At 42.8% G+C, this 121,896-nt stretch overlaps 1 protein-coding gene across 1 annotated transcript; it reads left to right on the forward strand.

Moving 5' to 3' along the window:
• Positions 1 to 57,823: 57,823 nt before the first annotated feature.
• Positions 57,824 to 117,089, forward strand: ADRA1B (adrenoceptor alpha 1B). The gene is made up of 2 exons (XM_061149480.1): positions 57,824 to 59,195; positions 116,461 to 117,089. Exons 1-2 carry the CDS (start codon positions 58,247 to 58,249, stop codon positions 117,057 to 117,059), a joined length of 1,548 nt encoding a protein of 515 aa, XP_061005463.1. The 5' UTR covers positions 57,824 to 58,246; the 3' UTR covers positions 117,060 to 117,089.
• The last annotated feature ends 4,807 nt before the right edge of the window (positions 117,090 to 121,896 follow it).

A 121,896-nucleotide genomic window follows, 5' to 3' on the forward strand; every position in this document is an offset into this window, starting at 1 on the left:
GTGAAAGAAATCAAAGAGGACACAAATAGATGGAGAAATATACCATGTTCATGGATTGGAAGAATCAATACAGTGAAAATGAGTATACTATCCTAAGCAATCTGTAGATTCAATGCAATCCCTATCAAGCTATCAACGGTATTTTTCAGAGAACTGGAATAAATAATTTCACAATTTATATGGAAATACAAAAAACCTCAAATAGCCAAAGCAATCTTGAGGAAGAAGAATGGAACTGGAGGAATCAACCTGCCTGACTTCAGACTATACTACAAAGCTACAGTCATCAAGACAGTATGGTACTGGCACAAAGACAGAAATATAGATCAATGGAACAAAATAGAAAGCCCAGAGATACATCCACGTACCTATGGACACCTTATCTTTGACAAAGGAGGCAAGAATATACAATGGAAAAAGACAACCTCTTTAACAAGTGGTGCTGGGAAAACTGGTCAACCACTTGTCAAAGAATGAGACTAGAACACTTACTAACACCATACACAAAAGTAAACTCAAAACGGATTAAGGATCTAAATGTAAGACCAGAAACTATAAAACTCCTAGAGGAAAACATAGACAAAACATTCTCTGACATAAATCACAGCAGGATCCTCTATGACCCACCTCCCAGAGCAATGGAAATAAAAGCAAAAATAAACAAATGGGACCTAATTAAACTTAAAAGCTTTTGCACTACAAAGGAAACTATAAGCAAGGTGAAAAGACAGCCTTCAGAATGGGACAAAATAATAGCAAACAAAGCAACTGACAAAGAATTAATCTCAAAAATACATAAGCAGCTCCTGCAGCTCAATTCCAGAAAAATAAATGACCCAATCAAAAAATGGGCCAAAGACCTAACAGACATTTCTCCAAAGAAGACATACAGATGGCTAACAAACACATGAAAAGATGCTCAACATCACTCATTATCAGAGAAATGCAAATCAAAACCACAATGAAGTACCATGACACGCCAGTCAGGATGGCTGCTATCCAAAAGTCTACAAGCAATAAATGCTGGAGAGGGTGTGGAGAAAAGGCAACCCTCTTACACTGTTGGTGGGAATGCAAACTAGTACAGCCACTATGGAGAACAGTGTGGAGATTCCTTAAAAAACTGGAAACAGAACTGCCATATGACCCAGAAATCCCACTGCTGGGCATACACACTGAGGAAACCAGAATTGAAAGAGACATGTGTACCCCAGTGTTCATCGCAGCACTGTTTACAATAGCCAGGACATGGAAGCAACCTAGATGTCCATCAGCAGATGAATGAATAAGAAAGCTGTGGTATGTATACACAATGGAATATTACTCAGCTATTACAAAGAATACATTTGAATTAGTTCTAATGAGGTGGATGAAACTGAAGCCTATTATACAGAGTGAAGTAAGTCAGAAAGAAAAACACCAATACAGTATATTAACACATATATATGGAATTTAGAAAGATGGTAATGATGACCCTACATGTGAGACAGCAAAAGAGACACAGATGTAAAGAACAGACTTTTGGACTCTGTGGGAGAAAGCAAGGGTGGGATGATTTGAGAGAATAGCATTGAAACATGTATATTATCATATGTGAAATAGATTACCAGTCCAGGTTCAATGCATAAGACAGGGTGCCCAGGGCTGGTGCACTGGGGTGACCCTGAAGGATGGGATGGGGAGGGAGGTGGGAAGGTGGTTCAGGATAGGGAACACATGTACAGGCATGGCTGATTCATGTCAATGCATGGCAAAAACCACTACAATATTGTAATTAGCCTCCAATTAAAATAAATAAATTAAAAAAATAAAGTACTATGTTGGATGAAAAATATGAATTCTTAAATTCTTACACATAAATTCTTAAATCACATGGTGTGAGGTCCACGGGAGAGGAGAGAAGCAGTCACTGCCACACCTCCCGCATCCTCCAGGATGGCGCTCACCACTTCACATGTGGAAAGGGGCAGAGGTGCCCCAAGAGTTTACCTATTAGTTCACTCTTACTTTCTGCCTCTCTCTACCAATTAGCCTTATTTTTTTGCCAAATAAATAGTTAAATGTGCATGCATTATATAGAAATGATGTGCATCCAATGTAACATGATCAAAGACCTGATGTCAGCAAAGAGTTATGCTTTCAGGAAATAGCTTACTTACACAATATAGCTGAAATTTGGGGATCTGTATTAGTTTCCTAGGGCTGCCATAAGAAACTAAGTGTCTTGGAACAACAGAAATTTATTCTCTCATAGTACTGAAGGCTGAAAGTCTGGAATCCAGGTGTCAGCAGGACCATATACTCTCTGGAGGCTCTAGGGCTTTGCCTCTTTCAGCTTATAGTAGCTCCACTTTCCTTGGCTTCTGGCAGCAAAGCTCCCATATCTTTGCCTCTGTCTTCCTGTGGCCATCTTCCCTGTGTCTCAATCTTCTCTCTTCCTTGCCTTAAAAAGACATTGGGTTCAGGGCTCACTCTAAATCCAGGATAATCTCACCTTGAAATCCTTAACTTAACGTCTTCAAAGACCTTATTTTCAGATAAAATCAGATGCATAGGTCCCTGGGGCTAGAATTTGGACATATCTTTGGGGAGCCACCATCTAAACCACTAAAAGATTTAAGAAAGAGAGTGATAAAAGTAGATTGAAGCTTTATTTTGACCAGCTTTGAATGTCAATTTCAAATGTCTTAGAGGGTTCTTTGCAGAGTTGTAATGCTAGCAACCTTGACTTCAACAACTATACTATAGGGTCCCCTCCTCTGCCTCACCCTGCAACCCTCCTTCCCTTACTTTAATTACTCACTGGAGTCATTGCAGTTCAGGAAGCATTGACATACTTCAATGTCTGCTTTTCCATGTCCTAATTAAAATTCCCATCCCATATCTCATCCTCTACATATGGTGGTGTGGTTTAGTCGCTAAGTTATGTCCGACTCATAGGACCCCATGGACTGTAACCTGCCAGGCTCCTCTAGTGATGGTTAATCAATTGAAATAATCTTCATAAAGGAAAGTACTGGCTCATCAACATTATTAAAAAACCTAATATGCAGACTTCCCTGGTGGTCCACTGGTTAAGAGTTCACCTGCCAATGCAGGGAACACAGGTTCAATCCCTACTCCAGGAAGATTCCACATGCCACAGGGCAACTAAGCCCAAAAGCCACAACTACTGAAGCCAGCATGCTCTAGAGCCTGCTTTCTGCAACCAGAGAAGCCACCACAATGAGAAGCCCATGCACTGAAACTATAGAGCAGCCCTGACTCACCAAAACTAGACAAAGCCCACATGCAACAACAAAGACCCAGCACACCCCAAAAATAAAAAAAAAAAAATCAAAATAAATTATTAAAAAAAAAAATTTTAAACCCTATATGCATAGCCCCGAAGGTGTGATACCAGATCCCTCTAGGAAGATGCAGCTGCTGCCAGAGACACCCCCTGAAGCTGATGGGAAGGGGCAAATGCCCTAGTTAGCCCCTTCTTCTTGCCCCCAGATCTCTCACTATTGGCCAAACCCAGCTAGAAGCTAGCTGCCTTGGGAGCCTGGAAACAACAGCTTGCAGAAATCAGTTCCTGAGACATAGAACAGGGGAGGGAGGAAAAGGCATGGATCTGAGGACCAGGACCAACATGTATTATTATCCCCATTTTATACAGCAGGTCATGGAACTCAGCAAACGTTATTAGTTGCCCAGAGTCACACAGTTGGTAAGTATTCGTGTGGATTTTGAGTCCAAGTCTATCTGAATCCAAACCCTGAGTTCTTGCTGTGGTCTGATCTCTCTACCATCATGGACATTTCAGTTGTTTTGTCCAATTGCCTTGCTCCAGAGGCAGGTTGGGGGCTTCCCTGGTAGCTCAGCTGGTAAAGAATCTGCCGGCAATGCGGGAGACCCCAGTTCAATTCCTGGGTTGGGAAGATCCCCTGGAGAAGGGATAGGCTACCCACTCCAGTATTCTTGGCTTCCCTGGTGGTTCAGACAGTAAAGAATCCGCCTGCAGCGTGGGAGACCTGGGTTTGGTCCCTGGGTTGGAAAGATCCCCTGAAGGAGGGCATGGCAACCCACTCCAGTATTCTTGTCTGGAGAATCCCCATGGACAGAGGAGCCTGGTGGGCTACAGTCCATTGGGTTACAAAGAGTTGTATACGACTGAGCAACTAAGCACAAAGGCAGCTTGGGGTTCTGAGAGGCTGTTTTAAGAGGACCTGCTCTGGATTTGAGATTTGAATTTTTTGAAGGACACAGAAATGTACTGCTTCATTTCTCACTTCATGGAAGGACTTGCCATGCCCGCTGCTGTGATTGCTATCAGCTCAAGCAGGACTGTCTCAGCTACAGAGAGCCACCTTGCCCAAAGTTGTGCCCTTCACTGGAAGCCCATGTCCAATAACTGATAAAGGCTAGGTTTTTTGGATGCACTGCAGCAGAACAACACAAATGAACATCAGAGTTCTACCTTTCCCACTGCCCAATCCCGAGGTGTTGGTCCATCTCCTTTCCACAGGTGTTGGTCCCTAACACCAACTCTGTCTCTGAACCAGCTTTTAGAGAACTCAACCTATGATGACTTTTATTGTTACTGTTCTCACCTTGGCCCATAACCCCTCAATCTACACACACTAGTTGATGGTGCAGGAACATCCATTATAGTGGAAGTAATAGGGGTAATGTCACCTACTTTCCTCTTAGACTGTCTACAGGCTTCTAAATCTGCCCTCACTGAGATTGTTCTGATTGAGACTAACAAGCAATTGAAACAACTCTCAGATGGGGAAGCACTTGGTCATTTTCTTCAAGTTCATCCTTTGCTGGTCCTCCCAGAACGAATCACCAGGAAAGCATTTGATCAGAACTTCTGTAGAAGCACAACCCCCAGCTCTTTAACCTCACGGCTTGTTCCTTATGCAGAGGGTAGGAAATGCCTTCAGAACCCCTTATTGTCTTGATGGCAGGGATTGAAACCCACTCTAGCATCCCTTAGTGCTTCTGCATGTTAGGGTCTTCCTGGAAGTGGACAAGATTGGACTCTGCCTTTCTGGAAAATGCTTGAAGGTGTGCGTAAATTCATTGTTTTCTAACTGCCAGCCCTCTCAGCCAAGGTGAATGGAATTCTAGGAGACATCAAGTCCACCTCTCTGACCTTGAAGAAGGACCCCTCTCTCCAACACACCCATATTTTTCCTTTAAAATGAAAGAAATTTCCTTTTTCCTTGGCTCTCCAATCAGATGGCAGTGAGCTGCAGAAGCTCTGTAACTTCCCCCACACTTCCCTGCCAACTAATTCCTGCCCTTAACCTTCTTAGGTGTCAGTACAGCACCTATTATTCATGGCTTCATTGACATTTCTTCTCAATCCCCAAAGCTGGTGGTGACTCATCCTCTCCTGTCACCGAAGGGCATCATTGGGCTGTGTACAATGCACCACATGAAATCCATGCTAGCTCTTCTCTGACGCTTTTCAACAGAGGCACCCTGGAAACTTTTAAATTTGATGACCTAAAGAAAAACAAAAAGCTTTCCAATTTTATAGCCTGTAGACTTAAATTAAGCCACCTTCCTGGGTCATGCAGGGACCCAAGGATTCTGGACTTGCCTTGGGGGAGGAGAGTCACCAGGTTAGTTTAGCAAGAGTCTAAAATGTCCATAACCTTTGCTTGAAGGATGTCTCCAAGTGCTGTCCACAACACTAATGACATCATATAGGAAGGCAGCTTCCTAGGAGGTTGCATCCAACTCCCTAACATTATTAGCCTCTTGATTGTTCGGTAGGATAGATTCTCCTCACTCCCATCCTTACAGCCTGAACCATAGTGATGTGTGGATAAGAGAAGGGGGTCTCTGGTAATGAGCCTTAGTAGAGAGAATGACAGTGACCCTTTTAGTAAAATCACAAGCAGTATAAAAAGAGGAAGTTCATCCTGCAGGGCAAAGGTTTGCAGTCTTGCAAATGTAGTGCGTTGATGGCAGGCAAGTTATGGCATTTGTTCTCACTTCCCCCATCCTCTATCTCCCATCTCTGTATCTTCCAAGCCACAAACACAACCCCATCCAACAGCAAAATCAGAAAGCAGTCATTCACAACCCACACTTGAGATCAAACCAAGGAAGAGATATAACTTTGGGGTTAAAGCCAGGACACAAATGTGTGACCTCTAGACTATGCATAGTTCTCAGATGTGTTGGTTTAGTCCATGCAATATCTTTCTTTAAAATTTAAATGCACATATAAAATTGTGAAGTTCCACATAAAAATATAGTTTTCTGATTTCTCTTGAAAAATAAAACCGTCTTACCACATCATGCTAGAATTGCTGATGGCCACTACCAGCTAGAGCTGGTTAACTGACCCCAGCCACTTTATAAGAAACCCTCACTCTCCAATTTGCTTCTCTTACTGAGGGCCTGTTTCACCTTTCTATATGGCCCTTACAGGCAATCAAGTCTTAGTCTCTTGGGTTAAGGCAGAAAACAGAGAGGGAAAGAGAGAAGGTCAAATGAGAAGACGTACTATTTATACAATATATATATATCCATGATGTATGTATGTTAAAATGCTTTGGGATACACATAACAACATATCTGACTAAAAGTTGCTTAAACAGTAAGGACTTTTAATGCTTTAACAGGAATTGGCAAGTTGGCATATGCAGGGTTAGATCAGTTGCTCAACAATTTCAAGGATCTGGGTCAGTTTCTCTGAAGTGTTTGTGGCTCCCTCCTCATGGTGACAAGACAGTTGCCACAGCTCCAAATACCACATCCTCACTGAATGACATAGAAAAGAAAGAAAAGAGAGACTAGAGTTTCTCCTTTTGTGTCTCTCATCAAAGACAAAACTCTTTCCAGAAGATTCCAGAAGACTTTACCACAGGTCTCTTTGGTGGGAGCAAGACCACATGACCACTGCTAAGTCAATTGTTAGCAAATGAGAATGGGATCATCATGTTTGAATGAGCCCAAACATGGTTCGTCCCTGGATCTAGTAGAGGAGTCCACTTTGTATATTGCTACCCACCCAGTTCTGCTAAAAAGAAGGGAAGAATGTAGGTGTTTGTAAAACCTACCACCTGTGAAAGATGTGGCCATACAGGACATTCCAAGATTCTACTAAGATGACTCCATGTCAGTTTGGATGCTGGGAAAGGCCTAAAATATGGCTGAGCAGAATCACCCCCTATGGCGTCTGTAGGAGTTGTAAGATAAGGATGGAAAATACAAAGTGAAGGACCATTTGCCCCTTCTTATGGACTCCATTTTGCCTAGCTGACAGTAAGGTCATCTTGTTATGAATTCTATCACCCCTTTCCACAGTTAGGGGCCTGGCATTTTTGTTTCAGATATTCATCTGGCTATTGGGAGGGTTGATTCCCATCCTGACCTCATCCCAGAATTTGCTCTCCAGGTTTTCTTTCCCCTAAGGGTGCGTAAAACAGCATTGCCCTTGGGAGCAGGCCTGGGACTCAGTCCTACAGCTGGAAGGACAGTTTATCTGGCTAAAGCTCTTTCCCAAAGGAACCGATGATGTTGCTTCTGGAATTAGAGCCTCAAGTCGTAAATCAGGGCTTGTTGCCTGGTCCCTTTTCGCCTCTTCCTTGGCTCACTCAGTCCCAGGCTCTGGGAAATGGTTAGCAAGTAAAACTTTAGCTCCTGGTCCTATATACCCTCTCCTCTTATAACCTTCTCTGCTAAACTGGAAGAACTGAGCAATGTGGATGGTCCTAGAAGACCCCAGGAGGACCCTGTCAAAGCCCTTTCCATCCCACTGGATATTAGAATATCAGACTAGGAGCCTAGTCATGGGAGTCCTTCATGCACTATTTGCCAGATGCCCAATCCATGTCCAATAGCACATCAATTAGCAAATTTCAAAAACTGAGAAATAAAATAATTATTTCTATACTCTATATTAACATCATGCTCTCCAGGCTTCTGAATACCTTCAAACCCACAGCCTCATCAGATACTGCTGATGACCCTGAGCAGCCACCAGTGATAGGGTCAAAGAACAAGTCTGTCATCATAGCCACCATCTTATTGACTGCCTGCTGCTTGCCAGGCACTGTGCTAAGCACTTTACATCCATCGTCTCATTTAATGCTCTCAACAGCCCTAAGAGGCAGGTATCATTACTGACCCCATTTTGCAAGTGAGAGATCCCAGACTCAGAAAGATGGTGCAACTTGCCCAAGATAGCAAACGACAGAGACAGGTTTCAAGCTCAGGTCTGTCTGGTTCCAAAGCCTGGGCTTTTAGTAATCACTATGTTATTCTTTCAGTAGTGTTTTACTAGTGGCTGGAGTGACTACTCTTCATCTCATGGATAAGCTTGGGCACTATACCATTAATGTGACTCCCTTCCACTTCCTGCTTCTTCCTTCTCTCCCCGGACTCACTTCGTGCTCTCTGTTGCCCTCTGACTTTCCCTGGGAAAACCTTCAAGGCTCAAGTTCTGGGTTGGGTTCTCTATATCCTAGAAGAACAGGTCCAGGGCTCTTCAACTTTGTCCCATCAGGACTCCAAGACAGAACTAGGCCTGAGAATCAGAGGTGGAAACTGGCAGGACCAAACACCAGGCTAGTCTCAGGCAATCCCAACATGTTGGGGAGGTCAGGACCAGCAGCCCCAGAAGGACCCACTTGAATCAAGAGTTCAGAGGTGAGCAGCAGCTCTTACTTATGCCACATTCAGGGCCAGGAGCCAATGTGAGGGTCAGGGACCAAGAGGAAGAGCATATGAGGGAAGAACACAGGGTCTGCACTTGGACAACAGGTATCTAGTCCAAGGGATCGCCCACCTCAGCTAGGAGCAAAGGCTTAGGCTCACTCATAAGCCAGCTGAGAACCATGGGAGCTAAGAGGAGAACCCACACTCAGAGCAGGACTCGGCCATGCAGAGGGCTCCGAAGTAAGGGACCAATAGAACAAACAGTCCCAGACAACTTTGGCGGTCCCTGTTCTGCCAGGTACATTCTGACCAATTAGTTCAACTAAAGTGTTATTGACTGCTTCATATTCAAATTCATACCTCTCAGGGGGCACATAAGTAATATACTTGTACCATCTCTAATCCTTAGCATAGCCCCCAAACATAGTAGGTATCAGTGAGTTACCATTTTACAGATGAGAAAACTGAAGGTTGAAGAGCTTAGGTGACCTGCCCCAGGTCTTCTAGGAGAAGAGACAGGATTGGAGCCCTGGTCTTCCTGACTCCCTAGAAAATATTCTTTCCTTTCTAGCCTGTCTCTTACCCAAGAACCATAACTAGCATCCTCATACACCAGGAAACTAAAGAGATCCTGCATGTATCCAGTTGTCAGCTAAGATCTTCTAGATAAAATCTTATAGATACTGCCTCTGTCAGGAGTGCTCTGGGTGCCTCGAGTGCAACAAGAGATGAGACACAGAGTCTGCACTCGAAGAACTCCCTGCCCACCCCTCCCACTGGACTTTGCCAGCGTCCCTCAAAGCCCAGCAAAGAGCCAGCTGCCTCTCCCTATCCTTCCCTAGCCCTTGGGAGGGCAGGTTGAGTCTGGTGTTGCATTTGCCCCCATGAACTTGCTCTGCCCATTATGAAACCACAGTGTTGACAGGTGCAGGACCATTGGGTAAGTGGATTAGACTGTATCATTTTGAATCTAAACTGCATCCTCTGTGATCAGAGGCTTCTACAGGCTCAGAGAGGTTTCTGTTTGTTTGGAGCTGGGAGGATTTGTTTGGATAAGCATAGAGATTGTCTACGCACCAGGGAAAGGGGCCCAGTGGCTGCCTATGGCCCACCTAGAACACAGTCAGCTCAACTCCTCCCCGTGGACCACAAGTCTTGGAGTGACACAGCACTTCTGTGGGCTCCGGCAGCAACAGGCGCCTGCTTCTAAAAGAGCACAGTGGTGGGAATGACATCTCTTGGTTATCTTATCAGTCTCCATCACTGAAGCTCCTTAGGAATGATTTCAGCCCCCTCTCCAGAAGCCAGGGCTATAAATAAAGATTCCCCAGGGATGCTGAATCCTGCCCTTTATCCCAATCGCCTCTGTGACTCATCCCACAGGCAGATTCTTCTTCCATCTTCTTGATTATAGGGAGGGGGAAGTGAAAGTCTGTGCCTGTCTGTGTGAGTGGGTGTGCATGGCCATGCTTGTCTGCATGCTGTGTGCATTTGTTTAGGTGCAGTCCGGGTGCATGCATGCATATCTGTGCATGGAATTCTGTGTGTATACTATATCTATTTGTGACTCAGTATTTAATTTTAAAGGATAGAAAGAACATGAATTCTCACATAAATTTTGCCATAAGGACTGTTAGCTAAGCCTCCATATTAAGTCATATCTACTAGTATTTATTAAGGCCTTTCTTTGTGCATAGCCCTATGCTAAGCAAGGAGAATAAGACATAGCTATATCATCTTAACTACAGCTGCTTAAAGCAAATAAGATTCTTGAATTGGCAGTGGTAGTTGAGAAAGCATTTCAAGAAAATCCTCACCTGTGGCAGAGGAGAATCACAAAAACAATTACCAAGTTCCTTCTCTGTACTAGATCTTTACTAAGTGCCACATCATTTATTTCTCACAACAACATCCCACAAAGGAGAAAACAGCCACAGAGAAGTTAGGTAACTTACCTGAAATCATGCAAACCATAAAGGTCCAAGGTAAAATAAGAACCTAGAAGTTTGGGGCAGAATCTTAGAGGTCCTCTCATCTAAACTTTCATCTAATATTTGCATCAACCCTATAAAATTCCTAAAAACTGGCCATTTGGCCCCTTGGTAGAGAACTCAACTTTCGAGACAAACTGTTCTATCTATAGACAGTACCAAACTGCTGGAAAGTTCTCTCCTAAGCTGAATCCCCATCAACCCTCATCTCATTTCTGCCTGTCAACTCTTTTGCCCTCTGGGCCAACAAAGTCTAATTCCTCTTTCTATCACTTCCCTTCAAATAAAGGATGACCACTGTCAAACTGTTTCCTCACCAATGTTTCCTTCAACCATTCCACACTTGAGATAATTTTGAATCTCTAAATATTTGCTCATCACTGTATCCATCATGCTGGTATGCACAGTACTGACACAATTTGGTCAAGTAAACATCAGTTGAGTGAATAAAACAAGCCCTTTCAGGGTAGATGGTACCATGACTTTTTTCATTAAGATTTTTATCTTCATTAAGGATTTTCCATTGCCAATGTGCCTATTCTGGCTAGTTCAACTGAAAATTCAGGTTTAAAGGAAGCATCCAAGGGACTCTAAAGTAAGCTAAATATGAAAGTATTAAAGGGACTTGTGGAATGAGGACATCAGAGAGCACCTGCCACCTCCTCTCTCTGCTTCCTCATGTTCTCTGATCTCTACTTTCACTTTTTGTGTCTACTATGTTCTCTTCTTGGTATGCTGGTTTCCACTATTGCTCATGGTCCAACATGATGACTATCCCACAGCCATATTCCCATATAGCTCCATGTCCATCAGCATAAGTAACAGGGGGTCTGTGTCTCAGTAGAGAGGAACTGACTGGTCATACTTGAGTCAGGTGACTAGTTCTAGGCCAGTCAGCAAAGGCTAGTAGGCAACAGTGAGTGATCATCGAGTACAAACATGCATCCTTCAGTACCTCTTTGGCAAAGCTTCCAAGAGCACATTTAAAAGGAAGGGAAGATTCTTTGGAAAAGGAGTATGGGTGAATAGAAATGATGGCATCTCTTGTACACCTTTAAGTATCAGATTATACGTCTATCTGTATGGCACATGATGCTCTCAGGGAAGCAGTTTATCCTTAGGATGTCTAAACATGGGCTCTAGGGACTAGGGACTTTCAGAACTTCTAGTGTTTCTGTAATTGCACTTTAGGACCATTAGCCCCTGAAAAGCCTGACCAGTGGCCATAGGTGGCCTGGAGAGGGCTCAAGCTTTGCATCTGCAGGAGGATGTTCTACTGGAGTTACTGTGCCTCTTGAGATCTTATCAGTAATCTTGGCCATCTAATACAGAAGACTCAGTCAGCAAATAAACACATAAACAGCCCCTTTTCTTCTTCCCTGTATGCAGAGAGAAGGTGTGTGTACCTGGAGTGATGAGGGTTATGTTTAGGGAAGGGCTAGAGAAAAGGGGAATGTGGCTGTTCTATAAAAAGAAGTTAAAATTGATTGAATTATAGACTGGAAAGTCCCTCAGAGATCATCTAGCCCTGTAGACAGTCATCAAACTGTGTTTCTCAGACCTCTGCTGCTGCTGCTGCTGCTGCTAAGTCGCTTCAGTCGGGTCCAACTCTGTGCGACCTCATAGACAGCAGCCCACCAGGCTCCCCTGTCCCTGGGATTCTCCAGGCAAGAACACTGGAGTGGGTTGCCATTTCCTTCTCCAAAGCATGAAAGTGAAAAGTGAAAGTGAAGTCACTCAGTCGAATCAGACTCTTAGTGACCTGATGGACTGCAGCCCACCAGGCTCCTCTGTCCATGGGATTTTCCAGGCAAGAGTACTGGAGTGGGTTGCCATTGCCTTCTCCTTCTCAGACCTCTGCTGCTGCTGCTAAGTCGCATCAGTCGTGTCCGACTCTGTGCGACCCCATAGACAACAGCTCACCAGTCTCCTCCGTCCCTGGGATTCTCCAGGCAAGAACACTGGAGTGGGTTGCCCTTTCCTTCTCCAATTCATGAAAGTGAAAAGTGAAAGTGAAGTTGCTCAGTCATGTCTGACTCAGCGACCCCATGGACTGCAACCTACCATGCTCCTCCATCCATGGGATTTTACAGGCAAGAATACTGGAGTGGGGTGCCATTACCTTCTCCATCTCAGACCTCTGCTACTGCTACTCCTGCTAAGTCACTTCAGTCGTGTCTGACTCTGTACGACCCCATCCCTGATATTCTCCAGACAAGAATACTGGCGTGGGTTGCCATTTCCTTCTCCAATGCATAAAAGTGAAAGTGAAGTCGCTCAGTCATGTCCGACTCTTCGTGACCCCATGGACTGCAGCCTACCAGGCTCCTCCATCCATGGGATTTTCCAGGCAAGAGTACTGGAGTGGGGTGCCATTGCCTTCTCTGTCTCAGACCTCTAGGGTTTCTTAAAAACCAAAGGAAGAGGTAATAGGAGCAGCTGAGTAGGCAGATTTCCACCCACCACCACCACCTGGCTCACTTGCATTTTCTCAGCAGCTCACCTGCATTCTCCCAGCAGCACAGCAATTCTGCTGTTCTTAATATTATATGCTGCATTTCTGTGTGCTATTTCACTCTTTTATAGGTGAGTAAACTGACTGCTGAGAGGGGAATGACTTGCTCAGGGTCATACAGATAGCCAGAGTCCAAGTGGAGCTGTTTCCAGCTGTGCTGACTCCCAGAGCCCTCTCTTTCTGTTGGCACAAGTCATACTGAGACAAGAAAGGGAACAATGATTTTTGACAGGGATAAGTATCATGACAACTAACCATCTGTGTTTTCTTCCTACAGCAAAGTGTCAGGCGTTCACTCCTGACACTTTTCCATCACCCAGTAGCCCAGACATATAGCTGTGCTTGGCAATGTTCAAGCAGTAGGACAGTGATGAACTAGTAGCTTCAGGGCTCAAGCCCCCTAAAGGGCCAAAATCACTCCTTGGGTGTCTATTTTGCAATTACCTAATTCATAAAAGGAACTTGCAGCAGTTAGGGTAATTTAATTGCAATCAACAGAGCCCAACTCTAACTAGCATGAGCAAGAGATTGAGAGAGAATATTGAAGAGCCTTCCAAACTGGCAGTGTCAAGTCACCACGGATGGAATGATTGAAGGTCAATCAATTTTCCCAAGATTGCAAAGTCATGGGAGGAGACAGATGGATGAACTTAGGTCACATGACCACCTCCTTAGTATCCACTGACATTCTTTTCTACAACTGCTTGTTCCAGGCTCTCCAGGTCACCATATTTACTGCTTCCCTTGAGCCAAGTGTTGGGAAGCATGGCTCAACCAGTCCCAGGCTACCTATTTCACAAGTGGCCCTTGCTCCTTCTCACCTCTCCCACCTTGACTTGCCTTTTGTCAGGCTTTCATCACTCTAAGAATCATAACACCAAACTATTGTCAGACTCCCCTTGCTGTCTCAGTATCTTGGAACCTAGTGTTATGAATCCTTCTGCTCACACATAAAATTTCTTACTGTGCCCTCTCTTCTGGGAATCTGGGGATGGTTACTTTGGGGCCAGAAAAAAGGGCAAGATGGAAAAAACATAGCATTCAGAATTATCCCCCTTTGACAGGCCATCTAAGAACTGGACTCAAATTTAGAGTTGGTTCAATTCAAGAGTTAAGGGGCAACTCTTGTTCCCCATCTCTGTTCATAAATTTTAGCCTAGATCAGTCAGCTCCAACATATTTCCTCACTAGTTCTCCAAGAAGCCTATGGGAACTTCACATAGACTGAATCCCTACATCAGAGTCCCTGCAGCAGACACAATTAGGTTCACCCCATGGATTTTGCTGCAGAAACAAACACATAACCTCCAAATTCACTTCTAGCTCTAAGTGTTTGTGATTCTCTGAAGAAACAAAGGGAATTTATTTCTAAGAAGAGGGTGATGAATGTTTTACTCAATGAGCCATAATTCACTCTGCCAGATACTGGAGACTTCCTGGCTGATCATTGAGAACACTACCATAGTGCTGAGTTTCTGCCATTTGCTTGGGAGTTTATGACATCAGAGAGCAGAGTCTGACCTGACCCTTGGAGGAAAAATGCTATCTAAACCATGAGGTGATAGACTCTGTCTACCCTTGGAACCAAAAACATCACTTTCTGGTTGCTGCTGCTGCTGCGACTAAGTCGCTTCAGTCGTGTCCGACTCTGTGCAACCCCATAGACAGCAGCCCACCAGGCTCTGCCGCCCCTGGGGTTCTCCAGGCAAGAACACTGGAGTGGGTTGCCATTTCCTTCTCCAATGCATGAAAGTGAAAAGTGAAAGTGAAGTCACTCAGTCGTGTCCGACTCTTAGCGACCCCACGGACTGCAGCCTACCAGGCTCCTCCGTCCATGGGATTTTCCAGGCAAGAGTACTGGAGTGGGTTGCCATTGCCTTCTCCACACTTTCTGGCTGACTCAGGCCAATTGACCAGCGGCTGAGCATTGCTGATAGCTGATTGAACAGACAGGAAAAATGGTCTATGCCATCTGCTCAACAAGCAGCCTTCATTGTGGCCAAAAGCCAAGGGTAAATTAAAAAGAAAAAAAAATCAATTTAATTATGCATGTGACTAAGCTGTGTTTCATCATGAGAGAACTAAAAAGAAATTTGTTGTCCCACATAACTGAAGAATATTTTCCCAATCCCCAAATGGCATGCCAGTACGTTTTGAGTTGTTTCTCCAAAATGGAACTGGTTTTTTCATAACCATCCACACTGATTCTTCTTTTTAAAAAAAGTGTTAGCCATACAATATGTGACCACAACACACAGAGGCACTAGAAATGTTCAAATGTACCACCCTCCAATCTAAAACACTATTTGAGGTGGGCTTGCCATCTTGGGTAGAGGAAGGATTCCCAGGTATGTTTCTGAAGTAGAGAAAGGCAGGCACTTTGGCACTTAGTCAACTGTATCATCAGCTCAGTTACACAACTCACTGTTGTAAGTGACAGTTGCTGGGATCTTGGAATCAATTTCTATTGGCTGGTTCTGAGTAACTCCGCACACCTGGAGTGTTTGGCTTGAAGTATTTCTGAGAAGGGAATAAGTGTTGGAAATAGAAATGGTACATTTTGGTTGCCCTCTCATTAGAAGAGGCAGGGATCAAACAGCCCAGCACACACTGAGAATGCTGAGTAAGATCAGACTCATGACTTCAGAAGAGAAAAGAGACAGAGAACAAGCATTCCAAAGCAAAAACTGATGATACAAAAAAGTAACAATAAAAACAAATAGTGAAACTAATGGATGGTAGAGATTTTAGTCAAATGCCTAGCCAGCATCCATATGTCCCTTCTTTCCCAGCAGAACTTTAGTTTTCTTTGGACACCCAACCTCCCTCCATCTAGCCTCAGGCGAAGCTGACTGTACCCCTCAGAGCCAAGGTGAGTTACACTGGTTAAATGCTTCTTACAAGTAATTGGTCAAAATGGGCATGTGACACAATTCTTAACAATAAGATATATGCAAACACTTGCTGGTGAGTTTTTTTTTCTTTAATTTCTTTGCTTCAAATAGAGAGTCATAGGACAGACATCCTTCTTCCTCATGATGTATTTAGACATGGTGCCTGGAAATAAAGCAGCCATCCTGATAACCAGCCTAAGAGTGGAACCAACACTCAGGATCACAAATAGAAATATGGAAAGAGCCAGGTTCTTGATGATGTCACTGAGAAACTAGTTTAACTAACCCTGCAGATATCCTCTCCCTAAACTTTCAGTTATATGAGCTATTACACTTCCTGCTTTAAATCACTCTTGGATAGAGTTTCAATTACTTGCATCCAAAAACATCTGAAGTTAGAGAATGTTTCAGTCACTGTGCCTGGTACCCTATAAGCCAAAGGGAAATAATTTTCCCTTATTTACCTTGCAGCAACCCTGTGAGATGAATGTCATTGTTATGTGATTCTCCAGTTGAGGAAACTAAGTCTTGGGGAGATTAAAAAATTGGTCAGAATCAGCTGGTAAGTGGCAGAGGTGAGATTTAAAATTTAAGCACTTGACTCTAGGGCCTACACTTATAGCCTCTATGCTGTATAACAGAGAAGGAAAAGATTTGCTCCAAACGCACCAGAAGTCAATATCATCCCAGGGTTGAAACAGAGGTCCAGTGCTCTTTCAATGCCCCTGTGGATTTCAGAGATCAAGAGACAGTGTGGTCTCTCCTTTAACCAAGACATCCCTTTCCATGGGACCCATACTCTGGCTTAAATGTCTGGCCCTTCTCTTTAATCATTGGCCACATTACCTGGTTCTCAATGCCCTTCCACCTCCTTTTTCATTTCTGCCTTTTCAGCTCATTAAGTGACTATTTTGCAGAGAGGGACATGATAATCCTGGAACACTCCCCATGGCAAGGGTAATATCATTGCCAGTGGGAAGTTCTCACCACCAGGGAAATTAGGCTGTCAACTGGCAACTTGGAGGGTGAGTTGGCAGGTTTCCCTGGCTAATTGATTTCAGTTTTGATTCAGTGGGTCTCCCAAGTCAGGCGACAGCTCTGTAGTTGCCAGAAGTCCCAGACATGGAAAAAAGGCAGATACCTGAAGCTGCTTCAAGCTGAGAATGGGTCACCAGGGCTCCCCCATTGTCCATGTGTAAGAAGACAGACTGACAACAGCTTGACAGACTGATATCACTATGCTAGTAGGACAAACAGAAACAAGGAGCCCCTCCTTACACTGTGGGGTTCTAGAAGTAAATAAGCAGTAAGATGTCATGATTTTGAGCATAGTTTCATAATTAAGTCCATATGGATTTGACTGCCAATACAGTTACTTGTTAACTAGTGAATGCAAAAAAGTGAGTAATGGAACTTCCCTGAAACTCAGTTTCCTCTTCCAGGAAAATAAGGGTAGGATGATTGTGAGAATTAGACATGATGAGCGTTATGCCTGGTACATAGTAAATGCTCAATGCCTTTGAAAATAATGAAACTGGCTACAATGATGATGGCAATAAAGATGAAGCAAGGACATGTGCAGACCATAGTTTGAGCAATGTGTGGGCATCATATTTAATTGGATCACCTACTTGTGCCTAAATGTATAAGGCTGAAATACATAGAAGAGATGATCTAGTGCAGAGTTATAACTTTGCTTCATGGAGCCCTAGAGGAATGGTGAAAGTGCTACCAAGGGTTTGGCGCTAGAGGAAGAATGGAGTTCATAGAACTCCAGAATGCCCACCCCTGACTTCCACCAGATCATCTATTTCTGGTTCCCATGTTGGGCTTTCATGTACTATTACTCAAAAAAATTTGTTTACAGTTTGGAAATCACTCTCTTGATTGAACCTACTCATTTTTCAGGAGAGGAAACTACAGCCTAGAGAAGTTCCAAGTTTGCACAGTAGCTACTAATGGAATCGGGACTAGAATTCCAGAGTCAGAGATCAGCACACTTGCCTAAGAAAAGCTACTGAAGCATTCTTTTACATATATACACTTCCAATCTACATAACTATCACTATGAATATCAACAAACACTATTGTCATATACCTCCCTATGACTGTGTGGTAGTATAGGGTTTAGAGGGGCAGAATGCAGGGGTAATATCAGGAAGACTTCTGGAGAACTAATGTCTGAACAAAGTTTTGAACAGTACGTATGAATTAACCAGTTGGAAAGGGGGAAGAAATAGGAGCAATTCCAAACATTAAACCTCTTTGAAATTGAGAACTATGTTATAAATATAAGGCCTATTGTTCTGACCAGATTACCAAGTGTATCAATCAGAGGCCAGTCAGGAAACACCAAGCATATTAATATTTCAAATCAGAGGATTTAATCCAGCAAAGTACTTACAAAGTGTTGGAAATGCTAGAAGAGTAAATAGGAGGTAAGCTGGAGACTAGGAAAAAGCAGAAAGCAGCTACTACTCCAAGGGTTCGGGCAGAGACAGCAGTATGTTATTATCCAAGTGCAGGAATTTACTTATGACTGCATCTCCAGGGGTGCCAGATAGGGTGATAGAATCCTGAAGGAGGGACCTCTGGGTCTGTTGTAGGACCACCAGGGAGGGTTCTTCCCAGCTGGTACTGAACTGTTGTGGCTGAGGTTAGAATCTTCAGAAATGCAGTCACTCCCCAAAATTGCACAAAAAACATACCTTCTCACTTCCTCCCACCTTCCAACATCCTACCACTGTTTCCCCTTGGCTGAAGCTACACAAGGGATATGGAAACTTTGGTTTGTAGAGGTCCAGGCCCTGTAATGAAGATTAAGGCGTGGAAAGGCAAGAATGTTGCTGAGAATAAGCAGGAAATAATCAGCACACCACATTTTCTGAATGTTACCTTCTTCCAGGAATTTTGCCAGGATCTGTGCTCTCTTACAAATACATAATGGCAAAGTGATACACCCACAATAGCAACCCAGGAGTAGACATTGCAGTTTTTTTTAATCTGTCCAGTACCTGAAGTATCTTCCTTTTTTCAGGAGGGGGAATCCACCACTGTACAAGATGAAATTCTAGATCTTGAATTTCCCAGCTTCCCTTGTAACTAGGAGGTAACATATGACCAAGGCTTCACCAATCAGATACAACTATTCTTAGACTTGGAACCAGGAGCTAGTGACACAAAGAATAGAGACAGGGAGGTTCCATCCTGATGTAGAAGTAGCCATATCCAGGTTTTCCAGTGCTGTGGCAACTATGTCCTGACCAAACTGGTTAGAAGTTATCTAGATGCCCAGGGATTTTGAAAACCATTTATTTTTCTAATAATTTCATTTTCTGCTTAAATCCTCTAGAATGTCTGTTGCTTGCAACCAAGAACCTCTACTAGCATAAACTCCTTCCTTGTTTTGTGACCAGAGATCTTGTGTCTTCAGTCTAGCATGTATGATTGCCCATGAGTTTTAGGGAGTTTCATCTCTGATAATATCCAAGAGAAATAGGCAATGGCAAATAAGCATACTGGCCTAGAATCCTCTAGAAGTCCTAAGAGGCTGGAGTGTGCTACCAGCTTCCAGCATCCAGAGGTGTAGAAGCAAGCCATCTCCAGCCATGGCTTTGAGGAAGAGTCAATCTCCTTGAAGGTTAAGTTCAAAACCCACAAGATTCACCCCTATCCAGGAAGCTCTTGGCTTTGCTGCATCTCCCCCTCTCCCAGACCAAGCACTATCATATATTATTAAAGTCTCAGTTCAGTTCAGTTCAGTTCAGTCGCTCAGTCGTGTCCAACTCTTTGCGACCCCATGAATCGCAGCACGCCAGGCCTCCCTGTCCATCACAAACTCCCAGAGTTTACTCAAACTCATGTCCATCGAGTCGGTGATGCCATCCAGCCATCTCATCCTCTATCATCCCCTTCTCCTCCTGCCCCCAATCCCTCCCAGCATCAGGGTCTTTTCCAATGAGTCAGCTCTTTATATGAGGTGGCCAAAGTATTGGAGTTTCAGCTTCATCATCAGTCCTTCCAATGAATACCCAGGATTGATCTCCTTTAGGATGGACTGGTTGGATCTCCTTGCAGTCCAAGGGACTCTCAAGAGTTTTCTCCAACACCACAGTTCAAAGCATCAATTCTTCAGTGCTCACCTTTCTTTATAGTCCAACTCTCACATCCACACATGACCACTGGAAAAACCATAGCCTTGACTAGATGGAACTTTGTTGGCAAAGTAATGTCTCTGCTTTTTAATATGCTGTCTAGGTTGGTCATAACTTTCCTTCCAAGGAGTAAGTGTCTTTTAATTTCATGGCTGCAATCACCAACTGCAGTGATTTTGGAGCCCATAAAAATAAAATCAGCCACTGTTTCCACCATTTCCTCATCTATTTCCCATGAAGTGATAGGATGCCATGATCTTAGTTTTCTGAATGTTGAGCTTTAAGGCAATATTTTCACTCTCCTCTTTCTCTTTCATCAAGAGGCTCTTTAGTTCTTCTTCACTTTCTGCCATAAGGGTGGTGTCATCTGCATATCTGAGATTATTGATATTTCTCCTGGCAATCTTGATTCCAGCTTGTGCTTCATCCAGCCCAGTGTTTCTCATGATGTACTCTGCATATAAGTTAAATAAGCAGGGTGACAATAAATAGCCTTGATGTACTCCTTTTCCTATTTGGAACCAGTCTGTTGTTCCATGTCCAGTTCTAACTGTTGCTTCCTGACCTGCATACAGGTTTCTCAAGAGGCAGGTCAGATGGTCTGGTATGCCCATCTCTTTCAGAATTTTCCACAGTTTATTGTGATCCACACAGTCAAAGGCTTTGGCATAGTCAATAAAGCAGAAATAGATGTTTTTCTGGAACTCTCTTGCTTTTTCAATGATCCAGTGGATGTTGACAATTTGATATCTGCTTCCTCTGCCTTTTCTAAAACCAGCTTGCACATCTGGAAGTTCATAGTTCACGTACTGCTGAAGCCTGGCTTGGAGAATTTTGAGCATTACTTTACTAGTGTGTGAGATGAGTTCAATTGTGCGGTAGTTTGAGCATTCCTCCTTGCAATTTCAGAACCTCCAGCCTCCTTGCAATGTTAGCCAAGGATCTCTAAGGAGTAGGACACTCACCCTGCTCCTCTTATTCTAAATTGTCATATATTAAATTATTTATCTAATGTTGCATGATAAGTCACTTCAAAACTTAGTGGCTTAAAACAAGAGTAGTTTACTACCTTTCATGGATTTTGAGGGTCAGGAATTCAGTCAGGGCACAGTAGGTATGGCTTATCTCTGCTCCACAATGTTTGAGGGTCTCAGCTAGAAAACTCAAATGTTGGAGGTTCCATACATCTAAGGGCTCATGCAGTCATATATCTAGCAGGTGATGCTGGCTGCTGGCTGAGGACCTAGCTGGGGCAACCAGCTGAAAACCTCCCACCCATGCATGGCCTCTCCATGGCTTGTGCTTCCTTACAATATGGCACTGGGTTCCAAGAGCCTGGTGGAAGCAGTTTTTGCATTCTAACCTCAGAAGTCATGTGGCATCACTTCTACCACATTCTATAGGTCAAGGCAGTTACAAAAATCCACCTCATTTCAAGGGAAGAAAACAAAGACCTCCACTTCTCAATGGAGAAATGTCACATTGTAAGACAAGCCTGTGGAATGGGAAATACACTGACATGGTTTCCTTGAAAATACTTTCTGCCCAGTCACCTTAAATAATTCTCAGGTTAAAAGGGCCTCTTTGGATTCATTCTCCTTTGATCATGTAGCAGCTCACTCTGCACCTGACCTTCTAAGTATCCCATCCTCAGTGAGTCCACCCACCTTCTAGGAAGGGGACTGCACTCAGTGAGTCCCAGGTGTTGTGGACCCTTCTTCTGAGAAGAAGCGAATAAATGCAAATATTATCTCAATAGAGGTCTCTGCTACACACACAAACCTGCAAATACAGATTTCAGTAATGCCTTGGAGCTGTGCACTGATTTATGGCTCACTGCACTTTTATTTGCACAGCTTATTTAATCAATAAACTCCAAGATGATTTTTATAATAAAAAAATAAATAAAATTACACAGTATTAAGGAAAAACATGGCTTGAAAATTGCTCACCTTACACTTTCTCCACTCAACTTCTGCCACCTTGAATTATATTCATGAAGACCGAGCGCCTCGAGGGCTGACACCTCAGCATAAAATACATTCTACATCAGCAAACTTGAGGTGGGAAAGGAAACCAGGTAGGATGGTGGCTTCCACAACAGAAAAAGGAGGCCCTAAACTTGAAAAACGTCCCCAAGCTAAGGCTCCTGCAGGAGGTGGATGATTTGGAAGTGAAAAGACACCAAATAAATTGACTGCTTTTAGCTCTTAGGCAAAGCATCAGTGATTCATTGCTGAGAATTTTCACAACACTCTCCCCGCAACCTTGCTCCCTCAGTCCTTTGCTTTAGGCTAGGTTTGACTCCATGTGAGATGAGATAAAATAATGAAATAAGACAATGAACTTAAATATAGTCCCTGGTCCACAAGAAGTGTTCCTGCGATGCTTAACAAAGATGAAGATGAGGGTGAAGATGCAGCCTAGAAGAAGGGTCTCCAAGTGACAGTCACATCTGGAAACCAAGAATGAGAGTTGAACATATTTTAAAACAAAATGGGGAACAAGATATGCATGCAGCACGTCAAAGGTGAAGGTCTGGGGGTTGCACCAAGCTAGGAAGAAGGGAAAAGATCAAATATCAAGAAAGATACAATTCACTATTTCTATCATCCATTCATCCATTCAGTCATTCAGTAAATATTTCCCCATCCCTTGCTAAATGCAAGGTGCTCTGTACTGCCAAGGAACTGGTACTGTCTGAGAAAGCTGAGCAGAGAGGCTATATCATCAAAAGTCTTTTGGAAATACCAGTCCAGTGATGTGGGGCTATGCTGGTGGGTCAGGAAACAGAGCAGGGACTTGCAGCCTTCTGCTGTAGTTCAGATAGCCTCACAGGCATTGAATCTGCCACCAGGTTCTGGGAATTGAAAATGCTATGGGAGTCTAGATTGGAAAGGCTTGTCCCGTTTGGACCACCCCAAGTAAACCAAGTATCTCTTAGAGCCAAGATCTGAGGCAGACCTGGTTTCAGGGGTCTCAGGCTCACGCCTCACATGGCCAAAAGAGGCAGCAACCTACTTCCGCAAGGGGCCAGCCAGCCCAAAGCCATCCTTGTTGAACTGCCAGAAACTCCCTCACCAGAGCCAGGCTTATAGGGAGACATCTATTCAGTGTCTTGGTCCATGCACATGTACGAAGAATTTACTATTTTCCAGCCTCTGGTCTAGGCCTGGAGATACAGTATTAAATAAAACAAATGAGGTCCCTGCCCCTTGGGGTATGTGTTCAGGTTGGGGAAACAAACAACTAGAGAGCCACAATCCCTTATCTGAAACAGTCACCACCAGATGTTTTCTGGGGGGATAGAAAATTTTTCACATTTTAGAGAGGTCATATTGTTCAAATTTCATAAGATCCTTTATACCCCATAGAGCCTGGGCCAGCTCTTCATAACCAAACACTTTAGCATCTCTGTAGCTGCGTACTTCCACATTTATGCTAAGGCAGGTAAATTAAGGAGACAGATAGTTTCACATCAGTTCAGGTCAGATTTTGTTACAAAAACTGAAAATTTATATCAAGAACAAACTGATGAGTGCCAAACCCATTTTTCTTTCAATGTTCCATTTTCAGGGTGTTTGTAATTTCAGAATCACAGAGGAGGACAGTAAACAAGATAATTTTAGATAGTGATACAGACAATGCAGATAATCAAAAGAGGATCATATAATCCTGAGTGAGGCAATGACAGAGCAGCCTCACAAAGATGGGTTCTTACCTGAAGCACCGTGCAGGGCCCTCATACACACTGTCTCGGGTCAAGCCTCCACTCCCTGGGATGTAATGCTGTCACTTCCATTTGACTGGGACTGGAGAACCGGTACTCAGAACCTCGCTCTAGGCCGGTTTTTTCCCAGATCCCCACAGAAAAGTACTATTTGTGGTTTTACCCTGTTCACATGCCTTAGGGTTTGTCCTTAGGGTTCTCCTTTAAATCAAATCAGTTTTTTTAACTTACATAAATTTATTTTTAAAGGAAGCATTATAGAACCACCATAAATGGAAAGATGGTGTCTTTGTAGTACACATAAAAATGTTGGCCTCCACACCACCTAAAGTTATCTATGTAGACCATACTTGGAGAAATGCTGACCTAGGCCAACAACTGGAACTCAGCCTGAGCCCAGTATTCTTCCTCTTGCCAGGCATTGCCTTTCTAGACCAGGATGGCAGCAAAGACCAAATGGACTTATTTCCCCAGCTCACCCCCCATCTTAGACCCAAAGGAGTCTTCATCTTCCTAGGAATGTGTCTAGAATGAACTCTGAAGGTGAAAGAAGAGAAGTAGCCGCTAGGCACGGTGTTAAGTGCTTTACAAATATGGCCTTGTTCGAGCTTGACAGCCCTGGGGTAGATGACACAACTACCTTCATTTCACAAATAAAAAAATGGACACGAAGACAAGGGGCAGCCAAGGTCACAGAGCAACCAGAGGTAGAATTGGAATTCATACTCATCTCCCAGACATTCAAAGCTTGCATTCAATATTTATAACTGCAGCCTTCCCCAATATCATTCCCATCCTCCCTTTGGCATTCCAGAGTGCTCTGCTACACAGCTCTACTAAAGTTCTTGCATAGTAGTTTGCAGGTGTTGTGGCTCTGCCTTTTTCATCCACCAAGCTGAGAGCTCCTAGAAGGCACAGCCCATGTTTTAGTGCTTCCTAAAGACTGTAAGATCTAAGAAAGCAGGATCATCTCTGTCTTGTTCAGCTCTATGTCCCCTTCACATAGCGCATTGCCTGACACCTGCAGGAGGTACTCAGTAAATACCTCTTGAATTAATGAATAGATTAATGAAAGAATGGCTGAGCATCTACCCATGAATCCTGTATCCCAGTTCCCAGTATAGTGCTTGGCATAGAGAAGGATCTCAGTAAACATTTGTAGAATCATTAGAGAACATTCCTGTTACTTACAGATTAAGCAGAACTAAGAATTTCTGATTCTATTATCTAGAATTCAAAAGAATGAATTTTAAATGGAACGTTCTTCTGTTTCAATAAACAAGCTATCAATAGGCAAAGAAAGAAGAGAAAACACATTCAATTCAGTTATTCAAGATCAGTTCAGATAAACTTAAAATGTTAAAAGCCTTGGATTTGAAACCAAACCTGAGCCTGAAAAGAGATATCTTTTCAGCAGTGTGCTTCCGGAAGAACATTTGCTATAACTCCCAGCTTTTGTATCAGTTCCCCAGAGATTGATTGCACCAATTTTAAGTGATTAAATGTGTTCCTGGAATTCTCCAGCATACTCCTGACTCAGATGGAAGGTGTGTGCTCAGGGAAGGGAGGGAATATCTGATGATCTCTATTGTTCAGTGAATGTGGGTGTGGAAGGGTGGGGAGGAAGAAGAGCGACCCATGAATCCCTTATTTCACAGGGCTTGAAAATTTAATATAATGTAAAACCAACCACATGTTGAAGAGCACATTAAGTTATCTGTCAAACCCATTCTTGTTTTCTGATGTGATCATCTCAGGAAACACATTCATCAGCCATGCTCCACTGGAATCTCAGATGTAACATCCCCCTGGACAAAATTCTCAAGGGCAGAGGGTACTGCCTAGCACAGGGCAGATCAAGCATCTTATTCCTCCAGGTTGCTAAGACAGAAGCAGGATCATTAAACATATTCAGTGATTGGGGGAAGTGTCTAACTCAGTGCCCAGCACATAAGAATCCAAGAATTCCCTTCTGAAGTGATTAAAAAAAAAACTTTATGTGGGACTTCCCTGGTGGTCCAGTGGCTAAGACTGTGCTCCCAATGCAGGGCGCCACTGTTTGATCCCTGTCAGAGAGCTAGATCCCACATGCCTCAACTAAAACCCGGTACAACCAAATAAATAAAAATAGATTAAAAAAAAAAAAGCTCCATGTAACCAAACTCTGTCCAAGTCCCAAATAATGATTTATATAATATGGGCAGTTTAGAAATTGCTTGCATTTGTTTCCTTTCATTTTTCTCCCAGAAACCCTTTGAAACCTTTTGACAACAGCTTTATTATCTTCATGCAGCTGAGGAGGCAATCAAGGCTCAGATAATCAAGCAACTGACCGAAAGTCACACAGCAAGGAGGTGGCAGAGCTGGAATTGAAGTGCAGTGTTTTGGACTCTAGGGGCTATTTCCCTGAACTCCTCAGCCTCTCCCACTGGCTCCTATGGCTGTCTTGACCAGCCCCACCTGTGGATGAAACAGGTAGTCATTTAAACAGATTTTAAAAACTTTCTCTGCCTCCAGAAATGTCTCCTCCAATGATCTTCCAAGTTTCCTGAAATCTATGTCCACCTCTCTTCAAGGTCAAATGCCAACAGGTAACTCTTCACAGAGTTGTCCCATCTAGGTCCTCAAAAGGACCCAGACCTGTCCCTGTTGGTAAACATTTGAGTCAAGATTTTCCTTCCAGACCCCCAGAGCTTTCATCTATAAATTGAATAGTCTGGGTCCATGATCTTCAAAGTCCCCTCCTGCTGGGACCTTCTCTGTCACTCTGATCTACATGGATATATAAGTAGTTTGGCCACCTCTTTCTTATCCAGTTATAAAATGCTCAGTAGCAGGATAAAAACAAGGGACACTGGCGCCTGAAAAAACAAGTATGCCTGAGAGCCCAGGGGCTGGCACAGCTGTGATTCCAATGCCATCAAACTAATAACACTCACCACCCCTCCCTGTTCCCTCTCTCTCTCCCTCCCTCTCTCCTCTTCCTGCCTGGCCAGGATGGCAAACCACAGTCAGAGAAGCCCTAGGCAAGGCTGGTCTGTGGTATCTCCACTGTTTCTGCCTATGATTCCACCAGTTGCACTGGTTCGAATGAGAAGGGGAGAAGTAAAACTGTCACTATTTGCAGATGACATGGTACTATGTATAGAAAACCCTAAAGTCTCCATCAAAAAACTGTTAGAACTAATAAATCAATTCAGTAAAGTTTCAGCATACAAAATTAATATATAACAATCCATTGCCTTTCTATACACTAATAACAAACTGTCTGAAAGAGAAATAAAGAAAATAACTCCTTTACATTTGCATCAAAAAGAATAAAATACTCTTAAAAATACAAAACAATGATGAAGGAAATTGAAAATGATACAAAGAAATGAAAAGATATCCCATGCTCTTGAGTTGGAAGAATTAGTATTGTCAAAATGTCCATATTACCCAAAGTAATCTACAGATTTAATGCAATGCCTATCAAAATACCCATGACACTTTTCACAGAACTAGAACAAATGATACTAATATTTATATAGAGCCACAAAAGACTTTGAATTGCCAAAGAAATCTTGAGAAAAAAAGAACAAAGTTGGAGATACTATGCTTCCTGACTTCAGACTATACTACAAAGCTGCAGCAATCAAAATATTATGATACTGACACAAGAACAGACATATAGATCAATAGAACAAAACAGAGAACTCAGAAATAACCCACAACAAGGGAGGCAATAATATACAATGGAGAAAAGACAGTCTCCTCAATAAGTGGTGCTGGGAAAATGGGACAGCTACATGTAAAAGAATAAAATCAGAACATTTTCTCACACCATATACCAAAAAAATAAAAACAAACTCTCAGTATGGATTAGAGACCTAAATGTAAGTCCTGAAACCATAAAACCTAGAAGAGAACAGAGGCAGGACACTTTTTGACATAAATCATAGCAATATTTTTTTGAATTAGTCTCCTAAGGCAAAAGAAACAAAAGCAAAAATAAACAAATAGGATCTAATTAAACTTAAAAGCTTTTATACAGCAAAGGAAACCATCAACAAAATTAAAAGACAACCTATTGAATGGGAGAAAATATTTGCAAATTATATGACCAATAAAGAGCTTATATTCAAAACATATAAATAGCTCAATATCAAAAAATCAAACCACCTAATTTTTTAAATGGGCAGAAGACTTGAATAGACATTTTTTTCAAAGAAGATACACAGATGGCCAACAGACACATGGAAAAATGCTCAACATCATTAATCATCAGAGAAATTGCAAATGAAAACCACAATGAGATAGCACCTCATACCAGTCAAAATGTCTATCATCAAAAAGTCTACAAATAACAAATGTTGGCAAGAATGTGGAAAAAGAGGAATTCTCATACACTGTTGGTGGGAATGTAAATTGTAAATTAGTGCAGCCACTAATGTATGTAGTACAGCATTTCCTCAAAGAACTAAAAATAGAGCTACCATGTGATTCAGCAATTTCACTTCTGAGTGTATATCCAAAGAAAATGAAAACAGTAATTTGAAAAGATACATGCATCTCAATGTTTATTGAGACATGCAGCATTATTTACAATAACCAAGATATGAAAGCAACCTAAGTGTCCATCAACATATGAATGGATATATATATATATATATATACCGCATCTTATATACCATATATATATATACTGCATATATATATATATACATATATATGCAGTGAAATAGTACTAGACATAAAAAATAATGAAATTCTGTCATTTACAAAAATGTGAATGGACCTAAAGTATGTCATGCTTAGTAAAATAAGACAAATACTATATTTGATATATGTTATCACTTATATCTAAAATATAAGATAAATGAACAAATATAACAAAATAGAAACAGACTCACAGATACACAGTTAGTGGTTCCAGGAGGGAGAGGGAGGGGAATGAGCCAGATAGTGGAATGGGATCAAGACACATAAACTGCTATGTATAAAATAAATAAGCAACAAGAGTGTATTATACAGCACAGAGAAGGTAGTCATGATTTCATAATAACTTTAAATGGATTATAATTTATTAAAATACTGAAACTAATACAGTACTATAAATCAACTATAATATTTTTAAACATTTTTAAAGAAAGAAACAAATTATGCTGGTCTGTGATTCTATCAAACATATTTGGCTGCTTCTGCATCACCCATAAGAACTACTGAAGAATTGTCCCTGTTGACCCCTCTCACCACCACAACCCAATAAGTTCAGTGGTTTCCTGTGAACACAGAAAGCAGGGGAAAAGAGAGAGAGAGAGAGAGAGAGAGAGAGAGAGAGAGACTCCTGAAATAGTCATAAAGCATAATAACAGAGAATTATGCCCTTAGATTTTTTTTTTTCCTTTTTTTTTTTTTTTTTTTTATTAGTTGGAGGCCAATCACTTCACAACATTTCAGTGGGTTTTGTCATACATTGATATGAATCAGCCATGGATTTACACATATTCCCCATCCCGATTCCCGCTCCCACCTCCCTCTCCACCCGATTCCTCTGGGTCTTCCCAGTGCACCAGGCCGGAGCACTTGTCTCATGCATCCCACCTGGGCTGGTGATCTGTTTCACCATAGATAATATACATGCTGTTCTTTTGAAATATCCCACCCTCACATTCTCCCACAGAGTTCAAAAGTCTGTTCTGTATTTCTGTGTCTCTTTTTCTGTTTTGCATATAGGGTTATCGTTACCATCTTTCTAAATTCCATATATATGTGATAGTATGCTGTAATGTTCTTTATCTTTCTGGCTTACTTCACTTTGTATAAGGGGCTCCAGCTTCATCCATCTCATTAGGACTGGTTCAAATGAATTCTTTTTAATGGCTGAGTAATATTCCATGGTGTATATGTACCACAGCTTCCTTATCCATTCATCTGCTGATGGGCATCTAGGTTGCTTCCATGTCCTGGCTATTATAAACAGTGCTGCGACGAACATTGGGGTGCACGTGTCTCTTTCAGATCTGGTTTCCTCAGTGTGTATGCCCAGAAGTGGGATTGCTGGGTCATATGGCAGTTCTAATTCCAGTTTTTTAAGAAATCTCCACACTGTTCTCCATAGCGGCTGTACTAGTTTGCATTCCCACCAACAGTGTAAGAGGGTTTCCTTTTCTCCACACCCTCTCCAGCATTCATTGCTTGAAGACTTTTGGATAGCAGCCATCCTGACTGGCGTGTAATGGTACCTCATTGTGGTTTTGATTTGCATTTCTCTAATAATGAGTGATGTTGAGCATCTTTTCATGTGTTTGTTAGCCACCTGTGTGTCTTCTTTGGAGAAATGTCTGTTTAGTTCTTTGGCCCATTTTTTGATTGGGTCATTTATTTTTCTGGAATTGAGCTGCAGGAGTTGCTTGTATATTTTTGAGATTAATCCTTTGTCTGGTTCTTCATTTGCTATTATTTTCTCCCAATCTGAGGGCTGTCTTTTCACCTTACTTATAGTTTCCTTTGTAGTGCAAAAGCTTTTAAGTTTAATTAGGTCCCATTTGTTTATTTTTGCTTTTATTTCCAATATTCTGGGAGGTGGGTCATAGAGGATCTTGCTGTGATTTATGTCGGAGAGTGTTTTGCCTATGTTCTCCTCTAGGAGTTTTATAGTTTCTGGTCTTACATTTAGATCTTTAATCCATTTTGAGTTTATTTTTGTGTATGGTGTTAGAAAGTGTTCTAGTTTCATTCTTTTACAAGTGGTTGACCAGTTTTCCCAGCACCACTTGTTAAAGAGGTTGTCTTTTTTCCATTGTATATCCTTGCCTCCTTTGTCAAAGATAAGGTGTCCATAGGTTCGTGGATTTATCTCTGGGTTTTCTATTCTGTTCCATTGATCTATATTTCTGTCTTTGTGCCAGTACCATACTGTCTTGATGACTGTGGCTTTGTAGTAGAGTCTGAAGTCAGGCAGGTTGATTCCTCCAGTTCCATTCTTCTTTCTCAAGATTACTTTGGCTATTCGAGGTTTTTTGTATTTCCATACAAATTGTGAAATTCTTTGGTCTAGTTCTGTGAAAAATACCGTTGGTAGCTTGATAGGGATTGCATTGAATCTATAGATTGCTTTGGGTAGAATAGCCATTTTGACAATATGCCCTTAGATTTTAAAAGTCACTAGATCACAGAACCTGATCCCCAGAAAGAGTGTGTGTGTGTGCATGGGTGTGACACAATTGAAACTATGATAAGCATCTTTTTTGGTGGGAGAGCCATATGCTTAACAGGTTTTTTATATACTTAAAAATTTTTTTAATTGGAGGAAGATTGCTTTACAATATTGTGTTGGTTTCTGCCATACAACAGTGCAAATCAGCCATAATTATACATATATACTCTCCCTCCTGAGCCCCATCCCTTCCCCACATTGCACCCCTCTAAGTCATCACAGAGCACCAGGCTGGCGTCCCTGTGTTATATAGCAGCTTCTCACCAGTTATCTAGTTTTCATCTGATAGTGTACATATATATTGATGCTGCTTTCTCCACTCATTCCACTGTCTCCTTTCCCAACTGTGTCTACAAGTCCATTCTCTACTTCTGTATCTTCATTCCTTCCCTGCAAATAGGTTCGTCAATACCACTTTTCTAGATTCCATATATATGAGTTAATATATAATATTTGTTTTTCTCTTTCTGACTTACTTCACTCTGTATAACAGGTGTGGGTTCATCCACCTCACTAGAACTGACTCAGATTCAGTCTTTCTATGCCTGAGTAATATTCCATTATATATATGTACTACATCTTCTTTATCCATTTATCTGTAGATGGACATCTAGGTTGTTTCCATGTCCTGGCTATTGTAAATAGTGCTGCAATGAACTTTGGGGTATGTGTGTCTATTAGAATTGTGGCTTTCTCCGGCTATATGCCAATAGTAGGATTACTGGATCATATGGTAGATTTATTCCTAGCTTTTAAAGGAATATCCATACTGTTCTCCATAACGGCTGTATCGGTTTACATTCCCACCATCTGATAAGCATCTAATTATCAATTATACTCAGCAAATTATGCCTCTGACTTATGTTCATAACCTAGGGGTTAAATCAAGAATATAGACATTAGAAGCTGTTAGCACGTTAAACATATGTTTATATATTCCAACAAGGTGATTTTTAAATATTTTATTATAATTTTTATTACTAATTATTGACCATTTGCAAGATGCCAGTCACTATCTAAGGATTTTATATGTTACCTCATTTAATCCTTAAAACATTCTATGACATTATCCTGGCAGTATTGACTGCTCCTTTTGCTTGGGAGTTTCCTCACTATCTGATGTTAGTATCAATGAATAGAAGCTAAGCTAGAGACTTGGGAGAGAATCTCTCACTGAGAGATGGGCAACAACAATGACAACAAAAAAGTCCAGAACTTCAAAGCATTTATAATTTAGAAGGAAAAAATTAGGCAGGTGTCCGATCAAACCAAACATTATATGCTGGCTGGATCATAAAAAAAAAAAAAAATTTCAAATGTTAAGTGGTTTTCTAGGCAAACTGTCAGGCTCTTCTTTCCTTCATTCCATTCTGGATCCTTATGTGCTCTGAAGTAAATACCTGCAAGACACCTTCTTACTAAGAACTGTTCCTCTCTTATCCATATGGTCACCATGGGTGCCATCCCATAAGAATGTGATGCCCTTTCTCTGGCCAGTATTGATGGTTCAGGGCTGGTCACCTACCAAAGCCTAGCCAATGACAGAAGCCATTGCCTAGTGACAACTGATTGGTTCATATATAAACCCTGACCCTCAGATTTACCTGAAACCTTCCACGGAAGTTTTGGGACAAGACTGATGTAAATGCCCTAGGCTTTTTGTGGCTGCCCACGTGCTAAGGTATAAAAACTAGAACTTTTTGTGGCCTTGTTTCTCTTCTTGTAAATCACAGGAAGAGGGTTTCATCCTGTGGAAAGAAACAAAGATGAAATAAGTTATGTGAGGAATTATTCAAAGGGTCTTGAACCCTGAGTCCAATTGCTCCTGAAGTGCAGATACATGTCAGGTTTTAAATTGCCTGTGATACTCAACTAACACAGTAAATTGCTGTTTTCGCTTAATCTACTTGGAGCTAGTTTTCTAGAACCAAGGGTCCTTAAAAGCACATGGTCCTGGTAGATCTCACATCTCTGGTTCCAGTTTAAGTCTACCCAGCCAGATTTGGTCACTCCCTGATTCCTGCATTTAGACCTTCCTAGATGTGACCTACCTTTCAACTTGATGTCTTTTGTTCTCTCAGCTGGGGCTTCCCCACCCTCATCCCATTCTGCAGAACTCCATCTTGAATCTCCTGTGAAGACAGGGGAATAGGACAGGTTCCAAAGAAACTGTGACACCCAGGGGCAGGTGTGGACAGTGCCGGAGCTGTGTTGGACAGTGCTGGACCTGCTGTGGGAGAATTTGAGGAAGGAGCAAGCAGAACCAAGCAAGTAGGCCAGTTGCTCCTGGCCTACAAGGGCCAGGGAGGTCCACAGGGAATTAGCTAACCCTCCAAGGCTGATGGGACTCTAATCAGTGGAGAGGACTGGGATTATTAAGTGGAAGGAAACTTGAATACTTCTAGCAGAAGGAACAAAATAGGCCAAACTGTTTGTGGGGAAATAGGTAAGTACAGCTTTAGTGGATCTCTAAGCAAAAAAGCCTTCCATCTTGATTCCTATATTATTCAGTAGATTTGACTCCAATTGACTTCATCCTTTCAAAATAATTTTTGCAGGGGGAGGGAGATAGTTGATTACAGGCCTGCTGTTTGAAAAAAAAAAAAAAAGAATACCTTCAGAAAATATGGAAAATTATGAAATCACCTATAATCTTTCTACCTACTCAGATACAATCTCAGCTAAATTTGTCTATCTGCTTATTACCTCTTTTTAAAGCACCTAAACATTTATATAAAAGTAGATTTGAGCCATTTACAGTGTGGCATCCTAGTTTTTTTCACTTTCAATATTTGATGAGCAAAATGTCATTAAATATACACAACATGATTCTACATCATTGTCATTAAAAGCCCTCATTGGCATTCTCTGTGTGGGTTTATGGTAATGTCTTAACCAGTTCCCCCTTGGCAGACATTTAAGCTGCTTCCAATCAGGTTGCAAGCATGTGTGTGTGTGTGTGTGTGTGTGTGTGTGTGTCTTTGCTTTTATATAAAAAATCATGATGACAGATCTCTACACATTTGTTTGCTTGTTTTATTAAGATAAATTTCAACAAATGGGGTGCTGTGTTAAAGGACTTTCATATTTTCAAGCCCTTTGATATATATTGTCAAATGCCCCTTAGCAATGTGCCAGTACATGCCCACCATCACTGTATGAAACAATCAATTTTCCTCACCCTTTTCAGACTTTTAGAACTGAGTTTTATTCTTTACTATCTGTCCAGTAGGTAAAAACCAGATATCATGGTTAAACAATTTCAGTTCAGTTCAGTTCAGTTGCTCAGTTGTGTCCGACTCTTTGCGACGCCATGAACCGCAGCACACCAGGCCTCCCTGTCTTTCACCAATTCCCGGAGTTTACCCAAACTCATGTCCATTGAGTCGGTGATGCCATCCAACCATCTCATCCTCTGTCAACTCCTTCTCCTCCTTCCCTCAACCTTTCCCAGCATAAGGGTCTTTTCCAATGAATCAACTCTTCGCATGAGGTGGCCAAAGTATTGGAGTTTCAGCTTCAGCGTCAGTCCTTCCAATGAACACCCAGGACTGATCTCCTATAGGATGGATTGGTTGGATCTCCTTGCAGTCCAACAGACTCTCAAGAGTCTTCTCCAACACCACAGTTCAAAAACATCAATTCTTCGGTGCTCGGCTTTCTTTATAGTCCAACTCTCACATTCTTACATGACCACTGGAAAAACCTAGCCTTGACTAGATGGACCTTTGTTGGCAAAGTAATGTCTCTGCTTTTTAATATGCTATCTAGGTTGGCCATAACTTTCCTTCCAAGGAGTAAGCGTCTTTTAATTTCATGGCTGCAGTCACCATCTGCAGTGATTCTGGAGCCCAAAAAAATAAAGTCAGCCACTGTTTCCCCATCTATTTCCCATGAAGTGATGGGACTGGATGCCATGATCTTAGTTTTCTGAATGTTTTAAGCTTTAAGCCAACTTTTTCACTCTCCTCTTTCACTTTCATCAAGAGGATTTTTAGTTCTTCTTCACTTTCTGCCATAAGGGTGGTGTCATCTGCATATCTGAGGTTATTAATATTTCTCCTGGTAATTTTGATTCCATTGTGCTTATTTCAGCCCAGCGTTTCTCATGATGTACTCTGCATATATGTTAAATAAGCAGGGTGACAATATATAGCCTTGACATACTCCTTTTCCTATTTGGAACCAGTCTGTTGTTCCATGTCCAATTCTAACTGTTGTTTCCTGACCTGCATACAGGTTTCTCAAGAGGCAGGTCAGGTGGTCTGGTATTCCCATCTCTTGAAGAATTTTCCACAGTTTATTGTGATCCACACAGTCAAAGGCTTTAGCATAGTCAATAAAGCAGAAATAGATGTTTTTCTGGAACTCTCTTGCTTTTTTGATGATCCAGCAGATGTTGGCTATTTGATCTCTGGTTCCTCTACCTTTTCCAAAACCAGCTTGAACATCTGGAAGTTCACGGTTCATGTTTTGCTGAAGCCTGGCTTGGAGAATTTTGAGCATTACTTTACTAGCGTGTGAGATGAGTGCAATTGTGTGGTAGTTTGAACATTCTTTGGCATTGCCTTTCTTTGGGATTGGAATGAAAACTGACCTTTTCCAGTCCTGTGACAACTGCTGAGTTTTCCAAGTTTGCTGGCATACTGAGTGCAGCACTTTTACAGCATCATCTTTCAAGACTTGAAATAGCTCAACTGGAATTCCGTCACTGCTACTAGCTTTGTTCGTAGTGATGTTTCCTAAGGCCCACTTGACTTCATGTTCCAGGATGTCTGGCTCTAGGTGAGTGATCATACCATCATGATTATCTGAGTCATGAAGATCTTCTGTGTATTCTTGCCACCTCTTCTTAATATCTTCTGCCTCTATTAGGTCCATACCATTTCTGCCCTTTATTGAGCCCATCTTTGCATCCCTTGGTATCTCTAATTTTCATGAAGAGAGCTCTAGTCTTTCCCATTCTATTGTTTTCCTCTATTTCTTTGCATTGATCAGAGAGTAAGGCTTTCTTATCTCTCCTTGCTATTCTTTGGAACTCTGCATTCAAATGGGTATATCTTTCCTTTTCTCCTTTCCTTTTCACTTCTCTTCTTTTCATAGCTATTTGTAAGTCCTCCTCAGACAGCCATTTGCTATTTTGCAGTTCTTTTTCTTGGGGATGGTCTTGATCCCTGTCTCCTGTACAATGTCACAAGACTCCATCCATAGTTCATCAGGCACTCTGTCTATCAGATCTAGTCCCTTAAATCTATTTCTCATTTCCACTGTATACAATTTACATGTCCTTTATTAATATACAAATTTTTATATGATTATTGATCATTCATGTATTTTATTTATGATTTATCCATTCACATCATTTTCACATTTTTACACTGAATGTTACTCGCCTTTTTGTGATTGATCAAAAGAATTTTTTAAATATCTAATGTTCTTTGGAGAAATGTCTGTTTAGTTCTTTGGCCCATTTTTTGATTGGGTCATTTATTTTTCTGGAATTGAGCTGCAGGAGTTGCTTGTATATTTTTGAGATTAACCCTTTGTCTGTTGCTTCGTTTGCTATTATTTTCTCCCATTCTGAAGGCTGTCTTTTCACCTTGCTTATAGTTTCCTTTGTTGTGCAAAAGTCTTTAAGTTTAATTAGGTCCCATTTGTTTACTTTTGCTTTTATTTCCAATATTCTGGGAGGTGGGTCATAGAGGATCCTGCTGTGATTTATGTCAGAGAGTGTTTTGCCTATGTTCTCCTCTAGGAGTTTTATAGTTTCTGGTCTTACATTTAGATCTTTAATCTGTTTTGAGTTTACTTTTGTGTATGGTATTAGTAAGTGTTCTAGTTTCATTCTTTTACAAGTGGTTGACCAGTTTTCCCAGCACCACTTGTTAAAGAGGTTGTCTTTTTTCCATTGTATATCCTTGCCTCCTTTGTCAAAGATAAGGTGTCCATAGGTTCGTGGATTTATCTCTGGGCTTCCTATTTTGTTTCATTGATCTATATTTCTGTCTTTGTGCCAGTACCATACTGTCTTGATGACTGTGGCTTTGTGGTAGAGCCTGAAGTCAGGCAGGTTGATTCCTCCAGATCCATTCTTCTATCTCAAGATTGCTTTGGCTATTGAAGGTTTTTTGTATTTCCATACAAACTGTGAAATTATTTTTTCTAGTTCTGTGAAAAATACCGTTGGTAGTTTGATAGGGATTACATTGAATCTATAGATTGCTTTGGGTAGTATAGTCATTTTCACAATATTGATTCTTCCAGTCCACAAACATGGTCTATTTCTTCATCTATTTGTGTCCTCTTTGATTTCTTTCATCAGTGTTTTATAGTTTTCTATATATAGGTCTTTTGTTTCTTTAGGTAGATATACTCCTAAGTATTTTATTCTTTTTGTTGCAATGGTGAATGATATTGTTTCTTTAATTTCTCTTTCTGTTTTCTCATTGTTAGTGTATAGGAATGCAAGGGATTTCTGTGTGTTAATTTTATATCCTGCAACATTACTGTATTCATTGATCAGCTCTAATAATTTTCTGGTAGAGTCTTTAGGGTATTCTATGTAGAGTATCATGTCGTCTGCAAACAGTGAGTGTTTTACTTCTTATTTTCCTATCTGGATTCCTTTTATTTCTTTTTCTGCTCTGATTGCTGTGGCCAACACTTCCAAAACTATGTTGAATAGTAGTGGTGAGAGTGGGCACCCTTGTCTTGTTCCTGACTTTAGGGAAAATGCTTTCAATTTTTCACCATTGAGAATAATGTTTGCTGTGGGTTTGTGATATATAACTTTTATTATGTTGAGGTATATTCCTTCTATGCCTGCTTTCTGGAGAGTTCTTATCATAAATGGATGTTGAATTTTGTCAAAGGCTTTTTCTGCATCTACTGAGATACTCATATGGTTTTTATCTTTCAATTTGTTAATGTGGTGTAGTACATTGATTGATTTGAAGATATTAAAGAATCCTTGCATTCCTGGGATAAAGCCCACTTAGTCATGATGTATGATCTTTTTAATATGTTGTTGGATTCTGTTTGCTAGAATTTTGTTAAGGATTTTTGCATCTATGTTCATCAGTGATATTGGCCTGTAGTTTTCTTTTTTTTGTGGCATCTTTGTATGGTTTTGGTATTAGGGTGATGGTGGCCTCATAGAATGAGTTTGGAAGTTTACCTTCTTCTGCAATTTTCTGGAAGAGTTTGAGTAAGATAGGTGTTAGCTCTTCTCTAAATTTTTGGTAGAATTCAGCTGTGAAGCCATCTGGTCCTGCGCTTTTGTTTGCTGGAAGATGTCTGATTACAGCTTCGATTTCTGTGCCTGTGATGGGTCTGTTAAGATCTTCTATTTCTTCCTGGTTCAGTTATGGAAAGTTATACTTTTCTAAGAATTTGTCCATTTCTTCCAAGTTGTCCATTTTATTGGCACATAGCTGCTGGTGGTAGTCTCTTATGATCCTTTGTATTTCAGTGTTGTCTGTTTTGATCTGTCCATTTTCATTTCTAATTTTGTTGACTTGGTTCTTCTCCCTTTGTTTATTGATGAGTCTGGCTAACTGTTTGTCAATTTTATTTACCTTTTCAAAAAACCAGCTTTTAGCTTTGTTGATTTTTGCTATGGTCTCTTTAGTTTCTTTTGCATTTATTTCTGCCCTAATTTTTAAGATTTCTTTCCTTCTACTAACCCTGGGTTTCTTCATTTCTTCCTTCTCTAGTTGCTTTAGGTATAGAGTTAGGTTATTTATTTGACTTTTTTCTTGTTTCTTGAGGTAAGCCTGTATTGCTATGACCCTTCCCCTTATCACTGCTTTTACAGCGTCCCATAGGTTTTGGGTTGTTGTGTTTCATTTTCATTCATTTCTATGCATATTTTGACTTCTTTTTTGATTTCTTCTATGATTTGTTGGTTATTCAGAATCGTGCTATTTAGCCTCCATATGTTTGAATTTTTAATAATTTTTTTCCTGTAATTGAGATCTAATCTTACTGCATTGTGGTCAGAAAAGATGACTGGAATGATTTCAATTTTTTTGAATTTAACAAGGCTAGATTTATGGCCCAGGATGTGATCTATTCTGGAGAAGGTTCCATGTGCACTTGAGAAAAAGGTGAAATTGATTGTTTTGGGATGAAATGTCCTATAGATATCAATTAGGTCTAGCTGGTCCATTGTGTCATTTAAAGTTTGTGGGAGAAGATGAGTGTGGGATAACCTGAGAGAATAGCATTGGAAGAAGTATATTATCAAGTGTGAAACAGATTGCCAGCCCAGGTTGGATGCACGAGACAAGTGCTCAGGACTGGTGCACTGGGAAGACCCAGAGGGATGAGATGGGGAGGGAGGTGGGAGGGGGGATCAGGATGGGAAACACATGTAAATCCATGGGTTATTTATGTCAGTGTATGGCAAAAACCACTACAATATTGTAAAGTAATTAGCCTCCAACTAATAAAAATAAATGAAAAAATAAATATCTAATGTTAATTATCCATTATTTAAACAACTCAAATGCATGTTTTAAATATATCCTTTGTGTTTTAACTTGATAATGCAGGAGGTTTTGCCACGTAAGTTTTTCATTTTTATTTATAGTCACAGTCTTTTTTTTATGGTTTCTGATGTTAAGGCCATTGCTAAAAAGAATTTCCCTAACCCTAAGAGGCTAAAACTATGCACCTATGCTTTCTTTTAGTATTTTCATGATTTAGATGGTCGCATTCAATCTCTAACTGTGTGGAATTTATATTTTATGTAAGGTGAAAAGTAAAGCTCTAACTTTATTTTTTTCCAAATATCCAAAGTTGACACCATTTGTAAAGAATGGAAATGTCACCTTTATCACATATTAATTTTCATGCATAGTTGATCTTGTTTCAGATGATCTATGCTCTTCCAGTCATCTGCCTGCCTACCCTCTGCCAGTCTCATCATCCAGCATTTTAATCTAGTAGGGCAATTCCCTCCACGTGGCCCTCCTTTTATGGAAAAAAAAAAAAAAAGGCTATTCTTAAGCATTTATTCTTCCAGAAGCACTTTGGAATCATTTTGTTAAATTCCTTCCAAATCCCATTGATATTTTGGATGGAATTGCCTTAAATTAATAGATTAAACTATGGGACATTGACATCTTTATAAGACTTCCAGAAGCATAATACGTCTTTCCATTTGTTCAAGTCCTCTTTCATGCTCCTTACTAAACTTTTGTCATTTTTTCCATTTAGGTCCTGTACATTTCTTATTAAAGTTATTCCTAGGTGTTACATATTTATTTGCTATTGTGAGTTAAATCTCTTAAGCATAATGCTTTATAGAAAGTTCATGCTGGTATATAGCAAGCCATTGAGAAATGTATGTATAGATGGAGGTGGAGGTGGAGGTAACGGGTAGACACTGAGATAGACTTTGTTGAACCTGTCTGGTCAGCAGGAGCTATGGAGAAAGGATGAGAGAGAAATGTCCTGACTTCTCTGTTTCATCCCAACACTTCTAAAAGTTTCTTGAGGGGTTTCTTGTTCATCTTGGCTGTCCTCAGCACCTACTAGATTCTAAAAGAATAAGGTGAAGTGAAGTTGAACCTACTTAAATACAAATGATTGACATGCTGACTCTCTGGAGCCCTGCCACACTTTGACATCCCTCCCTGGTGATGGTTCCTTGTTTCATGTCTTCTTTCAGCATTGTTGATGGCAGAGTCTATGTTTTTTCCTTGTTTGTGTTCCCTACATGGTCTAAAGCCTGGCACAATGCTCAACCAGTGTTCATGTACTCCATGAAGGAACAGATGTCCCCTTCTATAAAGTGGGAGTCTTGAACATCTGCCTTTTGAACAGTCTGTGTGATAGAGTGATTCCTCTTGGTCTCCTAGCTTCAGGGAGGTGAGAAGTGGGTTTTCCTTCCTTCTGTACTGCCTGCATGTGTCTGTTCTCCTCCTGATGAGTCATCTGGAGCCAGACACCATTGCTCTCAGACAGAACATGTCAGGTACTTGCTCAGGAGCAGCAGGGCCATAAATCTGTGCTGCGTCCCTGTGGTTACTTAGGGAACCCTGGGGCAGAGCCAGAAAGAGGGGCACTGCAGACAAAGAAGGCTCTGGCCAGTGTCCCAGCCTCCCGGCGACAGCCCAGCCAGCACTTCCCTCTCTCTAGTTTGGAACCAAGGTCCTGTCCCCTGTAGAGGGCAAAGGTGGCCTCCAGCCAAGAGGTTCTGATACTCACCAAGATCCTCCTACCAGACATTCAGAGAGACAGAAGGGATCAGTTAGCAAAATGACTGTGACAGGAACCAGGGCAGCTGGAATCTGGTTCTGTACTTCATTCCTTCACCATTACACAGGTAAGCATAGGCAGATCCCCCTTCTACTCTCTGCAGGTGTGAGGAGTAAATGAAACACTATTTTAAACTGCTTGGCTTAAGTCCTGATCACAGCAAACAATTAACAGAGGCAGTTGTAAATGTCATCATTATTATTGGTACTCAATAGTAACTTGTTCTCACTATAATCTCCAAAGTATTTATCCCACTTTAGAGATGAGGAAACTGGGCCCAGAGAGATAAAGTGACTTACTCAAAGTGCTTCTACCGAGATCAAAGTCACTGGTTAATAGCCAGCTAGTTACTATAGTGCACAGAGATTTTTCTACTAAATCCTAGGGGAAGGACAGACACTATCACTCAGCTCCGTTCAGCTCCAGAGCCAGACAGGTGCCCTCACTGTCGTTGCATGATGGCTGGAATGCTTCCAGACCTTACTCTAAATGCTTTGTAGTCTAATCCTCAAATCCCATGAACAAGGAGCCCCTGGGCTCTCATTGGCTCTGACTGGGTCAGAGTGTCCACTTCTAGAGCTGGAAGGGAGGGTCAGCCTAAGCCCAGTGGACAGCAGCGGGCACAAAGGGATATGGAATGGAGGCTAAGGGCCCAAGCAGGATGTGTGTGTGTGTGGTCTTAAAACATTTGCCAAAATGTTTACAGAGATGCTCTCTCTGGATAGTGGAATAAGATGTTGATTTCTCTTTTGTTTTCTATCCTTTCCAGAGGTTTACCATAAGCACATAATTTGATAATTTTTAAAAGCTATTTTCATTTGCTTAGTGGTTAAATAATGTGAATAATATCAGTCAGTTCAGTAGCTCAGTCGTGTCCGACTCTTCACGACCCCATGAATCTCAGCATGCCAGGCCTCCCTGTCCATCACAAATTCCCGGAGTTTACTCAAACTCATGCCCATTGAGTTGGTGATGCCATCCAGCCATCTCATCCTCTGTCATCCCCTTTATATTAGGTATGTTGAATTTTAAGAATTTGGGGCTGGATATTTGAGGCCTCAGTCCCAGTTCTGGCTCTGAGTGACCATGGTCATGTCACTTGTCTGGCCTCAATTCCACCATCCGTAAATGAGAGAAGGGTCACACAACCTCTGCAGTCTCTTCCAGTTATGATTCTCACCGCTTCTGTGTACATACAGCAAGTAAAAAGGTGCAGATCAGCTGGGTCCTAGGAGATCCACTTGAATGTGAAGAGACCCTTGAACAATATAGCTTTGAACTCTGTGGATACTCTTACACAGGGTTTTTTTTTTTTCCCCATGAATATGTACTATGTAACATAGCTACACAATCCCCAATTGATCTGTGGATACAGAAGACCAGGGCTGACTGCAAACCCTCCTGTCCTGACCCCTAAACTCCTCCTCAGCCCCCCTCCCCACCCCCATTGTTCTAGAGTCAACTGCTACTTTCTCTAGTTGCAGCAAGCAGGGGCTACTCTTCATTGTGGTGCACGGGCTTCTCATTGTGGTGGCTTCTCTTGATTGAGAGAATGGGGTCTAGGGTAAGTGGGCTTCAGTAGTTGTGGTGCACAGGCTTTGTTGCTCCCAGGCCTGTGGACATCTACCCAATGTCCCCTGCACTGGCAGATTCTTAACAACTGGATCATCAGGGAAGTTCAGTATTTTTTTGTTTGTTTGTAATTTTTTTTTAACTGAAGTAGATTTACTGCGTTGTGTTAGTTTCATGTATACAGCAAAGTCATTCAGTTATTCAAATGTATATGTATATATATATATTCTTTTTCTGTAATTATTGCTTAATAGAAATCAGTTCTGAATAAAAATGGGCACAGTTATGTAGTTGAGAGAATTTCTTCAGAAGTTGAACATGCTCCCAGAGCTACTAAAAGAGTGCCCTCCTCAATGGAGACCAGTTAGCTGACTCCAGCCCTGAGAAATCTCTCCCTCCCTAAGAGAGAAGAATTAACATTAATGACTGGGCCTATTATGTGTCCAGCCTAATACAAAGTGTGTTATACACATCATCTGATTTAAACTCATAAGATTGTTACCACAGTTTATTTGGAGTAAAGTCACTCAGTCATGTCTGACTCCTCTAGACTCCATGGACTGTAGCCTACCAGGCTCCTCTGTCCATGGGATTTTCCAGGCAAGAATACTGGAGTGGGTTGCCATTTCCTTCTCCAGGAGATCTTTCTGACCCAGGGATTGAACCCAGGTCTCCTGCATTGTAGGCAGATGCTTTACCAACAAGCAACTAAATACTAAAGTCTCCTGCACCATTATTGAATGCTTGCCTTCCCATAAAGATCCTTGGGAGATCTTTGATAATTAGAAATCATCAAAGATGATGAAGAAGAAATACTCTTTGTCATTTTCATATGTCCCTCAGACCCTAACACAGGGCTCAATAAACACATGCTGATCATTAGAAACCTCCTCCTATCACTGCTTCTTGGGCTCCATAGAGGATGATTCCTAATATCAAAGGTTTGACCAGCTCCTAAGTTAAGAGAATGATGATCAGATTAAAGGGGAGGATAAGGAACAACAGATTAGGTGATTATCCACTGCTGACAGGAAGCTGTCACTTTAAAGAGTTGTCCTGATATGCACAGGGCATTCAGGAAATAGGACATTGGACAGGTAGACTTTGATCAGGAACAGAGGGTTAGAAAGGTCAAGATTAGGGGTGTCTGGAAGCAATCTGAGAGCACTGGGAATTTTATTTTTATAAAATACAGTGGCTATACAATATTATGTTAGTTTCAGGTATGCTCCATAATGATTTGTCATTTACATACATTATGCAATGATCACCACAATAAGGCTAGCAACCATCTGTCCCCACACAGAGTCATTACTACAGTACTGACCGTGTTCCTTGTGCTGGATATTGCATCCCTGTGACTTGTTTATTTTATCACTGCAGATTTGTACCTGTTAATCCCTTTCTCCTATTTTGTCTACCCCATCATCTCTCTTCATTCTGTTTCTTCTCTGTACCTATTGGTCTGTTTTCCTTCTGTTTTGTTTGTTTTTTAGATTCCGTATATAAGTGAGATCATGCAGTATCTTTTTCTATCTGATTTATTTCACTGAGCATAATACACTCTAGATCCATCCATGTTGTCACAAATGACAAGATTTCCTTTTCTTATTAGATGGGTAATTTTCCATTGGGTGTGTGTGTGTGTATACATATATCACATCTTTATTCATTCTTCTATCTATGGGCACTTAAGTTGCTTCTGTATCTTGGCTATTATAAATAATGCTGCAGTGAACATTGGAGTGCATATATCTTTTCTAATTAGCATTTTTGTTTTCTTTGGGTAAATACCCAGAAGTGCAATTGCTGGATTATATGACAATTCTATTTTTAAATTTTTATGAAGATCCATACTGTTTCCCATGGTGGCTGCACCAATTTACATTTCTACCAATAGTGCAAGAGGGTTCCCTTTTCTCTACATCCTTGCCAACACTTATTTGTTGTCTTTTTGATGGAAAACAAAAGCAAAAATAAACACATGGGACTATATCAAACTAAAAGCTTTTTGCACAGCAAAGAAGACTATCAGTAAAATAAAAAGGCAGCCTACTGAATAGGAAAAACATTGGCAAACAGTCTATCCAGTAAGAGATTAATATCCAAAATATACAAAGAACTAACACAATTCAATATCAAGAAAACAAACAACCCAATTTAAAAATGGGCAGAGGACCTAAATAGATATTCTTCCAAAGAAGACATACAAATGGCCAACAGACACATGAAAAGATGTTCAGGATCACTAATCATCAGGGAAATGCAAATCAAAACCACAGTGATATATCACCTCATACCTGTCAGAGAGCATTGGGATCTTGGACAAGGGTTAGAGTTGAAAGGAAGGGAAGGTTGCAGGAGGAGAATGGATTTCCAGCACAAAATTCACTGGAAAAATAGAAAGAATAAAGAAAGACAGACAATCAAACAAATCAAACTTCCTTCTACACAGTTTTGCCTACAAGAAGCTCTGGTTTTAGGGATGGGATTAGATGTTGGGATCAAAAACGTGGGTCAAAAACAAGAACAAAAAAAAAGTGTCTAGAGAAAGTCCATTGAAGGACAAAAGTTTCACAAATTTTTCCTTATTTTGAGTTTCAGTTAAGGCTGAAATCAACCTGCCCTTTTCATTCACTCACTCATTCTATTACTCATCTAATAAATATTTATTGAGCATATAGGATTCATCAGACAGTGTACTGGCTCCTCAGATGAGCAAAAAGAAACAATATGCCTGCTCTCGTTGAGTCTGAAGTCTAGAGAGAGAGGCAAATATTGATCCAGTAATCACATGAAAGTGTGAGTATAAAACACAAACCAGGGGGAATGCCATGAAGGAGAGAGATGTGGTTTTCTGAGAGCAGAGAATAAAGGAAACTCACCTAGACTGGGGTGGGGAGGGGAAAGACAATCTTCCCTGAGGAATTGACCCCTGACTTGAGATCTGAAGAACCATGGGCCCCTGGCAAGGAATAAACCACAGCAAGTGGAGGCCAGTCATTTTTAATGGGTTAGCCAAGGCAAGACTAGTAGTACTGGTATGCAGACAATCTAGGGCTAAGACCTACACCCTCCAAGAACCCACCTATGAGACATTCAGCAAGGTCATTTGTACTTTCTGGCCTCCATTTGATGATCTATAAAATGGGAATGATGGACTAAAATGATGTTTCTCAAAATGTGGTCTGCTGATCTGCAGCAGAAGACACATGAAAAATGGGTTACTTGTGAAAAATATAAATTCCTGTACCTCACTTTATACCTACTGGATCAAAGTACCTTGAGCTACAATTCTAGTACCTCCTCATATCTAGAAAAGAACTAAAATTCTTCACGGTGATGTCTGCTCCTTGTGACTAACAGAAACCTCTTGCAAAAAATATATGCTTGATTGCTTGTACTCCCCCTTCACCAAAATCACATATGTACTGACCTTCCCTTCTACCTCTTTGGAGCTATTTCTCAGAGCTGTCTGAAATGCTGTCTTCCTAAGTAAAATTTAACTCACAACTCAAAAAAAAATTATATATATATATATATGTGTGTGTGTGTGTGTGTGTGTGTGTGTGTGTGTGTATGTGTGTGTATATGAAATATATATATATGTATCTGGGGCTAGGTCCCAAGATCTGCATTTTAAGGCTACTCTAGGTGGCTCTTATGCTCAGTAAAGTTTGAGCATCTGGGTAGGCAAACTTTTACCTGCTAAGTGGCTCTTCATTTCTTTCTAAATTCTTAGGTTCCCAATGGAGCAGCACCAAGAAGAGATAAAGTGGGCAGTCCTCCAGACTGAGTGAAGGAACCTACTGAAGTTTTCAGGTGACAACAAAAGGTCTGAGCTTTTATACCCAGAGTTGGTCCAGCTGTTTTAGGAACAAGTTTCCCAGACTGACTTGAGAGAAAATAGCTCTAGGCTGATTTTTTTTTTAAGGTTTATGAATGTTTTGTTAATATTTATTTTTGTTTATTTATTTATTTGGCTGTGCTGGATCTTATTTGTAGCACATGAGACCTTTGATCTTTGTTGCAATGTGTGGTATCTTTAGATGAGGCATGTGGGATCTAGTTCCCTGACCACGGATAGAACCAGGGCCCCCTGCATTGGGAGTGCAAAGTTTTAGCCATAGGACCACCAGGGAAGTCCCTGAATTTTTTTTTTTTTTTTCTTTTTACCTTCCACTCCACTCCTGGGATTTATTTGAAAATATATATTTACTGAAGTCTGTTCCCTGCCCTTTTCCCTCCCTTCTTCTTTCCCTTCTCATGACTCCGGTTCTCTGCAGTTTTGGGGGCCAGTAGAGTTTCACGTAGGTCTCCCCTTCCTTCTCTGCCTTTCTAGGGCATGAATGGTCACCTCTAATGTGATGGTTTATAGTCTGTGAGCCTCTTTGGTCTGATATGGAAAACTCCTGTTGACATTGATTCTACCAGAGACCAAGAATTACAGACTGCCCTGCCTGCTGGGCCAAGCTGTTTCCCTTTCCCTCTGCACAGCAAGCTCACAGAACCCACCACCCACATACCCCACCCTCTCCCCAAGGCACCAACACCCATACTGGTGTTCTCCAACCTCGTTTTGAGTCTCTGTGTGAAGAAATATTTCCAGCAGGTCCTGAGCTCTCTAGGTGTGGTAGAGTCAGTCTCATAAATTGCTTTTCAAAGGCCAGGTATATTATTTCCACCTACCGGCCAAAATGCTTGTATTAAAATGAAATAGCACATATAAAGCACATAACTCCAGCCTAGTACACAGAAAACTCTCAACAAATGTTAGTGTCCTTTATGTTATTTTTCCAGCCACTGTTTGTTTAGGAGTATTTATAAGGGAAGAAAAAAGAAATCAGTTATGTCAACTGGCAAGTAAGGGTTTGAAAGAATCAGTGAGAGATCAACTAGGAAATCTGTACCTACATGCTCCAGATACTGAGAATCCTGTTATATGTTTTTAAGATATACAGAACATCAACAATAACTAGCTGAGAGCTTTCTAGGACCAGGCAAAGTTTCATTTAATCCTCATAATAATGATTAAAATCCACATTTTACAAATAAACAGAAGCTTAACTAAACAAAGTCCCAAAGTGATAAAGCTAGGAAATGGCAGCAACTAGAATTTAACCCAATGTTTAATAAGCTACTTCCTTAGGTCTAACTGACATCTCTCATGCTGTCTTAGGAGGCTATATCTGCTCTCTCTGTCTCTCTCTCTCTCTCTCTCTCTCTCTCTCTGAGATAGACAAATAGACAACAGCTGATTGCCATCATAAGATTAATAACTTTTGTAGTCCTTAAAGGCAATTTTTAAATTGGGTCCCCTATGCTTCTTCTTGGAAGAAGTAAGGCTCAAGCTTGATACAAGCTCTTGCCCTCACTTGAAGTTCCCAGGGAGGGGTTAGCAGGAAAGATGCAATCCTCAGATCTCACCCAGAGAAGGGCCCACATTGTGTGGTAGCACACAGACCAGAACAACTTCTGTCTCTCTGACCAAGGTCTCTGACCTGCTGAGATGCCCAGAAATTCCTGTCACTTTATCTGTGAAGTCAGCCTGCAGTCAAACTCAGGTTATCTGAGAGGTGAAAAGTGCCACCTTTGAGTCAAACCACCTCTGTTCTAATCCTCTCTGAATAATCTTGAGCAAGTTAATAAATCACTCTTATCCTCAGTTTCCTCATCTGTGAACTGGATCCAATAGTGTCTTCTACAAAATTGTCATTTGCAGGGTTAAATGAGATGATGCCTGTAAATTAGCTTGACACAGGCTTGATGCGTAACTATACTCATAGTTAATTAACATAGGGCTATTGGAAGAGGGAAATGCTTATGTCTAAAGGGATAGTACTCTAAAGAATTAGGGAGATATTTGGAAGCCTTTCCAAGAACTTGTAATACACACCATGCCCTAACTGCTCTGTGCTATGTGCTTAGCCGCTTAGTCATGTCCGACTCTTTGCGACCCTATGGACTGAAGCCTGCCAGGCTCCTCTGTCCATGGGGATTCTCCAGGCAAGAATACTGGAGTGGGTTGCCATGCTATCCTCCAGGGGATCTTCCCAACCCAGGGATCAAACTCACGTCTCCTGCATTGCAGGTGGATTCTTTACTGTCTGAGCCACCAGGGAAGCCCCTATCTAAAAGTTTCTACAAAATCTTCCACATACCTTATCCCCGAGCACTTACCAGGGCAGTCCCACAAGAGGCAGAAAACCAATGCTCCTCCTCCTTCTCCCTTCATCTTTTCATGACTCCCAAGGCAACCTTCCAAATCTGTGGGTCTGGCGTCCAGTAAACAGTAGAGAAACGCTGGGCATTTCCTGTCCCAGTGTTCCTCAGGACACGATAGAGATGGGCAAAGCCAACTGCCTCTTTCTCACACGCCTCCCTCCTCCGCCATGTCCACAGGGCCTAAAGTGATGTCACACAATTTCCCAAACATGTCCCTGGGTTCTGCCCAGTCACCTCTGCCAGAGAAGGCAGAGATCACTCTCTGACATCACTTCCTTGCCTTGCTCCCCAGGGGCCCCATCTGTCTACTCCAAAGCTTGGCTCTAACACTTTGTCCAGATACAATTTTTAGATGCCCCCAAGGAAAAAGGTTCCCACCACTTCTTTTAGACCTTTCTGAACTTGGTGGCCACCACAAGTGAAAATCCCCCAAAAGAGGTTTGATGGTTTGGTTCAAAGAACCCAAAAGAGGAAGAAGAGGAAGTCAGAGAAACACGAGACCTATGTCATATATTTATGTGTTTCCTTATTTAACTCACATTACTGTTCAATGTCAGGCACAATTCTCTCTACATCCTCAGATGCACACTTCCATTATCCATCTTACACTGTGAACTCCAGGAGGACAAAAAAGGCCAGCATCCATTTACTTTATTCTATGCAAGTTCTCCTCCACAATGGATGGTAAACACTGAATTAGTTCTGTTGCTCAAGAGTAGTAGAGGTTACACCAATATAAAGTTAGCAGGAGCAAACAAAAATAAGAAGCATCAGGGTAGCAATCAATTAATCAAGGGGCCCTGCCAAGAATTTGTCACTGAAGGAGCCCCTACTAGGAATTCAGAAAAAGTGTGGAATAAAGAAATGTGTCCATTGCTTTCAGTAGATTCTCAATAAGGTCTAGGACCTAAAAAGATACGGAACAACTGGGAAGAGATCACTTTTTCTTTTGAAATTTGGAGGGAGGGCAAGGAATAAGATTAATACATATAAAATTATGGGCGTGCTAAGTGGCTTCAGTTATATCCAACTCTGTAGGACCCTATGGACTGCAGCCTGCCAGGCTCTCCTGCTCATGGGATTCTCCAGGCAAGAATACTGGAGTGCATTGCTGTGCCCTCTTCCAGCAGATCTTCCTGACCCAAGGATCGAACCCGTGTTTCTTACGTCTCCTGCACTGGCAGGAGAATTCTTTATTACTAGCACCACTGGGAAGCTTGATATTACAGAGGACATCAATATAGTAGTAGTGCTGTTTTTGGATGAGTGTTTTTTATGAGCCAAGTCCCAGGCTAAATCATTACAGACTATAGTTCCTTTAATTCTTGAAACCACCTATGTTCCTGTGCATTAGCTCAAGAAATAGAAAACATTATTCCCAAGTGTCAGATGAAAAAATGGAGGCTCAAAGAGTTTATGTAGCTTGCCCAAGGTCACACATCTGGTCAACCGAAGCTAGGATTCAAACTCTGAATCTATGCCAAGCTTCAGGAATTGATGACCTCAGTGGCATAAAAAGCCGTGGGGGAGGAGTCAAACCTTCAGTCTATGGACCCTGGTTCTGCCCTAGGTAAATCCCTCCCCCTTTCTGGACCTTTGTATCCCTGCATGTGAAATAAGAGAGTGAGACTAAATAAATTAACATTTGATGCAACAGTGTTTACAAAGTATGCAACAGATATTTTCTGTAACGGGTCAGAGAGCAGATATTTTAGGTTTTGCAAGACAGCCTGTCTCTGTCACAGCTCCACAACTCTGTCATGGTACCATGAAAGCACCCAGAGACATACCCAAGTGAACAGGCATGGCTATGTTCCATAAAACTTTATGTACAAAAATAGGCACAAGGCTAGATTTGGTCCATGGGATTATACTTTGCTGACCCTGGACCAGATGATCCGTAGGGTCCTTCTGAGTCTGACATTTCAGAAGTCTGGGTCCTGATTGTAGCAGTGGAGCCCAAAGGGACCAATGCCCTGAAAAGTCAGCTGTACAGAGCTTGTTGCCATAACTTTTGTTTTGTTGTGTTTGACAGTGTCAATAAATGTGGTTAGAAAGTAAATCCTGGGGCTTCCTGGTGGTTCAGTGGTGAAGAATCCGCCTGCCAATGCAGGAAACACGAGTTCGATCCCTGGTCTGGGAAGATCCCACATGCCATGGAACAGCCAAGCCTGTGTGCCGCAACTATTGAGCCTGTTCTCTAGAGCCCAGGTACCACAACTACTGAGCCCATGCCCCCTAGAGCCTGTGCTCTGCAACAAGAGAAGCCACCACATGAGAAGCCTGCGCACTGCAACTAGAGAGTAGCTCTCACTTGCCGCAACTAGAGAAAAGCCCCCGCAGCAACGAAGACTCAGCACAGCCAAAAATAAATAAAATTATATGGACACACACCCACATTAAAGAAGAAAGAAAGCAAACCCATTGCTCAGGAAAAAAAAGAAGAAGAAGAAGTAAATCCTGGCAGTGGCAATACAAAGCAGCTCGGAAGAGCTTTAGCTCCAGCAAAATCTCCACTGACGCCTGATGTGGACAACTGTTAATACATCTGTCTTGTGAAGAGCATGGTGCAAACACAGCTGTGTGCCCACTTTTAAACCAGACTGCAACCCAAAGACCATTTCTTGAGAAATGTGGGGGCCACCACAGATTTCTGAACAAAGTGATGGGCAAAGCCCATGGATGATAATGGCACAACCAGAATCTCTCAAGAAAACGGCATGCGCGCCCCTTCACCCTCTCTCTGCAGCACTGTGGCTCGGTGTTGGTGACCCCTTTACCTTGTCCCACAGGAGAAGTAGGGCATAAGGAAGAAAGGACATGTTCTTGGTTCCAGACTCAATAGGCTTTTCACACTCTGTGCTTTGAGCCCCTTAAACCCCACCCCACCACACCCCCAGTTCAGGGCTCCTGGGCTCTCCTGGACCATGTGATGTGATTTTAGCCCCTGGTGACTTGGCAATTAATCTTCACCAGCTTACTGCAAAGGGCTGCTCTGAGCTCGCTCTCTCTCTCTCTCTCTCTCTCTCTCTCTCTCTCTCTTTCACTCACTTACCAGGAGATGCGGTGCAACTAGAATATCTGGGCTGGGGGAATCGTTGCTCACCAAAGATTGACAAACTATAATCACCAGAGAGAAAGGCAAGTTGGCCCTGAGAGAGCTGAAATCCCTCACTCCTGGGAGCCTCTGACCTGCTGTCTTTGGAGGCAGAGGATGCCTTGACTGCAGCCAGGGTCTCCTGCTCAGAAGAAGGGTGTTTCTCCTCTCCCTCCTGGACCACAGCAGGGACAGAAATCCTCCTTCAGGTCCCCAGAGACCCTAGTGTACCTTATGAAGCAGAGGCCTCACGCCTCCGATTCTTTTTTCATTTTAAGTTTCATTTACTGGGTACTCTGTATTCCAGCTGTGCCACCTGCCTGCTGTCGCCTTGGGCAACCACTCTGAGACTGCATTTGCTCATCTCTACAACGTCAATAATAGCAGCATCTATAATATTATTATCAGAATTAAACCAGAAAATGTACATAAGGCATTTGGGGCACAATGTCTACTCTAGCACGTGGGAAGCACTAAACTCCTGGCTGATAGACTATTACACTGCGCTAGGCACTTCACACAGTATCACATTTAATCCCCACCTCAGTCCTCTGAGACAGGCGCTATTATGATCTTCATGTCACAAATGAGGAAACCAGAGTTCGGAGTGGTTACGTGACTTGCCCAAGGACACACAGCTAATACATTAATGGGCCAGGGACATAAACCCTGGTCTCTTTGGTGCCATTGTTCAGACTCTTAGTTACTTTACTAGCCTGCCCAAGGTCATATTAGCAGCTACTAAATAAAGGAAGCAGGATTAGTCACCAAGTTGGCGCTTAGATCTTCAGCAGACTGAGTGCCTGCCTGGGAAGCAAGAAAGCCTGACCCAAGGAGCTCCTCTACAGATCCTTCTCACCCGGACAGCTCTGCCATGCCGTCCCTTGCCTGACCTCTGCCTCGCTCAGGAACCTGATCACATTCTATCTTCTACTGTAATTTCCTTCAGGGCTAACACTGAACCTTCTGCTGCCTTTTTTTTTTTTTTTTTTAAATCTCAGTCTGATGCAGAAAGAAGGATGTAAGCTTTGGAGCCAGACGATAATGCTTTGAATACTCATGCTGCTTATTCATTGAATGAGTTTGGCCATGTCAGGACCTCTCTGAACCTCAGTTTCCTCATATGTAAAATGGGGGTATTTCCTACCTTGCATTGTTGTAAAGATTTGAGTAAGTGCACACGGAATACCTAAAACAGTGCCTGCCACAGAGTAGGTCCTCTCTGAAGGGCACTTTACCATCATCATCATCATCTCCTATGGCACTTAGCTCAGTCTAGGTTATTATTTGCTTGATTTGATTCAACTTGATTCACCCATAGTGCCTAACATGGTGCCTTACACAGAGTAGATTCTCCTATGTATGGCTGGCTGAACTGAAAACTGGAGAGAGGTAGAGAGGGAGTACCGTGCAAAAGTGCATGACCATAGTTGAGAGGTCTCTTCCCACAGGTCCTCTAAGCAGATCTCTGAATTTCCCACAGCCTTGGTCGTCCCACAGGTCAAACACAGTGGCATCTTCTCCTAGAGGGCTCACAGAAATGGGAGTTTGCAACATCAGAGGTTTCTAATGTAATCAGATGGATAATGAAAAGGTTCTTCTTCCCTGAGCCTTGAGTGAGTCAGAGCTCTGTGCCTGGCATTGCCCCAGGGAGTACCAAGAAAATGAAATATCCTCATGACACCTAAACAAATGGTCAATTCCGTGGGTCAAATATCAGCCAGAGGGATTAAAAGGCGTCTCCAATGAAGGGAGGAAAGAAGCAGCAGATCATGAGTGGAGTCCTGGTACATGGCTCCTGTTAAGGCTAATAACTGTTTGCCTTATGAAGGGATATGTGTTTTGCTTTCGTGAAAGATGCCGATAAATGACAACATGTCTGAAATCCACATCCGGACACCTAAATCAAGACATAAGTTCTCAATTAGGTAACAAACTATCTTCTTTTGTAACTAGTATAAACCAAATCTGTATCTCATACTTGCTCTTTTTTTTTTTCCTTGCCTTTTGCCACTGTAGAAAAATGTCGGATAGGCTAAGTTTTCACACTGCAGCTGGTTACTGTGATTATGTAGACACAGTCTCTGTAAATTCAGTGTGTGTTGCTGGCTGTTCAATAGCTGGTAAAATTAATGCCCAGGAAAGTGAGAAATGGGCCGCCACAATCAAAATATGGACTTCAAACTTGCTCATCATTTGCCCCACTCTTTCCCTCCCACATCCCTGACTTTGTGCTAATCGCCAGCTTTCTGCCAACTTACTGGCGTTCTCTTCCTCCTCCCACTCTGCCTTGGGAGTAAACCAGTTCAAGAGAAGCACCATCATCCTAGACTTGAAGATACATGAAGATGATGGGAGCTGAGTGTGTGAGACCCCGCTCCCACCCCCACTATGGATGATGCATGGGAGAGGGGGGCAGCCAGGTTGCTGTCAGAGGCCCTTTATCCAGCAAAGGAAGCTGACCACTGGAAACCAGAAAATCTCAAAAGATCATCTAGCTCAGGCCCTATCTCCAGACAGATTACTACGTGAGCCACCCAAGACAAAGGACAGCCTCTCCTCTTCACAAGGACCCCTGGCAGAGGCCTGCCTAAGTTTTCCCCATCTCACATCTCACTGTATAAGTCATGAGTAGCTGTCACGTGTGGCTTCCCTCTGCTCTGTGGGCCAGGGAAATGGATTTTGAGAACCAGCTCTGCACCTGAGTAGTTATGGGAGTTCACCAACTTCCTCTACCTCCTGGACTACCTCCAAAATGAGAAAATGGGCAAATGAGGGTTCTGCCAGCTCTGGAAGACCTGAATCACTATAAACCTGTGAATCTCTTATTTTAAAATCTTCAAATACAACTTAAGCCAGTCTAATTGAAATAGAAAAAGTGTTTTCAGGGCTCTTTCAACCACAGATTCCTTAATCTTAGGGAACTCCTTGAAATTCCATATTTTATGCATTTGAGAGTCTGTAAATTTTGGTGGGAGAAGAGTAAATCCTTACATAGGTGTACAATATCCCCCAAAAGAGATTAGGGGCCCACCTCTAGGATGAAGAACTGAAGTATAAATCTTCTTGAGTGGTTTCCTGGTTCCCCATCCCTGGACACCAGGCTATAGTGATTATCAAGGGCAGTAAGTATGAAGATGCGGGATTCTGAATGAGAATAAAAGAAAGCATCAGGCTTTACTTTTCAATCTCCAGCTATTACTACCCATTGCTCTGCTGCATGTTTGCTAGCCATACAACCTCAGGAATGCACTAACTCTCTCTGAATCATGGTTTTCTCAACTTTCAGTGGAGCATGGTATGCTTCTCTTAAAGGTTGTTGTGAAGAATAAAAGAAATTGAGTAAATGCTTGACTATCAGTGGAAACTCAATAAATGTAAGTTTTTTCCCACCACTAGTGGCTCGGATCCCAAAACTGACTATTTCGAAGATAGCTCCTTCTATAACAATTAACCCTTATCTCAAATGTAAATTGGTATAGTTACTATAGAAAACAATAAGGAGGTTCCTCAAAAAGTTAAAAATAGAGGTATTATATCACCCAGCAATCCTGCTTCTGGGTATATATCCAAAGCAAATGAAGACAGAATCTCAAAGAAATACCTGTACCCCCATGTTCAGTGCAGCATTATTCACAAGAGCCAAGACATGGAAATAAGTGTCCATCAACTGATGGATGGATGAAGACGATTGATATATATATATATATATATACAATGGAGTATTATTCAGCCAAGATAAAGAAAGAAATCCTGCCATTTGCAACAACATGGATAAAACTTGAGGGCATTGTGCTAAGTGAAATAAGTAACACAGAGAAAGACAGATACTACATGATATCACTTATATATGAATCTTAAAAAAAAAAAAACTCATAGAAACAGAGTTAAGTGGTGGTTACCATGGGTTGGCAGGGAAGGACCAGGTGGGGAGACATTGGTCAAAGGATACAAACTTCCAGTTATAATATGAATAAGTTCTGAGGATCTAATGTCCAGTATGGTGATTGTAGTTAGTAATACTATATTAAATACTTGAAAGTTGCTAAGAGAGCAGATTTTAAATGTCTCACCACACAAAAAAGAAATGGTAATTATGTGACATGTTGGAGGTATTAGCAAATATTATGATAGTAATCATTTTTCAATTTATAAGTGTCTCAAATGAACTTACATATAACTTAATGTTATATGTCAGTTATATCTCAATAAATCTGGGGGTGGGAATTCACCCCCTTCTTTCTTCTGGGGGAAAAGCGTGACATAGCAGCTAAGTGCTCAACCTTGGATAGATGTGTATTTGAGTTCAGTTCCCAAATTCTCTACTTGATGGCCGTGTGAATGTAGGCAAAGTGTTCAATTTTGCTGCACCTTAGTGTCCCATCTACAGAATGAAATGGTTATGAGAATAGTCTATCTTTCCTAGTGTTGTAAGAAAATATGAAAAGTACTTAGCATGCTGTCTGGGACTGGGATATATGGATAAATGTTAACTAACATGAGGCTCTCCCTCAGCATCCTTAGCCACACCTTCTCTCCTAAGTACCATTCATCCACCTTGGGGAGTGTGTCCCTATAGCTGAATGTCCAACATGGCTATCAGGCAGAAAGGGGAAAAAAATCAACAAATAATATGGATTCTCCAAGTCCCCTCCCTACCCCTACCCCCACTGCCACCCCCAGATAGCCTACAGTTTGTTGCCATTTCTTTCAGGTCGTGACTCAAACATCACTTCAGTAAAATCCTGAGCACCCAGATAAAATTTCAAATGTGCCCCCAAACCATTCCTTGCTTTATTTTCTGTTACACCTGTCCACCTAGGGCACATCTCAGAATCTGCCTACTTATTTTTGTCTGTCTCCTCCCACTAGCATGTAAGCTCCCCAAGGACAGAGGGGTCTTTATCTACTTGGTTCAGTTGCTATACCCACAGCACCTACACGAGAACCCAGAGCAGACAGTGTATGCCCAATTAACAATCTGTTTAATGAATGAGTGAGTGAGTGAGTGAATGAATGACAAGAAGCTTCCCACCAAAAAGGCTGCACAGGGAGGTAAGGATGGGGGTTGGTCTCAGACCTGACTCAAGGCCCTCTAACCTGCCTAACCATGGAATTCTGCCTCTTTTAGGTTCCACACAAGTTGCCTAGCCCCTTAAATCTGGGTGCTTACCCCAGATTCCCCTCTTTAAAAACAAGCACCCCCACCCCAATTTTGAAACTGCGCGGTGAACAAGAGGGAAAAGAACCCCAGAGAGTCACCCGAGGGGTGGGGGGGGGGGGGGGGGGTGGAAATGGAGGGCAGGGGGAATCCCCAGGCTGAGGTCGCCCTACCCCGGCCCGCCTCACTGCGCACCCTACCGGCTTGCCCCCGGGGGGCGGAGGGGGCGCAGCCGGCCTCGGGGCTGGACTGGGTGGCGGCGTCGGGGCTGCGGGCGCCTTCGCTGGACCCGCATTGCCCCCTAGTGCCGCGCGGAGTCAGGGCGCCGGGCTCCCCCGCCTGATGTCACCGCCGTGCAGTCAGCCCAGAGGCGGCTCATTGAAAGCAGACCCTCCTCGGCGCTGGCTGGGCGGAGGCGCCGCTGTCCGCAGACCTGCCGCGAACCGGGCAGAGCCGGGCGCCCCCTGCCCGACCACCCGCTCCTCCGCGCCGCTCCCCGCGAGCCCGGCCTGGTGCGCCTGACGTGGACCATTAAACTTGGAGCTGCCGCTCGTCCCTTCTCTCCTCCTCCTCCCTCTGACAGGCGAGCGAGCGGCTCGGTGCAGGCAGGAGACGTGCTGCCGGGCTGGGCTGCCCGGGGGAGATGACTTCTCGCCAGGAGGGCACCTCTGGGAAGAAGACCACGGGGGAAGCAAAGTTTCAGGGCAGCTGAAGAGCCTTCGCCGCAGCCCTTCTGAGCCCTGTCACCCTGGCTATGGAGGGTGGACTCTAAGATGAATCCCGATCTGGACACCGGCCACAACACCTCAGCACCTGCCCACTGGGGAGAGTTGAAAAATGCCAACTTCACTGGCCCCAACCAGACCTCGACCAACTCGACACTGCCTCAGCTGGACATCACCAGGGCCATCTCCGTGGGCCTGGTGCTGGGCGCCTTCATCCTCTTTGCCATCGTGGGCAACATCCTAGTCATCTTGTCTGTGGCCTGCAACCGTCACCTGCGGACGCCCACCAACTACTTCATCGTCAACCTGGCCATTGCCGACCTGCTGCTAAGCTTCACCGTTCTGCCCTTCTCTGCTGCCCTGGAGGTGCTTGGCTACTGGGTGCTGGGCCGGGTCTTCTGTGACATCTGGGCCGCCGTGGATGTCCTGTGCTGCACAGCCTCCATTCTGAGCCTCTGCGCCATCTCCATCGACCGCTACATTGGGGTGCGCTACTCTCTGCAGTACCCATCACTGGTCACCAGGAGGAAGGCCATCTTGGCGCTCCTTGGTGTCTGGGTCTTGTCCACAGTCATCTCCATTGGGCCTCTTCTTGGGTGGAAGGAGCCGGCACCCAACGATGACAGGGAATGTGGGGTCACTGAAGAGCCCTTCTACGCCCTCTTCTCCTCCCTGGGCTCCTTCTACATCCCTCTGGCGGTCATTCTGGTCATGTACTGCCGCGTCTACATCGTTGCCAAGAGGACCACCAAGAACCTGGAGGCTGGAGTCATGAAGGAGATGTCCAACTCCAAGGAGCTGACCTTGAGGATCCACTCCAAGAACTTTCATGAGGATACCCTCAGCAGTACCAAGGCCAAGGGCCATAACCCCAGGAGTTCCATAGCTGTCAAACTTTTTAAGTTCTCCCGGGAAAAGAAAGCAGCCAAGACCTTGGGCATTGTGGTCGGCATGTTCATCTTGTGTTGGTTACCCTTCTTCATCGCTCTACCACTTGGTAAGTTGGGGACTGGCCGAGGGGAACTGGGCATCCTCAGCTTTGGGGATTACTGATGAGCTTACTATAAAGTTTTCGTGGGTTTTGGTTTTATTATGCAGTTTGTGTGTGTTTGGAGACTGGGGAATATTGTTTGTTCTGCAAAGGCTTTGCAGATTGGGTAGCTGGCTAAGAACCAACTCAGGTGTTAGCAGAACACGCTAAGGGGAGGTACAAGTTACTCGAAATAGAACCATGGGAGGAAAATCTGGTATGTGGAATGACTCATTCAACAGCCTTGGTTTAATAATTAAAAAGGACACTGGACTTGAACATCATACCAGCGTTATTTCAGTTGTAATGATGTGTCGGCTAAGGCAGTGTCTGTCACTAATGCAGCATACAAAATAGTTTGTAGTTACCGCAGACACGGCATTTGGGAAGCAGGGAGACAGCTCGGACAAGGGAAGGCAGTTTTCATTCAGCATTTCCAGGGCTTTTGCAGAGACCCGTGGTCCTCTAAGCTTTGCAGAGGCTGCGTTCTGCCCCCATCCCTTACCACTTCCTCTCACCTCCACGTACTCCCTTCATTATGAGTTACTAAGAGCATTTTATACCTCGTACCCTCAACCAACCTTAATCTAAAGCTTTGAGATTTGAAAGAGAAGGATGATGGTCAGAGGGTCACCCAAAAATATCCCCAAATGTCCCAAACTCTGATGATTGATGGAATGCCCAGAATTAAATTATAGTTGCCCCTCACCTTCAGCTGCTAGACACCAAATCCTGCTAGTATGAAACTGAGCCCTTCCTAGCCTATAAACATGTGCCCATCTTCATTTGACTGGGGAGTCCTACTAAGTGAGGTGTTCAAAATACTACCTGACTTCCTCTAAGGATGAAGCCGAGGTATACTTAGGAGGTAAACCTAGAAGAGGATACTGTGACATCCTGTCCACATATCTCAGGAAACACTTGTCCCTTCTCTGAGGCAGTGATCTGCTTTAGTTTCTTTTCCTGCCCCTGGGGGACACTCCAGAAAATGAATGGAGGGAGGTGATCATGGCAGTCATGTGCTGCGATATCATAAGAGGCCACGCTGCTACGTGCCATGGACCACTAATGCTGCAGTCACACCAGGGGCTCAGCTGGAACCAAACATAACCAATCCCTCAAGTCACGAAAATCCTAGACACACTGCTTCCAAAAGAAAGAGCCAAATAGAAAGAGGGCAAGCAGATGTCAGGAGTTTCCGTTTAAGAATGACAAAGAAAAAAAAGCTGTTTAACCTACTCTCATATTGTAATTTCTAAGGCTAGCTTTTGAGCAGTGCCTTTCAGAAATATTTTCGTTGTGTTGAGCAGAGAGAGTTTGTAGCTCTATACCCAGTAGCAGTCACATCCCACTGCCCAGCTTTCTTTTCTTTCCTGAGGTCTCAGGGCCCTTTTGCAGGCCTGTCCAGTTAAAGTGGATGACAGTTCACACTGCACTGGACCATACAAAGATCATGGTCACACATGGGGTGATTTGGCTACTAATTAGCCTTGGGCAAATGATGACTGCTCTGTGAGCCTCAGTTTCTTCATCTGCAAAGTACGGCTAATTACTATTTGCTGCATGGGGTTTGCACTAGTACATGGAAGGGACTTAATACAGTGTTTGGTGCACAGCAAGAGCTCGATTATAGGTATAATCTTATATCTGTTATTAGAGGCTCAGAAGGGAACTATTGACTAGATCTTATCCTTTCTTCCTTCTTCCCCTGATCCTCAACGATAGAGGCTGTGACCAGAGCATCCTCAAGAAAGACGAGGTCCCAGCAAGATGCGGGAATGGATCACAGTTGCAGACTTTCACTTTAGGGGCAAGGGAAACAAGTGAAAAGGCTGCCAACATGTTCCAATGGAAAGAGCACTGCTCTGAGGGTCAGGAGCAATAGAGTATGTACGTGAGCTTTGCCATCAATTAGCTCTGTGACCCTAGGTGTGTTGCTTTACCTTCTGGGCTTCAGGTCTCACTTCCAGGGAACACCGAGGGCTGGCCTAAATCAAGGGCTCTCAAACTTTAATAAAGATCAGAATCATTTGTGGATCTTAGTAAAAATTCACCTTCTAAGGCCTAACATATAGAGAAGCTAATTCAGTAAATCCCAGGAATCACATGTTTAACCAGCCCACCACCAGGCTTTAAGAAGCACCAGCCAGGGGATCTCTCAGTTGCCTTTAGCCTCCAGCCTCCTGGACACCAGGGTTTTTAAACACTGCACATGTTAGCACTTCCCCACCCACACGGTAGTGCAGGGCAATGTAGCTGCTGTCTGCATTCTGCTCTTCATGCCCACCCTCAGTCTTCTCTCCCTTATACTCTTTCAACTTCTACCCTCTTTCTGTCCATCCCTTTCTGAGATCTTCCTAACAGCTCAGGTCCTTGGCTTCCATGCCACAGAAAGTGAGGCATTCTTGCCACCCAGAGATTTATCAGAGCTTGTTTCTCTTCTGCTTGACTTGAACACTTTCTGGCCGGCCATTATCTCCCAGTGTGCTGTCCCTGAGCAGACTCCATCCACACGCTTCTCCCCAGGACCTCCAGCCCCTGGAGGGTAAGGAATAAGGACTCCAGGCATTGAGTTTGGGATGGACTTCAAAAGTTACTCAAGAGTTTCAGAGAAGGTGCTTGATTATCATGTTCTTACTAATTTAGAAAGAGCATCTGAGCAAAATGGAGATATGGACTTCTACTTCCTCCGAGTTCAGATAACACCCAAATAAAAGTAACATGATATAGAACAATAACCCCTTTGGAATCTGAAGCAGATTCTAAATTCTAAATTTTCCATGAAAGGCTTTTCACTCTAAAGAGGAGAAAGCAGATCTGGGGGGAGACAGCGGCTGGCAAACAGAGAAGTCCAGGTAGGAGTAGACTTCCAGTGGTGATAGACAGCCAGGTGCCTGGGCGGCACCTGTCTCTGTGTTTTCCTTCTCCATGGGAGAGGAGGGTTGGGATTCCTCCTGGGAAGGAAATAACTTTGCCTCCTACAGGGTCCTGGTTAGGGGTTCCATTTGTTTTCTTTCCTCCCTTATTTTTATTTTGGAGAGCATGGTTGGGCTGCCTGCAGAGACAGGCCTCCTATCTCCCTGTGGAGCCCTCCCCACCTGTAACAACCTCTTTATCTCCTCCCCACCCTTTCCCTGTGGCTTCAACAGAGTTGGGCCAGGGACCAGCTCTCACTTACTTGGGAGCAGGGATGGATCCACCAAACAAGAACGCCTTTATTCAGCCCCTGGAATCAGGCCACGGAGGGACAGGAAATAATTGGAATATAATATAGCAGCATTTCTACTTGATGGACCATGTGCAAGATGTCCAAGCAGTCTTCAGCTGCCTGGCATTATAATGAAGGCCATCTCCCACCCTCCTGGGGTGGTCAGGGTTCAAGAAGTGCCTGGCCTATTGAGGGATGTGCCTTGCCCTGGGGAGGGTAGGGGAGGGGTTTAAGATGGGCATGGGGTGGGTAGCAGGAAGCGCTGGGCAGCCAACTGGTAGCTGAGCTTGGTGTGTTGTTTAGAAAACACTGGAACCTTGCCTCGTTCCAAATCTTTCTTCCGTCTTTTAAAATGCTGAAAGGCACCAGGAAGCCATTATTGAACTAACTGCTTTCCCCTCCAAATAAATGAAGGTCAATTTCAAAGAAACAGTTGTGCTCTCTGTAGTACTGGAACCAAATCGGAATCCTTCTGTCCATTGATTTGTTTCTCCAGTCCTCTCATTCAGATCAGGCCTGATGAATTTCCACCTCCCACAGGAGCATAAGGGAGGGTGGGGGTCTCAGGGATGACTCAGGGCAGAGCCACCCCCACAGACACATGGAATTTCTGGTTCTGAGGTTTCAAAACACAGGGATTTGAGTTGCTCACAAGGAAAGTAACTGGGTTTGAGTGAGGGGAAATTTTACACACAGGGAACCCTTCCTAGGGGCTTCCCAGGTGGCGCTAGTGGTAAAGAACCCAACTGCCAGTGCAGGAAACATAAGAGACATGGGTTTGATCCCTGGATCAGGAAGATCCCCTGGAGAAGGGCATGGCAACCCATTCCACTTCTTGCCTGGAGAATCCCATGGGTGGAGGAGTCTGGTACGCTGTAGTCCATGGGGTTGCAAAGAATCAGACACCAGAGAAGCAACTTATAAATGCATTCAATCCTTCTTAGAAAAGGGAAATCTTACTGAAGGAAAATATATTCAACCACCTCTGAAGTCATTAACGAAGACTTCCTAAAGCACCTACTTTGTACTGGACACTGTACTAATCTCTGGGTTCTTGAGCCAAAGCAAACATGGTCCCTGCCTGCAGGAGGCTCGTAGCCCAGTGAGGTCATATTATCATAGAGCACATATTATGTACCAGGCATTCCACTAGACCCTCTACAGACATTATCCCACTAATCCTCTCAGCTACCCTGACAGGGGAGCTCCTTCTTGACAGAAGATACTGAAGCTCGGAGTGGTTAGACTTCTTGCCTAAATTCACACAGCAAGTAAATGATAGAGACAAAACTTGAATCCATGTCTGTCAGAACAGGTACTTACCTGGTCGAGTGCACAAAGAAGATGTCTGATCTTTTTGCTTTCTGGTCCCAACCTGCTCTCATAGCAAATGTTCTCAAGGAACCCCAGAGCCACCTTGTGAAAAGCTGATTATTCTAGTTCTGTTACAAAACCCTGTTACGAAACCTTCTATTCCCTTTTTACTCCTGAAAAAGATTGACTCATAAAATGTTAGAGAAGATCATCCACATTCTAGTTCAAGGCTAGGCCTTCTCTTACCTCCTGTACTGTGTAGGATGTGGGTCTCTCTATGCTGGGCATCTAGTCACCCTAACCAGGAAGAAAAAGTGGGATCTTGACCTTCATCTGGAAACCTGGTTCCACATCTTCATCATGCAATTCATTCATTCACTGAATAATTACATATTTATTGGGAGCCTACTAGGTCCAGGCATTGTACTGCAGATCCAGTGGTAAGCAAAGCAGCTGTGTTCCATGTTCTCATAGAATTTAGTTCTAGTGGGGAACACAGGTAATCTGAAAAATACACACATGCAAATAAACATAAATGATTTGAAGAAAAGGGGTGTGCTGCTATTAGAAGTATACACCAGGGATCAGTATATCACAGGGATTCCTGAGTGGCATTTAAGCAGAACCCTGAATGGTTTGAAAGAGTTAATTCAGTGACAGAGCAGGTAGAAGAAGAGAGCTCCAGTCAGAAGGAAGGGCACACCCGAAAGTCCTGGGGCAGGAGCTGGCAGGGAACTAACAGAGCCTGGAGAATAGAGGGCCTGCAGGGATGCGTCAAGGCTGGAGGTGTGGGCAGAGCCAGGCCATGCCGGGGCTTTTAAGCCACATTAAGGATTTCAGGTTTTATGATAAATTGCACCAGCCACTACTGAAGGATTTGAAGCCAACAAGGCATACAGTATGAATTATGTGTTTAAAAGATGACTCAGGCAGCTATATGGGGCACAGAGCAGAGATGGGGCAGTTAGAACATAATCCCAGTGAGAGCTAATGGTAATTTAGACTAGGCTGGTGGCAGTGAAGGTGGAAGGAAGATGGTTTGGGGACTTGGGGATGGATTGGTTATGATACAGGAGAGCAAGAGATGTGTCTGGAATATCCTTGAGGTTACTAGGTGAAACACAGCCCGGAAGATTGCTCCCAGGATCTCCTCAGATGCCATTTATCAGGGCTCACAAGACACCATGCTAGGAGGGATATGCCAGACACTCTGATGAGTTGAGTAGGGGCTTCCCTGGTGGCTTAGACAGTAAAGAATCTGTCTGTAATGCAGAAGACTAGGGTTCAGTCCCTGGGTTGGGAAGATCCCCTGGAGAAGGGAATGGCTACCCACTCTGGTATTCTTGCCTGGAGAATTCCACGCACAGAGGATCCTGGTGGGCCACAGTCCATCAGGTTCCAAAGAGTCAGACACAACTGAGCAGCTAGCACTTATGAGTTGAGTAGACAAAATGTCCCAACCCAAAAGTCAGAACCCATGACCATCAGCAAACCCAGATGCTCAGTAGAAACATCTGGCAGGGAACTGCTTTCAAACGCATAGATTGTTGGAATTCCCCTTACAGACCCTTTGTATCAGTCTCTCTCATATGGGACCATGAGTCTCATTTTTTAACCAGTTCCCACAGGCAGTTCTGTCATCAGCATAGCACTAGTCCTCCCCATGCCTGGTACCTGGAATGAACACTCCATGGGGAGCCAAGAAAGTTTGGTCAGACTTTGCCCAGTGTAGCCAGAAGCATCCTCAATCCTGCCCAGTCCTTCAGGCCAATACATATGGCAGAAGATTGGAGGTAAGGTGAATTCTTCAAACTAGAGCCTCCCTGGAGAAGGCGAGTTGAATGAGCACTGTGGAAGCAGGTCTCCAGTGTAGCAGGTACACTGCTCAACACTGAATATTCTGTACAGCCTATAATTCTCTCAGCCCCTCTGCAGAACCAGCATCATCACCCTGAGTCTAGAGTTCAGAGAGGTTCACTAAATTTCCCAAGGTCGCACAGCTAGTAAATGGAGTCTATCGGACTCCATATTTGGCACTCAATAAACATTTGTTATGTTATTCTTGCTATTACTACAGTACTTCCAGACATTTGTCTGAGGTCTAGTGCCCATGAGTGATAAAATTTTTACTGGCTCATGACAAAAATAAGAAAAAAGTTAGGAAAATTCTGTGTTTTTCCAAATGTACTCAATATAAATGACTGTTCTTTTATTCTAAAGACTATGTCCTATTTTGGGAAACTGAAATAACATTTCTTTAATGGAATGATGGTAATAAGTGGTGATGATAGCCATTTTGTGTGTGTGTGTGTGTGTGTGTGTGTGTGTGCACACATGCGTGCAGTGTTCTACTTGGCAAGATAAAATGTTGGTAACCCTATGTTTGTCCCCAACAAAATTTTTTTGAAATTTCTCTGTGAGTTTCCTAAAGTCTTAGAATCATGGAAGACACCCTGATGATTAGACATGAAAAATATTCGTGGAAGAAAAAAGGAGGATGATTTATCCTCTCGGTGATGGATAAACAAATTAGCCTCAGCTTTGCTGTGAGAGTCAGAGGCCTGGGGCAGAGGTTGGGGACGGGGAAGGATGATGTGTGTAGGGCCATGATTGTCAGATATGATAGTTTGGGGGCCATTTGTGGCAGCACCCAGTACTGCTGGGATGGAACAGAACACAGAAATGCCAGCGGGTGTGTGTGTGTAGCTGCAGTGCCGTCACAGATGGCCCTCGTAAGATCTGTAATGCAGGCGATGCCTTTACCTGAGAGTGTGTGGCTCATAAAAATAACGGATGGCCGTCAGGCCACACTGGGAAATTGCTTTCTCCCACATCTGCAGGATGTTTCCGCAGTCACTGTGCTCCCTAACCATGTCTGCTAATAATAATACTAATAGCTCCATTTATTAGGCCTTGCCGTGTGCCTGGCTTACACCGCAGTAAGAGTACTTTCCGTGTGTCCTCTCATTCACTCCTCTCCAGGGACTTACCAAGTGGATACAATTGTTGTCTTAATTTTACAAATGAGGAAACTGAAGTTCAGAGAGGTTGAGTGATTTGCCTCAAGCTACCCAGCTGATTGAGGTTTCCCTGGTGGCTCAGACGGTAAAGAATCTGTCTGCAATGCAGGAGACGGGTTTGAACCCTGGGTTGTAAAGATCCCCTGGAGAAGGAAATGGCTACCAACTCCAGTATTCTTGCCTGGAGAATCGCATGGACAGAGGAGCCTAGTGGGCTGCAGCCCATGGGGTTGCAACAGTCGGACATGACTGAGCGACTAACATGTTTACTTTTTCACTTTTTTCACCCAGCTGATTAGTGCCCGAACCTGAATTCACATCTAGGCAATAAGACTAAAAGGGTTCATTACCAGGGGGATCCTAGGTGTGGGACTCTAAACCCTGATTTTTGGAAGCTCAAAGAGGCCATAGGGAAAGAAGAGTCTATTTTGAGACGGTGGAAAGGAAGGGCGAGTGACTGCCTGTTGTTATTCAGCCACCAAGAGGCATCATATCCTGGTGAGAACATAAAGAGTATAAAAATAATTGGGTCTTTCCCCTAGCAAGCTAAGTCACAATCTCTCTTTTATTATGGGTGCTTTAGACTTTTTTCAGCTTCTTAACACATGAGTGATGCCAAATACCTTTTAAGGCTTTTATCAAATTGGGGCTTTGGGGTTAAACACATAAAATTTAGAACACTTTTCACAGCCTTATTTCTGGCTGTATACATTTCAGAGCTGGATTCACCTCTGTACCACATGCACCATAGCACTCTCTCCTACCTTGAATCAGCCTCTGGTCCTACTGCTTGATGTCACAAAGGCTGGCATCATGGACAAGAGAGTATTTCTAAAAGCTGGTTTTCCACTTTGCAGTAATCCTGACTAGTGATAACCTAGCTATACAGAAAGAAAATACTGCACACCACATGTGTATTTTCAAGAGAACCCAAGTGAAACATATCTTTAACTCTTAGCTGGTTCCCGAAAATGTCCATGACCCCTATACTAACATGCACATGGAGGGAAATAGAGCAGAGGGAAGTTGGAGTGGAAATAGACAGTGGTCCTAACACGTTGCAGGTAACAGATCTTACTCACGAGAACTTTACAAAATAATACAACCTAGAGGAGACACACTGGGATCCTTCCTGGGGCTTTGGAGGGCCCCATGAAGAGAGGAGCCCTGAGGTTAAGGAAGTGCCCGTGTTCCACCCCAAACACTGCAGCAATGCTCTCTCTCGCAACCTCGTGACTCTCATGTGAACTTCTTGTGGACAGGGACCACATCTTTCCATCTTGCCTAATACAAGTGCTAGGTGAGTGCTGTGACTCAAGTGGTTTGTCGTTTCCCCAAGTACACCTTATATTTTCCTCCCCCATGTGTTTCTTCGTACTATCCCCTCTGAAGGAGTACTCTTCCTGTACCCTTGAATATCCATCTCCTGCCCACCTGTAGACCCCTGATTTTGTGGGCACCTCTCTTAGGAATCTTTCCTGGGCCCCGCCTCTCTCCCAGGCAGTGATGGTTGCCTTTACACCTTGTGTGTGGTGCTTGTCACGTTTGTCCATGGGAATCAGGACTGACACGTACATCTTCAGCAGTGTTACCAGACTGCAAACCTCTGGAGGAAAGGATCCAGGTTTCACTCATCTTCCTGTCCTTCAGGCCCAGAAACGTGTACTTGCTAGACTCCCGTTAAGAACAGCAACTGCAGCTGTGATTCATACAGTATGTGCCAGACTTCACCTACTATTTGAACCTGCCGGTGACCTATCAGATAGGTATTAATGAGGAAACAGATTTAGAGGTTAGGTGATTTGGCCCATTCCTTGAGACTACCACAAGCACATTGAAAGGAAACTGCCTTGACTGCTTTTGTGAAACCAGAATGTCAGTATGGGTCTGCTTACGGGGCCAATGAAGAAGGATTAGATAGGTGAAGACCAGAGTGGACACGAGGTATGAGCTTGAAAATTAGACATCTTAATTCTTTATAAAAGGTTGCCATTCCACTGCCTCTGGGAGACCTGTCTATTGCCAGTCAGTCCCCATTTTCTCTGACCTTCTCAGCCCTTGTTACCTCCCTCTCACCTCTGGGAGGGCTGTGGTCAGAGTTTGTCACCACAGAAGTAGGAGAGAAGGGCACGATTCTGGTGACTCTACTGCTGCTGCTGCTAAGTCACTTCAGTCGTGTCCGACCCTGTGCGATCCCATAGATGGCAGCCCACCAGGCTCTCCCGTCCCTGGGATTCTCAAAGCAAGAACACTGGAGTGGGTTGCCATTCCTTCTCCAATGTGTGAAAGTGAAGTCTCTCAGTCGTGTCCGACTTGTAACGACCCAATGGACTGCAGGCCACCAGGCTCCTCCATCCATGGGATTTTCCAGGCAAGAGTACTGGAGTGGGGTGCCATTGCCTTCTCCAGGTGACTCTACATCAGAGCCCAATTAAGACCTTTAGGAAGGTCCAAGATACTGAGAAGTGAATGCTGCCCCCCACTTCCAAAAGTAAAGTCTAAATTCTGTCTCAGGCACACACACACACACACGGCCCTAAAATAAATGGGAAGAAGGCCAAGATTCTGATTTATCCCAGGAAGTCTACTTTGATTTCTTTAATATCAAAGTGAAAGTGAAAGTTGCTCAGTCATGTCCGACTCTTTGCGACCCTGTGGACTATACAGTCCTTGGAATTCTCCAGGCCAGAATACTGGAGTGGGTAACCTTTCCCTTCTCCAGAGGATCCTCCCAACCCAGGGATCGAACCCAAGCATCTCCCAAAAAAGTGAAGGTGCCCAGCAGCTCTGCTAACATTCTAAAGATACACCAAGTCTGTTTGTGGGTGACATAGCATTGCTCCATAATGGGGTGACCAGACATCCCACTTTGCCTGGGCTAGTCTCCACTTACGTCTGTTACCAAGGGCTCTGATGATTACTATAACCCTCTCTTATTCTCAAAAGTGTCTCAGTTTGAATGATAAAAGTGCCTTGATATTTTAACTCTAGGAGTAACAGCGTTTGCAGGAGAACAGCCAAGGGTGCCTTGGTTTCCCTGAGAAACCTGAGATGGGGGTGGGAAGAGTATGGCACCCAGGCCTTAGCAGTACAGAGAAAGATTAATAATGAGAGAATGAAATGTGCATGAATTTAAGGAGGAAAGACACAACTTCATGTGTGTGTTTTTGTGGGAAACGGATTAATGTAAAAGTTGGTTGGAAATGTTTGTCTTCATCAGTGAGTTTACCGTGCGTGCACAAGTGAGTCAGTGAGCTGGAATCTGAATCCATGGCTGTTTGACCCTGAATACTTCATGAGTGGATCCATTTCAGCACAGGCAAATGGTGTTATCTGAATGATGAGTGTCTCCAGAATAGAGGAGACAGAAAGAAGGTGGGCCGAAGTAATATTTGAGGGAGGAGAAGAAAAGCGAGCTATGTCGTAGGGACTTAGCAGGCTGGAATGACAGGAGGGGTGGGGCATCTCCAACCATCCTTCACACCCGTCCTGGGACAGCGGAGCATAGGTCAGCTCAGGGTACCGTCCTCACTGGCAGGCTTGTGTTCTTAGGATTCTGTCAACAGCACACTCGTGACCACACACAGGGGCAGGACACGTGAGCCCCCTCAAAGCACTCAAGTGCCCCTCTGTGGTGTGAGCACACAAAGTGCACTATAAAAGTCACGCCAATGAACAGTTCACACTGAAACGTTCAGAAACAGAATGTCCTAACACATGCAAGTGGACCATTCCTTTCAGAGCCCCATTTAATTTTTTCCGGGGGTATCTGCCCACAGTGCCTTGTTCCCCTGAAGCTGGGATGCATTTCGGGCTTGGCCTAGCACACTTTTTAGAATTCCTCTTTAAGATGGAGTTTCGTGCCAAGCTAACATGCATCACTTAGGGGCTGAGCTCAGCACCCTGGCCATGCCCCAGAAGGAGGTTAAAATAGGACCAAGGGCAAGCCGGGCTCACTGTCATTCGCAAGCATGGGCCCCAGGGCTCACGCTACCAGCAAAGGGCCGGGCAGAGATCCAGAGAGGCAGCTGGCGGGGGAGGACGGGGTGCCACCAACTGGAACAAACAAAAAAAAAATTGCATCTCTGATTTCTATATTCAGGCCATCAATCACCCCCTGGCATCATGAGAAAGTGGTACCTGCTTCCAGGTACACCCTCACAGAGTCATTTGCAGCTCCTTGTCCCCAACTCTTCAGAATTTATCCTAAACAAGGGCTTTTGGGCTTTTCTGTTCCATGGACCCCTTTGGTAATCTGCTGAAGCCCCTTCTTACAATAGATACATAAAATAAGATACACAAGATTTGAAAGAAAATCAATTATGTTGAAATAGCTATTATAATGTTGAAAAAAACAAATTTATTGTGGAGTAAAACAATGTTCTTCTTTGTTAACATATTAAATAAACAAGACCTAGCAGGAAGTCAAATAAATAACTACTATAATTTGAGGTAGTGACAAGTGGGAATATTTCAAGGTATCTGCAACAAATGTAATATAACATCATAAATCTGATTTCTATGGGTGACAAACCCTGCTAATTCTTCTGTGGCTGGTTGCCTGCGTTCCTGCTGAAGAAAATGCTAACTTTCAACCAAAGGTTAATTTAAAAAAAAAAAGAGAGAGAGAGAGAATTTTTCCTATCCTAATTCAGAGACTCCCTAACCCCAGAACAAGAGCCCTGTCTTATGACATTATAAAGATGTACTTCAGGACATGAGGTTTTCTATACTGGGTTCTTTCAAATTATATAGTCTTAGGACCACAGGGAACTTGTACACCTTCGTGCTTTATAACCATCTGGCATGTTTACTCGTAGCAATTCTTAAATCTCATTTCTTTCTTTAAGCACTGTAATAAAAAAAGTCTATAATAGCACATAGACTTTTATTTAAAACAGAAAGCAGAAAAAAATAGAAAAATTATTCTAACCGCAGCAGACCCCAGGTTCCCCTCTATCCAGCACCCTCAGTCTTTTTCTCCAGGAGCAAACATTGTTACCAGATTGCATATAGTTCCAGAAATATTCTATTTATTTATAAGCATCCACATACATACGTGTGTATGTGTAAATATTTGAGTTGTATGTGTGTGGAATATGTGTATGCATCCTGTGTATTTTTACAAACAGTATCATTTTATAAACACAATAGTGGAGGTTATGTTTTACACTCAATAGCATATCTTGGACATAGTTCTCTGTCAGAATTGTATAGTTACTGTTTTCCTTTTCATGGCTGTGTAATCCATTTATGGGGTATCCTACTTTATTTACATTTTCCCAGTTCATTGAAATTAGGTTAATTTTGGTTTTTCCGTACTAAGAACAGTGCTGCAATGAGGACTCTTGTCTCTATGTCTGTGCCCACATACTCAGGATAAGTTCCTAGAAATTGAATCACTGGAGCAAGAAATATTTGGTATTTTAGGTTTAACCTGATTATGTTTGAAAATTTACTATCTAAGGAATTTAAAATATATTAAAATGTAAAGTTGTTAATATGAATAGGTTAGATTTATCATGCAGGAGGGTTGTTCATGATATTGAAGTGAAAAAGATAATTCACAGGATTAAATATAATCTTATTTTTAAAAACTATTAACTTAGTCACCTTCAGGAGTATCATGAAGTGAGGAGGAGTAGATTTTAACTTTTTATACGCCTCTGTGTTACTTCATATTTCACATTATTTCACATACGTGCCTTTGTGTATATACACAAATAGGACCACATAGTGCTTTTATCACTAAATATAAAGTGTGGACTTCCTACAATTTCAATAAATCTGAATCACTTCAGTTTTTGATTTATATTTCACATCTTTTTAATGATGTATTGCAATCCATAATGGAAAGTGTGTGTATTTAGTCACTCAGTTATGTCTAATTCTTCTTGGCTCCATGGACTATAACCCACCAGGCTCCTCTGTCCATGGGATTTTCCAGGCAACAATACTGGAATAGGTTGCCATTTTCTCCAGGGGATCTTCCCAACGCAGGGATGAAACTCATGTCTCTTGTGTCTCCTGGATTGGTAGGCAGATACTTTACCACTAGTGCCATCTAGGAAGTACCATAATGTGATTAACCATCCACTTATGGCAGTAGTGGTCAGATTTATCTAAATAGGTAAGACACACACAAGGTATCACATTCACAAGGCCCGAGTGTAGAATGCAAAGCATGTCCCTCTCATTTCCTTGGTTCCCACCTATCTAATTTCCCCCCCACCTATCTAATTTTCCTCCCTGAAGGCAACTATTATTACCAGTTTCTTGCACATCCTTTCAGAAATATTCTAGGCATATAAAAATATATTTATATGTTCTGTTTAATAGAAATAACATGCTGTTCTGCACTTTGCTTTTTCACTGAATAGTGCATCTTGGAGATGTTTCCACTTAAGGATAAACAGAGCAACTTCATTCTTTTTGTTAACTTTATAATATTCCTTTTTTTCCCAAATAGACTTCGATAGAAGAATGTTTAGGTTGTTTCAACCCTTTAATTATTACAAACAACATTGTAGTGAATATTCCTATACATACTTCACTGTTCCCCACATTATGTGATTAAAATCCTGGAAGTGGACTATTCTGAGGAAATTTTTAATTTTTTATAAATATTTTCAAATTGTTCTTCATAGTGATTGTAACAATTTGTATGTCCTTGACTGACATTTGAGAGTGACCACTCATTCCCTAATAGTTTGCTATCAAACTTTTTGATCTTGCCAACTTGATAGGTGAAATTTCTGTGAATGAAGTTACATGTCTTTTTGTATGTTTGATAATCCATCCCCTCTTGACGGACGATTGCTTTGAGTTTTTATCTGTGACAGACTTTCTCATACATGTATTTTTCCTTTAATATCTTTTGTACACTTGCTCTTCAGGATTGCCTTAGGATAAAATCCACTTTGAATGGTTAGCATCCAAAGGTAGACTCATATGAAAGGCCTCAGACACGTTATCAGATCACCCTCTGGGAAGGATGTAGCAATTTGCACTCCCACTAAGTGTGTTTCTGCATAGCTGAAGAAACCACTTTTTATGCTGATAGCTCCTCACTGCCTGGGGAAGCTTCAGACATCTGTGTGACAAGTCAGCTTCCCCTCAGAGGTGATAAGATGGCTTGAAAGTTTCAAATCCTTCCAACTAATTTGGTGTCAGCCTTCCAGAGTTCAGGCTAGCAAGCTGTCCTCTTGGAATGCAACACCCCATCCATCAGGGGAGCCGAGCGAGCGGCAGCCTTGGAATGTGTGTATTTCACACAGGACCTGAGAACAAAAAGCAGTCACCCACAGTGTTTAAACGGATTTGATCTTTCACAGGGCTGGCAGACCCACCGCGATCCACATCAATGGTTCGAGGCCCTGGGGCTGATGTACCCATTAAAAACAATAACTAAACAAGATACTCCCCCACCTCCCTGCCCACACGCCCCAGGAAAACAGTCGGCTTTGAGGCACTCAAGGATGAGTTAATAAGGAAGGATTCCTTCGGGCATCCAAGCTTGCCACACCCGACCATGAGGGCCTGTGCGGATCCAGGAAACGCAGTGGACAGTCTATATTTAGACGAGGGCATTGCAAGTGCGCCACATTTTAGTTGCAAAATTCAAATTGACTCTGGAATATGCCAACCTCACGAAATGAAAATTGAATTGAGCATTACTTAAGAAGCAAGGAGAAGGCCTGTCAAGCAGATCCTGCTGGGGAAGAAGGCTTTTTGAGAGGCAGTCCAGGGGCCCTGGTCATCAGGGTGGTGATGTACTCTTGACCTTGAACTGCTGGTCTGGATGGAGAGGCAGGGTTATTTTCAGACTGTACTAAATCTAGAGGTGTTGGAACCAGCATCCTGGACAGGGAAGGGAGGAGGTGAACTTGACCCACTGCCACCAAGTTGGGGGATCAAGAAGATCCTAAGCCAGGGATTCTCAGAACCTCAGGAAAGCCTTTCCAGTCATCTGTCTGTCATGGCCATGGCACCTTCCCTTCTCTGCAACATCCTTGTGAGCCCTTCACAAGTTCTGTTTGACTGGCAGCCTAGAGTACGAGAAAGAACAGGGACATTGAAATCAGGTGAATCCAGGTCTGAAGTCCTGACTCTGCAGCTCATCTCTCTAAGCCTCAGTTAATACATCTGTAAAACGAGACTGAGACCATCTCATAGGATTAGAGTGAGGAATAAATAGGAAAATAGATGAAAAGGACTCAGCTGGGTGCCAGACACTTGTAAATATTTCAAAAATATTAACTATTAATATTTCAGCTATTAACGTTTTGAAGCCTCTAAAAAATATCAACTTTGCAGAATATATTTAATAAGTATCTGTTGACAAGATGGGCTATATCTTTGGGGGAAATAAAAATGGGATCAGTTCCTTCTCATTTAAAGGTTAGAAGATCAAAAATAAATTGAGACACCATGATATCTGTGACACCCCTCCTTGGAGCTTCCCTGGCGGCTCAGGTGGTAAAGAATCCGCCTGCAATGAAGGAGACCCTGATTCGATTCCTAGGTTGGAAAGATCCCCTGGAGAAGGGAATGGCAACCCACTCCAGTATTCTTGCCTGGAAAATCCCATGGACAGGCCATGGAATCACAAAGAGTCTGATGCGCCTGAGCGACTAACACACACATGATTCCTATACCCAGATTTAACCAATGTTAACATGTTGCTGATTTTGCTACCTATCTTCTTTCTTCTCTTAAGAAATAAAATGTTGCAAGTACATCTGAAAGGCCCCACTCCTTGTCCCATTCATCTCTCTCCTTCTCAGAGGCAACACCAGGCTGCCCCCAATTAAGTAGATTCTCTTCTCTGCATTTTCCTAAATGGGTCCTCTCAGAAGGAAGGAGGAGAGTGGTCCAAAATGAGGCCTTGGATTAGGTCAATTCTGAGTTCAAATTCTGCTCCTGCTCCTTTACTAGCTGGGTAGTCTGTAGCAAATTGCCCACCCTCTCTGTTCCTCCTCTCCCCTGGTCTTCTCTAAAAGTGGGACAAATAACACTTCACTGGGTTTTGTGAGAATGAGATAAGACTATTCATGTAAAGCAGTGATTCACAATCAAGGATCAGTTTGCCCCACAGGGGACATTTGGCAGTGTCAGGAGACATTTTTGATGGTCGTGACTGAGGTATGCTATTGGCATCTCGGGGGAGAGACCAAGGATACAGCTAAGAGTCCTACAGAGCACGGAACAGCCCCCACAACAAAGAATAACCTGTCCCAAGATCTCAGTTATGCCAAAGTAGAGAAATCCTAATAGAAAGCATTCTATCATTTTGTACAGGCTTTAAAATATTTATTCAATAAACATAATAAACTATAATTTTTTATTTGTTACGATATTGTGTTAGACATTTCCACATGCATTATCTCACTAGTAGTCAGTGAGTTTCTTCTTAGTAAAAAGAATGACAGAAGGCAAACACTGTTGCTTCTGCTTATCTGAGGATATCTTATTCTACTTGTTGAAGTGGTAAACTTACTTAAAATATAAATTTTCAGGCTAATAGATTAACTGGAAGTTGTTACTCAGATTCTAACCCTTGCTCGCTGTCTGTAAAGAACAAATTGTATCAGCACTTTCAGCCACAAAATGGGTTCATTTAAACCACAAATATTCCTTCAACCTAAGCAAGCCCAGGGACTAGCATAGCAAAAAATTAAAGCATTGTAATTAAGCTAGTCTTTGTGGCTCCTGTTCACAAGGACTGGCTCCCAAAACCCCAAGAAACCCCAGAAGCAGGGTAGAATATGGGAAAAGGAGAGGCCATAGCGCTGCTTCTCTGATTCACCGCAGGCTCAGGTCTGGGCTACGCGCAGAGAGCACCCACTAGGAAAGGCCTTTGCTCCGAGTCTCTAAGGGTGGTCCCCAGCCCAGCGGCATCCACATCACCCAGGAGCTAGTAGAGATGATGCCCCAGACCTACTGAGGGAGAAACTTGGAGTGCAGCCAGGCAGTCTGGGTTCTCAAGTTCTCCGGGTGATTCAGATGCACTCTCAAGTTTAAGAACTACTAATCTAATAAGATGGCTCGGTGGTAAAAAAATCTGCCTGCCAATGCAGGAGACGCAGGAGACCGAGGTTGGATCCCCGGATTGGGAAGATCCCTTGGAGGAGGAAATGGCAACCCACTCCAGTATTCATGCCTGGAGAATCCCATGGATAGAGGAGCCTGTCCACGGGGCTCGCAAAGAGTCGGACACGGCTGAGCATACACAGAACCTAATCAGGCCACATCTCACATTCCCTGTGGGTCCATTTCCTGTTGCCCATGGCCCTCACTGCTGTAACAAAGCTCACCAATACCTGTTCAGAAGTGGAGAAGCTACTCTTTATTGGCGTTTCTCTTGGGCTGGAAGCTTCACATATATTCTTTAACTTAGATGAGAATATGAGGGAGAGACTGTTATCCCTTTTTCCAGATGAGAAAATTTCAGCTGAGAAAGCTAAACAGCTTGCCCAGGGTCATAGCTACAGAAAAGGACTGCAATCAGGATCTGAATCTAGGTCAACCTGCCACCAAATCCTATCCTCTTAACAATGACATCACACTGCCTTCTGATGATGAGGAGAGACAGAACACGAACTCCTCAGCCCTGCTGGAGCCAAACTGTAAGCCTTGCCAAGTTAGTCTTTAGAGCCCCTCTGTCATCTGTCCTGGGATTCATCTGGCCATAGGTAATCCCCTGGGATGCTTAACCCCCAGTGACCTGATTCTTCCCCCTAGAAGCCAAGGCTGCCCACACTATCATGTTCTTCTAGCCCTTGCCTCATATCCTGGGACTTCAAATCCTCACTCTTCCTCTTACCAGCTGTGTGTCCTTGAAGCTGACTCAACCTCTCTGTGCTCCTGTTTCTCATATGTAAATCAGTTATTGTAATACATTCATATCAAGGTTGTTAAGAGGATTAAATGAGATAATAAATATGAAAACATCTAGCCCAGTGCCTGTTGCGTAGTAAAAACTAATTAACTCTTGTTTTTTTCCCCATGCTTTACACACCAACAGCTATCAAAACTACTCAGTCCACGGTTGATTCTATTGCAGTCTCATTTATTGGCCAATTAGCTACTATGAGGAGCTAATCTTCACTAAGGTATTAATTCATAATAATGGTTTTCTATGTTTGCCTCCACCATACCATTTACACTTCAACAGAGGCCCTTAGTCCTTGAAACTGTGCAGCTTGGGAGTGATTAAGGATAGAAATATTAGGGAATATGGAAAGCCAGTGGGAAGCCTTTCCCTATCCTTCATATTGCTCCATTGCAACTCCAATAGACAGGGAATCCTGGAGAAATGAGAAATGGAACAAGAGAGGAAAGTATGCCTTCAAGGTTGCTTCTGGCTTTGAAGAGAAACAATGAGCTACTGGCATCTGAATATCAGGATAGGTGGGAATGATGCAAAAAAAAAAAAGTGAAATCAAAGACTAACAAGCCATTTGCCAACATTTAATACAATTGCTTGGTATCTGCGTGGTTGAATGTAATAAAGCTTCATTAAAAAGTAGTTATAACAACTAATAAGACTCTAATTAAATTATCTTTCACTGGGCAAGCTGCTTGTGAGGTCCTAATTAGGTTATTTGCTGCCATTGGCCTAGCCTGGGAACAAAAGAAGATTCTATTATGTCCTCCATGATCCCTAGAAAGCCAGATCTCTTGACTCATGCAGAAAATGCTGAGAGGCTCTGAATCTGAGGGCAGCTGGTCTCAGACTATCTTAGTTCTCCAAAAACCATGATGTGTGGCCAGAGTGAAATCCCTTAATAGGTCCCACTGCTCTTAGGAGCCAGACAGTTTAAAAGATGGAAAGGGCATTTAAAGATGGAAATTCTAAGAACTTCGTATTACAAAAGAGGGCCTGAGAAGTGATTTATTCAAGGTCTTCCAGCCAGGAGCAATGTCCCCTCTCCACAACCTCCTCCTGCTGTAGTCTGGAAAAGACATAGAACTCAAGCTGCTAGTATGGATTTTCATTTGGGAAGAGAGAGTGAAACAAAAGGCACTGGCTTCTCAGAGGCTCCTGTCTGTGAAGCTCTGTGTGTGTGTGTGTGTGTGTGTGTGTGTGTTTGATGTGTTGAAAGTAATTCCATCTCGGGTAATTGAAGACCTACTTACAGTGTGGGTTGAGCTCTCTCCAAAACCACCAGTGCGTTGCTGCCACAACGATCTTCCTAAAACACAGATCCAGTCACACTAGCATCCTGCTGAACTACCGGGGGGTAACTTCTGAGCTTCTGAGCATGGCAGAAATATTTTTCCGCAGTTGGGCTCCATCACTCAAGACTGAATTTTCTGAACTGCCAGTAAGTGCACCAGGATTACTGTCACAAAGTTGCCTCATTTAAAAATATTAAATAGAAAAGTTAAATTGAAAAAAAAAAAAAAGGCTAAGCTTTATGCTCAACAAACGGGAGTCCCAGCTTTGCCCTCACTAGTGGGCAGCCTTGAGCAAATTACTTCCTCTCTCAGCTCCCACCTTCTGCCTATAACATGGGGATGACATTTGACTTATCTCATCAGGGAAATAGGAGAATTAAATGACAGTAAAGCAGATGAGCCACAGGGGACCCTGGTATTAACCTCTCCCACCACATGAGAGCACTCTCCCTTCCCTGAACATGCCTGCTTCCTCGTGTCCAAAGCCTTTGCACACGTTCTTCTCTCTGCCTGTCGTGCCCCTCCCCCTTTTCTCTGTGTCATGAATTCTTCCAACTCAAATGTACTCAAATGTACGTTTGCCATCTGCTACAGCTCCCCACAGTGTAGGGGACTCTCCCATCCTGTGCTCCCCTGTCCTTGCTTCACCCCATCAGAACCTTGCCATCCTGGGCTGAATGGATTCTTGATGTCCCTCTCCCCCAGGAGACTGGGTCTCTCCCAGCACGAGCCCAGGACACAGGAGAACACAGTAAGTGAATAGCACCTCATCACAGGAACTATAAAAAGGAGCTGTGAACAAGAAACAAGATTGGTTGGTTCCACTGTCACTTTTGTTCCTGTCCCCAAAACTGAAATATAAATAAATTGCATTCATGATTACACACACATTCAAACACACACACACACACAAGATATAGCAGTAATTACCTATAGTTGTTTGTGTTTTCTTCTCATGCTTCTCTATGCCAAATATGTGTAGCTCTTGTAATAAGAACTAAATAACAGAGACAGTACTTCAAATTGAGTGAGCTGAAAGCATAAAGGAGATACGCAAAGAGCCAGTTTTCCAAACATATCTCTGAAAAAGTTGGGAGATTGCTGAATTTCAATGTGGTGCAGTTCTGATTTAAGACCTTGAAGTCTCTGAATTTCTTCTCTATCATGTCTGTGACAGGAGCTAGTTTGGAGCTCAGAGGTACAGATCAGGCAGAAAGTCACTTTCTCGGTATCTTCAAGGTGACTTTTGGGGGGAACTTAGAGTTTTTACAGAAAGGAGAGAATAAGTACTCTGCTGTCCAATACAGTAGCCATTGGTCATAAAACATGAATCAAACTTTATTTATTCATTAAAAGTAAATACAATTAAAAGTTCACAAAATTAAAAGTTCCTAAGTCACAGGTTCAGTAGCCATATGTGTCCAGTAGCCATATGTGGCTGGTGGCTGACATATTGGACAGCACATCTTTGCAGAAGGTGCTATCAGACAGCACTGAGTTAGTGTGTTTCTAGGCTTGCTGTCAACGTGGTTGGTGATATCTCCAGAGAATAAACGCATCCATTTACCCCATGAATATGTTACGTCTTACTTTAAAAAATATGCATGAATGTTAGTTGCTCAGTCATATCCAACTCTCTGCAACCCCAAGGACTGTAACCTGCTTGGGTCCTCTGTCCGTGGAATTCTCTAGGCAAAATACTGGAGTGGGTTGCCACTTCCTCCTCCAGGGGATCTTCCTGACCCAGGGATCGAACCCAGGTTTCCTGCAATGCAGGCAGATTCTTTACCATCTGAGCACCAGGGAAGCCCTTAAAAAATAATATATATGTACATATTTTTATATTTTATATTATATATATTCAATGCAATGTAAAATGATGCAGTGACTTTGGGAAACAGTTTGGCAGTTCCTCAAAAAGTTAACCATAGAGATGCCTTATGGCCCAGTAATCCCACTTCTGATATATACCCAAAAGAACTGAAACCATGTGCTCACACAAAAATCTGTGCATCAACTCTCATGGCAGGATTATTCATAATTGATGAAAATTGGAAATAATTCAAATGTCCATCAGTTGAAAAAATGGATAAACAAATTTGATAAATACATACAATAGAGTATTATTTAGCCAAAGAAAAGAATGAAGTACTGATACATGCCATAACGTGGATGAACCTTGAAAAGGCTAAGAGAAAGAAGCCAAATAGGTCACATATTGTGTGATTTCATTATACAAAATCTCCAGAGTGGGCAAATCCACAGAGAGAGAAAGTAAATTAGTGGTTGCCAGAGGCTGAGGAGAGGGGGGATGGAAGTGACTGCCTATGGGTACGAGGTGTTTTTTAAGGGTGATGAAAATGTTCTGGAATTAGATAGTGGTGATAGTTGTACAACTCTGTGCATACACACAAAACCACTAATTGTACACTTTAAAAGGATGAATTTGTTGTGATGTCTCAGTGAAGCTGTAATTTGAAGAAAAAAAAATACTCTTCTAATTGGGAAGCAACCTAAATGTCCACCTGTAGGCAAGTGAGGAAAAATCCCTGACACATCCATACAGTGAACTTCAGTGCAGCAGTTAGAAAGACTGGATTCAATCTAGTGAAGACAGATCTGCAAGACAAACTGTTGCGGGGCAGAAACAAGTTTCAGAGAGTTGCATACAGTAGTAACATTTTTCTTAAATCCCAAATATTTTACTTTCTACGAGTGTATATCTAAAAATGCAGACATTTTGGTGCATTACTCTTTATTGCACTTAGCAGATACTGTGCTTTTCACAAATTGAAGGTTTGTGGCAAAACCGCATCGAATCTATGGGCACCATTTTTCCAACAACACTTGCTTACTTCGTGTCTCTGTGTCACATTTTGGTAATTCCCACAGTGTTTCAAACCTTTTCATTATTGTCATATCTGTGCTGGTGATCTGTGATCAGTGACCTTTGATGTTTGCTATAGTAAGGAGGGGGCAAAGCACAAACCATGTCTGTGTAAGACCTCACTGTTGTTGTTTAGTCACCAAGTCAGGTCCGACTCTTTGCAACCTCATGGACTACAGCATACCAGGCTTCCCTGTCCTTCACTAGCTCCTGGAGTTTGCTCAAACTCATTTCCATTGAGTCAGTGATGGCATCTAGCCATTTCATCCTCTGTGGCCCCTTCTCCTCCTGCCCTCAATCTTTCCCAGCATCAGGGTCTTTTCCATTGAGTCGGCTGTTCGCATCAGGTGGTCAAAGTACTGGAGTTTCAGTTTCAACATCAGTTTATCTAATGAATACTCATGGTTAATTCCCTTTAGGATTGACTGGTTTGATCCCCTTGCAGTCCAAGGAACTGTCAAGAGTCTTCTCCAGAACCACAATTCAAAAGCATCAATTTTTTGACACTCACCCTTCTTTATAGTCCAACTCTCACATCCATACATGACTTGCTTAATTGATAAATATTGTATGTGCTCTGACTGCCCCACCCGCTGGCTGTTTCCCTATTTCTCTCCCTCTTCTCAGGCCTTTCTATCCCCTGAGACACAATAACCTTGAAATTAGGCCAATTAAAACCCTACAGTAGTCTCTTAAATGTTCAAGTGAAAAGAAGAGTCACACATCTCTCACTTAAAAGTTAGAAATGATTAAGCTTAATTGAAAAAGGAATGCAGAAAGCCAAGATAGGCCAAAAGCTTGGCCTTTTTTTTAGCCAAGCTGTAAGGTAAAGGAAAAGTTTTTGAAGAAAATTAAAAGTGCTACTCCAGTGAACACAAGAATGGTAAGTGAAACAGACTTATTGTTGATGTGGAGAAAATTTTAGTATTCTGGAGAGACAATCAAACCAGTCACAACATTGCCTTAAGCCAAGGCCTAATCCAGAGCAAGGCCTTCTCACCAGTTCCACAAAGCATGTGAGAGGTGAGGAAGCTGTAGAAGAAAAGCCTGATGCTAACAGAGGTTGATTGATGAGGTTTAAAGAAAGACGCCAACTCCACAACATTAAAGTACAAGGTGAAGCAGCAATTGATGACGTAGAAGCTGCAGCAAGTTATCCAGAAGATGTAGCTAAGACTGTAGTGAAGGTAGCTACACTAAACAACAAATTTTCAATGTAGAAAGAACAATCTTATATTGGAAGAAGTTTCCATCTAGAACTTTCATAGCCAGAGAGGAGAAGTCAATGCCTGGCTTGAAAGTTTCAAAGGACCAACTGAGTCTCTTGTTAAGGGCAAAAGCAGCTGGTGACTTTAAGTTAAAATCTATGTTCATTTCTCATTCTGCAAACCCTAGGGCCCTTAAGAAACAAGCTAAAATCCATTCTGCCTGTGCTTTATCAAGGTAGCAACAAATCTTGGATAACAGCACATCTGTTTACAACATGGTTTACTGAATTTTTTAAGCCCACTGTTGAGACCTACTGCTCAGAAAAAAAGATTCCTTTCAAAATATTACTGCTCACTGACAATGCACATGGTCACTCAAGAGTTCTGATGGAGATCTATAATGAGATTAAGGTTTGTTTTCATGCCTGCTAATACAATATCCTTTCTGCAGACCATGGATCAAGAGGGATTTTCAGTTTGAAGTCTTATAATTTAGGAAATGCATTTCATAAGGCTGTAACCAGCATGGACAGTAATTCCTCTGATGGATCTGGACAAAGTCAATTGAAAACTTTGGGAAAAAATTCACTATTCTAGATGCCATTGAGAACATTCATGATTCATGGGAAGAGGTCAAAATATCAATATTAACAGAAGTTTGGAACAGCATGGTATTGACACAAAAACAGACATATGGCTCAATGGCACAGAATAGACAGAACAGGAATAAACCCATGTACCCAATATACCCAAACTTCTGTAGTCAGTCTTTTACAAAGAAGGCAAGAACGTACAGTGAAGAAAAGATGGTCTCTAAAACAAGTAGTGCTGGTAAAGCTGGACAGCCAAATGTAAATCAATGAAGTTAGAACACACCCTCACACCCTGTATAAAAATAAATTCAAAATAGCTTAAAGACTCAAATATAAGATATTCAGTTCAGTTCAGTTCAGTCCAGTCACTCAGTCATGTCCAACTCTTTGTGACCCCATAAATCGCAGCACACCAGTCCTCCCTGTCCATCACCAACTCCCGGAGTTTACTCAAACTCATGTCCATCGAGTCGGTGACATCATCCAACCATCTCATCCTCTGTCGTCCCCTTCTCCTCCTGTCCCCAATTCCTCCCAGCATCAGGGTCTTTTCGAATGAGTCAACTCTTCACATGAGGTGGCCAAAGTACTGGAGTTTCAGCTTCAACATCATCCTTCCAAGGAACACCCAGGACTGATCTCCTTTAGGATATAAGACATGGCACCATAAAACTCCTAGAAAAGAACATAGGCAAAACATTCTCTGACATAAATCATGCCAATATTTCCTTAGGTCAATCTCATAAGGCAATAAAAATAAAAGCAAAAATAAATGGGATCTAATCAGATTTATAAGCTTTTTTACAACAAAGGAAACCATAAACAAATGAAAGGCCAACCTATATACTGGGAGAAGATATTTGCAAATAATGTGACCAACAGGCTTAACTTCTAAAATATACAAACAGCTCATATAACTCAATAACAAAAACAACAAAACAGTCCAACTGAAAAATGGGCAGAAAATCTAAACAGACATTTCTCCAGAGAAGACATACAAGTGGTCAATAGGCATGTGAAAAGATATTCAACATTGCTAATTATTAGAAAAATGCAAGTCAGAATTACCATGAGGTATCACCACACACCAGTCAGAATGGCCATCATCGGAAAATCTACAAATAACAAATGCTGGAAAGGGTTTGGAGAAATGCTACCAACGTTGTTGGTAGGAATGTAAATTGTTGCAGCCACTATGGAAAACAATATGGAGATTCCTTTAAAAAAAAAAAAAAAAAAGATGTTAAAACATGGAGGGTGCTATCAGAAGACACTGAATGTCTTTGGGAAGAGCAGAACAAGAGACTGAGAACATGTTTTAAATGCCTATCTGTAAAAATCAGAGAATTGAAAAATCTAGGTGTGAAGTTATGGGTTATAGTTGTGTATATAGTTGTTAATATACGTGTGTGTAAAGGCACAAGAAACTGATGAGCAGATTGAATGAAGGTGGTTGTTGTGTACAGGGGTTAGCAACAACCTTCAATCTCTAATCTGTTTCTTATCAGGTTGGCAGTTAAATGTTCCAGTAAGTTCTCCCAGTCATCTTCTCCACTGTGGTCCCAGGCTTCTATGTAATGCATTTTGACAATTAGGGACTAGAATTTTTTTTTTTTTTAATCATGAATGTTGTTAGAAGAAACTATGATTTTTGCTTGTCACTGACAAAATACCTAAAATTTCCTGTTTAAAATATCTATAAGTATTTGGAACACCATTTGTGAAACAAAATAATCTATCATCTGGGAAAGGCTCAAAAAAACTCAAGAGAATTCAATGAGCTGGCCTTGAACTTTCAGCCCCTCCTTTCCCACATCTGTTATGAATATCTATGCTTGGAAGCTGGTGCTTATTGGTTGGGAAGAAGGAATACTAATAAATTAATTCTATTGAAAGCTTTATATAATCACATCATTTATCACACCATTAAGGAATAAGTAGAAGGTTTCTTACTATTTCTTCTTGACAAGGCTGGCTATAAAGTTTTTGAAATTCTGTGCAAAATGAAAATGCAGGGCCTCTTGTTCAAAATGTGGGGAAAATATCACTAATGGTACTGAAATATACTGCTTCTTCCTTTCTTCCATGATCTGTCTCTCCATTTATCATGGTGTTTTTGTTTGTTATTTAATGCTTTTCTAAATAAAGAAAAATTAAAATTAAAAAAAATAAAATAAAAAATAAAAATTGAGTTTCTATATAATCCAGCAGTCCCACTCCTGGATATATATAGATCAAACTATAATTTGAAAAGATACATGCACCTCAGTGCTCACAGCAGCACTATTTGTAATAGCTAAGACATGGAAGCACCCCAAATGTTCATCAACAGATGAATGGATAAAGAAGATGTGGTACATATACATAATGGAATACTATTCAACCATAAAAAATAATAAAATAATGCCTTTTGCAGCAACATGAATGAACCTAGAGATGATCATACTAAGCGAAATAAGTCAGAAAGAGAAAGAAAATACTGTATGGTATCACTTACATGTGGAATCTGAAATATGACCCAAATGAACTTACCTATGAAACAGAATTGGACTCACAGACATAGGCAACAAACTTACAGTTACCAAAGGGGAAAGGGGGTAAGGGAGGGATAAATTAGGAGTTTGGAAATAACAGATACAAACTTCTATATATAAAATAAACAACAAGGTCCTGCTGTATAGTACAGAGAACTATATTCAATATCCTCTAATAAACCATAATGAAAAGAATATGGAAAAGAATATACATATATATGTGTAAATGAATCACTTTGCTATACATCAGAAACTAACACGACATTGTAAATCAGCTATACTTCAATTTTTAAAGTTTTTTAAAGCCCACAAGTTTGCAAGAAGTTGATTCCAGCCCTCATGGATGACCTTGAGGGGTTTAAGACTTCAGTGGAGGGAGTCACTGCAGATGGGGTGTAAACAGTAAGAGAACTGGAATAAGATGTGACTGATGGGCTGAATTGCTGCAGTCTCATGGTGAAATTTTAATGGATAAGGGATTGCTTCTTATGGATGAGCAAAGAAAGTGGTTTCTTGAGATTGGATCTGCTTCTGGTGGAGATGCTGTGAATACAGTTGAAATGACACCAAAGGATTTAGAATATTATGTAAGCTTAATTCATAAAGCGGCATCAGGGTTTGAGAGGACTGACTTCAGTTTTAAACAAAGTTCTACTGTGGGTAAAATGCTATCAAACCACATTGCAAGCTACAGAGAAATCATTCATGAAAGGAAGAGAAATGACACCAAAGGATTTAGACTATTATGTAAACTTAGTTCATAAAGCAATAGCAGGGTTTGAGAGAACTGACTTCAGTTTTAAAAGAAGTTCTACTGTGGGTAAAATGCTATCAAACAGCATTACATGCTACAGAGAAATTGTTCTGAAAAAAAGAAGCCATCGATGTGGCACACTTCATTGGTGTCTTATTTTAAGAAATTGCCTCAGTCACCCCAGCCTTCAGCAACCTCAGTCAATGGCATCAAGGCAAGACCTCCACCAGCAAAAGGATTATGACTCACTGCAGTTTCATGGTGATGATGGTTAGTATTTTTTAGCAGTATTTTTAATTAAGGTACTACTTGTAGTTTTTTTGACATAATACTATTGCACACTTTAAAATAGAGTGTAGTATAATATAAGCATAACTTTTATATACAATGGGAAAAAAATCAGGTGATTTGCTTTACTGCATATTCACTTTGTCACAATGGACTGAAAGTAAACCTGAAATATCTCCAAATACCTGTACAAAGGGGGAAAATACTATAAGGTTATTCACCAAAAAGATATCAATAGCTACATAAAGGAAGTACTCTGAAATTGACTACTTAATTTTTACAAAGAAAAAGTACTCATTTGTGTGTGTAATTAATGATTTTTAAAGCTCTCTTTATTAAAATCAAAGCATAAATTAGATCATCCCTATAGGAATAAAGAGAAATATAACAAAGAGCTTGCTTCAAAGAAATAAACTACCTAAGTATAATCAGATACTTTGTTAATTAGCCCCTTATATTCTCCCAGGTAAAGCAAACTACCTTTTTTTTCTTTAAATTGGAGTATAATTGCTTTACAGTATTGTTTCTGCTATACAATGAAGTGAATCAGTTATCTGTATACATATATCCCCGCCCTCTTGGGTCTCCCTTCCACCCTCCCCCCATCCCACCTATCCAGGTCATCACAGAGTGCTGAGCTGAGCTCCCTGATAAACATATTTGCAGGGCAGGAAGAGACACAGAAGTAGAGAGCGGACTGAGGGCCCACTGGGGGAAGGGGACGGTGGAATGAATTGGGAGATGAGCATTGACCACATATACACTACCGTGTGTAAAACAGGGAACTCGTGGGAAGCTGCTGTATCCAACACTCACACTTTGCCTATCCCTGAACTCTCTAGGGCTGGAAATTCTCCTGTGGGGCTACTTCCTCTGGTTTCCTTGCTGAGGGTGCCCCAGACCTGAAGGGCCTGCACTCCAATCTGATTAGATTTGTTAGCTGGGTGAGTTCCTCTCTCTGTCACTATCATCACCTCTCACTAAGAGGTCAATCTCGGTGAAACCCTGAGATTCTTTCATGCTTCCTGTAGCCTGTGCCTCTGCTGAGATGGTTGAGAACACTGCATGTGACCCTATTTAGGGGATTTTTTTTCCCCCAGAGTTTGGGAAGAAGAGAGATCCTTTTCATTCGATTTTTCTGAATTTTTTTTCCAATCTTTTTTTTTTTTTTTTTCATTTATTTTTATTAGTTGGAGGCTAATTACTTTACAATATTGTAGCAGTTTTTGCCATATTTTGACATGAATCAGACATGGATTTACATGTGTTCCCCATCCTGAACCCCCCTCCCACCTCCCTCCCCATCCCATCCCTCTGGGTCATCAGTGCACCAGCCCCAAGCACTTGTCTCATGCATCCAACCTGGGCTGGCGATCTGTTTCACACTTGATAATATACATGTTTCAATGCTATTCTCTCAGATCATCCTACCCTCGCCTTGTCCCACAGAGTCCAAAAGTCTGTTCTATACATCTGTGTCTCTTTTTCTGTCTTGCATACAGGGTTATCATTACCATCTTTCTAAATTCCATATATATGCGTTAGTATACTGTATTGGTCTTTATCTTTCTGGCTTACTTCACTCTGTATAATGGGCTCCCGTTTCATCCATCTCATTAGAACTGATTCAAATGTATTCTTTTTAATGGCTGAGTAATATTCCATGGTGTATATGTACCACAGCTTTCTTAACCATTCGTCTGCTGATGGGCTGCTTCCATGTCCTGGCTATTATAAACAGTGCTGCGATGAACATTGGGGTACACGTGTCTCTTTCAGATCTGGTTTCCTCAGTGTGTATGCCCAGGAGTGGGATTTCTGGGTCATATGGCAGTTCTATTTCCAGTTTCTTAAGGAATCTCCACACTGTTCTCCATAGTGGCTCTACTAGTTTGCATTCCCACCAACAGTGTAAGAGGGTTTCCTTTTCTCCACACCCTCTCCAGCATTCATTGCTTGAAGACTTTTGGATAGCAGCCATTCTGACTGGCGTGTAATGGTACCTCATTGAGGTTTTGATTTGCATTTCTCTGATAATGAGTGATGTTGAGCATCTTGTCATGTGTTTATCAGCCATCTGTATGTCTTCTTTGGAGAAATGTCTATTTAGTTCTTTGGCCCATATTTTGATTGGGTCATTTATTTTTCCAATCTTTTCTTCCCCAAATCACAAGGAAAAAAGATAAAATGAGAAAGAACACAAAGGAATACTTTCTCATTATGTAGCTAAAATTCCATGGTGATTCTCTTCCAATCAGCATGTTATTACTGAGTGACTGACTTACGACCACTGTTGGCTCCCATTCTCCTTCATTCTCTCTCACTTTCTCTGACTCTCATTCTCCAGTTTTATTTTCCTGTGTGTTCTCTTCCTTTCAGATCAGTAGCTTTTTGTCTTTCAGTGAGGATCTTTACTCAAGATGTGCCCATTTATTTACATCATCATCTTACAGAGAACATGTTTACCTTTGGGAACTTCTTAAACCAGACAAGTTCTGTTCCCTCTGAACCTTTCAAGCAGCCTTTCCTTTTTTTGACAAAACATTTCTAAAGATAGCAGTTTACTCAGGATGTCCCAAGAACAAATGATCCCATTTGTTAGCAGAGAGCCTTGGCAATCTGCTTTCTCACCGGCCAACATCTCCTGGCTGGAGTCTCCTGCTCCTGTGTTTTCATTTCTTACATCTGACTCTGGCACAGTGTCCCACAGGCTGCTCATTCTTCTAAATACAAATTTCATCTGCCCTGCCTTTTGAAGGATGATCGCACCACAAGGTCTCTGTTAATCAGTCAATAATTGATTAACATGCAGAGAATGGCAAACAGCCAAAGAAGCATCAGGATGATGTTGGGAAACCTGGTCCCTCAACATACCGTGTTACAATTTTGTCAAAATGTCCCTAATAAAAGATGACTGCTTGCTCATGATAAATGAATCAGAGCCCTCTAGTAGGTGTCAGATTAACAAGACCCTGCTGTTAGCACCAGCCAGCACAGCCACCATTGCCTCACATACATTATCTCCTGCAGTCTCTACAACAACCCTAGAGATGAGAAGAGAGGCTTACTAGGAACCTAATTTTACAGATGTCTAGACATTGAAGTTCAGAGATTGAGAGGCTTATAAAACTCACACAGTCAGCTCACATGTTAAATACCTACTTTGTGTCAAAAGTCTCTTCCAGGCACTGCAGCTCTAATGAGACAGGCAAAGCCTCCACTTTCCTGAAGCCATCATTCTTGGGGAGTGGGTCTGGACAAATACTCCATATATAAGTGAACAATATGGCCAGTCACTGTAACTCCTAGAGAGGAAATAAAACAAAGTGGTGGACTAGAAGGGTACAAGAAAGTGGCAGCCAGAGTGCCAGAGTGAAGAGAAAGAGGAGAGAGGTGACAAAGGATGTCAGGTTGAAAGACAGCATGGACATTTTGTATGGTCTTCCTGGTCATGATAAAGAGTTTAGTTTTCTCTGAGTGTAGTAAAAAATCATTGGAAGGTTTTACAGGAAATAATAGAATCTGATTTATGTTTTTTAAAGACCTCTGTGCATAAATGGAGAATTGATTTTAGAGACTCAAGAGTGGAGGCAGGAAGGCCACTTTTGGGAGGCAGTTTAAAAAGTGGTCCAGGAGAGAGGTGATGGTGGCTTGGGACTGTGCTCTGTTTTTATATATAAAAAGTGAAACCATCCAGAAAAAATAAACGTAATGTAGGATTTACAGAGAACCCTTCCTTCCTTACTAAATTGACTTGAGACATCTTTAGGCCTTGTCCCATCTCATACTAAATGTGTGCAAAGTATGTACCACTTGTTTTTCTTTACACTTTTTATTGAAGTGTGACGTACATACAGAAGAGTGCACCAGTCCTAAGGACAGGGCCCTGTTGGTTTTCATAGAGTGAACACATCGCTGTAAGCAGCACCCAGACCAAGAAAGAAAAAATTTTCCACACCCCAAAGCTCCCCGTCCTGTCAGTCTCTGGCATTCCAAGTATGTTTTTCCAGAATGACATTCTGGAAATCAGTTTTCTCAGTCTTACCTAACCCATGACCCCTTTTTCCAAACTGAAAATTGCATGCCCTCTGCCATCAGAGATTCTCTTACATAGCCAACCAAGAGATTTCAACCTTGCATTCTGTGATTGGTAGTATGAAAACAACAGTATTTTCATGTAAACAGAAATTCTAATATAATGTTGAATGTGCTTTTTTCAAACCTGACATAAACTCCCACTCCCAGATTCTGTTAGGCCCCCCTCTTGAGAATCACATGTCCAAATTCTGTTAAGACTGCAAGTTGCCATTGTCTAGAACAGTCGAAATCTAACAGCACGGACTATAGGACTGGAATACATGAGTCTGTAATAGGACAAAGCCATGATTTCCGGGGTTTGTTCAGGGAACAAGACACTGGCAGAGAACCAATATTTACTGAACACTTATTATGTCTCTGACACTGAACTAGGTGTTGCAGCATGTTTTCTTATTTAACCTTCACCACCCTTTGAGGATGGAGTCATTCTCTCCATTGAATAAATAAGAAAACTGAGGCTGTGCTGTGCTATGCTTAGTCGCTCAGTCATGTCAACTCTTTGAGACCCCATGGGCTGTAGCCCACCAGGCTCCTCTGTCCATGGGAATTCTCCAGGCAAGAATACTGGAGTGGTTTGCCATGCCCTTCTCCAGGGGATCTTCCCAACCCTGGGATTGAACCCAGGTCTCCCACATTGCAGGCGGATTCTTTACCATCTGAACCACCAGGGAAGCCTAAAACTGAGGCTAGGAAAGGCGAAACAGTTGGGCCAAGTTCTCGGGACTCATAGTGACCAGACTTGGAACCGGCTCTGTCTGCCTCCACATCCCATGCTCATTTCACTCAACCAAAGCAGCCTCTCTCATTTTTTTTCCCTCTGATCTGTACTTAATAAATTGAAAATGTTGTTCCTGCAACAAGCCACATTTCTTCTAATGGTTTCCCATTTACATTTTTTAATGCATTGAGTTTGAAATGAACGGTGAGGCAACAACAACAATTTGTAAATGAAATGGGAAACCTGGCTATAACTTTGCTTTCCTCCAGAAAACAAGGGCTCTTTAAGCCTGATGAAGTTTAATGCTTGCTGTAAATCCAGGAAAAGGATGAAAGAGCACAATTTAAATCCCCCAACTCAGAGCCTGGCCACTTGAGGAACATAGGAACCACACTGTGTCCGTTATTGAGAAGGGAGCGAGCAATTTACAAACAATCTAGATTAACTGCATTAACATCTCTGGCAGAGCAATTCATGTTCTCTGGCTTTCTGGAAGCTCCAAGCTCAAGCTGTCCCTAGGTTCTTTGGCTTTGCGTCATGAAGGGAATTGATTTGATCAATTACATTGCTGCTGCCTAATTAGTAAGCATGGCCACACTTGCCCATCCATTTCACAGAGATTAAACTTGGGATCCTGACTGCAGACCAATTTTCGTAGCTAAAAGTCACTGTGCCTTTCATCCTCAATCCATACCAAGTTCCCAGAGTTAATCATAACAGGACTTTAGTCCAGAGCTGGGGGCAGGTTTTCAGAGTCCAGACAACTGGGTCTCTGGGGCCCTCTTGCATGACAACGCAGATTATTTTGGGAAAGTTATTCTGGTTCAGAACCCCTGCCTTTCTGTGCATGTCAGGTATCACCCTTCACAAAGCACATCCACCCCACCCTTTCATTTGGGTTTCCCAGTTTCTCAGGAAGAAAGAGGTACAGCTCTCATTTTAAACACAAAGAAAGGAACCTTCACAGAAATAATTACTCAAGGCCATACAGTATTTCTCAACTAAGATTAGTCATCTGTTTTTATTTTTTATATAAGTAACTTTTATTGGGTTAGTTTTATCTTATTGTTCATTTTTAGAAGATACAAAAAAACAAAAAAGTATTGAAATGCCATTGTTCACACATAACCACTGAAACGTTTGATGTATATTTATTTACTCAGCCATTTTTCTATGGGATGATACCATACATGCTATTTTGTGACCTGTTATTACGAACATTTTTCCAGCCATATTCACTAATTTAATCTTTAATGGTTGAGATATATGGATCATTAAACCAAACACTTATATTGAATATTTGAGATTGGTTCAAAATTTTTGTTATGATGAATAATGTGGCAATAAAATTTTTATATCTAAATAATAATAACTAACATTTATTGAGTATTTATTACTCAGATTCTGCACTAAGCATTTTACATGTATTATCTTTATTTATTGATTGATTTTTATTGAAGTATAGTTGATGTACAGTGTTGTGCCACTCTGCTATACAACAAAGTGACTCAGTTACACACATATATATGTATATATGTGTACATTTTTAAAAAATTCTTTTCCATTATGGTTTATCCCAGGAGACTAGATATAGTTCCCTGTGCAATACAGTAGGACCTTGTTGTTTATCCATTCTATATATACTAGTTTGCATCTGCTAATGCCAAACTCCCAGGCCGTCCCTCTTCCCCCTTCCTCCCCCTCGGCAACCGTAAGTCTGATCTCTATGTCTGTGAGTCTGTTTCTGTCCTGTAGATGGGTTCATCTGTGCCATGTTTTAGATTCCACATACAAGCAATATCATATAGTATTTGTCTTTCTCGTTCTGATTTACTTCACTTAGTATGATAATTCCTGGTTGCATCCATGTTGCTGGAAATGGCATTATTTCATTTTTTAAATTTATTTATTTTTAATTGAAGGATAACTGCTTTACAGAATTTTGTTGTTTTCTGTCAAACCTCTGAGTAGTATTCCATTATATGAAAGTGAAAGTGAAGTCTCTCAGTCGTGTCTGACTCTGCAACCCCATGGACTGTAGCCTACAGGCTCCTCCGTCCATGGGATTTTCCAGGCAAGAATACTGGAGTGGGTTGCCATTTCCTTCTCCAGATTTTGCCAATCCAGGAATTGAACGTGGGTCTCCCACATTGTAGACAGATGCTTTACCATCTGAGCCCCCAGAGAAGTATATTCCATTATATAGTACCACATTTTCTTTATCCATTGATCTGTTGATGGACAATTGGGTTGTTTACATGTTCTGGCTATTATAAATAGTGCTGCTATGAACATGGAGGTGCATGTATCTTTTTGAATTATATTATAGTTTTGTCTGGGTATATGTCCATGGTAATTCTATTTTTGGTTTGCTGAGGAGCCTACATACTGTTTTCCATAGTGGTTTCACCAACTTACATGCCCACCAACAGTGTAGGAGGCTTCTTTTTTCTCCATGCTCTCTCCAGCATTTGTTACTTGTAGACTTTTTAATGATTGCCATTTTGACCAGTGTGAGGTGGTACCTCATTTGTATTATCAAATTTAACCCTCCCAAGAGTCCTATGAATAAATAATATTACCTTCATTTCATAGGTGAGGAAACTGAAGCCTAGAGAGATTGAGTAATTTGCCCACAATGACATAGATAATGACTCCAGAGGCAGTGCCCTTAATCATTAAGATAAAGTATTAGGATTGTAATTTCAGGATAACTAAATACATCAGATTATAAGGTCTCTGTGTCGTATTGCCCAATTGCCCTCCAGAAAGCATGTCCCAATTCATATTTACACCATCAGGATATGAATACCCACTCATTTGCATCATCACCAACACTGGTCATTATTAATTTGTGTTGTCCTTTGAGAAATAAAGTCAAGACTTCTGATAGCTTATTCATGCTCTTTAGAGCATGCGTGCAACCTGGTTCCCAATCAAAACATTGATATTCTTTAAACCAATTGTTTTTATCCTTTTTTTGGTACGTGGGCCCCTTTGAGGATCTAATGGAAGCTCTAAAGCAGCTACACAGAAAATGCACACATGCACATCAGATGACCTTGTGTTTTTCAGGAATTCACCGACACCATTAAGGACTCCTATGCTTTCAGTGAAACCAAAACTAAAAACAGGGCTAATGAACCTCATCAAATGCTGGTTTGACCAGATGATTCTTTTTAACACTCCTGCAGTGTAAGGAACCAGATCAGAAGAAGCTGTAATAAAATGCCCAGGCACAGTAATGGTCCATTTACCCTGTGGAGGGGCAGTACCCAGGTCAAAACTCCCTTCTGAGGTTGTGCTGTCCTCCACCAAACCAGCAAGACCTCAGAACAGATGGACAGGCCAGCCCTGGCCTGCCCCCATTCCTGCGCTTCAGCAGCCTCCGAAGAACAAGGCTGGGCTCCTTCTGCCAAATGCACTTCTTCACACACCAGTGTCTTTCATGATCTCCCCTCACATCCTGCTCCTTTATGGTTTGGAAAACCTCATCCCAGATCTATCAAGCCTCTCCTATCACCAGCAGTGGAGGAAGGCAAAAGGGGAGGGGAGCGTGAGGGCCGGGACCTTGCCTGTCCATCTGCTGTGATGCCGCTCTGCCAGGAAGGTTTTTTCTGGGAACTTCCCTTGGCCAGAGCACATGCTTTGAGGGCCGTTTTTAATAATGATCCGTTGAGGCTCAGTGGCATTTTCAGAATTAGGGGTGGAACATCTGGTCCTAGCCTTCAAGGAAGGAGAGGGACAGAGGAATTGGCACTCTTGAGTGCACTACCCTTTGGGGTGACCCAGTGGAAGGCTTAGCTCCATCTGGATAGACAGGCTGGGGCCACCAGACCACCAGGAGGCACACACAGAGGCTGCCGGCAGCTCCTCAGGCTGAACCCTGGGCTCCCTGTCCTTGCTGCCTGTCCGTGGCCACCTTGGAGGTCTCATTCTGCACAGGACAACCATATTCTTGTCAGAAACATGAGGAGGAGTGGTAATGAAAAGGGAGCTGCTCTGCCCTTTTATTGTCTGGCTTAGCTCTTTCTTTTTGTCTCTGTTCATTAGTTTTTGTTCATCCTAGGCCCTATCCTCTCACGTTTGTTCTCAGCATTGCAGGTGGTGGAAGGGTTCGTGGGTTAAATGTCCCTTTACCCTCCACCTTTTTGGGTCCCTGGGGCTTACTTTCACAGGGCCAGGAGCTGACAGACAATGACTTTTCAGTTCTAAATAATTACAGTTCCTCCTGGATTTGGCCAGGAATATGAGTCATCTGAAAACTAATATACTCACACCCCATCATGGCTCTTCTGTTTCCCCTGCACCCTCTTGTACCCTCTTGTGGAATCTGCTCCACTTTTTAAAATGTCCTTTTAGTCCTTGGTGTTTTGGTGGCCTTTCTCACGAGGTCCAAATGGCAAAAGACAGGAGAGCAGAGGCTCTACTACTTAACATCTCTGTGACTCTGAAGAGGTAACTTCTCTTCCAAGCCTCAATTTCAGTATTTGTAAAATGGAGACAGTAACTGTACCTCCCACACTGAGTTGTTTTGGGTACTGAGATAATGCATGTTAGGGGTTCAGTACAGCCCCTGCCTCTTATATGCTTCCGGTAGATGGTAACGGCTATTATTATTGTTGTTGTTGTTGTTAAATTCAGATCACCACCATCTTCTGTATCTTCTTGGGCAACATCATAAAGATTGAGTCCATTTCTAGCTATCATGAGAGTCACCCCAACTTCTCCACCTTCCTTGTGATCAGGACACTGCATAGGACATCAGGCCTCCCTACTCAAGCACTAAATAGTCTAAGGTCACTAGCTCTCTGAAACACACCTGCCCCCTGAAACACACCTGCCCCACTACTGTTATACCCTCACTCACAAAGGGGATGCAATTCCCTCTCTTTTCAGCTCCTATCTCCTAAAAATGTGCAAAGATGGAATTGGTTTTGCAGGAAATTTCTCTGAAAGTAGCAAAATCTAATGAGGTGAAGTGAAAGTCGGTCAGTCATGTCCAACTCTTTGCAACCTCGTGGACTATATAGTCCATGGAATTCTCCAGTGTGAATACTGGAGTGGGTAGCCATTCCCTTCTCCAAGATCTTCCCAACCCAGGGATCAAACCCAGGTCTCCCGCATTGCAGACAGATTCTTTACCAGCTGAGCCACCAGGGAAGCCCAAAATCTAATGACCCCTTCCCAAACTATCACCCACAAACACCTCTCCATCTTAGCATGTAACCAGCATCTCCTAGTTTTCTTCTAGGCCCCTTCACACAGAATGTTCCAGGAAAATAGCAAGTCTCTGGTCTGTGGGAATCAGCACTGAGGTGCAAAAAGATCAGATGATCTGGGATTATGCCTGAGATTGAGTCCTATCTCCACCGCTATGTAATCTTTAATTGCTCTAAGCCATAATTTTCTTCATCCATAAAATGGGCATGATGGTTGTATTAAACTCACCAGCTTAAATCTCCTTGCTTTCCTAGTCAGTGTTAATCTCCTGATTAAATTCTCAACCAGTTCCAGACACCTAGGAGATGTTCAATAAAGACTCTGTGAAGTGGAGCAAAGTTTGGGGCCCTCCCACTGTAAGCAGTAACCTGAAAACCTACATCAAACTGAAAATGAAGCATTTATTTATATGAAAGAGGTGAAGAAATTGTGTTTTCTGAAAATCTGGTTCTTTAAGGAAAGGAACTGTCTTTAGGAAAATATCTTAATTAGAGCTGAAGGTGGAAAGTGAAACCCATCTCCTCACATCAACTACCCACATCCCATCTTCCTCATTGCCCTCAATAACGCTGATGCCAAAGCTATCAGAAGAGAGAACAGAAATTATTGCCTTCAAAGCAGTAAGAATTTGGAACTCCTGAAGCAATGTGGGAGAAAAGGAGTTGAGGTGAGAGAGGGCAAGGAGTGGGGCAGGGAGCCCAACCCTGAGCACTACTTTAAATACTTGGTGCTGGTGACTTTCCTCTTCAAAATCACTGCCTCAGGGTGCTATAAGCAGAGCAGGCATCTAGGGAAATAGAGCCCAAGAAACAGGAGAGACAGGGATGAAGTTATCCCCCCTACCCCACCCAGGATCCCGGAACATTGAGGGAGAGTTTCAGACATCCCGGGGTTATGGAAAAGGGACATTCAAGATCATCTTGCCTAGCTTTCAAGGGGAGGAAAGGCTCCAACTTATGTCAGGGCTACATATATATATAAACAGCATAGGCAGTAAATACTGAACTACATCCTGTCCCTTCATGGAAATTCTCAGAAAACATTCTTCCAGGCTCTCAGCAAGCCCAGCCAGCTCTCTGGCTTACAGGCCATCTCTGAGTTGAGCTCTGAACCGTCCCCTAGGCACTTGCATCTGCAAAGTTTCCTAGCAGCGAGAAGCCTTTGAGCTGTGAGAAAGGGCAGCAGTTTGGGGGTCATTGTATTGCAGGTCTGTGAACCTGGACTGAGGAACAGGAAGAGGATTTGCTGAAATCTGGACAGCAGCACGTATTCAGCAGCAAAGACTAATCATTTCATCATACAATATTCATGACACCAGTGATGTCCCTGGCCCTCGGGATACAGAAAGACAGGCGAGGGCTCTGGTGAGAAGGCAAGACGTCCTAGATAGAGCGGGCTGGCATCACACACCCTGAGGGCCGCAGGCGACAAGGGAGGCGTGACGCCCGGGTGTGGTCCCCTCTGGAGGAGTGCGTCCTAGACCAGGCCAGACCAGTGGAGAGGAGATGCAGAGCTGTCCAGGGGTCCCAGCCTGGACCCAGCAAGCCAGCAGATAAGATTGGACTCCCACCAGCTAAAAGACAGAACAGAGGGATGAGTCAGAAAGAAGAAGGCAGTGGGGGTCAGCAGACAGCTGCTCAGAGAAAGGATGAAAGGCATCGCACAGTGCCTAATGGCCTAAGTGGTCCCATCTCAGTGTTTTACCTCCTGATTCCCCAAGGCTAGTAATGATCCCTGTTCTCTCTGGAGCCTTTCATCCCAAGGCTCTGAGCGTCTCGGCCAGGCAGCAGGCTATCTGCTCCTCAGAGGGCAGGCTCCAGTACTTCACCACCTGTTTGTTACAGGCTTGAAGGCGCTCTGGCCACAGGTGTATTCCTGCCTTCTTCTCTAGTCTCCCTTTCACCTCGACGGTGGAGTGAACACAGCTGAGAATCCAAGAAGCCAGGAGCACAGGTGCTAATGCAAGCCCCTTGTTTCACACATGAGGAAGTGGGGCCCGGAAATGTGATGATCGTGCATAAATGTCAGTCAGCTATTTAGCCCTAGGCTGGCTTTTTTTGCTAATATTTTCAACTTCCCTTTCTCTCTCTCCTTTTCCCATCTCCCCTCTCCCCCTATTTCTAATTACAAAAGTAATGATTATTCATTGCAAAAATAATTTTAGATAAAAAGTGAAAATCTTCCCATAAAGCCTTCCTCCAAAGATAACTGTTACAAAGTTTTTTCCACCTGGATTTTTTCTATGAACATACGTGCATATGTGCTCAGTCGCTCGGTCATGTCTGTCCAACTATGCAACCGCATGGACTGTAGCCTGCCAGGCTCCTCTGTCCATGGAATTCTCCAGGCAAGAATCCTGGAGTGGATTGCCATGCCCTCCTCCAGGGGATCTTCCCGACCCAGGAATCAAACCTGAGCCTCCTACATTGGCAGGTGGGTTCTTTACCACTAAGCCACCTGGGAAGCCCTATGAACATACACACAGACACATACACACATACATCACACATGTGCACACGCACACACTTTTTTTACAAGAATCAGATCATACTAGACTTTCTTTCCTGAAATTTGCTTTTTTCTACTTAACTGGGTCATGAGCTTCTTTCCAGGTAGACCTAGCTTACCATTTTAATAGATGTATGGTTTTTCAATGCATGAATGTTTCATGGTTTATTTCACAATCCCCTATTGCTGGAATGAAGGTAATTTCCCATCTGGGGGCAGACATTACTGGAGTATCCTGTACTTTTAAAAAATATTTATTTATGTATTTGGCTGTGTTAGGTTTTAGTTGCAACACACAGGATCTTTGATCTTCGTTGCAGTATGCTCACTCTTAGTCGTGGCAGGTGGATCTAGTTCCCTGACCAGGGATCAAACCTGGGCCCCCTACATGGGGAGTGCAGAGTCTTAGCCATTGGAATACCAGGGAAGTCCTCTGTACTTTTACCTTTGTTCTGTTTACAAGTACTTGTGTAGGATATATTCCTACATGTGGAGTATTTACATCAAAAGCAAGAGCTGTGATCATTTTAACTGTATTAGGTAACACCAGGTTTTTTTTTACCCAAAATTTGCACTCCCACATAGAATATATGAAAATCTTTCATATATTTGCCAAACTAATATACCTGAAATATTTTGCTGCTTCTTAATTTGCATTATTTGCTTGGTAAAGGAATTTTATGGTGTTTTCATGAATTCACTGGCTACCCATTGTACTTACTCTTGTTATTTGCTTATCCATATGGTTTCCTTTGTTTTTTTTGAGTTGTTTTCTCTTCTTGATTTGGAAGAGAGTTTTGTGTATTAGAAATATTGTTGCTTTTACTGTTGTTTGAGTTACAAATGTTTCTCTCGGTTCTTATAGCTTTGTTTTCAAAGTTTGTGACCTTATAGAAATGTCCAGGCAAATACAGCAATACTTTACAAATCCTGATCTCCTGTCATGCTTAAAAAGGTCTTTCCTATTTCAAAATCATATAAAAATGTTTACTATATCTTCTAATATTTTAATAATTTTAATATTTAATATCTTAGATCCATCTGTGTTTATTTTAATGTAAGAAATAAAGTAAGGATCCAGCTTTATTTGTTTCTAAATATCTAGACTGCTGTCCCAACACCACCTATAGAATAATCTTTTTTCCCACAAGCATTGAAATGACGTATCAAATTCTTGTGGATATTTGGTTCTCTTTATAAACTATATGATTGCATTGATCTATCTGCCCTAGAGTCTTTTAAATACTTTTATAATGTGAGATGACTTTTCGGTAAGTTTTACTATCTATACAGGTAAGTTTCCACATTTTCCCCACACCACTCCTGTCATTCCTCTTTATTTATTTTAATTAACCTGGATATTTTTTTCATGGTTATTCTTTTATCATCTATATTCTTCCATATATTTAGTTTGGGATCATTTAGGTTCTTCTCTCTACCCACCCCAACCCCTAAAAAATACGCTGATGGTATCTTAATGAGACTGTCTTGAATTTACAGATGAATTCAAGGAGAACTGAAGTTGTCTTGGATAGAGACTTTCTATACTCATTAGAAAAGACCATGATGCCGGGAAAGACTGAGGGCAGGGGGAGAAGGTGCAACAGAGGACAAGATGGTTGGATGGCATCATCAATTCAGTGGACCTAGGTCTGAGAAAGACCATGATGCCGGGAAAGACTGAGGGCAGGGGGAGAAGGTGCAACAGAGGACAAGATGGTTGGATGGCATCATCAATTCAGTGGACCTAGGTCTGAGCAAACTCCAGGAGACAGTGAAGGACAGGGAAGCCTGGTGTGTTGCAGTCCATGGGGTCTCAGAGTCAGGCATGACTTTCAACTGAACAACAACAACTAAAGCAAGCTATGTCTCTCCCTCTGCGTGTCTTCTTTTATGTCCATTCATAAAGTCATATGGCTTCCTTCACATAGATCCCATCAATGCTCAGTTTTAAAAGGGTTCTATTGGGAAATTGCCATTAAGGTAAAAGTGTGGAACACACTCAGTTTGGCATCAAAGATAGACCCTTAAGTGCTACAGAAACCACTCCATCCCATCTGCTCCCAACTCTGGGCCTAAGCCAAGAGGTCACTTCCCTCTTTGAAGTGGGAATGGGTCCATCAATTAACCAGTGGGCACTTGATGTCACTGACTTGATCCCAGTCCTGTGCTAGAAATATAGGACAGACTCCATCTTCAAACAGCTTTGATGCTGTCTAAAGAGACAAATGGCACTTAAGAAAGACATTCCATAATGATCTATGTGATATGGCCTGTGTTTTGATGGAAAATACAGGAGAAGAGGCCTGGAACAGTCAAGAAAGATTTCAGGAAGAGGACAAAAACTGAACTGGGCATTGGCCTGTGGTTACCTTTTATTTATTTTTTTGTGTGTGTGTGTGTGGTTACCTTTTAAAAAATATTTATCTATTTGGGTGTGTCAGGTCTTTGTTGCAGCACACTGGCTTCTCTCGTGGCTCGTAGTGTCAGCCACACTTGTAGGCTCCAGAGTGTGCAGGCTCAATAGTCGTGGTGCACAGACTCTAGAGTGCATGGGCTCAGTTGCCTAATGATGTAAGGGATCTTAGGTCCCTGACCAGAGATCAAACCCATTGTCCTCAGCATTGGAAGGTGAATTCTTAACCACTGGACCACCAGGGAAGTCCCTGTGGTTACCATTTAAACATATAAAGAAGAGGAAGGAAGCACATTATAAGCAATAAAATCACCCCACACCTACCATGAATCACATAGATACTGGGTTAGGCACATGAAGAGGAGGTTATGTGCTCAACAAATAGTTTTACACATTCACTATAACCCAGCTCTGTGTTTGGTGCTAGAAAAACAAGATGAATAAGACTGAACCTGGCCTTGAGGAGCTTGTGAACAAGGGAGTTCAGTTCAGTTCAGTTCAGTCACTCAGTCGTGTCCAACTCTTTGTGACCCCATGAACTGCAGCACGCCAGGCCTCCCTGTCCATCACCAACTCCCAGAGTTTACTCAAACTCATGTCTGTCGAATCGGTGATGCCATCCAGCCATTTCATCCTCTGTCACCCCCTTCTCCTCCTGCCCCCAATCCCTCCCAGCATCAGGGTCTTTTCCAATGAGTCAACTCTTCGCTTGAGGTGGCCAAAGTATTGGAGTTTCAGCATCAGTCCTTCCAATGAACACCCAGGACTGATCTCCTTTAGGATGGACTGGTTGGATCTCCTTGCAGCCCAAGGGACTCTCAAGAGTCTTCTCCAACACCACAGTTCAAAAGCATCAATTTTTCGGCACTCAGCTTTCTTCACAGTCCAACTCTCACATCCATACATGACCACTGGAAAAACCATAGCCTTGACTAGATGGACCTTTGTTGGCAAAGTAATGTCTCTGCTTTTTAATATGCTGTCTAGGTTGGTCATAACTTTCCTTCCAAGGAGTAAGCGTCTTTTAATTTCATGGCTGCAGTCACCAGCTGCAGTGATTTTGGAGCCCAGAAAAATAAAGTCTGACACTGTTTCCACTGTTTCCCCATCTATTTGCCATGAAGTGATGGGACCAGATGCCATGATCTTAGTTTTCTGAATGTTGAGCTTTAAGCCAACTTTTTCACTCTCCTCTTTCACTTTCATCAAGAGGCTTTTTAGTTCCTCTTCCCTTTCTGCCATAAGGGTGGTGTCATCTGCATATCTGAGGTTATTGATATTTCTCCTGGCAATCTTGATTTCAGCTTGTGGACAAGCTTGTGAACAAGGGAGACAGACTCTTAAATAAGTTCAGCAGCTGTTGTGATAGAATTCTGTGGAAAGAATAGCAGAGACTCTTAATCTGGTGACTTTGCATCTCCTGGGCACCCGTGGATGGGATTCAGTGAGTCTGTGAACTCCTGAAATTGTGCAGTGCTAAATTACTTGCATAACCAGAATATTTAGGTTAAGAACCACTGAGGTACAGTGCCACAAAATTCTTGGTTTCTGTGTTTTAATGGTCGGATAAAATATATGTAAAGACACCATTACAAATAGAAAGTAAATAATCCTGGTCTTCCCCCAACTTTGAAGTATTTTAAGTGTTCAGAGGCTGTATTGTCTGTTATGAAAAATGCCCAGCTTTGGGACAGACAATGAAGTGAAGTGTTAGTCATTCAGTCGTGTCTGACTCTTTGCGACCCCAGGGACTGTAGCCCTCCAGGCTCCTCTGTCCATGGGATTCTCCAGGCAAAAATACTGGAGTGGGTTGCCATTCCCTTCTCCAGGGGATCTTCCCAACCCAGGGATCAAACCCGAGACTCCTGCATTGCAGGTGGGTTCTTCCCTGTCTGAACCACCAGGGAAGCTCATGCAGAGGTGGGTTTGAATCCCAGCTCTTCAGTTTAATAGCTGTGTAACATTGAGTGAGTTCCATACACATGAAGACTTTATTTCCTCATCTGTAAATTAAAAGTTGAGAATTACAGAACCCACTCCTCTCTCCTGCCTTATTGTGAGAGCGAGATTAGCTAAGCTGTGTCAGTTACCTGGATCTGAGCAGGTCTTCATAGCCTGCCCCTTCCTTCTACTTTCACACTTCAGAGGAAGCTGGGCATTGTGCGCTGAGCTTATGAGAAGGAGGAATTTGAGCCAGGCCTAGAAGGGATGGAGAGGAGGAGGGGAAAGGAACCGACATTTCAGACCAGTTGACAGAGTAGATGAAAGGAAGAGAGCAAGAAAAGTCAACTCTTATGTTGCAAACAATCAGTCCATTTCAGCCGGGTTGAACAGGTCTTAAATTGCAACCTAAGCAGTTTGAACTTTATCCTATAAACTATGGGAGCCACTGGAGGGTTTGGGACAAGGAAGTCAGTCCCATGGTGAGGTGACTTTGGGCCCAACCTTTGCTCATTCATGAATTCCAAGATACCCAGGAAAACAATTTTAAAAATAAAATTGTAATGTGGACTAAGGCAATGCTTCTCACCTCAGGATCTTGTTAAATAGCAGATTCTGATTCACTGGATCATTGAGATTCTGCATTTCTAACAAGCACTCAGGTGATGTTGATGTTGTTTATCCATGAACCTCACCTTGAGTAGCCAAGGGCTGACATATTTTGGCTGCTGTCTTTATTACTAATTATTATTCTTGCAACACATGTTGACTGAGTAGCTATTCTGTGTCAGGCACTGTGTAAGGCCCTGAGTAGAAAGAGAAGAATTAGACATGAACTCTCTTTTCTAGAAGCTCACAATCTAATCTTAGATGAGGCATAGCCCTAACCAACTGTAATTCAAGATAGAGAGTGATAAATGCCATATTTTAGCTTCAGATAAAATACTATGACAGTTTAGTGAAGAGAAAGATTGTTCCAGTTGAGGGGGAAATTGCCTAGTGCTTAAAGAAATGACTAGAAGCTTCTTTTTCTTATTATTAAGCAATGAGTAAAAACCCAGACTTTAGAGTTAGATTTTAATCCTAACTCTACCTCTCACTAGACATGTGACTTCATTAATCTTTTAAACCTCAGTTTCCTCATCCATAGAATGAAATATAATAATAGCAATGCTTCTGGAAGGACTGGATGAGAGAATGTTTGTAAACATAGTACCTAATAACTGGTTCTTAGTTCATTACAAATGGTGGCTCTGGTGATTATTATTGTTTTCAACATTTGCTTTAAAATTTAACATGGGTCTATTTGGCCCTGAGGATATTGTATTTGTTGGACAATTTTGTGATCTCTTTCCAGGGTTAAGTGGCAAAGAAAATGGAAAAACCTCGAAGGGAATTTCCAAATCCAAGGAAACCTCCTTCTCAAAGCCAATGTTGAAAGAATTAGTAACTAGTATTTGACATTTTTTGTTTGTTTGTTTTTATTGGGCAAACTGTTTGCACTGGGAAGACTTGGCTTGGCCAAAGGTGTAACCAAATGCTCCTAATAACAGCCCCATTGAAAGGGAGTTCCACTCTATTTACAAGCTGATCAAAATGGTTTTACCACCCACTGGCTCCCTTGAGGTCATCTGTTTGTGTGATGCTGACTGTGAAATAAATCAAATCAAATTTATAATCCTAGAGACCCAGATTGTCAGAACTCAGAAGGATATTACCACCCAGCCCTGGAGGGACCAGACAAATGATGCGCTGCATCTCTCTATGCCTTGGTGCAGTCCCCACCCACTGGTCATTCCTTCAACCAATATTTAATGACGAAATATTACAGGGTCCATAGTAAGAGAATAAGGCACATCAGGGGACAACAGACACATCAGGAACTAACAGAGGAGGCTGCTGGGCTTAACAACAAAAGGTCTCATTTCAATCCCCCTCCCCCCCTTACCTGTAGAGAGCCTTAAACAAGCGCTGCCTTCTAGTTACAGCTCTGTTTCTTCATCTGAAAAGTATGGATAATCCCACTTTGCTCATAGAACTGTCATGTGGATTATATTTAAATAGAACATTAAAAAAGTATCTTTTGGTTCATTTTTTTGTCTTTTAAATAATATTCATTGGATTTTTCCCAATTACAAAAGTAATTCATGTTTGTGGAGAAAATGTTGGAAAACACCAAAAAACCCAGAAAATAAAAATTCACCCGTAATTTCAACACCGAAGGATAAACACAGTTGATGTCTCCTTTCATGTCTATTTTTCCTGTCCCTTATACACATTAGCATGTGTATTTTGTTTCCCCATGAATTGTACTGGAAGTGATTAACATCCTCTGTAAGGGCTTCCTGGATTCATATTCAAACTCTGCCCCCATTAGCTCTATGGCTTGGAGCTAGTTCCGTTCCTTCAAGTGTAATAGTCGTGGCCTCCAGTGAGTGCCCTTAGGTTGGACTCCCAGACACCGAGGAGTCCAAGCGGGCAGAATGGCGCCCCCTAGAGCCATGCAGGGTGCAGTCATGCTGAGCTGTCTTGGGAACAGAGATGGTTAAAGGAGTAAAAAAGGGTGTAAAGATGGTTAGGCATTTGGCCAGTGATTGACACAGGAGTTGTTGCTGTTGTTGTTGTTTAGTCACTCTGTCATGTCCAACTCCTTTGTGACCCCATGGACTGTAGCCCATCAGGCTCCTCTGTCCCTGGGATTTCCCAGGCAGAATGCTGGAGTGGGTTGCCATTTCCTTCCCCAGGGGGATCTTCATAGTAGCTACTATTCCACAAACAAACCTTGGGTTTTGAAGAGTGGGGATTCACTGTTCAGATTCATTGAATAGCACCTTAAGGATGACCCACCCGGACCACGGTCCAGCCAAGAAGTGCTTCTCCTTGTGCTGATCCTGCTTCACTTTAGCTTTTGGATCCCTGTGCTTCACCATCCCTCTAAGTCACCCTTCAGCAGGCAAAGCCCATGTGATATGAGTGGGCTCACTGCACCATCTGCTTGCTGCTTTACCCCTTTCCTCTCAAGTTCTACCTCTTAGAACTTGCCCCACCCAGATGTGAAGCTTTCAACCCCTCCAAGCCCTTTCAGAGGTGTTGTCTCATCTGATCTGTTTAAAAAACCTCAGTAAGAGACTAGCAAGCGGCATCCTAGTGGAGCCATGGGGCCTCCTGGTTTCCCAGAGCTATGCCCACAGTTGCTGCTCAAAATGACTACAGATCTGAGTGATGTACAAGATAGCTTGAAATGCGAGCCAGAGATGGCTCCAAAAAACTGAATCACATATTCAGTCAGTCAATCAGTGCACAAATATTTATTTAGCACTATTATGTGCCAGGGGCTGGGTTCTCTAGTGAGGAAATATTCCCTGTTCACTTCTCCTTCAATCCTTCAGGTCCTCAAAGAGGAATGAATGCCCCTCAGTTTAAGGCCAACAAGTCTCAACACCCCTCAACCCGAGCTAATCTCCCTCTTTGAAAAAGAGAGGAGGCTCAGACACACTACACTATGGAGCCTTCCAGAGCTACTAACAACGTTTTGTCTTCATCTTCTTTTTCTCTGCCATTGCATTCTGTTTATAGCAAGTAATGCAGGCTTTTAAACAGTAATAAAAAGCTTTCTTTTAAAAAAAATTAGATACCAAAAGTGAGTTGATTTAGAGAAAAGCATTAAGTAATGGATGGTCCAAGGAGTAGAGTGACTGATGCTTAGCAAGCTCTAGACTTGAGATGGGTGAGGCTTAAACCTTTGAGGGTTGCTGACCCCATCAAGCCCATGATAGCTATGGATTCTCCCCCAGAAAATTGCATGAATATCACATACAGTCTCATCAAGCTCCAGAACCACCTGGAGCCCTATCCCTGGGCCTGTACTGGAAAGAGCAGCAGGCTGAGAGCGCTGACACCTGCTCTGCACAGGAGATCTCATCTTCGTCTCCATTTCCTTCATCTTGGTAGCAGTAGTGCTGGCAGCAACAGCAGCACTGGCAGTAGTAACAGTAGTTGTGTTTGCAGCAGTCGAATAGCTGTACTTATTGAGTACTTTCAACATGCCAAGCACTTACCAAGCCTAAGCTCAACTCATCCATTCAGAAAAGAATTATCACCATTCCTGTTTTCCGAGAAACCGAGCTCAAGCAGCTTCTCCAAGTTCACCCAGCTAAGAAGTCTTGAACCCAGCACTTGAACCCAGGGGTACCTGCCTGTGTTAGCCAAACAGGTCCTTAACCACCGAGCTCCCCTGTCTCGATAAATGTTTTTCTGGATCAACTGAAGGACATTTGAACAGGTTCTGGCTCTCGTACTGCCATTCACCAGCCAAGTGACCTTGTACAAGTCACTCACCCTGACTGACCTTCCTTTAAGGAAGAGGGTTTCCCAGTTCTGCCAAGCCATGACGCTAAGACGCAGGGCTAAAGCACATGGGAACTTTTCATGGGCAGGAGATGTGGAGCCAGGCTCAAGGACACGCACTGAGAGTTGGTAACCCTGGCAAAGAGCAGACGCCGGCCTTACTTCCAGCAGAGAGAGCAGGCTTCCAGGAACCTACATTTCCCATTGATATGTGCTCCCTCTTTTAGCATCTTCATGCTTGTTGCTCAGTTGTGGCTGACTCTTTGCGACCCCATGGACTATAGCCTGCCAGTTCCTCTGCCCAAGGGCTTTTCCAAGAAAGAATACTGGAGTGGGTTGCTCTTTGCTTCTCCAGGGGATCTTCCAAGTGACCCAGGGCTGGAACCTACGTCTCCTGTGTCTCCTGCATTGCAGGCAGATTCTTTATCCACTGATCCATCAGGGAAGCCCCTTGGCATCTTCATTGGCGCCCAAAGGTCTGTTTTTGTGCCCAGAGAAAAAAGGATTCCTGTCACCAACATGCTCTCATGCCCGAGGAGGCTTGGCACCTTCCCTAATTAATGAGGGCTCTTGGCTCCCACCAGGGCGTGCTGGTCTTGCAAACAGAGCCCCGAATCCCAATGGCTACCGTGCTGCTGGCAGGAGAGAGGAAGGAAGGAAGGGGCCGAAGTATGTGTGGAATCCGAGGCACATGGCAGTCCAGTTCCTGACCCGCACTGCCCCTCTGTGGTGGGTCTGGAGAAGCAGGGATGGGCAGGCTTCTAGCACTAGCCTCATAGAGACTGTGAATGATACGGCTGGACAGGACTTGGATCAAACCACTCAACTAAAGGAGGGAAACTACGTCAAATTATTAGGTACTGAACCTGAAACTAAGATAATATTGTCCATCAACTCTATTTCAGTAAAATAAATAAATACATTTTTAAAGGAGGTAAACTGAGGCCCAAAAAGGGAAAGTAACTGACCCAAAATGATACATCAAGTTAACAAACATCGATTTCCTGTAATTAGATTTCTAGCCCAATGAGTGGTTTATAGGAATAAATTATCATTTGGTTAATTAGCATTAATGCAGAGTTGATTTAGGTGGCAGGAACCTGGTACCCAGCATGCTAATAAGAGCTTTTCATGTTTTATCTTGTTTAATCCTTAAAACAACCCAGGGAAGGTGATATTCTTATTTGACCCATTTTACTGATGAGGAAACTGAAGCTTAGGGATAGTATGAAGCTTGCCCAAGGTCACAGGTCTGGTGAGAGAACCAGGATTCCATCCCAAGAGTCAGAATCTAATGAGAAAAGGGCAGTCCCTGCCAGAAGTCACTGAGGGTGAGAGCCATTCTGGTCGCTGGAAGACGAAATAAAGGAGAACGCAAATGGAACAAGAGGGTGGGCAAGGTCATTATTCAGCTCCCAGATACACGAGGATTAAAAACTGACCACACCACAAAGTTGTGGAGATGTAGGGAAAATATCACACTCATTTCAGTCAGTGGGATAGTAAATTGATACAACCAGTCAGAAGGCGGTTTGGCTAGCTGTCAGGACTTAAATGTGGAATCCACCCAGTGCTTCCTCATGAAGAATGTTACCCTGCAGAAACACTCAAGTGTGCAAAAACACAAGATGCATGAGGCTTTTCATTGCTGCAGTTTGCAGTAGCCCAAAATTTAAAATCACTTATTTGACTACTATCAGGAAAGAGTTAAGTGAACTACTCTATATCCAGACAGCAAGATGTAATGTTGTGACATGAGGAAATGTCTTTTATATATTCTAAGTGAAGAAATAAATTTGGGGAAAGGTATGTGTATGACCCCATTTTAAAAATCCATCTGAAAGGATAAAAACAGAACTGTTAACTTTGGTCATATCTACTTGAGAAATAATTTTCACTCTATATTATATAGATTTTTTTTGTAGTGTGTGATTTAGCAGGTGTCACTTTTTTAATGTGACAAGTTATTTAGTAGAAGTTTAGGTAATTTATAATATTTGTTACTTTCAGGTATACAACAAGGTGATTTGTTTATATATATATATATTCTTTTTCAATTCTGTTACATTATAGTTTATTACAATCTATTGAATATAGTTCCCTGTGCTATACAGTAAATCCTTGTTGTTTATTTATTTTATATATGGTAGTGTGGATTTGTTAGTCCCCTACTCCCAATGTATCCCTCCCCTGCTTCCCATTTAGTAACCATAAGTTTGTTTTCTATGTCTGTGAGTCTGTTTCTGTTTTGTAAATAAGCTCATTTGTGTTATTTTTTATTTGACTGCTCTGGGTCTTAGTTGTGGCATGCGGGTGCTTTAGTTGCAGCACGTGGGATCCAACTCCCTGACCTGGGATCAGACCCGAGCCCCCTGCATTGACAGTGCAGAGTCTTAACCAGTGTATCACCAAGGAAGTCCCATTTGTGTCATATTTTAGATTCCACATATAAGTGATACCATATGGTGTTTGTCTTTCTCTTTTTGACTTATTTCACCTAATATGATCATCTCTAGGTCCAACCATGTTGCTGCAAATGGCATCGTTTCATTTTGTTAATGACTGAGTAATATCCCTCTGTGTGTGTGTGTGTGTGTGTATGTGCGTGCATGTGCACCCACATTTTTTTCATCCATTCATCTGGTGATGGACACTTGAGTTGCTTCCATGTCTTGACTATTGTAAACAGTGCTGCTGTGAACATTGGGGTGCAGGTATCTTTTTGAATTATAGTTTTCATCTTTTCCAGATATATGCCTAGAAATAGGATTGCTGAATCATATGGAAACTGTATTTTTAGCTTTGTGAAGATGTGTGTATTGTGTGTTAGTCACTCAGTCATGTCCAACTCTTTGTGGCCCCTGGACTATAGCCCACCAGGCTCCTCTGTCCGTGGGATTTCCCAGGCAAGAATACTGGAGTGGGTTACCATTTCCTTCTCCAGGGGATCTTCCTGACCCAGAAATTGAACCTGGGTCTCCTGCATTGCAGGCAGATTCTTTACCATCTGAGCCACTAGGAAAACCCTCTTTTTAAGGATGTGAGGTTTTTTTTAATAGTCTTAATTTTTTAGAGCAGTTCTAGGTTCACGTCCAAATTGACAGGAAGGTACTGTGGTGGACCTATATTGACACATAATCACCCTAAGTCCACAGTTTACATTAGGGATCAATCTTAGTGGTGTACAGTTTATGGGTTTGGACGAATGTATAATGACATATATCCACCAATATAGTATCATACCAAAAATTTCACTGCCCTAAAAATTCTCTGTGCTCCCCCTATTCATTCTCCATTGTTTCACTTTTATAATAAAAATATAAAATATTAATAAAATGTAATAAAAATATTCTTTTCCTGAAATGGGAAAGAAATAAAGATATGGTTTCTGCCCAGAAGGAGTTTACAGACTGGGTGGTAAACAAGGACTTAGCCAGCCCTGGGATGGCTCAGCAACATTAACAGATAAACAATAAAATAACAGAATAAGACCTGATTGTATATGTTCTGAGGGATACAGAATAAAGGAGTCACTCTGAGTCAGGTAGGGTTAATCAGCAGAGTTCCTGGAAGATGGCAATGAATGGGCCAGGATATAAAGTATATTTGGAAAATGGCCACCATTTATCAATTTTCAAGGTGCCAGACACCATATCAAGTATTTTAACATGGATATTTTCATGTATTCAGAATAATCCTATGAGGCAGATGTTATCCCCAATTTATGGATAAGAAAATTTAGCCTGAGAGAGCCAGTTAACTTTTCAAAAGTCAAACAGCCAATACTCCAAAAAAAGGGATGCAAACTCTGAGCTCAAGTCACCAGGCCACATTGCCTAAATTGACTAAAGGCAAAGAATGACCTTCTTCTCAGAGGAATAGGCATCTCAGGGAGCCCAAGCTCAAATTGTGGCTGTAAGTGAATGCCATGAGAAAATCAACATCACCCCCCTTCCCTTTGGCTGAGCACATCTCAGCCCACTGGTCCTTGGAGAGTGCTTTGTAAGAAAATAAAGACAAAGTTCCAGCCCATCTTTAACCCTAACAAGGTGCTTTCAGTGTGATGCAGGTGAAGAAGAACATAGGAAGAAATGCCGTGTGGCACAGAAGGAGAGAATGGCATTCATGCCCCCATCATAATGTTGTGTGTGTTCCGGTGCAATGAACTGCCTCCTCACAAGCCTGTGGGCTGCCACAGGGCAGAAACACCCCTAATTGTATCCCCACAGGTTGGCCTCCTGCCTGGCACTTAGCAGAGCTCCATATTTGTGGAATGAATGAATGAAAAAATGAAAGAATGAATGTATAAAAATGTAAAAAGCTACCACTCATATGCTGGTGTCCTGATTCATAATATGGGACCAACTATAGTCCCTTCATCTAGAGATTACTGTGATCATTAAACAGGTGAATGGTGTAAAAGGTTTAGTGTAGGATGTGTATAAAGCACACACAATGTGACTGATGGTTCTGATGAATTTTAGCTATTAGTATTATTGTAATTTTTGTAATTATTTGTAATTATTGTAATCCTTTAAAAGCTAGTCCTTCAGGATACACCCCCTTTGGGCCATTTTACTATCATCTTCAAAGGGCTGGCAAGCAGAGTTACAAGTCTGTCTTCAGCAAGGATGCTCTCCTGCTCTGGATCATCCTCACCTTTGCCTCAATTGTCTGTGCCCCGCCCCCAGCTCAATCCCAGGCCTTAACATGTCCTTATGGACGGTGTGCCTACCTGTGCACATGCTCACTAGCATTTACCCTCCGGAGTAATGCACAAGGTTTCCACGTGTTAGCTCCCTCTCTCCACTTCCCAGATTTATTCTTCAGTTTCCCATTTTTGTCAAGACCATTTTAGCTATTCCCTTTAGACTCTGTGACAGAAGCAAGACCATCCACATGGGCAGAAACAACTCACCCCATCATGGATACTAGGTGTTCACATGTCATATTTGCATTTTCACTGGAGCCTTCTATCCAAAGGATAATCTTGGACAGTCAGTTCGGTCGCTCAGTCGCGTTCAACTCTTTGCGACCCCATGGACTGCAGCACGCCAGGCTTCCCTGTCCATCACCAACTCTCAGAGCTTTCTCAATCTCACGTCCATCGAGTCGGTGATGCCAACAGTGGGACAAAAACCCAACGGTGCAGACCTTATCACGAATCAGACCACGAGGTGGCGCCCTCATTGGCCTCACCTAGCCCTAAACCAGAATTGAGAAGTCAGCGTACTTATAGTTAACACTAGATGGCACTAGTGGTAAAGAACCCGCCTGCCAATGTAGGCGACGTAGCAGACGTGGGTTTGATCCCTGGGTCGGGGAAGATACCCTGGAGGATGGCATGGCAACCCACTCTAGTGTTCTTGCCTGGAGAATCGTATGGACAGAGGAGCCTGGTGAGCTACAGTCCATAGGCTCACAGAGAGTCAGTCACGACGGAAGCAGCTTGGCGCGCACGCAACAAGTATGGATAACCCTCTTGCCAAGTTTAATCCCTCTCTGATTTAACCCTGCACCAGGAACCTGACCAGCCACTATCCCTGCATCGCCAAGCAGAGAATCGGGAGGCTCCCTGTAACAACAAGCCAGAGCTCAATAATCAAGAAGGTCAAGTGCTGCAGGGGGGAAACTCAAGTGCAATCCAAAATAGGGATTCTTATGGCATCTATGCAACAACTGTGGGACCTTCAGCCACTTTCTGGGTCTCAGTGTCTCCATGGATCAAGTGAGGAAGTTGGATTTCGAGATTTGCTAAGATTTCTCCCACTCATACACTCTTCCTTCAAATGGATTCAAAGGTGATCCCAAAGACCAGGCTCTTAGGAAGCTCACAGTGTAACAAAGGAGGTTAAGATAGGAATACCAAAGTCACTGTGCTGCAGGTGGAGTGGCTGGCTTAGGGACATGGTTTGAAGTTACAGAATGTTCTGTGAAGTATAATTGCATTTTAAAAACATTTACATATGTATATACGACAAATATGTATTCATTTACATATGTATATGTATATACAACATTTACATGTACATATGCAAACATTTACATATATATTTACGTGTGTAGTGTATACAACAGGAAAAAAATCTGGAAGTTTATGTACCAAAATGTGGTATCTCTGCATTGTGGGTTTATTTGTGCTTTTAAAATATTTTTTCTTTTCTTTTTGCTTTTTAATAGCTTCTCATTTTTCCACAAAAGGAAATTAATAGCATTCAAAACAAACAAACAAACAAGCAAAAATGTTTCATATTCAAACAGAATTGAGTTTAAATCCCAGCTATATTACAAACATGCTATGTGGCCCGGGGCAAGTCATTTAACCTCTCCAAGTCTCAGTTGCCTTGCATTTAAAATGGAAATAGTTTTGAACTTAATTTTGCATTAAATGCTTTTGGACCTCAATTCAGACACATGAGTTAGTCATGTTTCTCAGCTATCAGCACCCCATCATCATAGGTCTAAGTCTGGTGTCTCTCTTATTTTATTGATTTATTTCCTTTTATTCCTATCCCCTATTCCGCTTTCCCTCTGCCTCACCCTTAGACACCCATTTTGCATTTGATATGTATTTTTTAACTTGAAAGTGTTTTTGCAAATGAGCTTGGTTGTTAGGTGTGTTACTTGAAAGATGTTATGTTATAAAGCTCATTCTGTTTCCTATTTTTTTTAAACAAAGAACAAGGTATTTGAGATCTTTCCATATTGCTATTTGGACTTTTAGGTACTGTGTAATTGCTCTGCTATGCATGTTCCAAACTCTACTTTTCCATTATTCCCAGTGTGGGGCACCCAGGTGTTTTCCAACTCTGTCACCATAAACACCATCACCCTGAGCATAGTCACACATGGCCCCTGATGACCTGTGTGAAAATTCTTTCACATCCCTGCCCTGGAGCAAAATTGCTGGGTCAGGAGGTATCTGTATACTTAATGGGATCAGGTCTTCATAGCCTGTGCCCACCACCAGCAGGAGACTCCCCATGTTTCCACACCCCTGCCTGAACTTGGCACTGTCGAGCTTTCTAATTTTTGCCAATGTAACAAATATGTTCTCTCAATTTGTGGCTCTCACTTTATTTGGCTGCCTAATATTTCCAGCACTTTGGGATATGCCCGTTAGCCTTCAAGTTTTCTATTTTGTAAATTGCCTGTTCCTTTTCTTTGCCCACGTTTCTACTGGGAATGCTATCTTTTTCTTGTTGACTTTCAGGAGTCCTGCTGCTGCTGCTGCTGCTAAGTCACTTCAGTCGTGTCCGACTCTATGCGACCCCATAGACGGCAGCCCACCAGGCTCCTCTGTTCTTGGGATTCTCCAGGCAAGAACACTGGAGTGGGTTGCCATTTCCTTCTCCTTCTCTTCAGGAGTCCTAATATACGCTAAATACCAACCCCTTGACAGTCTTAAGACATTGTAAATATCTTCTCCGACTCTTGCCCCATAGTTTATCTTTTTGAAGTGTTAAGTCCTCTTCCTTCACCTCTCCATCGGTAAGACTGTCATTTACCTTCTCTTGGGTTACCTTATAAAGGTTTACCTTTCACCCTTAGGTCTTTAACACATCTCATATTTCCCATGGAAATACTTCAAGGCATTCTGTGAAGGATAAAATAGTAGGTGAAGAAGCAACACAGTGCCGTTCCAACAGCTATAGAAGAGCTGTGTGTGATTATTTTTCTCACTCACGAAGACAGTGGTAAGCGCTATCCTAGGAACGTTACAGATACAGTTGTTTGAATCCTGTTTAGCTAAATCAGGAAAGATTTTATGGGCGAAGGTGAAGAGATGGAGGTTGGACTTTAGAAAAGCATGTAGGAGTCAAGTGTTTTGAGATGGAAAGGCAGTATTGCAGGTAGAGGAGCTGGCCTGAGCAGGAGACAGGAATACCACCGGTTGACAGTCTGTGGGCAAATCACATGGAAGAGAGGGTCTGACTGCTCACCGATTGTTTGTCTTTCTGCCCGTGCCCACCCCACCCCTTCCCCCTGCAGGCTCCCTGTTCTCCACCCTGAAGGCCCCCGACGCCGTGTTCAAGGTGGTCTTCTGGCTGGGCTACTTCAACAGCTGCCTCAACCCCATCATCTACCCGTGCTCCAGCAAGGAGTTCAAGCGCGCCTTCGTGCGCATCCTCGGGTGCCAGTGCCGCGGCCGCCGCCGCCGCCGCCGCCGCCGGCGCCTGGGGGGCTGCGGCTACACCTACCGGCCGTGGACGCGCGGCGGCTCGCTGGAGCGCTCGCAGTCGCGCAAGGACTCGCTGGACGACAGCGGCAGCTGCCTGAGCGGCAGCCAGCGGACCCTGCCCTCGGCCTCGCCGAGCCCCGGCTACCTGGGCCGCGGCGCGCCGCCGCCCGTCGAGCTGTGCGCCTTCCCGGAGTGGAAGGCGCCCGGCGCCCTCCTGAGCCTGCCCGCGCCCGAGCCCCCGGGCCGCCGCGGCCGCCACGACTCGGGTCCGCTCTTCACCTTCAAGCTCCTTGCCGAGCCCGAGAGCCCCGGGACTGACGGCGACGCCGGCCACGAGGCCGCAGCCGACGTGGCCAACGGGCAGCCCGGCTTCAAAAGCAACATGCCCCTGGCGCCCGGGCAGTTTTAGGGTCCCCGCGCACCGCTTCCTTTCTCTGGGGAGCCCATCTTCGTGGGGGGAGGGCGGGCGGAGGGGGGAGGGGAGTGTCGGCGCCCGGTAGCCTCGGGGCCCCACCGGGAAACGGGGGGAGGGGGGCGGGAGGAGGGGCAGCTGCTTTTCTGGCAGGGGCATGGGTGCCAGGTACGGCGCGGAGAGCTGGGCCGAGCATGCTGACAGCCTGGGGGACCCGACGGCGGCCGGGATTTCCGCCTCTCTCTCTCTCTCTTTGTATATATCTAAACGAGTCCCTCTGTACATGTATTTAACTGTGGGGTCACGTGCGTGTGTCTGTGCGATGTGCGTGTATTGCGTGTGCGCGTGTGTGGGGCCGCCCGCGACGGGGGCAGGGCGAGTGTGCGTGCGCCCAGGAGGCGCCGGGGCGCTGTCTGTCTCCTGATTTCTTACCTCTCAAGCCCCTCCTGTACTTCCCTGAAGGGTGTCACTTTGGCGGGGTTGGAAACAAAAGTCGGACATTAAAGGTCATTTCTCCTGTGCGGCTTCGAGTGGTTTGTGAATGCGGGGCAGGTAGGCTCTCGACTTTCCTTTACCTTCGCGTTCAGGTATGCCCCTCTTTCCTGGGCTTGTGCTGGCCCCGGTTTGTGCCTTTGCTATTCCTGCCTTTAAGGGCTGCACTAATCTAACCCTGTGGCTGAAAGTGACCCCCTGGACTTGTCCCATAAATCCTGCTTGTCTGCTTTTGACCCTTAACAGTTGTAAATCCTCCTGCTGTGGGCAGGACGGGGCAATGCCTGGCCTGGTCCAGATCCCCAGGACCCCGATCCTAGCTGGGGCTACCTAAGTGGGCCTGTCACCTGTGAGGGGATGGGTCCCTTACCTCCTCCAACATCTTTGGACAAAACATTGTATTGTTCGCCTGTGCCCATGGAACTGGAAAAAGAAAGCCAGACTGCAGAATTTTCTGGACAAGATAAGGATCCATGTGTGGATACAACACATGTGGGTGTAAGAACTTTCCTAAGCTCTGCTAATTGAAGAGCCTGCCTGGAAAAGAATCACTGAGGAAAGTTTCGCAGAGAGGAGGAGCATACCTTGAAGAAGGTAACTTCTGTTCTACTCAGTGTGGCTTCCAGTTTAGTATATGACCTCGAGAAAGTCACATCTCCTCTGGATCTTGGTTTCCCATCTGTGTAATGTCGGGATTGATTCTAAGGTATTTTCTGCCTCTAAAAGGCACTGGTTTGCTAAAAGAATAAAGGATGGGGAACAAAATAAGGAGCATTCTTCTTCCCTGAAATTGAAAAAAAAAAAAAAACAAAACCTAAGAAGAAACTCCCTCAATCCTTTTCTCTTCCTGTTTTGCTTTTTTTATGTTGTGATTCATTAATTTTTTAAATGGCAGTAGCTTCTTCCAATAATATTAGCACATCAGTCATTTATCCTATAGATGATTGAAATAGAAAATGCCTTAAGGAGGGAGGAGCAGTCATTTATTTAGGTGAAAAGTGTTGGGGTATCAGGCATGGCTGGATCCAGGAGCTTAAACAGTACTGCCCGCTTGCTCACAGGCTCTTACTCATTGATCTAGCTTCCATCTTTTAACTCTGCTTATCTTTATAAGTTTCCCTTGTTTCCTTTCTCCAAATAGCTTTCTCACACCATTCTTATAACTTTAGCCCCCTCCCTAAGGAGAAATATGATTCCCCAGCGTATCTGCCAAAAAGAGAAAAAGAAAAAAATCCTGAGATGCTAGATGTTCTGTATCACAGACCCCTTTGAGACTCTGATGAAAGCTATAGGTACACCTTCCAGGAAAAAAAAAATGCATACAAAAAAATTACTACATGTTCATCGAATTTCAAGTGACTCAGCTCTTTTTAATATCCTATGAACTAAGCATGATATCCCAGATTCACTGGTGACTTGAATGAAACTGGATGTTCAGAATTATGTAGGCCAATGCCTTCATCTTAACAGATACAGAGGGTGAGGTAAATAACTTGCCAAGTCACACTAACCTAGGGCTAAGACCTGCTGCAACCCTCTCCAGTATGTTTCCCTTCCCTTGAGCTGTCACCTTGGGATTGAGTATATTCTCCAACAAAGAGCAGGTATCTTCCTGCCTCTATAGAAAAAAGGGAGTCCTAGGGAAGGAAGAGCCTGCCCCCAATTCCCAGAGAAGAAAGCACCATTTGAGAGAGTCCTCTGGAAATATTTTCTTAGCAACACAAAAATTTCAAACAAGTCTGTCACAGAATCCTGATGTAAGTGTGGCCTGGAGTGAAGTAGGAAAAGGAAGACAGAGCCTCAGCCCCTTGGCCTCCTCCTCCACCTCCTCAGCCCTTTCCCTGGCCTGCCCCAAACACTCAAGGGCTCCACAGCATGAAATCTGAAGATCACCAGTGAACGGAACTTAGAGTCAACAGGACCTGGGTTCAAGACCTTGGGCAATTTACCTTGCCTCTTCTCATCTGTTTCCGCATCTATCAAATGGACACGATCATCAGAGCCCAGCAGGAAGCACGGAGAATTCAATGAGCTCACTGTGGTGTAAACACTGAACTGTGGATCCCTGGGCAGACACAAGTTATAATTTGGACCTTGGGTATCTGAAGCCACAGTCACCAAAGGTATTCCTTGAGTTGCTCAGTTCCAATGACCTCAGACATGATTGGTGTTTGGAGGCCACCCAGGCAGCACAAAATAGCAGTGACAGCCTCATACCTCTTTCCAGAAGGAAGGTTGACCAAGCCATGGCTCACATCCCCAGAGAATGCTAGGTTCCAGATCTGCCCCCAGCCAGGGCCTGCATTACACTGACCTCTCCAGGAAGCCTCACTGCGGTATACCCCAGCCAAGGCCACGAGTTCATCAAGAGCCCTTGGGAAGAGCGGGTCCTCTCTGCTCTGACCTCACAACTGGCCGTAAAGCAGCCCTACTTTATCATCTCCAGCTACCCAACCACTGCTGGGTCATTTGTCACCCCTGAGGCATGCACAGGGATACATTTTTACAGCAACTAAAGTAAAGAGGCCAGTGGCTTGGCAAGGGCAGTCGTTAATCCTGCAGTTCTGGGCTCAAATCCCACTCCTGCCACAACCTCAGTTTCCTTAACTATAAAATAGTAATAATAATAATAATACTTACTTCATAGAGATATTAGAAAGATCAAATGAGATTATGAGGGTGAAACAACACCATGCCAGTCACTTGGAAAATATCCAATAAAGGGTAGCTATTTGCAGAGTATTAGTTATTCAATTCATTACTTTGATATATGAAGTTTAGAAAATCTGAGTAAAAGGACAAAGAAAAAAATTCAGTGCTATTCATCAGATGTCAGAGTTTTAGGACTCAGGTCCAACTTGAGGAAAAAGACACAAGTTTATGACAGAGTAAAAGAATTTTGTGTCTTATAGCATGAAGAAACATATTACTCAAAGCAGTGATCAACCCAAACTAAAAGAAAAAGTGAAATTTAATTTAAAAAATTATAGAAAATTCTAGAGTGACAAAGCCAGAATATGTGTGTGAGGGAAGTCTGGATGTCTTAGGGATAGTGCATCCCGTGATAAAGGAGTGGGAGGAGGGGACACTGGGCTGCTCTGAACATGTACCTAGGTTCAAGGCCCATCTCCACTGTCTGAACCAGCTACTCAGGCCTGAGATTGATCGCCCTGCGTGAAAAGAGTGGATACAATTAGCACTGACCACATTGGGATAAGACAAAAAGAGCTTGGCCAGACTGGGCATTATTTTTAATATCTGTGGGCCATCTTATGTGTACTGAACCTTCTTAAACCAACAGCTCCTTTAAGAGTCTGATGAAAACTGAGCATAACAGCCCAAATCTCCCAACAGATACATGGATCTCAACAGATTTTACTCCCTTGATATATAGAAGTTGCCAAATCCAGAGAGAAACATACACAGGAGAGGTGGAGCCCTCACGGAGCCCAGCCCGGATGAGAGGTGGCTGAGGGAATCCCCAGGGAATCCCATTTACATGTGTGATAGGATTTGGGGTGGGGGGGTGTCTACCACCATCCTCTCCTGGTGAGACCCCAAGTGTCAGGCTTCATCTACCATCTGGGGCATGGAGGTGATAGGTAAGTGCCCTGGGACCTTGGGAGGGGAGTGCATGGGACCTAAGCAAAGTACTGAGCATCACTTCCCCCAGATGAAGGTTGGCCTCACCCTGCCTGTTATCCCCAAGAGGTCCTCAGCAGATGCCAAAAAAGGAGAAGAGCAACAAACCCTCAGCTCAGATTCTGGGGGGCCTTCCACCTGGCCCTGGAAACAGACACAGTAGCTTCCAGCTACCCCACCTCCTCTCAGTAGATTCCTTCAGGACCATCTTCACCCTACCCCATCAGCCCACAAAATCTTTATTTAGGCTGGCCGAGGGTGAGAGTGAAGATATGGAGAAAAGTCATGTCACTTTAGAAGAACTTGCATCCTCTCACTGTCCTCCCACCTTGTCCCTGGACCTGCCTTCTGAAGCTTAACAGCCAAGAATTGGACATGTTTGTCTTCCTGTTTAGTTCACTGAAGTGTGTGCGTTGGGAAGTGGGGAGTGGACAAATGTCCAGTCTGCTCTGACGTTCTCTCCTAGGCCCCCTCCTCCCCTCTCTCTATTGTGGCCACACTGCTGTTCCTCTAACTGGGAAGCCTTGCTCCCTGCTCAGGGCCTTCGCACTTGCTGGCACCTCTGCCTAGTTCCCCTCCTGTCCATGTGGCTTCCTCCCTCATCTCCTTTGCATCTTTCCTCAAGCATCACCTCTCAGGGGTCATCTGATTCCTCTGGCTGTCCTATTTAAAACTGACCTCTTCACTGCCCACATCATTC

Source organism: Dama dama, chromosome 9, assembly GCF_033118175.1.
Source record: "Dama dama isolate Ldn47 chromosome 9, ASM3311817v1, whole genome shotgun sequence".
NCBI classification, from domain to species: Eukaryota; Metazoa; Chordata; class Mammalia; order Artiodactyla; family Cervidae; genus Dama; species Dama dama.

What these genes read in the sequence shown, in the direction of transcription:
- ADRA1B (XM_061149480.1), top strand. Translation starts at nt 58,247, where the DNA reads ATGAATCCCGATCTGGACACCGGCCACAACACCTCAGCACCTGCCCAC. An exon ending in CTTCATCGCTCTACCACTTG is followed by an intron (nt 59,196 to 116,460) that starts GTAAGTTGGGGA and finishes TTCCCCCTGCAG; the next exon opens with GCTCCCTGTTCTCCACCCTG.